Source organism: Pyrus communis, chromosome 14 (assembly GCF_963583255.1).
Source record: "Pyrus communis chromosome 14, drPyrComm1.1, whole genome shotgun sequence".
Taxonomy (NCBI): Eukaryota; Viridiplantae; Streptophyta; class Magnoliopsida; order Rosales; family Rosaceae; genus Pyrus; species Pyrus communis.
The window spans coordinates 22,020,225-22,148,467 of NC_084816.1; the positions used below are offsets into that span (position 1 = coordinate 22,020,225).

General features: G+C 36.4%; 10 protein-coding genes, 1 long non-coding RNA gene and 2 pseudogenes across 12 annotated transcripts; 10 read left to right on the forward strand and 3 right to left on the reverse strand.

The window, feature by feature from the left end:
- Positions 1-18,734: 18,734 nt before the first annotated feature.
- Positions 18,735-21,401, forward strand: LOC137714195 (UDP-glycosyltransferase 76F1-like; annotated as a pseudogene).
- A 458-nt stretch (positions 21,402-21,859) lies between these two features.
- On the forward strand, positions 21,860-24,173 carry LOC137716467 (F-box/LRR-repeat protein At4g14103-like). Its single transcript, XM_068455926.1, has 4 exons — positions 21,860-22,047; positions 22,379-23,336; positions 23,515-23,649; positions 23,728-24,173. Exons 1-4 carry the CDS (start codon positions 21,893-21,895, stop codon positions 24,013-24,015), a joined length of 1,536 nt encoding a protein of 511 aa, XP_068312027.1. The 5' UTR covers positions 21,860-21,892; the 3' UTR covers positions 24,016-24,173.
- Positions 24,174-25,053: 880 nt separating this feature from the next.
- On the forward strand, positions 25,054-29,034 carry LOC137716521 (uncharacterized). The gene is made up of 3 exons (XM_068455979.1): positions 25,054-25,676; positions 28,349-28,466; positions 28,552-29,034. Exons 1-3 carry the CDS (start codon positions 25,054-25,056, stop codon positions 28,768-28,770), a joined length of 960 nt encoding a protein of 319 aa, XP_068312080.1. The 3' UTR covers positions 28,771-29,034.
- A 1,630-nt stretch (positions 29,035-30,664) lies between these two features.
- LOC137715045 (BES1/BZR1 homolog protein 4-like) lies at positions 30,665-34,370 on the forward strand. Its single transcript, XM_068454261.1, has 3 exons — positions 30,665-31,236; positions 33,003-33,757; positions 33,844-34,370. Exons 1-3 carry the CDS (start codon positions 31,021-31,023, stop codon positions 33,845-33,847), a joined length of 975 nt encoding a protein of 324 aa, XP_068310362.1. The 5' UTR covers positions 30,665-31,020; the 3' UTR covers positions 33,848-34,370.
- A 1,126-nt stretch (positions 34,371-35,496) lies between these two features.
- On the forward strand, positions 35,497-40,578 carry LOC137715044 (uncharacterized). The gene is made up of 7 exons (XM_068454259.1): positions 35,497-36,605; positions 37,483-37,722; positions 38,202-38,291; positions 38,414-38,563; positions 38,713-38,837; positions 39,682-39,811; positions 40,328-40,578. Exons 1-7 carry the CDS (start codon positions 36,039-36,041, stop codon positions 40,451-40,453), a joined length of 1,428 nt encoding a protein of 475 aa, XP_068310360.1. The 5' UTR covers positions 35,497-36,038; the 3' UTR covers positions 40,454-40,578.
- A 15,945-nt stretch (positions 40,579-56,523) lies between these two features.
- On the reverse strand, positions 56,524-68,179 carry LOC137715012 (uncharacterized). The gene is made up of 3 exons (XR_011065501.1): positions 67,728-68,179; positions 57,575-57,657; positions 56,524-57,462 (listed from the first exon to the last, which is right to left on the reverse strand). It is a non-coding gene; the product is annotated as an uncharacterized lncRNA (long non-coding RNA).
- On the forward strand, positions 64,553-67,735 carry LOC137715011 (probable LRR receptor-like serine/threonine-protein kinase At1g53420). The gene is made up of 10 exons (XM_068454211.1): positions 64,553-64,717; positions 64,821-64,889; positions 65,103-65,174; positions 65,262-65,333; positions 65,470-65,541; positions 65,654-65,725; positions 65,943-66,014; positions 66,099-66,170; positions 66,256-66,327; positions 67,066-67,735. Exons 1-10 carry the CDS (start codon positions 64,689-64,691, stop codon positions 67,139-67,141), a joined length of 678 nt encoding a protein of 225 aa, XP_068310312.1. The 5' UTR covers positions 64,553-64,688; the 3' UTR covers positions 67,142-67,735.
- Positions 68,180-68,260: 81 nt separating the features above from the next.
- Positions 68,261-72,356, forward strand: LOC137715010 (probable leucine-rich repeat receptor-like serine/threonine-protein kinase At3g14840). The gene is made up of 9 exons (XM_068454210.1): positions 68,261-68,671; positions 68,753-68,776; positions 68,934-68,971; positions 69,250-69,935; positions 70,565-70,732; positions 71,016-71,134; positions 71,235-71,445; positions 71,571-71,808; positions 72,071-72,356. The coding sequence occupies exons 4-9, from the start codon at positions 69,740-69,742 to the stop codon at positions 72,228-72,230; spliced, it is 1,092 nt and encodes a 363-aa protein (XP_068310311.1). The 5' UTR covers positions 68,261-68,671; positions 68,753-68,776; positions 68,934-68,971; positions 69,250-69,739; the 3' UTR covers positions 72,231-72,356.
- Positions 72,357-84,279: 11,923 nt separating this feature from the next.
- LOC137715009 (protein trichome birefringence-like 41) lies at positions 84,280-89,502 on the forward strand. Its single transcript, XM_068454208.1, has 5 exons — positions 84,280-84,622; positions 86,651-86,822; positions 87,600-87,775; positions 88,054-88,212; positions 89,065-89,502. The coding sequence occupies exons 1-5, from the start codon at positions 84,318-84,320 to the stop codon at positions 89,357-89,359; spliced, it is 1,107 nt and encodes a 368-aa protein (XP_068310309.1). The 5' UTR covers positions 84,280-84,317; the 3' UTR covers positions 89,360-89,502.
- Positions 89,503-92,005: 2,503 nt separating this feature from the next.
- LOC137714153 (protein trichome birefringence-like 41) lies at positions 92,006-94,703 on the forward strand. The gene is made up of 4 exons (XM_068453433.1): positions 92,006-92,131; positions 92,826-93,001; positions 93,287-93,445; positions 94,297-94,703. Exons 1-4 carry the CDS (start codon positions 92,006-92,008, stop codon positions 94,589-94,591), a joined length of 756 nt encoding a protein of 251 aa, XP_068309534.1. The 3' UTR covers positions 94,592-94,703.
- A 6,619-nt stretch (positions 94,704-101,322) lies between these two features.
- LOC137714721 (zinc finger BED domain-containing protein RICESLEEPER 1-like) lies at positions 101,323-103,698 on the reverse strand. Its single transcript, XM_068453864.1, has 3 exons — positions 101,730-103,698; positions 101,548-101,629; positions 101,323-101,452 (listed from the first exon to the last, which is right to left on the reverse strand). Exons 1-2 carry the CDS (start codon positions 103,696-103,698, stop codon positions 101,562-101,564), a joined length of 2,037 nt encoding a protein of 678 aa, XP_068309965.1. The 3' UTR covers positions 101,323-101,452; positions 101,548-101,561.
- A 2,536-nt stretch (positions 103,699-106,234) lies between these two features.
- Positions 106,235-111,189, forward strand: LOC137716612 (protein trichome birefringence-like 41; annotated as a pseudogene).
- A 3,097-nt stretch (positions 111,190-114,286) lies between these two features.
- On the reverse strand, positions 114,287-119,089 carry LOC137716209 (zinc finger BED domain-containing protein RICESLEEPER 1-like). 2 transcript variants are annotated; one of them, XR_011065654.1, is made up of 6 exons: positions 118,924-119,089; positions 117,684-117,753; positions 115,332-117,326; positions 115,150-115,231; positions 114,936-115,054; positions 114,287-114,639 (listed from the first exon to the last, which is right to left on the reverse strand). XR_011065654.1 is itself a non-coding variant. In XM_068455622.1 (5 exons), the coding sequence occupies exons 3-4, from the start codon at positions 117,298-117,300 to the stop codon at positions 115,164-115,166; spliced, it is 2,037 nt and encodes a 678-aa protein (XP_068311723.1). In that variant the 5' UTR covers positions 117,301-117,326; positions 117,684-117,753; positions 118,924-119,089; the 3' UTR covers positions 114,763-115,054; positions 115,150-115,163. The 2 variants fall into 2 exon arrangements, 1 of the variants encoding a protein (XP_068311723.1); XM_068455622.1 differs by lacking the exon at positions 114,287-114,639 and having other exon boundaries at positions 114,763-115,054.
- Positions 119,090-128,243: the final 9,154 nt, after the last annotated feature.

Sequence of the window (128,243 nt, forward strand, 5' to 3'; positions counted from 1 at the left end):
CGGTCACAGTTCCGTCCCTGGAGACGAAACCTTTCCTGGCCATTTGCGGAAGAAAGAAGAAAAATTGAGATCAGGGGTTGCTGTTGCTCTGATTATTCGTCTCAGATGAATGAGACGTCGAGAATTGTAGACCGCTGCTGCAGCTGCATCGTCTCGTCTGTCAGAGGAAGGCGAGAGAGACACAGAGAGAGATGCTCTGTTTTCCTGGATTTCTTTTTGTTTTGGTTTCTGTGTGCGACTGACTGAGAGGAGAGAGAGCTGGGCCTGGATTTGGGCTGCTCCTTTTTTGTGGACTTCAACTTCCGTTTCTTTGAGTTGGCATGGGTCTTAAGTGTAGGCAAACCCACTTTAACATGTATATATATATATATATATATATATATATATTTTTTTTTTTTTATTATTATTTTATTATTATTATTTTTTTTGAGTAGAGAATAAATATATATATATATATATATATTTTTTTTAATACATAGTAACATATGTATTTTTTTTTCTTTTCTTTTGTAATAAAATTGACTTTCTTTAATGAAACATTTATTTATTTTGATGTGACTGTACTTGAAGTTTTGAAGTTTCAAGTTGCCTACGTACTCTTCCAAAGAAGAGATCAAGTCATAACGTAGTTCAAATGAGTGATGGTTTTGATGATGATTTTGCCGTACACAGTTTATGCTCTTGCGGGCCAGGAGCGTTTGGTGCCATTTGCAGTTTCAGCTCATGCAGACAAGGAGCTTTTGGTTGCCGTTTGCAGTTTCAGCTCATGCAGGCAAGGAGCGTTGGTTGTCACCTTTTAGGCTCGTGCGAACGAGGAGCTTTGGTTGTCGCCTTTTAGGCTCGTGCGAACGAGGAGCGTTTTGAATTTGTCAAACGATCTTAGAGAGGCATTCCTTGCAATCTTCATAGCAATGAGTCTTGACTGAGTGATTGAAGAAGTCTTCTGGGAAGAAATCGCGCATCGTAATGGCAACGGACGATCTTTGTGTCATAATTTCATCATCCTCAACATTTTCATGTAGCTTTGAAGGTTGACGGTAGCTGCTTTGCCCCCTTTCCGATTGGTGAACTTGTGGAGGAGACCTATGTTTCTTGTGCATTTTCTTTGGAGTGACATAAGTCCATCCTTCAACTTCACTTGACTTGTTTGACATGGTTTTGGAGCATGCCCCCAGCGGTTGAGGTGAAGATTTTGAGTTCGAAGAGCCAGAAGTGACGGTGGTATAGTTTGACTTCACCACATCATTAAGATCTAGCTTGATGATCCCTTTCTGAGCCAACTTCATGATGAGATCTTTTAGCACAAAGCACTTTTCCGTCGGATGACTAATGAAGCGGTGGAATTTACAGTACCTTGGACTGTCAGTACGGTTCATATCTTCTGGCCGTTTGCACTCAGGTAGGTCGATCACCTTTTTGTCAAGCAAGTCTTTCAACATGGCAACCACGTCAGAGTCGGGGAATGGATAAGTCTTCTCCTCAAGCTCCTTCAAAGTGCGTTTACGTATCTCTTGATCACGAAAAGCTTCGGTTTGAATCGCCTTGCTTCGTGTATGGATTTTGACTGGAGTTGTGTTGACCGTCATTGTTTCCTTGGTGGGTTTCCACGTAGCCTTATCCACCTTTGGCCCCAAAACTTTGTCATTCTTGTAGTCGGCGATCTGTTCTTTCTTCCCATGACGGGTGATGCTTAACTCCATATCATGGGCGCGGGTGGCTAACTCCTCAAATGTTCGTGGTTTGATGCCTTGAAGGATGTAGTGTAGTCCCCACTGCATGCCTTGAACGCACATCTCAATGGCGGAGGTTTCAGAAAGCCGATCTTTGCAATCCAGACTTAAGGAGCGCCATCTATTTATGTAGTCGACGACAGGTTCATTTCTCCACTGTTTCGTACTGGTCAGCTCTAGCATGCTTACAGTACGACGAGTGCTGTAGAAACGGTTGAGGAATTCCCTTTCTAGCTGGTCCCAACTGTTGATAGACTCAGGTTCGAGGTCAGTGTACAAAAGCGTTACTTTTCAGCGAACGCACGAACTGTTTGACGAGGTAGTCTCCCTCTGTCCCAGCATTGTTGCAAGTCTCAATGAAATGGGCGACATGTTGCTTCGGGTTGCCTTTTCCATCGAACTGCATGAATTTTGGGGGCTGATAACCCCTTGGCATCTTCAAAGCATCAATCTTCTTGGAGTAAGGCTTTGAGTACAGTACGGAGTCATGCGAGCTTCCTTCGTACTGTGTCTTGACAGTGCTTGCGATCATCTCCTGTAGCTGCTGGATAGAGAGAGATCCCATGAATGCCGTTGCTTGGTCTAGCTTCGGCTTCTCTTCAACTTTCTCCGCTGATGGCTCCTCTTCTTCGTCGTCTTCTTTCTTTAATAGGCCAATATTTGGGTCGACTTTCACGTCGGGCAGCGCATCTAGTTGGTTGACAAGTGCGGCAATCTGCAAGTCCTTCTCTTCCACAGTCCGTGTGAGCTTTGCGATTGCTTCATTCATCTGAGCTAGCTGCTCCTCGATTGAAGTTGCTCCAGTGGTCATGACTTGCATGGTTGTACTGCCGCTTGGATCAGGGTCGGAGAGTAGGGACTCTGAGTATTTCCTCGGGCTTTCGTCTTCTTTACCTTCTTGAACCGTGATGTAGAAAACATCTTGGATCTTCTTTTCAGTGCCGTTCTCTTGGGTTTGTTGGCATGAAGATTTGCCAGTGTGGACGATGATGCGCCTCCTTACCTTCAGTGGTCCTTTTGTGTCGACCTCTAGGATTGCTTGGCGCTCTATCCTTGAAGGAATCAAGCTTCGAGCGTCGTCTTTTTCTCCTAACCCATCGAGCTTTTCTTCCTTTGGTGTTGTCTTTCTCTTTCCAAAAGGCTTACCATTATCTTCAAATCTTTCTGAAGCTGATCGTCGCAGAGGAGAGATAGCTGTGTTGCTTTGTTTCTTAGGCTTTAACAACCTTTCAAAAACAGAGCTTTGGGATGTCGGCGCGTTAAGCCTCTTGAAGACAGAGGTTCGGTCTTGACCACCAATGCGATTAAGCACTGAAGTTCTGGAGCTTGAATGACTCATCCTATCGAAGACCGACGTCCGAGGGGAGGGTTTAGGCTCTTCTTGGTCTTGTTCAATGCTCACGCTAATGTGTTGAGCGCTAGCTTTCTTCACTTTGCTTGAAATCTTCACGGGTGCATTTGGTGTGAAGCCAAGTCCAGCCTTGTTGTTGTCAACTCCATAATCATGCTCCTTCAACTTCTTTTGAGTCTCGGTGAGGTCGCGATCTTTGTCGTTGACGGTGTTTGAAACCTTCTTTCCAAGATTTGAAGAGGAAGCAAAGTCATGCCTAGCCTTTGACATGAGTTCGTAGGCATTTGGGTTGAAGCCTTCTTCGGTCCTCTTAGTTGGAAGAGAGCTTGGTTTCACTTTGACGCCATGCTGTGCCTCCAGACGGTTGATGAGTTCGGCGGTTTGCAAGTTTTTCTCCTCTGCAGTCTTTATCAGCCTTGCAATTGTTTCCTTCATCTGAACCAGCTGTTTTTCAATGGAGGTAGTGCCGATAGTCATGACTTGTTCTTTGTTTGAAGCCATGGACTGTGCTTAAATATCTTGAACGGAGACAGAGATGAGAGGTAGAGATGGTCCCACTGGGCGTGCCAAATTTGTAAACACGAAAAATTCCTGAAACAAGAAACAAGAATACGTGTACAAACTATATTTTTATGTTTAATGATTTTGGGGTTACAATCTCTTTGTAATTTGATCCTCTGATTCTATCTTCGTAGGGTGTAGGTTTGTGGATGAGCTGTTGATCCAAAGGGCCGTCGGGGCTTGATCTAGGGATGAACAGTTGATGAACGGATCTTCGAGGGCTTTTGGGCTTGATCTTGAAGACTGGGTGTATGGATTTCTTCAAGGGCTTTTGGGCTTGATCTTGAAGGTTGATGGATGAGCGGATCTTCAAGGGCTTTAGGGCTTGATCTTGAAGAACAGTTGGATGTGTGGATTTGTTGAGATTGTTGATCCAAAGGGCCGTTGGGGCTTGATCTTAGGATGAACGGATGATGAACGCTTTCTTCAAGGGGCCGTCGGGGCTTGATCTTGAGTCGGCGGAAGTTCTTCAAGGGCCGTTGGGGCTTGATCTTGAAGGAGGGTTTGACGAAGAACGAAGAGTGTTTTCTTGATCCTTCGGGATTTGCTTGAGAGCTTTAGAGTTTCAAGGCTTCAAGGTTTTGGTGTGATGTGAATTCCCTTCTTTCTTTCTCTTCTTCCTTTCTTTCTCCTTTCAAAATGAATGACTTGGCTTCCTATTTATAGAATTCCAAAACTTGATTTTTGGATTTAAATAATCGGATGAAATAAATCATTTCTGCCAGGTATTGACACGTGTTCTATTTGATGACTTTTCCAATTTATTTCGATTTTTCGTTGAGTCACACGCTACATGTAAAATTTATGTGACACGTGAGCGTTGAAATTTTAATTATTGGTCAACATTCATTTCACCGAAATTTCGATGTCTACAGATATGTTGCTCCTTTTTAGTCAAAATGATATGTGAGATTGACATAATATCTCACTTTGTCTTTGAGATTAAAATTCGATAGAAGTGGTCCCTGAGTTTGTCCACTGTCAATCATTTAGATCATTTTGTGAAAAATCTTAGTTAGATTGAGGTTATTTTTGTCTAATCCACCCCTTCACTTGCTTTTTCATTTATTGGAGATTTTTTGCGGAATGACCAAAATGATTGACGGTGGACAAACTTAGGGACTACTGTTATCGATTTTCAATGTTAAGGATCAAAGTAAGGAGTTATGCTAATCTCAATAATCATTTTGGATAAAGAGCCAAGATATTCATGGCGCTTACTCTAAAATAACAAGATATATTGGGGAATCAAAATAAAAAAATGTCACTCTTATCACACTTTTCATATCATATTTTTACCATTTTTCTAAGAATGGTGTGACCCATCTGTATTGATGAGTCTTACCTCTATTTGATAGGTGGTACAAATGTGGTATAAAAAATATGATGAAGTCTAGCATTACTCCGAAAGAAAAGATAGGGAGAATTAGTATACAGAAAGACCAATCAACTTACACAGTAATAATTTTCCATTGCATGGCCTTCAATATGGGTATTTGGAGCATGGTCTTTGAAATGAAGCCTCTAATAACAGCCATATATTTAGCAACTACAGATGGTTCGTCGCACTTCTATTACTTTGCTTTGACCACAGACAGTACTCTTAGCCGAAGGACATTGTTGTCAGGCAAATGATTCCTAGCCGACCAATATCAAGTTTGTCGGGAAAACTCTCTGTTGTGGCACACCATTTTTTAGTTTCTTGGTGCCAAAATTTTGCCCAACGGCATAATACTTGCCCTACGACACTCATCTGTCGTTTAAAGGTTTTGAGTAAACCTTAAATGTTGACTGTTTTCGAGGTAAGGGTCTTTACGATGAAATTTGTCCCGTCACGTAAAGATTTGTTGGGCAACCATTATTTTTTGGTAGTGTGGAACTTAAAAAGTTCAACTAAGAGTAAAAATTTGGATTTCATACCTAAGTAGCTGGATCGTCTAACTTAAATATTTTTATGCACGTAAAATGCATAAATTTGTGCATCTCCTACAAACACTGAAGGAAAATCTATTACTGTTATTGGTTCAATAGTACAATGCATGACTACTAATTACTGCTGAATTTATCAAGTTTTGTTCAGTGATAATAAATATCTGAGACAATTTTGATTTATTAGTTGGGTTGTCATCATGTTCAAGTCTCCCCTTGTAGCTTCTAAGTGTGGAACTATTTTGAACTTCATTTAGTTTTATTGACAAATAATAACTCCAATGTGTTTGGTCAACAAACTTATGAGCATATTTAGTGACTCCAACATTATGCATTACTATATATTATTGTGGTTGTAATATTGGCAATAACTATTATATACCCTGCTAATTGTGATATATATAACTTACCTGTTCAGTGTGGATCTGTGGCTTGACTCAATCAACCATGAAAGAGAACAAAGAGATGAGATCAGGACCAGGTATCAAAGGATCTCTTTAGCAAACAAGTGATAAAAATGCAATCATCATGAATAGTGATGGTGATTTCGCACGCACTCAAAAAAAGAAAGGGGAACCTTGGCCATTCAAGTGCAAGGAAAAAAAGTAAGGCTGGAAAAAGATCCCGAATTACCCGAATTCGACCAAAAAATCCCGAACCAACGAATCCCGAACAGTTCGGTAATCCATATTGAACCGAAACTGAAACTTTCGGTACAAGTTTTGGTATTCAACCTGCCTTCATTCAAGAATCCCGAACCAAACTGGACAATTTTTATATATAATTAAATATATAGTTTTGATTATTATAGGCCATTGAATTTTTTTGAGATTAATCTCAACCGTTTATTTATAATTAACCCTAACCTCTCTTGACCTCACTCTCTATCTCTCTCTCTCGACTGCTCTCTCTCTTCTCTCGACTCCTCCTCCGTCCTCCCTAATTCTTCGTCTGCTGAGCTCTCCTTGTCCCTTATGTTCCACCTATGTCAGTCCTTGTCTCTAATTCTCCGTCGGTCAATCTCGAACCTAGCCACCACCACCCCTCCGTCGATCGATCTCGAACATAGCCACCACCATCACTTTGTCGGTGGATCTCGAACCTAGCCACCACCACCTTCTTCGAGTCTCGACTCCGGCCACCACACTATATGCTCTAATCTCACTCTAGTCACCATTTTTTTTATATAATTTGTAGAGACGAATTAGGCGAGATTAGCTCTTTATCAACAATCATGTGCCAGGAGAAAGGACGGTTGCACGTAGAAACACCACCCCCCTCCCCCGCGCGCACCCGTCCCCTCTCTACTAGATTTTATTAATAATATGAAGAAGAAGAAAAGAGAAAAGTAATACAAGCGGGGGAACTCCCATCGCTTCAATTTTTTTTGTTTTATATTGTTTTGGGATATGTGAATGTAATTTTTTGGGTATTTCTTTGCTTCAATTCTCTCTAATTTTTTGCTATTTAGTTTGAACTCCCATCGCAGCATCATCATCATCATCAATTTTTTTTTGTTTTATATTGTTTTGGGATATGTGAATGTAATTTTTTGGGTATTTCTTTGCTTCAATTCTCTCTAATTTTTTGCTGTTTAGTTTGAACTCCCATCGCAGCATCATCATCATCATCATCTGCTCTTGCTGCTGCTGCCTTTGACTGGTATTTCCCTATTTGCTGCCTAAACAACAGTCCTCTCAGATACTACTTGCTTGGAGTACCATATACCTATATAGTAGTTTGAAAGCTGACCTGGTTTGAAGAAACCTAGCTCAAACAACCCAACTGGAAAGACAATGGTTTGATCGCCAAAGAGAGATTGGCATGACATGATTAAGCTCTTTGGAAACAGAGTGTTCAAACACTTCTCAAAGTTTGAATCCCAACATTTGTTAAAAATTGTATTAAAGATCAGTTATGCAAATTTGTAGTATATTCTTATATCAAAGATCTTACAATTTGTTTCCTCACCAAAAAATAAAAAAATAAAATAAAAGGAAATATTCCTATTCAAATCTGGGTGCCCACACAGGGCATCCTTTTTTTTTAGTATTATTTTGCAATTTTGCCACCGATGTGAATAAGGGTGGCACTGCAGGAAAGGCACCAATGCAATATTGGTAGCCATTGTTACAATAGAGTCATCTACATAGGCCACACTCTTTAGTTTAGTGGGTGCTTGGTGGCCATAGAGGTTTGCCACCAATGTGAGTGGCAACACTTGACAATAGCCACTAAATGAAAAGGGTGGCTAATAGCCAAATTTCTAGTAGTGGTTGCAGCAAGAGGCCTGGATATTCCTGGTGTTTGAACTGTTGTTCACTACCAGCTTCCACATTCAACAGAAGTTTATGTTCACAAAAGTGGTAGAACTGTTAGAGCTTCTGTTGATGGGTGCAGCATTGCACTAATTGCACCAAATAAGACCTCCAAATTTGCTTCTTTGTGCAAATCATTTTCTAAGGAAAGTTTTCAGCAATTTCCCATGGACAACACATACATGCCTGAGGTCATGAAACGATTATCTCTTGCACGTCAAATAGACAAGATTATGCGGAAAGATTCCCAGGAGAAATCGAAGAAAAAAAATTGGTTCGAAAGAAATGCAGAATTGATTGAATTGGTTGTGGACTATGATGACAATGAGGAGGAAAGGGTGAAAAGTCATAAGCAAAAGAAAGCCAACTTCGCGAGTTTAGAGAAGTTGTAGCAGGAGCTCAAGATGTTACTTTCGCGACCATTACAACCGAAGTCATTTTCACATCGTTATTTGACAAGGGCTGGTATGTCACATTCCTGCTATATCAATTCAAAGAATTGACTAAGCAAAAATTTGGTGATGGCAGTGACTCGGGAGAAAAGAAAAGAAGCAAATCGGTAGTTATTGGTCAAGATCTACAGATTTTGGTATGGTTTTCTGCTTCTTCCATCCATAATGTTTCACTACACTTGCACTAGATTTGGGTATGGTTCTTGGATTGGTGATCTTGTTGAATGGCATTTGTTGAATTTGTTGAGTTGTTGAAACTATTGAGTTGTTTTCTCTAAGAATTTGTTTGATGGTTTTGTTGAGTCTCTTTATTGGGTTTGATCTTTCTGCAACTCTTGATATATTTTGGAGAAATGGTTGTGAATTCTTGCATTCTAGCATGTATAATTTTGTGGATTATGGTTTGCGTAGACATATCACTTGCACGATCTTGGAACCTCTGCCACCTTTGATTCTTAAGCTTTCTCAACCTTTGTATCGAGTTATCCAAGCTATCAATTGTATTGTTGCTCATGTCCTTTGCTCCCTCAGAATCAATCAAAGTGGGGTGGATTTCATGAATTGTTTGCTTAAAATCCATACTGAAAACCAAGCAGAGAGAGCTTATTATGTTTTGGTGGTCCATTATCAGATTCAAACGGTTTCTCTTATCATCTTGATATTCAAGAAGCCGTCTACGCAATTTGTCAAGTCTCTTCAAGGACAATATGTTTTCCTATCACAGCCTATAATTTCAGAGTCTAACCAACTCAGTTGTTAGCATGAATCTACAGTAACTCTGGTTATAAGATGAACTTTGCAGAAGTTGTAAACGGTAAATCCCATGAAGGGTAATTTCGTGATGTGAATAGGTAAATCCGACGAAAGGTAGAAAAAGTTGTTAATGGTAAATCCCACGAAGGGTATTCCCGTGTTTTGAGTAGGTAAATCCCACGAAGGGTAATCCTACATAGATGTTGATTTTCAATTATTGAAATTGTGAAGGCCGATGCCATTGTTCAAAGAAGTTGGTTTTTGGTAAAATTCACAAAGGAGGATCCCGTGATGCTATAGTTAAGGCCGATGCCACACTATAGTTTGTTAATTTTCTGGTTTTGTAAATATTAAAGACCGAAGCCAAGTTGAATGAGATTGTTGACGGTAAATCCCACGAAGGGTAAACCTGTAAGAGGGTGTGTTACAACTTTGTAAGAGGTTGTTCTTTGATTGAAGCTTTTGTTAGAGGTAGTAAGGTTTTGTGTTGTTAGAGGCAGTAAGATATTTTGAAGGAAAACTATGGGTTGGTGAATCAAGACACAAAAAAGAGAAGGGAGAATATATTGTTGCTGCTGCTGTCCTCTGTTTCTACAAGTTGTTATTGCCCATTAGAAGTATTTTGTACAATATTAGCGATAAGGTCATCCATAGTTTGGTCAAGATTCATCGAATTTTGGTGCAAATCCAGCAGAAGATTTATACGTCGCGTATTTGGCAGGTTGTAGGTCTTTTGGTCCATTGGAATTATTTTGAACTTCCTTCCAGATTTTTCTTTTGTGTTTTTTGCCAAGTTGTTATGTTCTAGCTTTTCCATATCATTGCAGCTATGAAGATCAAGCAAAAGTCTCAAATTGCAAGATTCAACAATCTATTTTATACTCACATTGCTGCAATTGTGTTCTGTTTTATGGTCTGTGGACATACAGGAGGGAAAACAGATGATGCGTTGCGACATTAAATGTACGGTGGAGATTGAAGGATTTATGGTTTGTGGAAGAATACATAGTTGAAAGAAGAGAAGTGGTGGATCTGTTGATTTTTGTTGATGGATCTGATGCCTAGCTGAGAAGTGATTCCATCAAAAGCAGCTTTTGAATTTTCAAGTGATTGCAAGATTACAGATTGTTCAACTTTGTGTTTTGTTTTCTAGTTTCGTAGAAGTAATTGTATATATGTTCTTCCATTCTCAAACTGGGTTACCCCAATTAAGATTAAGGGGGAGAATTAAGGGTACAAGTGTAATACAGTTAGAAATACAGTTAGTAAGGTTGTTAGTATTTGGTTAAAGTAGTTATGATTTCTCTTATAAAAACAGTGTGTGTAATCTTCACTTAGTCAGTTAATACAAATCCTATTTCTCTCTAATATCTCTGTGTTTATCCTTATGTTCATTATTTCTTCTTGATTTTCCCTTTAATTCCCAAACATTGCAATGTAGTTAACAATTACACCGTTGTCCATAGACAATATAAACATGCTCCAATTAAACCCCACCATAGAAGTTGAATATGAGACAATAGCCTTGGCGAATAGGATAAGTGAAGAAGGTCATAATATCATCAAAATGAGAGATCACCCAAACCAATTTAAACATGATGACCAAACCTGACGTGAGAAAGAACATTCAAAAAACAAATGTCTCAGAATTTCCACATTTGAGCAACAAAGGGAGCACACGGAGGGAAGAGCAAAACCTCTATCTTGTAATAAAGAGTCTGTAACAATTTTCCCATGCATGAATTTCCATAGAAAGAGAGGATTTCTAGGACGAAAACAAGAATTACAAACCCAACAGTCCCAAACCACCAGAGGTTGCTTGCTTTAAACAACAAGATAATCAGGTTCATAAAATCCAATAAACAGGAAGTAGGAGGAAAGAAATGGCCCTAAGCACAAACTCACTAGTATCAGAATAAAAAACAATACAGGATTGGTTCGCACTAATTTTCTCTGGTCGATGCAATTTTGTTTCCGAATTAAGATTAGATTTCTAGGGTGTTTGAAAATTGGGTTCTAGGATTTGGATTTGGTTTCTGCAATTAGGGTTTGTTCTAGGATTTGATTTCTAAAATTGGGGTTTCTGTAATTAGGATTTTTGCAACTTGGATTTGATTTTTGCAATTGTCATGAACTATACTGAATTCTCGAAAATCTCGAAAACTATTCGGGAATTCCAAATTTTTGGTTTGGTTTTGGTTTTGGTTTTGGTTTTGGTTCTGGTTCTTGAGATCCCATCCCTAAATAGATTGGTTAGAGATTCAGGTTATGAGTTTTGGTACGAAATCCCGATCCAAACCAACCTTAGAAAAATATATAGTAGGTACATATTACATGTGATCCTTCAATTAGGTTTTGACATTGATTTTTTTTGTTTTTTTTGTTTTTTTGTTTTTTTGTTAAAAAGAGAAATTTTTAGGTGTATCCAATTTCTTAAATGTGTATACAAGCACTAGAAATTGACATGTGTCTTTTTTATTATGAAAACTTTAAATATATAACAAATAATGTTAGGGAGACCAAATTTTTAAATAAAATTTGCAAACAGAATGATGTCACCAATAGGTAATAAGCAAATTAATCAACATTTAAGTAATAATCCAATCATCAACAAACATATAACTTGGTTTATAAAATTTGGTTTAAAATTTGATGTTCCAAGCATTACCCTATAATAACAACTGAATTCATCACTCCAATAATATTACCCTTCGAAATAAATTTAAAACAAAAAAACAAAAATGAAAACAAATTAGAAAAGTGTTGAGTTTGGAATAGATGAGGACCAAGATCTGGAAATCAAAATCAGAATAGTAGTCAAGGAGGTTTAGTATTATACAATATTTGAATTAACCAATTGTTAGGGTTTCCTCCCAAAATGGTGCAGCACCTAATTTTGTATCATAGATTCAAATATCAACGTTCATGGACAAAAGAGAGGTGTGGTGGCTGTGGCAGACAATGAGGTGGTGGGGGCGGTGGCTAGGCAAGAGCCAAGATGGGGTTGTTGGACCTAGATAGGCTGGATATACTTCTATTTCTTTTTTAAGTCTTTAATTTTTTTTTTTTTTTTTGGTCAAATGACAAATTTGTTAGATTAGAGAACCGACGGGGTTCGAACCCACATCATGATGCAAGGGCAACACTCATCTCCCCTCACTGTGGTAGACCGCCACATGCTTACTTTATTTTACTTTATTTGAAAGGATAAAAATAGAATACCATTTCCACCTGTTTTAGCATATATAGTAGGGTGAACTGCCAATTTAGTCAATGAATTATCACCTGATTTAAAATTAGGTCTCTAAACTATTTTTTTCAGAAAAATTAATCATTGAATTATAAAAATCTGCCAATTACATCCCTAATATTATATTCGAAGCTACTCTATTCAATTTTATGTCAATTTAAGTCACTTTACTTGCATGTGATACATATTGAAGGGTAGATTGGTAATTTTTTCATAAAGAAATAGTATATGGAGTTAACTTTGGAGGGTAAATTAGACATTAGATTCGCAACCTATATGAAATGTGAAGGGCTCCTAGGTGAGAAAATGACGGTGTTAGACTTTGAAGTGTGTCAAGTGACTTAAGTTGACGAAAAATTGGATAAAATAGCTTTAAATATAATAGTAGGGATGAAATTAGCAATTTTTTTTATGAATTTAGGGACTTATTTTACGAACAAAAATAATTCAATGACCTAATTTTCATTGAGGTGATAGTTCATTGACTAAATCAACACTTTATCCAATATAAGACATGTCAAATTTCTATTGCTTGGATACACGGCTAATGTGGCATATTGAATGCATCCTAGAATTTCACGTCAACGACAAACAAAAAGAAGGTCGTGGGTCTGCTGTCACCTATTTCATGTCTCATTTGTGTCTTCTTGTGTAATTTAGTAACACGTGTCACTCAATTTAACCCTATAGAAACACTATTAACTTTTTTCTATAAAATTAATAAAAATTAAAAAAATTAAAGAAAACAAATAAACCCACAAGAACTCATCACCCGACAGCCACCACTTGCCCTATTCGCCGATCGTTTCAGCCCCCATCGCTGACTCTATTCGCTCCCAATCGCCGGTTTTTTTATTCACCAACCCATCATCGTCATCTTCTTTTTTTTGGGTCAAATCAAAAACCCAGTTTAGGCTCCCACAGCCCACCGGTTCTAGGTCATCTTCTTTGTCGTTAACCTCATCCTCCTTACCATACTACTTCTGGGTTTGTTTGTATTGAATTGGCGGAAGAGAGGATTATGGGTTTTGAGTTTTGAGATTTTTTTTTTTGGTTGAATTAGCGGCATAGAAAGAGACGATTTGGGGGGACGTCTTAGGATTATGGGTTCTTCTACGGGTTGAGAGATTGAGGACTGTGATAAGTGATTCGATTGATGGGGTTGATTAGGACGATAAGGATGATGAGTTTCCATGGGGTTTAAGAGCTTCTTTTGAAGGATTGCAGGAGATTGGGGGGAAGGATTGCAAGGAGATTGAGGATGATTGTGAAACCCTACCCTTGATTTTAAAATTTGTTTTTGGGATTGGTTGGTGAGCTAGGTAGGGCTGATTGATGTTTTCCTTCTTCGTGCTAGAATATGTTTAGTATAATGGCACAAGTAAGGGTGTCGAATCCACAGGGACTAATTGGACCTATACAACTACTTGTTTTGCAAGAACTCTATAAGAGAAATAAAACTAATCAACTTAGGCAGATTTGTTGTTGTAACTTGAAAGCACAAGAAAATGAAGTAGACACAAATAAATGAATCAACAATTAATAAAATGAGATAGCACAAATGGAGATGAAGCTAGGGATTCGGTTTCACCATTGCTAAGCCAAGTCCATGCTTGTTAAGTCAGATTATACTCATCCATCTACCTATTTCTTGGGTTTGTTTCACTTAGATATGATCAACCATATGATGTGTGGATTTGATCAAATGTTCCTAATCATGAACCTAAGTGTGATGTGCAACTTTGGTCCCTAATCAAGAACATGATACGCACAAGAAACTTTCATAAAACCAAAAGAAACACTCGGCAGGTTGTTTGCAAAGCATTCCCTTCATTCATTTACATATCCACCAAGAGTATGCATGATGTGTGCTTTACTCTTGACTAAACAACCTGTGGTTAAATCAAATGGTGATCAAACATTAAAATCAACACACAAAGTCACAATTAAATCAGAGAATGAAACAAGAAATAGATGGATCAACTGAGCATTCTGAAATAACTACATGGCAATCTTGCAAGGCTACATCGAATCCCTAGAAAGAGATTAGTTACACTTCATGTTTATAGAATGTTTGATATAAAAATATACAACATGAATGAACATAGAATTAAGGAGAAAGAACCCTTGAAGCAAAACTGATGTCGAAATCCCTTAAGAGTTGCCTTCGGTGTTGGTGCTCCAAGTGTGTTGTAAATGAAGGTGGAGTGGCTAAGGTTGAATGGTTTCTGCGAATGGGAGAGGGTATGGACAGTTTCTGCGAGTGGGAGAGTGTATGGAATGGAATGAAGCCGAGAAGAGATTGTGTGGAAATGGAAGGAGCTCACGGCAATGAGGGAAGATTGGATGTGTTTGTGGTAACTTGTGTATTGAAAAATGAGATGTGAATGGGGAGTCAATGAATGACAAATGAATGAGAATGCAAGGGTTTTTATAGGAGGAATGGAGGTGTATATGGCTGTTTGTTTAGGATGCAAGTGGCTAATTAATGATGGAAAAACAGCTAGGAAAACATGTGAAAGCTGGAATTGCATGTGAAGGTGTTGGAATGTGCTGAAATGGTGTGTGAAGGCACGGCTATGAGTGTTTTCTTGCTTATTTTCTGGCTACATGATGAAAGGTTAATGAATAATGCATGTAGGTGGCTGCAATGATGAAGAATGAAAGCTGGAAATGAAAGGGAAAGCTGGAAAGGCATGTGAAAGGCACGGCAAGGATTTTCAGGATGGGTCTTTGTGTTGTGTAGTGTGTTGTGTGGTATTGTTGTTAGTTAAAGCTTGTGAAAGCATGTGTTGAATGATTAAAGTGCATGTGGGTGAATATGTGGCTGAAATGATGAAGTAGGAAGTGGAAATGCAAGGTGTGTAGGTGCTGAAAATGCATGTGAATGCATGCTGGAATTGCATGTGAAAGGCACGGCATAGGGATGAAATGAATGATTAAATGTGCATGGCTGGAATGATGAGGAATAAAGGATGCATGTGGGTTGAAAATGGCTGGAACAAAGGGGGAATAATGATGAAGAAAAGCTAGAAATGTTAGGGAATGTGCACGGCACAAGGTGAATGTGTGATGGGTTGAATGTGCATGTGGGTGAATGTGTTGGCAAGGCTTGTGGAATTGTGTGAAGTGTGTGTGGATGCATGTGAGTGGCTGATTTGTGGTGGTTTTGCATGGCTTTGATGGATTGTTTGATTGGGCTAGAGGTTTTCCATGGCTCAAAGGATTTGTTTGATTGGGCTAGAGGTTTTCCATGGCTCGAAGGATTTGTTTGATTGGGCTAGGGGTTTTCCATGGCTCAAAGGATTTGTTTGATTGGGCTAGGCCCTTTGTTTTATGTCCCAAAGAGCATACAAGGCTTCAATTTCGTCCATCCTCTTTGCTCTATGATTAAGCTATCCAATCCATGCCCAAAAATGCTCCAAATAGCCTCAAAATGCACTTTCTTGCTCCCTAAGCCCTTAGAACCTGAAAACACACAAAAGAAGCATAAAAGACTAAAATAACTAGAGAAACATAACGTAAATGCACGAGAACTAGCCATTTAAGTCGCATGAATATGCTCCTATCAAGGGCCCACCTTGTTTTTGTGTTCCCCGGTCTCTCACCTCTTGCCTCTCTCACAGTTCTCTCTTTTCCCTCACTCTCCCTTATCTCTCCCTCTCGACAACTCTCTCCATTCCTCTTTGATGCACCCCCACACACCCATTCGTCGGAGACGTCCCATTTTTCGACTAGGTAAGGCTCAATTTCCCTTTGAATCTTACCTTTTTCCTTTGTCTTAGTTGTTTTAAAGAAATCTGTATGTTTGGGGACGTTTGTGACAAAGAACCTTCGGGGAAGGACACTCCCCAATTTTCTTGCCAAACCAAAGTTTGCAGGTCATTTTCCAGTCATTTTTTCGGCCACGTCTGGCCTCGTGATATGTATATAATTCTTCCCCTCTCCTGTAGCTTCATTTTGGTATATAGGTTGATGATTTTAGTTGAGTTGTGGATTGACCAGAGCTTGGAGACTTCGAATTTCTTCTTCGGCAAGATCGGTCGACTCACGGCCATGGAACCCAGCCCTGTTGAGCAGCCCAACCCCATAACCTGTTGAGCCCAAAGGCTCCAACTTTCTTCTTTCGTCTTCGCTAGTTTGCGTGGCTTTTCAACGGCGGATACCAATCTGACATGCCTCGATCCCGATGTTGCCCAAACACCAAGGTAGGTACGTGCTGACCGACACCTGAAACTGACGCAAGCCGTTAGGATGCATAAGAACAAGAAATAAATAGGTCTTATAAATTTAAATATGATTAATGTGCAAATGAGGAATGTGTTCAGAGCATACAACTAAACTGGAACAATAAAAGGAAATAATATAAAATTGAATTAATAAAGGAATGGGTCCTACACCGAGAGGACTCGAAGATGCCAATGCGGAAGTGCCTTGACGCTGGAATTGTTCGCCTTAATTTTAAGTCCTGAGGGGGCGCAAAACAAACAAGTTGATATATATATATATAATACTGAAACAGTTATTAACATACTAACCCCTAAAGTTTTATGAAAACATCAATAGCATAATATGTAGTAGGTTTTCCGAAAACCTTAGTATGCCATAAAACCTTTCATAAAACATATCTTGTATATAGTGTACTAACTAGTGGTATCATAATTGCTTAAAGGCATAACATAGAACTCTTCCTTTAGAACACTTCTTTCACAAGTATCAATCGTTCGCAGGCTCCTACAACACCCACTCGAAGGCGTATATAGTATCAATCGCCCGAAGGCTTCTACAGTACTCACCCGAAGGCACATATATAGTGACCACTAGATACACACAAAACCATTGAACATAGTCTTTCCAAACATCAGTACATATATCTCAAAAGCATCTTCATAGTATAAAGTCATCTATTATCCATACTATAAAGAAGTGTATGAAACATGTTCTAAATAGTATATCGTCATCCGTCAAATACCCTACAAAAACATGGGTTCGAAAGAAAATAAGGTATTCCAAAATATTCTAAGTAAGCATAATATCTCATAAAACGTAATCATAAAATGAATGTTTTAATAGTAGAATTGCATACATGAAAAGTATGATTTAATGGTTACGTTTTATGAGATATTATGCTTATTTAGAATACTTTGAATTATCATATTTTCTATCGAACCTATGTTCTTTGTAGGATATCTAATGGATGACAATATACTATTTAGAACATGTTTTCATACACTTCTTTATAGTATAGATGATGGATAACTTTATACTATGAAGATGCTTTTGAGATATATATACTATGTTTGGAAAAACTATGTTCAATAGTTTTGTGAGTATCTAATGGTCACTGTATATATGCCTTTGGGTGGGTGCTGTAGGAGCTTTCGGGCGATTGATACTATATATGATTTCAAGTGGGTGTTGTAGGGGCATGCGGATGATTGATACTTGTGAAGGAAGTGTTGTGAAGGAAGAGTTCTATGTTCTGCCTTCAGGGGATTATGATACCACTAATTAGCACACTTTATACGATATATGTTTCATGAAAGGTTTTATGGCATGCTATATGTTTCATGAAAGGTTTTATGGCATGCTAGGGTTTTCGGAAAACCTACTACATATTATGCTTTTGATATTTTCATAAAACTTTAGGGGTTAGTATGTTGATAACTGTTTTATTTTATATATATATATATATATATATATATATATATATATATATATATATATATATATATATATATATATAAACTTGGTCCACTCATGTTTGTTTTGCGCCCCCTCAGGATTTAGATTCGAGGCATACGATCCCTGTGTCAAGGCACTTCCGCATCGGCATCTTCGAGTCCTTTTGGTGTAGGACCCATTTTTTCATACATTCAATTTTATATTAATTAGTTTTAGTGTTTAGGATTAGTTGTATACTCTAAATACATTCCTCATTTGCATATTGATTACATGTAAATTTATAAGTTTTATTTATTCTTGTTCTCATGCATTCTAAATGGCTTGCTTTACCTTTGGGTGTCAACCAGCACGTACTTACCATGGTATTTGGGGAATATCGGGATCGGGCCGTGTCAATGATGAGTTATAACATTGGGTTTTTGTTTTTTTTTTTTTTTTTTGAGTTTTTTTTTAATTAAATTTTATGCAAAGTAACAAGTATTAAGTTTTAAAGTTAAGTGGAGGACACGTGTCACAAAACTAAAAAAGAAACACAGATGAGACACATAATTCAGGATAGCAAACCTGCGGCCCAAAAAGAATAGTAATTTTTTTTTAATTTAATTTAATTTTTTTTTATCTATAAAACTATCAGTTATTAGCATTAGGCAGAAATAGTATTTATTCTCTTGTATGATTCTGCATCTGCGGCCTATAAGGAATATGGATCCTCGATGAAATCAACCAATCCATTTGTGCACTACAATTATTTATCTAAAATATACTTTCACTAAGTTCTACTACGGAGGAATTTATCAGTCGATAAGAAAATTACAGAGACTACTCCCACTGAGTTCTAATATGGAGGAAAGGAAGGGTTTGAGGTTGATTTTGTTCCCAATGCCTCTTCAAGGACATCTAAACCCTATGCTAGAACTGGACAACATTCTACACCACAAAGGCTTCTCATTAACCATAATCCATTCAACTCTCTCAACCCTACACCGAGGCCCCCCCGAGCGATGTTATGGCGTTCATTTCGCTTCTAAACGTCAATTGCTTTGAAGTTTGAACCCTTCGGTGAATATTTGGCTAGGTTGCTATCAGTTGATGATCAGGAGCCTGTTGCTTGTTTGATATCTGATCTTCTATTTAGTTTCACTCAACATGTTGCTGAGAACCTTAAGCTCCCAAGGGTTTTGTTGAGGACTTCGGCTGGGTCTTCCTTTCTTGCTTATGCTGCTTTTCCACTTCTGCTGAAAAGGGTTACCTCCCCATACAAGGTAACTGTGTGGTTTCTTATGAGTTTCTTTTCAAAATTTCCTTTCCAATCCAGGTACGTATACCTCCCCTTCTTATTTTTGTCGGGAGTGTAAATTCCACATCCATTTTTTACCTATGCACAGTCTTATTATTTCTGATTTTTAGAAAGTTTATTACATCCAAAAACAATTAAAGAAAGAAAAAAATAAGTAGAGGCGTGTAAAGTAAGAAAAGATGTGTGAAGAAATCATTTATTTATCATCAAGTGTTACATCACGGTATATAAAATAATTAAGATCTTGAGTCCATCTAGTGTTATTGTTTAATTAATTGGGGTTGGTTGCTCTATTCTATCGAACTTGACATCAATCTATTAGTAATTCTTCGATCTATATATGCCGTTTATTAGAAATCGAAGAATTGTAATGTGTATGTGATTTACGTAATAAACCAATTTAAATAAGTTGGGAAAATCCTTTGGTTTCTAGCTAATTAATAAGCGAAGGGTGGCCAGTCAATAGTACTAGATCAGTTGATCTAGCCGAAAGGTCAAGAAATGTATCCATATCAAGTTCAATTCACATAGTAAATAATTTGTGATTTGTTTTAAGTTCGATATTTAGTTATGGCTTATTCATTAGTGTGACCAAGAAACACTCTTCCCCCATAAGTAAAATATCATTGTATTAAAAAGAGAAGAAAACATGATACCGAGTCAAAATTATGGTCTTGTTAGGTACAATCCAGATAATTATATGTTAATATATACTTGTATTTTTAGGGTTACCACAATTACATACTTATATTTGCATGCATATCTTTCTATGTTGAGATCAACAGATTCTCGACTAGAAGAGCCAATATTATAGCATCCACTTTTCAAAGTCAAAGACCTTCCTGTGCTCAAAACAAAGGAGCCACAAAAATTCTATGAATCAGTTTTTGGCCTGAAGAAGGGAGTCGAAGCCTCCTGTGGTATCATTTTCAATACTTTTGAAGACCTTGAAGGAAATTCACTGGCCACAATCCGCCAAGAATTCGACACTCCAATTTTTCCGTAGGCCCGTTTCACAAGTGCTTTGCTGCAAGCACTTCTTCAAGCAGCAACTTATTATCACAAGGCCAAAGTTGCATTCCATGGCTGAACACTCAAGCACCACAATCTGTCATCTATGTGAGCTTTGGGAGCATTGCTGCAATTAATGCAACCCTATTTTTGGAGATAGCATGGGGTCTATCCAATAGCAACCGACCATTTTTGTGGGTGGTTCGACCTGGGTTAGTTCATGGGTCAAAATGGGTCAAACAATTGCCTAATGCATTTTTCCAGATCTTGAATTAAAAAGACCACATCATGAAATGGGCTCCACAAAAAGAAGTGCTGGCACATCAAGCCATTGGAGTGTTTTGGACTCATAATGGTTGGAAACTCTACATTGGAGAGTATTTGTGAAGGGGTTCCTATGATTTGCATGCCATGTCTAAGTGATTAAATGGCAAATGCAGGATATGTGAGTCATTTGTGGAAAGTTGGGTTGCAGTTGGTGTCACATTGTAGTCCTCATAGCAAGATATTGTCCATTTTGGGCCACGCCTTCACGGATTTGTTCTTGGGTTTCGGCACAAGAACTTCCTAAAGGGTCACCCATCCTAGGATTGCTCTTACCCAAACTCGCTTAACTTCAGAGTTCTTATGGGATCCAGAGCCAGTGAGTTCCCAAAACGCATCTTGCAATGGGAGGTGAGCATGTACATATAAGGCATAGAGGATCCTCTCTCTTGGGTGATGTGGGATACTACAGTCCAAAGAGTGGACGGAGGTGATCGGAAAACGACTTGAAATGAAGAAGTTATGCAAGTTTGAAATTTTTCCAGAAAACCTGTGAGATTCGAGTTGCAGACGACGGAGTCGAGCTTGGAATATATGACAGTTGGAGCATGGGATGGATAGAGGGGAGATTGAAAGAACAATTAAAAAAATAATGACGGAGAAAGAAGGGGAGGGGATTAGAGATAGAATCCTAAAGCTAATGGAAAAGGCAAATATTTGCACCAAACAAGGTGATTCTTCATAGTTCATTCCAATTCTTGGATGGCTTGGTTAATTACATTTTATCACAATTTGCTATGCGATATTGAAGAGAAAGTTACTACAGTAAATTGTATAGTTTTTACTTTTACCTCTTTTACTTTTCTTAAGTGTAAGTATAAATACCCTCATGTAATTTATCATTATTCAATCAATGAAATATCAGCATTCTCAATAGATATAAAAGGCAATGAATATTCAATTTGGTCTTTGGGTAATTGATGTAATGTTACACATGTTTTTTTATATGAGAAGATAATTTATGTAATATTTTACATCAAACTCGTCATTACTTAGAGTTGAATCTAAAAAAGATACTACTACACTATAATTTTACATAAAGAGATACTACTATACTATAATGCGAGTGACATTTGAACTTAGCTTACTAAATTTCAGTTGGTCTCGAAAGCACGATATTAAATAGGGGCCCAAATAGAGTCTCATTTCTTTATTTATTTTTCATTTTCTAAGTGAGTGTTTTCAAAGCGTGGGTGGGAAGGCTGGAAAGGTTCAAAGTCAAGCAGCTGACATGGTCGAAACCCAATCGTTCTTGATAAGCTTCTCATTTTCTTATATATATATATATATATACACTTCTCCCGTCGTTTCCCAGCAACCAATCACAGTTTCCTCTTTGCTGCTCCTGCTATCTTTTACTGGGACATTAAGCTCAGAACGTTTCAGGTACCTTGCTTCATCCATATGACTTCCTTACCATCTGTTTGGTTACCAAGAAAACTGATTAATGATTAATAGAAAGTTAAAAATTCTTGCCCTGTGAACAAAATCTAATCATTGTTTTCTGTTGATAATTCTAGAATGAATAGAGTTTTAATGAAAATGTTGCCTTCGATTATTTTTCTTCTCGAGTCTGTTTGTCAACATTATTATTATTATTATTTTCTTTCTACATGGTAGAATTTCATGGGAAGATAGCTGCCAAGGTAAATTAATTGATTGTACTTGTTTTTTTTTTTTTTTTTTTTTCCTTTTTTCTTTTTACTTAAATATTCAGGGACATAAAAATGTGTTCAAAGTCGAATTCTCAAGCAACGGGTAAAGATAGGATAAGTGAATTGCCGGATGCAGTTCTTTGTCACATACTCTCCTTCATTCCAACAAAATATTCCGTGAGGACCAGCATTCTGTCCACAAGATGGAAGAGTATATGTGGTTCTGTCCCCAATCTAGACTTCGAATTTGAACAAATGTCTACTACGTGGAAGGAAGAATATATGTCGAACTATGTTGGTTTTTTGATGTTTGTCGATTGGATACTTTCACTTCGTGACTCGTTGGATATTCAAAAGTTTCGACTTCATTGTTACTGTCGTGTTGAAGATTTCTCTCATATTGTAGGTTGGATTTGCACTGCCATCAGGCATAATGTAGTTGAACTTGATCTTTGCGTTTATAGTGATAATGTAGTTTGTCCGACTTTCGAGTTGCCTCAATGCGTTTTCATGTCCAAAACACTGGTGGTTCTCAAGGTGAAGTCAAATTGTATTACCTATGCTCCTCCTACGTCAGGCTGTTTCCCAAGCCTCAAGTTCCTTGATGTCAAAGTTGACTATCCTGAAGACGACTCAGTTGGGGAGCTTTTCGCATGCTGCCCTGTACTTGAAGATTTGTCCATAGATGCAACTATTAGAGATGCATTAATTTTGAGTTTCAAGGTCTCTGCGCCTGAACTGAAGAGATTAAGAATGACCTTCTTCAGTGATATGATTGTTGGTAAAGATTTTATGTACGATATTTCTATTAACGCCCCAAAGCTTGAAAACCTTGACATCAAGCAGGATAGTTTGTCTGTTTATTTGTTTGAGAATTTAAACTCCCTCGTCAGAGGCAGTGTTGATCTCTATTACCATTATGGGCAATTCTGGGATGATGAGGTTTCGGAAAGAGCAACTGTGCTTCTGGAGGCATTTTCCAATGTTAAATGTCTGTCTATTTCAGCTCATTTTGTGGAGGTAAGTATATGCCGTAACTCATTTCCTTTTTTACATTAAGTTCGTCTGCACATATCCTTACACTATCAAAAACTAGATGAGGCAAAAGCACATCCCTGGCATGCCATCTTTTTCCATTCTTCTTTATCCTATTTATCCTTCTTACTTCGTACCAAAGTAGTGTTTTTATTTCGTGAAGGAGGGTTGTCTGCCTGCTTTCGATCATTTGACCGAATTGAAGTTGGTTCTTTATGATTGCTATCGCTGGGATCTGCTGACAGAGTTGCTCAAGAAATCACCTAATTTGGAATCTCTTGTCATCGAACATAAAAAAGTAAGATGTATTTCCACTCATGCAAAGTCATACCAACCTGCAGCTGTTTATTGTTCTCAATCATTTGTTCTTTCTCAGGACGAGGAATGTGTTAAGAATTATGACGAGACTGAAAGTTATTCGAAAGATGTCTTATACTCGGAGCATCGATGGAGTACACCGGAGTCTGTACCTATTTGTCTGATATCACACCTCAAAACTATCACTGTAAGGGGATTCGAGGGATACCCGCATGAGAAGAAAGTGGCCAAGTATTTGTTAAACAACGGTGAAGTTTTGACTAAGATGACTGTCTATAACGATGAGTTATACAAAGAACTAATGCTTGAGAGGGGTTCTAGGACTTGTTGGGTTGAACTTGTGTAAAATGCAATTTTAAGCTCTTACGGCGGACTGTCATCAAAGTTGTAAATCACACAAGCACCTTTGTCAATCTTAAGATGGATTGATTTGCAGATGTTTGTTTTGGAATGTATACATTTCTTGTCCACGTTGTTTAGCTTCTTTTATCCACTTTGTAAAGAGCAACTTTGGTATAGTAATATCGATGTCATTTGGTATAACTAATATAACATTAACATAATTATATAACTTTAGAGTGTAAATTTGAACGATTACAGTCTCAAACGAGGTTATGTTGTGACACGAATCACGGTTATGATATTGTGTAAGTTCGTAAAGTTTCCTAATGATAACATCCATGATACATCTATCTATAGTGTCATAGTATGTCATTGGTATAATAATAAATGTTAATCTTGTAATTCAATCACGTTGAAGTACAAAAATCTATCTTGACAGTGTAATAAAACGTCCACAATATAACTACCAACCTTTTTACAGTAATAATCACGTTATTATTTAGCTTCCTATCACACACGTTTCAATTTTCTTTTAACCCAAAGTTTATGTTACAAATCGATTGCAAGACCCCGAATACAAGGACCTTTCTTTACCAACTACCAGATGCTCTAAGACCATTTTTAAATGAGATGTCAAATTATAAGAGTTAAATTACAAATGATTACTAATGTGGCAATCTGAAATCTTATGTCAAATTTTGTATTTCCCCAATCGAATTGTCAAATGTTATTTTATTATTTAATTGAAGTTTTAAATGGTTGTAATTATTAAAAAAATGTTGAAACAAAATTTTTATTGATTGAAATGTTAGTGGAATAAGGAACCCACCATTAAAATGAATTAAAAATAAATTTGACATTGATGTCAAATTTGATTCCAAATTACAAAACTTCAAATCAGTAATACTTTGGTTGCAGAGAATTTTAATATCAAATATGCACAATATAATTCTACCTAGAATTTTGACATCCGGTTTCGAGATGCTCTAAATTCCCAACAAAACCCCAAAAGGACCTCTTCAACCCCTTAAACCCATCGCCAATGTCTCCCTTCAGAACCCTCCTCCTCCTTAAACCCCAAAACCCTCTTTTCATTTCCCAAACAACCCACAAACCCCTCTCACTCTTCTCCATCGCCTGCAGATTCTTCACCTCCTCACACCAAACTGAGAACCAAACCAAACCCAGAAAGCCTCTGGACCTACTCTTCAAAGAGGCCGTCGAACTCTCCCCAAAACCCGAAAACTCTGACAGCGAAGCCGAAGACAACCCATTGAAGAAGAGCTTGAGGGATTTGGAGAAGGAGGTCAGGAGCTTGAAAGCCAATTCGAATGGCGAAACTAAAGCAAAGAAGAGAGAACCCAATTCTGAGGGTAAGGCCAGTTTATACTCGGTGTTCACGAATAAGGCGGCGGCTGCGGCGGACGGCAGCGGTAGGAAGCGGAAAGAGTTGACAAAAGAGAGGTCGAATATGTTGAAAGATTTGTCGCAGGATATGGAAGTGGTGGTGAGCCATTTGTACAAAGAAGGGTACTTTAAAGATGCCAATTTCTTGTTTGTAAATGGTGATAGGTTGGATTTTAGCTGCTTTAACAACAGTTATGGCCGTAGTTTCCTAAGGTTTGCAGTCGAAAGCTTTGCCAGAGACAGCCAACTGATTGCAAAGTAAGCATTTTTACCTTCTTTTTTTTTATCAAATTTGTTTTTGTGAGCTCTATTTGCTTCTGTATGTTTGTTCACATGGATTTTTTTTTCCTTATGATTCGCGTGAGTTTCTGAAAAAAATTGAGGAAGAAAAAGTGATTTTGGAGGTTTACATCTTATAGTTCTTGTCCAATGTTTCTTTCGATTTCTTGGTAACTGGGGTTTCTAGTCTCTGCTTCAGTTGTCTAAGTTGTTTCTCATTCTGTAACGTGTAAACTATAACTGGCCAACGGTAAAAGGTTATTTGGATTTGACTGAGAAACCGGTATGTGAAATGTCAGTGTTGATGTATCAGTATAGAACGACACAGTATTTATATTTCCTTTTGGTCTTTGTATGAGATATATATTTAGAGGCTGATGAGAGACTTAGGTTGATTATGTTTCTAAGTTACTGATGGTCGGGTGGCTATGTTCTTAGAACTTGAAATAACTTGCACAGAAGAAGAGATGTATTCGGGATAGAATGTGATGAAGTTTTGTTGAAGGCCTTTCATCAAGATTTTAGCTGCCAAGGTACCTGGTGTTATGGGGTTTTTCATCATTCTCATTTCACACTTGAATTTTTTTTTTAATTTTCCACATGGTACGTAGCTTATACAATGTCATTAGTAGGATGAGAATTGCTGGGGCTTATGAGGTGGGCAGTGCTCGACTAGCAGAGGAGCTGTTTATTCTTTGAGGGTAAAGTTTCATCAATGAAATGTTGACCTGACACAAATATCATTCACTGTCCCATTGTTCATAAGTTTGCGAAGGCTTATGTCAATTCATTAGAATTCTGATACTTTTCCCAAACAAGATATGCTAATTCTTTAGAAGTTCGCAAAGTCATGATTGTTATTCAAATTTTCAAAATTTTGTATATGAATTCATGATTTGAGTTCGTGTTTATAATTCCTGTCCTATGTCTCTGCTTTAATTGTCTAAGTAGTTTATCAATCCTTTAATGTGTAAGCTACAACCCCCAAACGGGAAATGGTTATTTGGATTTGACTGAGAAATCGGTATGTGAAATGTCAGTGTTGATGTATCTGTATAGAACGGCATAGTATTTATTTATGTTTTGCTCTTAGTGTAGGATATACACAGAGAGGCTGATGAGAGGCTTAGGTTAATTATGTTTCTTGGTTACGGGTAGTGGAGTGGCTATGTTCTTAAAACTCAATGTAACTTTCACAGAAGAAGAGATGTAATCGAGAAGATGCGATGAAGTTTTGTTGAATGCCTTTGATTGAGATTTAAGCTTCCTAGGAGCGGGGCCTATGGGGGGTTTCAACATTCTCATCATTGCACTGGAATTTTTAATTTTCCACACGGTATGTAGCTGATATACTGTCATTTATTGGATGTTCAATGCTGGGGTTATTGAGGTGGGCACTGCTTCAGTAGCAGAGGAGCTTTTTTTCTTTGAGGGAAAGTTTCGTGAATGGAATGTTGACCGGACACAAATACCATTCATTGTTTCAATGTGCATACCAGCGTCAAGGCTTTTGTCAATTTATCATGAATTCTGCTACTTTTTTTCCAAACAATCTATGGTAACTGTTTAGAAGTTCACCAGTTCATGATTGGCAGTCAATTTCTAAATTTTGCATAGCTAGTAGGTATGAAAGTGTGCCATGCTGAAAGTATGTTGGATTCATTGTGGAGCTAAAGTCATTTTAAAAGATTGGCCGGGAGAAACCATAAATTCTATGTGGTTTTGCTACATAATTATGAGTAGAGTGTACAGAGCATGTCTAATTTTCACCACACGATATCAGACAGTTCTTTAGTTAGACTAATTTCATGCTGCTTGGCTAAAGACTTGGGAAGAAAGAAGATTAAAAATGATCTTAAAACAATCTTTTCATTGCATTTGCTTGACTAAGAAGTATTGCAACAATTTACGGATGTTTGATTTCCAGGTTTAAACACCAAGCTATATACTAGAGTTTTAGGATTCAAGTTTACGAATTGGTGATTTCATCTAGTTGCTCCGACTTTTTAATGCGTAATTTTGACATTTCTGTTAGTTTGATAGTCTTCTAATTAGTAGTCTCCATTCTTATGCTCTTAAAATTTGGTCTTCTAATCGGTAGTCTTGATGAGGTCATGTTTGACATTCAATTTTCTAATTTTCTATAGCTTTTAAATGTTCTTGATGCTGAAAGTATGTTAGGATCCCTGTGGAGCTAAAGTCTTAGTAATACAAGCTGGGAGAAATCATAAATTGTCTGTGGTTTCATGACAGTGTACAGACCATATCTAATTTTCACCAGACAGGGTCAGACCTTTAGTGAGACTATTATCATGCTGCTTGACAAGAGTTGAGAAGTCGTATGGTGGAGATGTAGTAAGAAACAAGATTGGAGATGATTTCAAATTTCAAAACAATATTTTCATTGCATCCATGCACCATTCCAGCAGCCCTTAGAAGTACGGAAACAATATAGGGCAGTCTGATTTCCGGCTTTATACACCAAGCTATGTATGAGAGGTTTAGGAATTTGTGTTTATGACTTCATGATGTTATCAAGTTGCTGCAACTCTTTAATGTGTAATATTACCATTTGTTGCTGGTAATTTCTGTTAGTTTGATAGTCTTCTAAGTAGTCTCCATGCTTATGCCCTTGAAATTTGGTTTTCCAGATGGTTGTCTGGCTCAGACTTGAAAAAGGTGGCCCTCCTCGGTTGCCCTTCCCTTGCAAGAAAGAGCGTTTTTGGGGCTAAAAGAATGCGTAAATTTTTTGAAATTCCAGAAGACAAGGTTAGCCAATTGTCCTATTATTCTTTCCCTCTTCTGGTGTATTTCAGCTCAATTAATTGTGCTTTTGTGTTTTGGTCACATTCAGGTTTGCAGTAAATGTGTCTTGAAACAGTCGTGCAAGTTTGCAAATCAGAATGTGTGGAATGGAGGCGCCAAGAATCTGGATCTTAGAGATGTAATGAATACTATCACATTATATGCTCTGGCTGCAGTGCCTCCAGAGCTGGTTGTCCCTGACGAAGTAAAGTCTTCTGTTAGTCGACTGCTAAAGGAGGTTTTGAAGCTAAGTGAAGCTACTTTGTGAGGCTAATTTCAGATCTGCAGAACATGTTCCAGGTAATCTGAGACTCATTGTCTTTGGTAATTGCTTCCTTCTGGTGCCATTTCGATTACTTTTGTTCTGAACCCTTTTCTTTTTATGTAGCGAGGATTCAGGTGCAACATTCTGTTGAAAGCGTAATTTAGCTTCCCTGTATGAATTTGAAACTGTTTTAGATGTACCGTAAATGCTTAATTCATTCTTAACTCCGTTAACCTATTCCGCGTATAAAGAGTTACATTCTTTTCATTTTTGCTGGTTTTTTTATTTTGTTCATCCAAGTTCCATCAGTGATGGACTGGAAACCATGATTGTCTTGTTTCTATCCGGGGCATCCAAACATCTTCTTGCTTGCTTCATTTGGTCATCAGCATGTGCTGATATCTCGAATCCGACCGACCATTTATTCCTGTTCAGAAACAGCAGTAGAGTTGTAGGCAGGCAAAACAAATTGCATATATGTAAACAGAATCATAGAATAACATAGAAAAAAAAACCCAGTTCCCTTGATACCAGCAGTATTATAAATAAGGAATCGATCTCGAGACCTGGTGCAATAGCGGACATGTGCATTTTAATTTAATTTATTCTGCCCGACAAATTGAGCACAAGATCAAGAACTAAGTATTTGATTGTCTGAATATCTGTGATTTTGTACGTCAAAATGCTTTTTTTTAATTACGAGAACTAGTGAAGTCGGCAGCATAATCTTTTGAATGGATTTGTACTTTTTGAGGGATTTTATAAGCATAACTGCGCAAGGTTGATGGCGGTTGTGACCGGACTTTCTCTTGTTTATATATATATATATAGTTTTTTTTTTTTAGTACATCGATATTTTTTACACTAAGAAGAGATTTTTTAGTACACCGATATTTTTTACACTAAGAAGAGGAGGAGTTCGACTAAGCCACACAATGGGCAGCTTAATTTGGTATCGAATTCGCTATCCACGAGATTCAAACCTAAGATCTCTCACTTCTAAGTGAAGAGGAATACTACTAGACCGTAATACTGAGTGATTTTTTTCTCTTGTTTATATTAAACATGCACGTTTAAGTTTTACATCTGAATATATTTTAAAGAAAAAAAATTGCACATTTGATAAGAGTTAGATTATTTAACCTAATGGTTATTGTTCAGATGTGTGATTTAAGGCATGTTTTAATAGGAATGATTGACTTGGATAAAGCTATTCCTTATATTGAAAATATTGTGAAGGAAGAAATGGATGACAACTCTTTATTTTGTCTTTATTTTGTCTAAATTGAAGGTTAGTCATAAAGAAAATATATTTGTACTAATTCCTTTAAAAATGGTAGGATTAAAAGGACAATTTTTCTTAATGAGTAACCTTCAACTTCAACTTGTTGAACAAAATAAGGTAGTTGTCATTTATTTCTTCCGTCAAAATGTCTTCAATACAACGAAGTCTTATCTAAGTCAATTTCTTCCGCGTTGGCGAGAGCAGTGGATCCAACAGAAACCAATGTCGGACCCGCAGGGTGGTGCTGTTGGCGTGCGGTCACGTGAAAGTTCTGCCATGCGTGACGCATGCATCGCGATCGAGCAAACACCCCCAACACTCCGGCACGTGCGCCGGACTTTCACAAGTGCGTGGTTATTTTCCTCATCAATCGAAAACGAAAAATAATTGATGAAAAAACGACGAATCGTTTTGGACAGAGACAGTTGCGGACGAAGCGCAGAGATGGGGACACGTGTCGAAAATCGACAGAGACGGTTGTGAAATTAGGTTTCACCTCCATAAACGCTTAATCAGCTTTTTTGTCTTTTGGTCTGGATGCTCCGCTAGGGGCAAACGTCATCGTTTTGGGGTCAACTTTATTTGCATGGATTAAAAATAAAATAAAAGCAAATACAAGTCCTCTCCCACAATCTCTCTCGTTACAAATCCCAGACATTCCTGCTCTGCTTTCACTTCGCATTTTCCCGTCCAATTTTGGACAGCGCTCTCCCCTCAGCCCCTTAACCCGACCCGATTAACACCCGCCCCACAGATCCGATCCAATTCACCGATCCTCCACAAGTTCAAGTCCCCGGTCGACTCCAATCCCACTCCAAATTCTTCCGTCAAACTCCGTCGTCTCGCCCGAGCTTCTTCCCTCAGCTTCCGAAGATTCGATTCTGACACTACTCCTCAGTTATCAGCTCAATCTTAACAGCTGCCGGCGTCGTTTCAGGACCAGCGAGCGAGGGGGTGCTTGATCGGAGATGACGTCGGGGACGCGATTGCCGACGTCGAAGGAGAGAGAGAACAACAAGAGGAGAGAGAGGAGGCGGAGGGCCATAGCGGCGAAGATATTTGCAGGCCTGAGGATGTATGGAAACTACAAGCTCCCCAAGCACTGCGACAACAATGAGGTCCTCAAGGCTCTCTGCGACGAGGCCGGTTGGACCGTCGAATTGGACGGTACCACTTACCGCAAGGTAAAAAAAAACCAAAATTCCTTTCTTTTTAACCGCTGTTCAATTGTTAATTACCAGTATCCATTAAATTTCTACCTTGATTGATTGATTAATACTAAATTCTGTAGAAAAACTCAATAAAAATTGGTAAATTTGAACGGCAGTTGTCGCTAAGCTCGAGAAAAATTGCTAACTCGAACGGTAGTTGCCGTTAAGCTTTTAAACTCCGCCGACCGCGCATATTAGCGGGATGTGCTAACGTGCGCGCGACGGAGCGGGGGTTGGTTCGGAATGTTGATCAATGATCATCATGCAGATGACCTGTGAGGAAGTACGATCGCTCTGCTCTGAAGGAGCTATGTTTTAGTGGCGCATTCTAGCAGAAGTTGCTAACTAGCGCCGGGTTCACCGGCCCGTGTTGGCCGGGAAATTGCTACCGGCGCACGTTAGCCGGGGTAACATAATTCACTGTGCGGGGTGGCGTACGTTAGATATAGTCAGCCCTGTTCTTTTTCACTTTTTCTTTTCTGCGAGATCGCTTTTTCGCGTGGGAGCACTAGATTCCCTTTCTCTTTCTCCATGCTTTTGTGTGGAGGGAGACTCTGCTGTCTGAAACCCCAGGGGAGCTACGTAGATCTCGAGGCGATGAAGATGCGCTTTACAAATTACTTTCAAACTTTACTGCCCAAAATGCCCACTTGCTTTGTATGCCATTTTCTGAATTTTTGATCTTTTACCTTGTTATGGGAAACAAAGGCAGAGCCTTTTCTGAATTTTTGATCTTTTACTTTGTATGCCAGCTTGACTCCTCTACATATTATAAAACTTTTTATTACCATAATATGTTAATATCCTTCAATTAAATTGCTTGTTATGCAAGGTACCTTTTTTAGCCACTTTGGTGCTATGGAATTCGCTGATTATTTAGGATTGAAAAGCCTATGTAGAGTAATTTGCCGAGTATTTAGAATCACGCCTTACAAGTGTAATTGAGTTAAGTTACTTCCCGTGCATCGAGAATATTGGTTAATGGTTAACTGAAGATGTCCCCTGAGAGACAATGTAGTGGTGTTGAAGTCTTCCCAATATGGTTTTGGTTCAAGACTTCAAATCAGCTGATAGTGGTGTTTTTATACGAGATTAGTAAAAGAGATGATTCATTGAGTTTACGTTGATGCTTCCACACCTGCCTTTTTTGTGCAACATAGCTGATTAAGTGTTTCTGAAAGGGATCACGGTTGAATTTTGCATTGCTTGGAAAGTAAGGTAAACATGGTTGGAAGCTAGATTTCCCTGCTCATGGTATAGTTGACTGTTATACCTGAAAATTTGGGCCAACATTTTCCATGGGTGTGCATTGCTCTCAGTATTCCCTCCCTCTGAAAGAGGAGTTACTTGGATTCAAACAGCTATGCTAGCTAGCTCTCTTGCAATCATTCTATCACCATAATATCACACCATTGCCTGCTTTTAGGGCATGATAAATGATTAAATTATAGGACTTTACTTGCTACTACCCAACCTGGCACCTCAATACATATGGCCCTTAGAATTTAACAAAATAACGCGCGCGCGCACACACGTGCATTTAAGATATGGACTTAGATTTAAGGTCATAACAGATGAGGGTTCTTCCAAATTTGTTTTATTTTCAGCCTAATTTTCTCTTAATGAAACTTTGACTATAGCTCACTTCAAGTTCCATTCAGATTTGTGGTTATACCTGAAATTTATTAACTATTTAGCTTTTTTATTATGTGCCACTAATCATCTTCGATTATATGCAGGGTTGCAAGCCGGTTGAACGCATGGACGTGATGGGTGGATCCACAGTAGCTAGCCCAAGCTCGTCTTTCCACCCAAGTAATTGTGCTTCGTACAATCCCAGCCCAGGCTCTTCCTCCTTCCCAAGCCCAACATCATCTTCCTATGCTGCTAATCAAAATGCTGATAGCAGATCCCTTATCCCATGGCTCAGAAACCTCTCATCTGCATCCTCTTCAGCCTCCTCTTCCAAACTACCAAACCTCTACATCCACAGCGGCTCTATCAGTGCTCCTGTTACCCCTCCATTAAGCTCCCCAACTGCCAGGACGCCGAGAATGAGAACTGACTGGGATGGCCAGTCTGCTCGCCCAGGTTGGGCTGCGCAGAAATACCCCTTCCTGCCATCTTCTACTCCACCAAGCCCTGGACGGCAGATTGTTCCTGATCCAGAATGGTTTGCTGGGATTCCGATTCCCCATGGACCAACTTCTCCAACATTCAGCCTTGTCTCTTCAAACCCATTTGGGTTTAAGGACGAGGTTTCAGCCGGTGGTGGATCCCGCCTGTGGACTCCAGGGCAAAGTGGGACTTGTTCTCCTGCCATTGCAGCTGGCTCCGATCATGCTGCAGACATCCCAATGTCTGAGGTGATTTCTGATGAGTTTGCATTTGGATGCAATACAGCAGGACTGGTTAAGGCATGGGAAGGAGAGAAGATTCACGAAGACTCTGGATCAGATGATCTGGAGCTCACTCTTGGGAGCTCAAGAACAAGGTGTGCTACCATAAACATTTGATTTGCAACATCAAGTGATTTGTTCTGAATTGTTCGTTTGCTCACTTAAACCATGTTATTTACAGGTAAAAGACTGCACAAAGAAGTGAACTTGAATCATGTTACGTCACAGAAAAAAGATTGCACAAACTGAAAGATCACTTGTTAGAGGAAAAACTTTGATTCCTTGCCCGTCCTTTTCCAGATAAAAGGGAAGAGAAAAAGGAATCAGGGTGAGCACAATCGATCTCTCTTTTCCATTTATTTTATCAGTTCTTCTTTCCTAGTTTTTATTTTCTCCCGAGTCATATTTAGTTAGTTATTTCGAGGTACGGGGGGTGGTTATACAATCCTTTGGGTCATTGTTTATTAGAACCTAAGTTTGATTGGAAGGAATCCATGTACATGTATGAATTGGCTGCTGCTGCCGCCTGTGTTGTGTGTTATGCCATTGAAATTACTGTTCAATGACCAAAGGGGATTTAGGCTATAGCTCAATTGTCAAACCTTCTCCAAGAGTGAATAGATTTATAGTGTTCTCTTCCATTGGCTTTTGTATATTCTTTGACAATATACTTGTGTGTTTGGCATAATTATCCAGTTTCTTGGCCGTGTCTATATTATTTCAAAAACATTGCTTGGCTCCTGACATGTAACAAACATTTTCTCATTACAACACGTACAAAATATCTCATTGCCAGCTGAAAGGACGAATAACTCCTTACATGTACGAAGCTAAGGACTTTTGCGGTGATTGATATTTGCCCGACAAATTTATGTTCTTTTAGAGTTTGTTGTTATACAAAGAAAAGAGGTATTCCTTTCATCTGGTGTGGACCACAAACGCTCACAGACGGTATGTTGCTTTGACAGCTTTTCTTCTCTGCGCATTGTCCATATCAACTCCTCACAGACGCTCAATTTTTAAGCTATAAAAATGAAAGTCTGGGATTTAATTTCCTTTGGGGTATGCGCACTTGATGCAGAGTAATGTGTGCAGGTTAGCAAACCTCGTCGCTCTGAATCTTCATATTTTTACTATCTTTGACTAAAAGAAAAGCCGGAAAACACAAGATTTTTCACTTACAAGTAAAGAGGAACAGTTGTGAACTCATCATTTCTAAGATTCAAACCTCAGCTTCTTACTTACAACTAAAGAGGAATGTCATTGAACTGTAATATAAGTGACAATTGTAATTTAGTTCTTAAAATGGTGGTGACGTGAGCAAATTCGGCACTCTACTAGAGTGAAATAACTTCTTGTACAAAACTCCGGCCAGATTTACTTTCTATATAAAGCAACTGTGACACCACCAATTAGTATTAATGAAGATCCCATGCCAGGCTCTTGTAGATTATGGCATCAATATTTGATCAGCGTGGTCGTATCAACAATTGGAAATTTTAAAATTCTCTTCCAGTTCATAAAATCTAGATACAAATTAATGTATTTTTTGTTGGTCGACGACATTTAATTTGTTTAAGTAATTTTCTTTTTTTTAGAAAATTCCTAAATCCTAATTATTTACGCATGTCTATTTTGCGCAGTTGAACCAACAAAAAATAATAATTTGAAGTACAAGGGGCGAAACTAAAATCAGCCCAAAAAAAATATTTTAAATTTGTTAAAAATCTAAATAAAATTTGTAATTGGTCTGTGACGGGCTCTACATCCACCAAACTGTGGAGCCTAACATTCACCCCTATCCTTAACTCGACACACATCCCCACAAATGACACCATCCTTTCCCCTCCAGCGTAGCGGTAACGGAAACTATGTGCGCACTACGCACCCTACGCAATTTCCGTCCAGCCAATCACCTCCTCTCCATCGCAATTCCCAAATAAAAAACCCTCATTAATGGCCATGCCCTTTCTTTTCGTCTTCAGTTGCTTCTTTGGAGCTCACAGAAGATTCAAGTTTTAACTTCTCCTTCTCAATTTTCGCTTTCTCCTTTCAAGCTTGGGATTTTTTGTTTGCGAATTTTGACTGAAAAACCCTAGAAGCTCGACAGCTTCCATTTCCGAGCTCCGAGTTTTCTTTTCACTTATCTGGGCTTTTTCCTTTTCGAATTTGAACTGAACACCCTGATCCCGAGAGCTCAAATTTTCAAGCTTGGGATTGTAATTTCACTGTTTTAGATTTGTTTGACTTAATCAGTGGCTAAACATCCCAAATTTCATTGTTTTTGGTTCGAGAATTCGTCCCGTTGGTTTGTGGTATGAAGTAGCTCTGATTGTTTCAGAGGAATAGCAGGAAAAGCTTTCAAATTTCGTCGAAATGTCGGTCGAGAGGTCCTTCGAAGCGTGGGAGGAGGTGCAGCGCCATGGGCAGGACTTGGCGGATCGCCTCACGCAGGGATTCACGGGTTTGATTCAGTCTCATATCACTCCACCGTCGTTTCATTGGCCAAGCCCTAACACATCGAAACTCTTCGACCTTGAATTCCCGAACCAGAGTTTTGGTAAGAGGGATTTTGTTGGGTTGGTGGCTGAGAACCCGGGCATTAATGGGGTTTCGGCGATTCTGGATATCGGTAACAGGATTGGGCAAGCAGGGGCGGATTTTGGTGCGTGCTTGAATGGGATGGTTCAACAGTTCTTTAGGACCTTACCTGTACCGTTTAGGCATGATGAGAATGTTGATTTGGCAGTAATTCGGATGGATTCGGATAAGGTTAAGCAGAGAACCGATATGATTTTGAGTGGTAAGGAAGATTTGGGGCCACTGAAGGAACGGTTGAAGGATTTCAGGGCTGTGGAGAGTGATGGTGGCCCTGATGGTGTGGTGGATGAAGAACTTGGTGGCTTGAATCTAAGGTCCGCTGGTGTTCTGGGTAGACCGCTGGTAAGTTTTTTCAACCAACTAGTATAGTATGTAACTTATGTTTTTTATGTATGAACTAGTTGCACCTTTCATTTCTAATTGGAGATGCCAAACTACATTTGTAACTTGTTAAGGAACCAGAACCACTAGTAAAGGAATTACAATTACGTATGAATTATGGTAGAGCATGATTGTGTTTCATAGGTAATCACTTAGTGCTGATAGCAGTGAAAGTTTGCTCTATATGTTTTTGGTATGGGAAATTTGTCATGTGATAGGTCCTAGATTAAAGTTTACCAATTTGATGTATTAGCAAGGTGCTTAATAATTCATTTGATGGTAGAATTCGTGATAGGATGCTATAGTCTTTTTTCTTATGCACGGTGCAGTAAGTTTAGGATAGGTTGTATGATTCTTTTTGTTCTGAGGATAGGTTGTATGCCAAACCAGAAATCCTGATGAGGAGAATTGTTGAATGGATGCTATTTTTATTTTCTTATGGGTAGTTTTGTAGTGTTATGATAAGTGGTATAGTAAACTATAACCAATTGCCTATAATCTACAGGGTGTCTAATAATTTCATGAAATGGAATTTCTACTATATGTTTGTGTTTATGATATATAGAAGTTTGATTGATATGGGAAATTTACTCATGAAATGTATTTGGACTGACATCTATATTTTACTGGTCAGTTGAACTAGTGGTGATCATTACCGATATCCTGTCACCACTATCAATTTGTTGCTATCATTGTCATTACTTTATCGTTATTAATTATTGCCCAAACCATTAGTTGCAATCGTGTGGAATTTTATATGTTTGGTCTTGGTACTGCAATTACCGACTGCATTTTAATTTTTTTTTTTTTTTTTTTTTGGTGGGGTGCTGGGTTGCAGGGGACTGTAAATACCACCACAAGTTATGATACTAGAACCCGTAAGCTGGAAAGTTCTTTCCTTGCAAGGGGAGACTTATGGAGAGTAGAGGCTTCTAGTGGCAGTTCCACATCTAGAAATGACAATTCATCACTTTTCCTTGTCCAGCTTGGGCCAGTACTCTTTGTTCGTGATGCAACTCTTCTTCTTCCTGTGCATTTGTCAAAGCAACACCTACTTTGGTATGGCTATGATAAGAAGGTATGATCAAATTCTTTTGACCAATTTGTTACGTGCAAGTATAAAACTAATTATTCATCAAAGCTAACCATAAATTTGAATTGGGGTACTATCTATCTAGAGATGTAAGGATAATTGGAACTCAAGTTTGAATTATGTTCGAGTTGTGCTCTACTTATCACTTTTCCCTCGACATCCAAAATTGACTATTTGAAATAGCTTTTCTACCTTGCATTATTCTTAATTGTTTGAAAATCTTGTCAGTGCATCACTAGTAGCATAAGAAAGGAAAAACCTTGTGTGTGACTGTTTTATAATAAGTGAAAGTCTCGTTAGAAGTCACCAGAGGAGAGTATCAAATGCACCAATAGGTGTGCAAGAAAGTAAAACGAATTGGGTGAACTATTGAGGGACTATATCATGTATAGCAGCTTGATGCTTCTTCACATCTTCCAGTTTCCTTGACATGTTCTCATATACCCTTTTGTTTCAATTATCAGAATGGGATGCATTCTCTTTGTCCGGCCGTGTGGTCAAAACACAGAAGGTGGCTCTTAATGTCAATGGTCTGCCTGAAACCTTTAGCCTGTGTAAGTTGACTACTTACTTTAGCATACATATTTTTGTGCCTCATTTATTTGTTTTTCAGTGTCAACACTATTATTAGGTTTCTGGGGTTGATTCACTGATCTCATGTTCTCTCTGTGCCCAGTCATTTGTTGATTTACAGTTTCCAAACGGGCAATTTACATATATATCTGGTGAAGGAGTTAGTACAAGTGCTTTCTTACCTCTTTGTGGTGGCCTTCTACAAGCTCAAGGTCAATATCCTGGAGAAATGAGATTCAGTTTCTCTCGCAAGGTTAGATTGCAAACTAGGAAAATGCTTTTAACAAATAAGTGTAGTAGTTTTGTGTAGTTTTGTTTTCAATTTGTACCTATAAAGACTATTTTACACTTAGTCATGTTGTTTTATTTGAGTTAAGTTTATTTAAATCTATTTTGTTTCAGAGTAAGTGGGGAACACGCATCACACCTGTGATACAATGGCCAGACAAGTCTTTTACACTGGGTCTTTCACAAGCCTTGGCTTGGCAGCGATCTGGTCTCATGGTGAGGCCTACAATACAGTTCAGGTTAGGTTACGACGTCTCTGTATATTTTAGCTGTACATTATTGTTTTTCCATAATAAAAGTTCTTCTCTTGCATTCTTGTGCTATGTTGAGGGTTTACAGGAAAAGAGGTATATTGGTTGTTGATACTGGTTTCTATGATAAGTTAATAATTAATAACCCAGTCAAATACTCAAATGAATGTTACTTATGCTGTTCTGGATCACATGATAATATGATGTTTAAGTGCTATTACCGTTCCCTTCTGGCCTCTGCACATGTTGTCTTGTGGACAAAAAATTGCACCAAAATACGAAGAATAACATTATAATATTTTTACCCTAAAAGGGCTAGGTCCAAAAGACGTCTTTGAGGTCACTGATGGTTCCAGCAGGACTTTCCCATTCCAATCTTAATTCTTTCCCTGCTATTTATGATTCTGTTAGTTGGGTTGGGCGAAAGGTGTGTTCTGAAGTTGAATTAGAGCTTAATAAAAGTAATTTTGTTGTGATATTTCATAGAGTTACACGAGGTGATACATGCATATGATGCGTGTCTGCATGTAGCTTTACAAAATGGTTGGAAACTTTGGTATCTTTGACTTGCAATGTTTATGTGGCCTAAGTTGTGATATTGATCATTAGAGGGTTAATTCACATCAGATTTCTTTTGCCGAGGGAAAATTTGTACTGAGCATGTTTTAAACTACCTTCTTACATCCCTGTGAAGCGTGTGCACATCATTAATATTGGCTTTTTTTTAACCGGGTCAAGTAACACATGCATAGTCACCTTTCATTTTCATGTGCAATTTTAACATTCATGATAGTTGGTATTGACATGTTTCATGGAATTTTAAAATGGTCAGTCTATGTCCCACTTTTGGCGGAAGCAATCCTGGTTTGCGGGCAGAGCTCATTCACTCAGTGAAGGAGCAGCTGAATCTGATATGTGGTTGTGCATTCACAGCACATCCTTCTGCTTTTGCTTCAGTATCGGTATGTTATTGCTGACACCAGTGCATATTTTATCATTTTTATCCTTTAGTTCTCTGGGATCTCACTTATTCTCACAACGTAGAGCAAGGCTTGTCACCTTTTAAATTCTTAAGCTTTTAATTTCATGTAAACATCTCAAGAAAATTTTATTACTCTGGTTTTTTCATGATTTCCAAGTAAAATACAAGAGTTACTAAAGACCATATTCATTGGAAAGCTGTTTGCTTCATTGTTGTATAAAGCAATGTTTCCAGTGGCGAAGGCATAAGTTGAGGCATTTATGCCTCGCAAGGCGAGGCGTAAGCCTTTCAGCTTTATTTATTTACAATCGTAACCATTCAAAGAGGAGGGAGCGAAGGGAAGAAAGATTAGGAGAAAATAGAATCCTACTCCTATTTTCTTACTATAAGTTGTACTTGCAACAAGTTGTTAATTTACAATATACAAACACGTACTTTCTCGTACTCATTTGTTTCTTAATATCTTCTTCTTTATTGTATGGTCTTGTGTATTCAGGTTGGCAGATCCAAATGGAATGGAAATGTCGGGGACTCGGGGATCGTATTAAGAGTGGATACTCCTCTTTCCAATGTTGGTCGACCTTACTTCTCGATTCAGTTAAATAATGTTCTCGAATTTTGATTGCTTAGGCCCCATGGAGTGTGCAAAATGCAAGTGTATATATTCAGTCTCAAGCTCTGAAAACAATACCACATGTGAATATGTGAATCATGTTCTACTGCTAATTATACCAATGTTACCTGTTTCACTGCTTATTTTCTTTTACCTTTTAGTTTTTTTATTATTTTTATTTTTTTATTTGCTTGTAATGTTCACTAATTAAAATTTTTGGCCTTCTAAAGAGGAGTTTTTTTTTCATGTATTCATATATAAGCAGCAACTGGTTTCCTTCAATACAGCAACCGAAAAGCCTCACGAGGTTTGGGTGCTGCAAAGCTGATATCATATGCCTATCTCGTCAACAAATTCACGGTTCTCTTGCTTTGATTTGGCTGAGAGTTACTTACCAGCAATGATACAACACACACAAATGCGGCTACTACAGTACGGGTAATAGCACCAGCAGATAGGCCCCCTACCCCCGCCCCTCCTCCAAAGTATCAACCTTAAAATCTGACAAGTAAAAGTTGTCAGGAATTTAAGATGTACGATAGAAAATCAGAAAGAGGTTCATAGGCACGTCTGTTAGGAATAGCAGTGGTTCCTTTCCCTACGGAGTAAAGTGGATCTCTAGTGTGCTACATGAACAGTAAGTGGGTCGAAATCTCTGACAATTTGTGTTACACTCTTCATCAAGCTTGGCCAGTTCATAGTTAGATATCTTTGAATTAGATTTCCATCAAGTAGCACATGAAGTAGTCTTGATATCTCGATATGAATGGCCTACAAGCTTGATTCCTCATGGATGTAAACAGTAAGTGGGTCGAAATCTCTGACAATTTGTGTTACACTCTTCATCAAGCTTGGCCAGTTCATAGTTAGATATCTTTGAATTAGATTTCCATCAAGTAGCACATGAAGTAGTCTTGATATCTCGATATGAATGGCCTACAAGCTTGATTCCTCATGGATGTAAACCAAATTTTTCCCAACATCAACACATATTTTGTGCCTCGTTGTCCAATCCAATAACAAGCTTAAGCTTGAAACGTGCTTGCCTATAATTGGACTAGGTCGGCTTGGCTCAGCTACTCATAAGTACTGATATAACCTTTTTTTTTTTTTTTAATGAAGCAACTTCGAAATTGAATTATTGAAGTTAAGTTTCATGTTGTGCACATCACACTACTGTTTAAATTCTACTTTATTTGTTCAAATTTTGCTTGTAACAAGTTAAGAGGCTAAAATGGATATTAATCTCAACATGCTGATTTAGTGAAATTCGACATGCATAAGGGCTCGTTTGGATATGCTTTTAAAATGGCTGAAGGCGCTTTTGGTAAAAATATTTTTGAAACCAATCCTTAGTAAAAATCCAAGTAGATCCTGAAAAAGCACTTTAAGTGCTTCCTGCAAGAAGCACATATCTGGTGCTTTTTCGAAAAAGCACTTAAAGTGCTTTAAGAATACAAAATCAATTTCACCAAAAACGTTTTCAATCATTTTAAAAGCATATCCAAACGAGCCATAAGGCATTTTCAACTATTTATAATGCGGCTGTTGATCAAATGATAGAGATGTTCTAAGCAATGGAACAATGAAAAGAAAAGATGATATAGCATAGAAACATGAAATACCATACTCCAACATGGGGAAAACTTACTGATGTAAAACACCCAATTTCAACAGTTGTGCCTATAGGTACGTGACTCTTACCACGCAATATGGTACTTACACTTCCTGTTGGAGGATTAAAGTCTACCAAAACAAGTATATTTTTATTAGAGTAAATGTAAATCTAATAGATGTGAGAGTAATTGCAGATATTCTATAGCATAGGCAAAACTTACTTAATGTCACACAAATTGCAGATAAGAAAGGCCCATAGACATCTCTATAAGGAATGACAATCGTTTATTTACCTACCCAATATAACTGGATCTCTAGTGTGCTGCATGGACAGTAACATTGTTGAACTCTCTAACAATGTGTGTAATAGCCTTTTCATCAAGCTTTGCCTATCAATATTCATATATCTTTAGGTTAAGATTTTCATCAAGTAGTGCATTAAGTAGCCTTGATATCTCTATGAATGACCTTCAAACTTGATTCCTCATGGATGTAAACCCAACTTTTCGCTATACCAACATAGATCTTGTGCTTCGTTGTCCAATCCAATGAGAAAGGGGCAACGGGCGTTGTTTGATAAAAATTTGGACCGGTCATATTCAAAGATAATGCATTTGCTCCATTGTAATTTGCATCAACTTGTCCATGTACACCACCATACTGCTATAACCCTACTTTTGAGATGATGGAACAAAGTGTTATGATCTGGCAGTGCTTAAGTCATCTTTATATAAATGACCCTCAACTTCGTCTTCCTCCATCCACAATTGATAAATATAAAATGATATGCATGTGTGACTAGAATAGTAAAAGATTTATACACCAAAATTCATATGTATGACACCATATCACAACCATAAACTCATAAGTTGTTGGATGTTTGTTAAACCTCATTAGAACCTTGACTCTAAGCTCACAAACCATCAACTCGTTAACAAGAGAAAGCAAACACAAACACATAATATTCAACTCTGACCCTTTGTCTAAACAATCCTAGTAATATAGAGAATTAGCAGACTAACCAACATCCAACAAAAGTATCAATAAACCACTAGACTATACAACCAACCAATTTACTAAGATGATTCTAGCATCCTATCAATGTTCATAAAAGAAAATTTTAATGAACCTAAACTCACATTTCAGTTTTGAGGAACAAATAAGGTCATTTTTCAAGCACCACATATGCGTTGAAAGAATTAAGGCTCAATCATATATGTCTCTTACGATATTTGATGAACACCGGATTACAAGTTTTTGGTGAAATTACGAGTTTTCTTGAGACGAATGACTAGAAACTAGATTCATGTCATAATCAAATGAATTAGCATATTTTCCTTACTAAGACGCAGATATTCTACAACATAGACAAAACTTACTTGGTGTCACACTAATCGTAGATATAAAAGGCTCATAGATGTCTTCGCAAGGAATGACAGTTGTTCCTTTCCCTACCCAGTATAAGGGGATCTCTAATGTGCTCCATGAACAGTAACATTGTCAAACTCTCTAACACTGTTTGTTATAACCTTTTTATCAAGTTTGGCCAATTCATAGCCAGATATCTTTGGGTAATGATTTTGATCAAAAGCACATTAAGTAGCCTTGATATCTCTATAAATGACATATAAACTTGATTCTTCATGGATGTCAACCAAACTTTTCGCCAAACTAACATGGATCTTGTGCATCGTTGTTCATTCCAATAATAACATTAAGCTTGAAACGTGATTGCCTATAAATGGACTAGGTCAGCCCAGCTCACATATAAATAGACTAGGTCGGCCCAGCACACCTACTCATACGTACTGCTAAAATCCTATTTTTGGATAAAGCAACTTCAAAATTGAATTATTAAAGTTAATGTCCATGTTGTGCACATCATACTATTATTCATATTCTACTTTATATGTTCAAATTGGCACATAATAGAGCCACACTTTATAGCTGCCTTTCAGCATGCAAAAGGCATACTACTTGAGTGAGAGAGGGCATTTTGAGATGTTTGATAAAAATTTGGACTAGTTATATTTAAAGATAATGCATTTGTTGCAATGTAATTTGCATCAAACTTGTTCATGTACACCACCATACTACTATAGCCCTACTCTTAAGACGATGAAACAAAGGTTGATGGTCCAACAATGCTAGTCATTTTCATATGTATGACCCTCAACTTCATCTTCCTTCTTCCACAATTAATAAATATAAAATGATGTGTATAACCCTCAACTTCGTCATATGTATGACCCTCAACTTGATTCTTCACTAGACAATACAACCAACCAATTTACTAAGATGATCCTAGCATCCTATCAATGTCCTTGAAAGAAAAAAATTTAAATGAACCTTAACTCACATGTTAGTTTTGAGGAGCAAGGAAGGTCATTCTTCAAGCACCACATACTCGTTGAAAGAATTATGGTTCAGTCATACATGTATCTTATGATGTTTGATGAACACTGAATTACAAGTTTTGGTGAGCTTACGAGTTATCATAAGACGAATGACTAGAAACTAGATTCATGTAATAATTAAAGGAATTAAGAGATATTCCCTTGATGATAGAGTAGTTGCAGATATTCTACAACGTAGAAAAACCTTACTTGGTGTCACACGAATCACATATTAAGAGGCCCATATGTATCTTTGTAAAGAATGCAGTCGTTCCTTTCTCTGCCCAGTATAAGGGGATCTCTAGTGTGCTATATGAACAGTAATATTGTTGAACTCTCTGACATTGTGCGCGTTATATCCTCTTTATCAAGCTTGGCCAATTCATAGCCAAATATGTTTAGGTAACGATTTTGATCAAGTAGCACATTAAGTAGCCTTGATATCTCTATGAATGACCTTCAAACTTGATTCCTCATAGATGTAAACCAAATTTTTCACTATACTAACACAGATCTTGTGCCTCGTTGTCCAATCCAATAAAGACCTTAAGCTTGAAATGTGCTCGCCAATAAATGGACTAGGTCAACCCAGTTCACATATAAATAAACTAAGTTGGCTCAGCATGCCTACTCATACGTAGTGCTATAACCCTATTTTTGGATGAAACAACTTCAAAATTGAATTATTGAAATGAATGTCATGTTATGCACATCGTACTGCTATTTGGATTCTACTTTATGTGTTCAAATTGTTCTAGAAACAAGTTAAGAGAGGCTAAAATAGATATTAACCTCCATATGTTGATTTAGTGAAACTTAACCTGGATGAGGCAGTTTCAATTATTCATATTACAAGTATTGAATTGAATGATAAACAGTATAACAGAGAAACAAGAAATACCATCCTCCAATGTTTTTTGTCATCTTAGAAGGCCTCTCTTCCAAAGAATATCAAGTGTTAGTAATATGATGACGATGATGACGACTGTTATAGTGCACACAATTAGGCTAATTCCAACCATTGTGCCTGTAGGTACATGACTCTTACCATGCGGTATGCTACTTACACTTTCTATTGGAGGATCAAGGCCTACCAAATCAAGTATGCTTTTATTAAAGTAAATCTATTAGATGAGACAATTCTTGCAAACATTCTACAATATAGGCAAAACTTACTTGGTGAGATCCTAATAGCATATATAAGAAGCCCACAAACACTTGAGTAAAGAATCGCAATCGTTCCTTTTCTTGCCCAATACAAGTGGATTACCAGTGTGCTACCATGAACAATAATATTGTAGAATTCTCTGACAATACCCTTACCAACACATCCTGCTTTGTCCATAATATTAAAGTTTTTCCAAACCAAATTACCCTACAAATGAATTAAACCACAAAATCATATGTAACAACAATAATTCCAGTTTCATATTTCCATTCCACTAGAGAGAAGTCATGCAATAGGGTACCAATTGCAACTAAACCCTGTTGCAAACATACAAACTTTTTAAAATGGGTATAATATACTTGTACACCTAAAACTATCTACACACTACCTCTTTCTCTCTCCCAAAAAGTAAGGAAAACAAAATCAGATGGCAGTAAAATCAAATCGGTGAATTTCTGTTCAAATGATGAAAGAAAGCCTACATGAAGCAATATATCAGATAGAGAAGGAAAACTAGGCAGCACTAACTTAAGGCTTAAACCATTAGATCAAGATGAACAATTAGAACTTAAATAAATAGGTCTACATCTAAAAATTGGTGGTAAATCTACCCCTCATCAAAGGGATTTTCATGGTCCAACTCTCGACAATGTCTTTCATGTTGCTTCTACCAAATTTACTGCATAGCAAAGTAAAAATTGTAAATAAACTAGCAAAGAAACACAAATGATAAATAATAATTCACCAATAACAAAAACTCAATTGTACTCACTTGAATTGAGATGTCAAATAAGCGTTTCTGAAACTTTCTAAATGTTTGGTCATTTGTGAACATTATCTTGGAAAAGTAAATCCGCACTTTATAGCTACCTTTTAGCATGCAAATGGCATAATACTTGAGTGAGAGAGGGGCAACGTGCGCTGTTTGATAAAAATTTAGACCGATCATATTCAAAGATAATGCATTTGTTGTAATGTAATTTGCATCAGACTTGTCCATGTACACCCCCATACTGTTATAGCCCTACTTTTGAGACAATGGAACAAAGTCTGATATTTCGGCAGTGCTTAAGTCATCTGCATATGTATGGCTCTCAACTTCATCTTCCTACATCCACAATTGATAAATATAGAATGATTTGCACGTGTGACAAGAACATTATTAAAGATTTATACTCTATAACTCATATGTATGACACCTTATCACAACCATAAACTCATAAGTTGTTGTATGTTTGTTAGATCTCATTCATACCTTGACTCTAAGCTCATAAACTATTAATTCATAAACAAAAGAAAGCAGATACAAACACACAATATTCTATTCTTGATCATTTGGCTAAACAATCCTAAGAATATAGAGATTTAGCAGACTAACTTACATCCAACAAAAGTATCAATAAACCACTAGACTATACAACCAACCAGATGAAATATTCCTCATTTATCATTCGTCTATGGATAAAAGATTATGTCTTTCAATGCATTCTTGTCAAAGAGCCTCGCTTCCCATAAAGTAGTTCTTTATTTATTAAGATGGTTCTAGCATCCTATCAATATTCATGAAAAAATATTATATGAACCCAACTCACATTTCGGTTTTGAGAAGCAAGGAAGGTCATTTTCATGCACCACATACGCGTTGAAAGAATTAAGGCTCAGTCATACATATATCTTATGATGTTTGATGAATACCGAATTACAAGTTTTGGTGAACATACGAGTTTTCTTGAGACAAATGACTAGAAACTAGATTCATGTGATAATCAAAGGAATTACCAGATACTCCTTTGATGAAAGAGTAGTTGCAGATATTCTATGACATAGGCAAAAGTTGCTTGGTGCCACACTAATCGAAGATATAAAAGGCCCATAGATATCTCTGTAAGGAATGACAGTCGTTCATTTCCCTGCCCAGTATAAGCAGATCTCTAATGTGCTTCATGAACAATAATATTGTCTAATTCTCTGACAATGTGCTTTATAATGTCTTCATCAAGCTTGGCCAAATCCTAGCCAAATATCTTTGTGTTTCGATTTCAATCAAGTAGCACATAAGTAGCCTTGATATCTTTATGAATGGATTCCTCATGGATGTAAACCAAACTTTTTGCTATATTAACACAGATTTTGTGCCTAGTTGTCCAATTGAATGACAACCTTAATCTTGAAACGTGGTTGACTATAAATGGACTAGGTTGACCCAGCTCGCCTATAAATGGACTAGGTTGGCCCAGCTCGCCTACTCACTGCTATAACCCTATTTTTATATAAATCAACTTCAAAATTGAATTTACTGAAGTTAATGTCCATGTTGTTTACATCAGCTACTATTTATATTCCATTTTATGTGTAGAAATTGTGCTAGTAACGAGTTAAGAGTGGCTAAAATAGATATTAACCTCCACATGCTGATTTAGTGAAACTTGACATGGATGAGGCAGTTTCAACTATTTATAATGTGGCTATTGAATCAGATGACAGAGATGCATTGTGTTGTTTGTAAAGCAGGTAGTTTGATACTTATAACCCCATGTTCAGAAGAAGCAACTTTAGAATTGAATTAATGTAGTTAAATGTCATGATGTACATGTTGAGAATGAATCCTGCATTGATGGGAGGAGAGATCTTGCATGGGCTTATAAGAGGTTGGGCTACTCTTCATATTGTCAATTTATTTTATGATGGAACCTCAACTTTCTTCAGTACACATGACGCTAGTTTTTATATTCTACTATGTGTTCATAGTGTGTTAGAATTGAGTTAAGGAGGCTGAAATGGAATTCAACATCCACATGCTCATTGAGTGAAGGCTTGGCGTGGATGAAGTAGTTTCAACTATTGATAATGTTATCCTTGAGATGATAGAGATGCATTGCTTTGTTTTTAGGACAATGTGTCTTTAATTTCTTCCCAAAAAACCTTGATTATGTATGAATATTCAAAATCTTTTGCATCATTTCAAGGTAATACAAAGAACGATATTAATTAACTCTTCAAAATAGTTGTTCCACAATTTTGTACAAGCTAGGCCATCACTTCTAGAACAAATGAATCAATTGAGAATCACTTCTAGACGTGAATATAAAAAGGTATAGACAGAATATGCATATTTGTGATGTAAATTTACAACACTTTGATTAGAACTCATTGATTTTGTGGTCGGACAATATTACAAATTTACATATAATTCATAAGAACATTAATTTTGTTGCGGCCTATTTTACTTACGCAAGTTGAAGATGATCTTTATCATTTATTATTATTTTGGTAGATGCATGATAATTTGATTACTTGTGATATTTGGATTAATTCTCAGTTATGGCATCCCATAACTCTCAACTTAGCTAGCTGGGCACTAGGTTTACCTAGGGTTTCATTTCAATGTCAATAACGTCCAGCTTCAATGCCTTGACTGATTGATTTGAAGATGAAAGCTTCGAGCCAAAGAGTTATAAATAATTGAAAGGCTAAATAGTCAAAATGGTCCTTGAGATTTGTATAACACATCATTTTGGTCCCTGAGATTGAAAATCAGTAGAAATGGTCCCTGAGATTGTCCACCATCCATCATTTTGGTCATTCCGTTAAAAACTCCGTTAAGTGTCCCGAAACCCTTGGCCGAAAGTTTGTGCAATTTTCAAAGCTTCGTAACTCAATCGTTTCTTAACCAAATTTGACCCATAATATATCAAATGAAGATAGGAAAGTTTAAAATAAGATTATACCTATTTGGAGTCCCAATGTTTGCCGGAGATGGCTGGAAAATAACTTAAAAGGTGACTGGTCCACGGGAAAATTGAAAAACTTGCCGGAAACTGGGTAAATTTTAAACATTCATAACTTCTTCAATACTTAGGGAAATTGAGTGATTCAAAAACAAAAATCATACTTCTTGACGAGAAAAAGAGAATGGTACCTTTCTTGACTGCTAAATATCCATGGTTTGGCCGAAAAACGGCTCGAAATTGGCTATCTTGGTCTCAAGTTAGCCACTTTCAAGCCATTTTCCGGCAAAACCACGGTGATGTAGCCATCGAAAAGGGTACCATTCTCTTCGTATCATTGAGAAGTATGATTTTATGGTTGAATCACTTGATTTCGTTGAGTATTGAAGAAGTTATGAACATTTAAATTTTACCCAGTTTTCGGCGAGTTTTCCAATTTTCCCACGGATCAATCACCTTTCAGGCTATTTTCTGGCCATATCATGCAACCATTGAGCTTCCAAATAGGTATAATCTTATTGTACACTTTCCTATCTTCATTTTGATATATTATGGGTCAAATTTGGTTAAGAAACGATTAAGTTACGAAGTTTTGAAAATTGCCCAAACTTCCAGCCAATAGCTCTGGGATACTTAACGAAGTTTTTAACGGAATGACCAAAATGATGGATGGTGGACAATCTCAGGGACCATTTCTATTGATTTTTAATCTCAGAGACCAAAGTGATGTGTTATGCAAATCTCAATGACCATTTTGGCTATTTATAAAGAACTTTTCATAGGTACATGTTTGTATGCAGATTTGTGAATTAAATAATTAATTGCAAGTGTGCTGGCGACTGGTAACAGTGTTCTTTCTTCGTTTAGTATGTAAAACAAAAGAACGACGAAAAAATCCATGATGAAAAATATTCATGGGTGGATGGTGACAGGGCTGGTCTAGAGATTTTTGAAGCCCGGGGTGACGTAAAAAAATTTGCCCTCATTTTATATAAGAAAATTATTTGTTTTCACACGTAAGACAACGATAAAATTATACTTAGAAAAACACTTGAAACTTAATAATTTATAAACACGGAAAAAATAATTTATTTTGTATCGTGAGAAGGAAACAAAAAAAAACTCTAGGTTTACAAGTAGATAGATATGAGTTTTGTTTTCTATTTGAACTTTTAAAGTGTTTTTGTATAAATCATGAGGTGTTTTTTCTTATTTACTAACCTTGTCAATATGGAACTAAAAATATAATGATTTTTTGAGTCCTTAATTGATATGTATAAGTATTAAATGGGTACTAAATTAAACTTTTTGATGACACGTCATATGATTTGCAAATTTGGTCTAAAAATTTGGTCAACGCGTGACTCTTTGTTGAATATTAGACTTGAATTTGAACAAATGTTTAAAAATAACAACCCACATAGGTACTAGCTACTAATTAAAAATAAATTAACCAAACAAAAATTTGTAAAAATTGAAAATAATAAACATGCACTTAGCATTTCGAACTTAGGAGCTCTTGTTAATTTTTAAACAACAAAAACCATTGATTCTAATTAAACTTCTTGATCATTTAGTCGAATTTTATATATTTATACTCTTATGATGAAAAGAAATTTGTAAAAATTAAAAAATAAATAAGCACACATGTTGTTGTGAACTCAAGACCTCCTCATTAATTTCAAACAACAAAACCATCAGTTCTAGTTCAATTTCTTTGTCATTGAACCAAATTTTATAAATTTATACTCTTATGAAAACATATATAAATATGCCGCTCTAATAATTTTGATGCCCCCAATTATTTTGGGCCCTGGACGGTCGCCCTGCTAGCATTAGGCCTGGGCTAGCCCTGGATGGTGACTTGCAAATTTCCACACATGATTGGAGAAAGCTGCATGCATCCGTGTTATTTCTACACGCATGTCGGTTCACGGAATTAGATCCCATCTGGATCCACTTTGGATCCTCATATCTTAGTCATTCATCGTATATCGTGCAGTTAGAAATCATTTGACTTTTTTTATTTAAAATTAAACACAAATAGTATCTAATGAAAATTAACCGCACGATGTACGATGAACGGTTAGGATGAGATCCCCACAAAGTGGATCCGGAGAGGATCCTCTTTCTTCGGTTCACATCGTATCAGTTTCTTTTTGGTGGCGCTCACACACTTCAACAATCTGAACCGTTTATTTTTCAAATTGCACCTTATAGATCATTCGTACTAATATATTAGCCAAATCGTAAATATTTAAGATATCTAGCTAATTGACTTCAAATAACTTGACGAATAGTATGTTCTAAAAAACATTAAAATTTTATCGTAACAACTAAATGGATAAATAATTTCGAATTAAATGAATTTTTGTAAAAATAATCTATAAATAGAGACTTTAAAAATAAATCGATCTTTTTTATGCAATTATGAGTTCCAAACTCCATAGCCTCGAAGCTGAATTGTTTGCAATTGAATAAGTCGATTCCATTAGGTATAGCAAAGTGTATCTTATGCAGCCGTGTGAATAGCGCGGTTTATGACTTATATTATATCATATGTTAATCAATCTTTACTTAACATGTTTAATTAATTTGTCAAATGATTTGACACAATAAAACCTAAGAAAATGGTAGATCAAACAATTTTTTACACAATTTGTTAACATGACACGGCAATAACGGGTTTTAGGTCAACACGATAACTAATTGGGTCGTTATCGAATAACAAGCTAAGAACCGCTAATAATGGGTTTCCACGCAGGTAACCCATTTCAACCCATTAAGAAAAATGTTAGTTCGATAATTATAAACTACTATAGTCTAGTAGTATTTCTCTTCACTTGTAAGAGAGGTCTTAGGTTGTCATAGGTTCGTTTCTCGCCAAATACGAGTTTAAACAACATTATTGCTAACCCATTGTAAGGCTAAGCCCACGTCCTCTACCATGTAGGCAATATCGTTTGTTCCAAAGAAACAAAAAAATATAAAAACCTTAATAGTTACTACAATAGCCATTACGTGAGATTAAAAATTTCCAAAGCACATTAAAATTACAAAGCAATTTAAAACCAAAGCACATTATAAAATTTACAATAATTCATTTACAAGTGTGAAAAAGTATGCAAACATTCGTGATCACATCCTCTATACTTTGACAATGGGTATATCGTCATTTGAATTTTTAAACCCCTACAAACCCTCATGAATTGTGTTTGTAAGGGAGCTCAAAATAAATAAAAATTCTTAATAATTAATGTACTAGTTAAAAAAAATGTGAAAGAATATATAAACGCTCATAATTGCACCCTCTACACTTAGATAATGGTTACGTCATTGTTTAGATTTTTAAAACCTTCCAAACCCTCATGAATAGTTTTTTGTTTGACTGTAAAATTAATAATAATTAATATAGAAGTGTGAAAAATGTAAACAAAAAATATAAATCACTCGTAATGACAAACTTTATAACTTTCGTGAAGGGCTCAACTCTAAAATTCGACACCATAACAGATAAACCCTAGATTTATATTTAATCGTGGATTGTCATTTACACCCTATTCTTCTCACCAGATTTGGTTTTTCAAATTTTCTTTTTTGAAAACATGATCTTTTTGCGGATGTAGAAAAATGAACAGTTCGGACTGTTGATATCACGTTCCGATGTTTACGCTTAACTGAAATATGAGTTGATATTATGTAGTTTCTAGAAAGTTTATAAACTTCTAGCAATATTTTCACTAACCGTTGGGCCTACTATTTCTTCAATTCTGAGTATGAATATCCAAATCCCTCATGTAATGAGATTGATACAATGAGGAAATATTTTCAATCCTATTTTGCAGTGACATCCATATTTAAATTGAGTCAACTAAAGGGTCATGGGCTAGCTGCTTCATATGCATGATGCATCTGCCCATGGTATTTATCCGGTCAACCCTGATCTAGATTTATCGAGAGAACATAAGGTCATTTCCAACCGAAAGTTCTAAATATAGCTCCGTTTAGAATTATAGCCCTATAAAATATTATTTTTAAATGAACAGTGTCAAATCATTCTCATATATCATCTCCAACCATACTCATATATCATCTCCAACCAAAGGAGCTATATTTACCAGTTTTAAGTTTATACTTTAAATTTATGGTTAATTTAATTAAACTACATTTGAATGTTTTCAAATTTAACCGTTGAATTTGAATAAATTATTGCAACTGAGGATTTGAGCCCAGAAAAAAAAGCCAAGAAGGGGCTAAATTTGGCTAGTCTGATGCCCATTTGGCCAAATAATGGTCTGGTAGCTTCATAGAATTATAGCCCAATCTTCAGTTACAGATGAGTTTTTGGATAAATCAGGCTATTTTTTGGCTTTTAGACGTTTAGCCCTCTCCATTGGAGATTGCCTAATTGAGAGGTTGGCAAACTATTTGATTGATCTTCAACATAACTAAACTTAGCATTAAACGTACAAACTCATAAACCATTTTTACTTCCTCTATTGATATTCATTTTAATAGTGTAGAAATATTGTTGTAAAATGAATCAAAGAATGTAATTGTTACGTTTGAAATTAACAGTTCGCATGACCTTGTCCTTTCAGTCCTTGTAGATTTGATCAAATTGATTTTCTTATTCATAATTACAATACCAACATTAGATCACTTGCTTCAGCATAGAAACTGAAATCTTGTCATTTGTTTTCGACGAGAAGATTGATTTACTTCGGAAAAAGAATAGAAAATATTGTATTTGCTTAGAAAATATTCTATTTGAAAACTTGTCATACTTGGCAGCTAAGTTTTAATAATGCTATTTGAATGTTTTCGGGCCTAGTATATATAAAAAGTTGAGAGTGAATCTCACATTGGAAAAGGAATAGACATTGTATCTACTTATAAAGATTTGCGCTACTCTCCATCATATTAACAATTACTTTTATGGTGCAACCTCAACTTCTATCATAAAATAACCGAGATCCCCTTGTTAGCAAATGGTGGAGTACATTGAAAGTGAATTTTACATTGATTAGAGGAGTAATGTCCTTATATAGATTCATAAGTAAGTTGAACTACTCTTCATATTGCCAATTAGTTTTATAGTAGGCCCTCAACTTTCTTCGTTACTAAAAGTCATTATTTTGGTTCTCCACATTCTAATCCATAAAAAATCTCATCCTTTACGCATTGCAATGCACATTTATATTTTCCATGACATACAATCCGCTAGTTTTTTTTTTTTTTTTTTGTTAAATTTAATCATGTGCACTACTTCATGTGACCTAATTTTTCTCTCTTGGGGACATTCAGAGCATATTTAATGGAAGATGCAAAATTATTTGAAATGAGCATTTAAATTTATTTTTTTTGCCAAAAAACGTAAGCAAAATGTATTTACGTCTTTATTTACTTCTTTAAGAGGGCTCCGCTAGTTTAAGAGAGAAAAAGAAATTGAAATCTGTACATTTTTATCTTTGTATTAAAGATACTCTTATGGTACTTGGATTGGTTTTGCATGTAAATACTTGTATTTAATTCGCAACGAGTGAACTTAATGAATGAAGATAATGGTAGGTATACTGTCAGCATATGAAATAAAAACGATAACGCGTTCTAGTCAAAACAACTATTCAAATGATGCATACATAAAATGGATCAAATTAATATCTCAGCTCAGGTATTGATAGTTGACAATTCAAGCCACTCTCGAATTGCCAACTGGCAACAGTAGTAGAAAGTAGAAACAAGTAATTTCCCTCTATCAACAATGCGAAGCATGTTATTTTTCTTTACGAACAATATAAGCGTGCAATTTCCGTTTGGCAAATCGTTAACAGATAACAGTACACTGGAGTGACTTCTTTTTTTTTGGTTTTTGGGGAAGGGGGGGAGGGGGGGGAGGTGCCTTTTTGAAAGTGGCCCAACCTTTTTTGGTGTGGTATGTATTTAACTGTAATTTGATTTCCTCTGTCTTTTCGGTGTCTTTTTTTTTTTTTTTTTTGGAAGAACTTTTCGGTGTTATTTTCCAAGGGCAAGTTAGGTAGAACATGAAGTCCTTGCAGTTCCCACGTACTCCGTCCCATCTTTCTGTTTGCTTTGCCTTTAAAACACCCATCTGATTTTCTTCTTCAGATGCCAAAGTTTGCTAAGAAAATAATGATGAAAATGTTCTTCCCTCGACTTCTTCTTCATTCTCTTTTGGTGGTTTGCTTTGCAGCCCTTGCTTTCGGAGCTGCTCGATTGCCACAAGATGAAGGTAAGTCGTACATTTAACCTTAATATATATTTAACTATATGTCAACTTAGGTTGCCACAAGATACGAATTTAATACCAAATTAGGTTGCTTATTGTGTGGCTTAACAGAATTCCCTCATCCCTTTAGGGTAAAATATATTGTTGTACTAAAAAAAAATTGGTTCTTCCTTGTTAATCACCTTAATTTGTTTCATCCTATAACTTTGTAAACTTATTAATGGATAAAAACTTAAAATAATATATCAGTTTGGATTCATGATTCACATTTCTTGTTTGCATATGATTTTATATATATATATATATATATATATATATATATATATATATATATATGGTGTAACATCTATAGTACTAATTGCACAAATATGTATATTTTGACTATATATATGCTCCATTTTATTCTTTGTAGTGCAAGCTTTAGCTGACATAGCAAAGACACTAGAGAATTCGAGCTGGGCTTACAGTGTAGATCCATGCAGCAGCCAACTTCCATGGACTAATAAATCGGCAGGATTTCAGAGGGCCGTCACCTGTAATTGCTCCTTTGACGACTCCACTGTCTGCCATGTTACCGGCATGTAAGCCTCTCTCTCTCTCTGAATATTTTTAAAAGATTACTCAAATTATATGTAAATGATTACCTAAATCAAAAATCATATAATCATTAGATTAAGAGTGCTAATAGATCCACGTCATTGTCATATTTCTACATCTACAATATAATTTCACACATCATAAAAAAATTAAAACTGGCATGCTTCCTTAATTGCCACTACCCTAGCGCCCACACTAGAATGGTAGAATCTCCTCCCACCTCCCATCAAATACAAAAGGGAGAATGGGGTGCTGTTTGTGGCTGGGGAGGGTGACGGATGATTGGGGACTTGATAGTCGTCGGGCCATCGTGGATGATTTGGGAGATGATGGATTCATTTTTATTTTTGTTAGTTTTAGTTTTTCTTTATTCTCTTTTAGTTTGTTTAATTTAAATTATAACAAATATATAAATATGGAATTAAAAGTCTTTTGCTAAAAGGATAAATATGTAATTAGTATTTTCATTAAAAGGTTGGTGGGAAAATAAGCAAATGTGATGGTTTTAGTAGCATTCTAGATTAAATGCCGGTCAATTTCCTACTTTTTGGAAGCACCTTATATTTTTGTCGTCAAATTAAATTATATACCTTAAAGCATCCCCAAAAGGAGATCAAATTTTAAACATAAAATTTAAATTTGAAAGCTTATGTGACACTTTTATCGTATTTAAAGTTTTGTTCTCTATCAGATATTTCAATTTAAACTATTATTTTTTACATTATTTATTGTCAACAATTGTAACGGAATTGAAGTTGTCAAATTTGAAAGTAACCACCTTTGCTGCAAATCAACGTCAAGTCAGATAAGAATTGACATTTCAGTTGGAAAACATAAGTATTGTCCTTGTTTTTTTTTTTTTTTTTTTTTTGTTATTTGCTGATATGGACTTTTTGACATCTACTTTGGAGATGTTTAGTGATTTCAAACTTATTTAGTGTTTTGCAAGGATAAGTTACGAATGAAGATTTTAGGCTTAAATGTTAAATGGTCCATGTTTTTAACCAATCAATCGATTTAGTTCCCATGTTTTCAGTTAAGCCAAATTAGTTCATGTGTTTTCAGTTTAGGCAAATTAGTCCATGTGTTTATATTTATTTGCTAATTCAAGATAATTTTTTAAATGATGGTTACAAAGAACATGGGCCTAACTTCATCAGATGAGACATCACGTACCCTTCCCAAAATTGAAAGCCCTTCTTAATCGAGCGACTTCGACAGCCTTTGAATCTTACACCCGCTCCGCTCGGAGATAGAAAAGTCTGCTGAAAAGTCCATTAGACAATATCTAGAAGAAGCTGATATGCAATCCCAAGAAACAAATATCCCATCGATGCTTTTCTTACAACCCATAACATATAATTAATTACTTACTGTATATTAAATATGCAAACCAGAGAGTCGATCAGCATCTCTGATCGCCGCTGCTTGGGGACATCTCTTATATTTTGGAAGTCCTGGTGCAATTTAATGAAAAGTTCATACATATAAAAAATGATTTTTTGAACAATATATTCATACAAAATTCAACAATCAATATTTAAACTTAATTGAAATCAGTATTTCATTTTTACTAATTGAATAATCTTCAATTTTTATAAAATTATGATTTAGGGTTCATCCATGAAAAAATGGAGCACGATTGAAAGAGAGATACATGAATGCACCTGTGTTTGTGGAAGAAAGTAAACACAAGTTTTTAAGAAAAGTGAAAAAAAGTAATACACAAGTTTTTTTTATTGCTAGAAAAAGGGAGAGAGGCCTGATTTTTTAAAGCGTAACTGTAGACATCGAAATTTCAGTAAAATAAATGTTAACCAATGTATTAAAATTACAACATTTATTTACTTCACCAACCTCACACACTTACTTCACCTACAACCTCCACTCACTTCACCTACAACCTCCACTTACTTCACCTACAACCTCCACTCACTTCACCCAAAAAATGAATGGTGGTGATTCATTCTCAAAACCTATAAATAGGCTTCTCCATCAAGAGGAATAGAGAATCAATTTACAAATACATTTCTCTACTCCCAAAATGGAAGAGAATACTCCCCACAAGGGGGGACCAAAACCTTGAAGCCTTAAAGTTCTAAAGCTCTCAAGAAAATCCCGGAGGACCAAGAAAGCACTCTTCATTTTTCGTCAAATCCTCCTTCAAGATCAAGCCCCAACGGCCCTTGAAGAACTCCCACCAACTCAAGATCAAGCCCCGACGGCCCCTTGAAGAAAGTGTTCATCATTCATCATCCGTTCATCCTAAGATCAAGCCCCAACGGCCCTTTGGATCAACAACCTCAACAAATCCACACATCCAATCGTTCTTCAAGACTAAGCCCAAAAGCCCTTGAAGATCTGCTCATCCATCAACCTTCAAGATCAAGCCCAAAAGCCCTTGAAGAAATCCATACACCCATTCTTCAAGATCAAGCCCAACGCCCCTTGAAGATCCATTCATCAACTGTTCATCCTAAGATCAAGCCCCAACGGCCCTTTGGATCAACAACCTCAACAAACCCACACACCCATTCTTCAAGATCAAGCCCAACGCCCCTTGAAGATCCGTTCATCAACTGTTCATCCTTAGATCAAGCCCCGACGACCCTTTGGATCAACAACTCATCCACAAACCTACACCTTACGAAGATAGAATCAGATGATCAAATTTGAGAGAGATCGTAACCCCAAAATCATTAAACACAAAAATATTATTTTGTACACGTATTCTTGTTTCTTGTTTCAAGAATTTTTTGTGTTCACAAATTTGGCAAGCCAGGTGGGATCATCTCTACCTCTCATCTCTGTCTCTGTTCAAGATATTCACGCACACTCCATGGTTTCAAACAAAGAACAAGTGATGACCATCGGCACTACCTCCATTGAAAAACAACTGGTTCAGATGAAGGAAACAATTACAAGGCTGATAAAGATTGCGGAGGAGAAAAACTTGCAAACCACCAGACTCATTAACCGTCTGGAGGCGCAGCATGGCGTCAAAGTGAAACCAAGCTCTCTTCCAACTAAGAAGACCGAGGAAGGTTTCGACCCAAACGCCTACAAACTCATGTCAAAGGCCGGGTACGACTTCGCTTCTTCTGATGCGGCTGGAAAGAAGGTTTCAAACACTGTCAATGACAAAGAACGTAACCTCACCAAAACTCAAAAGAAGTTGAAGGAGCATGGTTACGGAGTTGACAACAACAAAGCCGGACTTGGCTTCACACCAAATGCACCCGTGAAGATTTCAAGCAAAGTGAAGAAAGCTAGCGCTCAACACATCAGCGTGAGCATTGAACAAGACCAAAAAGAGCCTAAACCCGCCCCTCGGACGTCGGTCTTCGATAGGATGAGTCATTCAAGCTCCAGAATTTCAATGCTTAATCGCATTGGTAGTTAAGACCGAACCTCTGTCTTCAAAAGGCTTAACGCGCCAACATCCCAAAGTTATGTTTTTTAAAGGTTGTTAAAGCCTAAGAAACAAAGCAACACAACTATCTATCCTCTGCGACGATCAGCTTCGGAAAGATTTGAAGATAATGAGAAGCCTTTTGGAAAGAGGAAGACAACACCAAAGGAAGAAAAGTTCGATGGGTTAGCAGAAAAAGACGACATTCGAAGCTTGATTCCTTCAAGGATGAAGAGCCAAGCAATCCTAGAGGTCGACGCAAAAGGACCACTGAAGGTAAGGAGGCGCATCATCGTCCACACTGGCAAATCTTCATGCCAACAAACCCAAGAGAACGGCACTGAAGATGAAATCCCTAAGAAAGATGTCACTTCTGGCTCTTTCAACTCAAAGTCTTCACCTCGACTGTTGGGGGCATGCTCCAAGTCAAGTGAAATTGAAGGATGGATTCATGTCACTCCGAAGAAACTGCACGAGAAACATGTCTTCTCCACAAGTGCACTAATTAGAAAGGAGGGAAAGCAGCTTTCGCCAACCTCCAAAGCAATGTGAAAATGTTGAAGATAAGAAAATTTCAACACAAAGATCGTTCATGCGGGATCTTTTCTTCCTCGAAGACTTATTCAATTTCTCGATCAAGGCTCCTTGCTATGAAGATTGTGAGGAATGCATTTCAAAGATCGCTTCGAAGAAATTGGACAAGCAGCAACCATCTTGTCCACAAGTTTATCAGTCGAAAAGGGGGCAAAACAGCTCTTGTCAACCTCCAGAACAATGTGAAAGTGTTGGAGATAATGAAATTTCGACACAAAGATCGTCCATCCCCATCACAATGTGCGACCTCTTCCCAGAAGACTTCTTCAATTACTCGGTCAAGGCTCATTCCTATGAAGATTACGAGGAACGCCTCTCCCAGATCGCTTGACAAATCCACAACAACCAAAAGCTCCTCGTTCGCACGAGCCTAAAAGGTGACAACCAACGCTCATTGCCTGCATGAGCTGAAACTGCAAACGGCACCAAAAGCTCCTTGTCTGCACGAGTTGAAACTGCAAACGACATCAAAAGCTCCTCGTTCGCACGAGCCTAAAAGGTGACAACAAACGCTCATTGCCTGCATGAGATGAAACTGCAAACGGCACCAAAAGCTCCTTGTCTGCACGAGTTGAAACTGCAAACGACACCAAATGCTCCTCGTTCGCACGAGCCTAAAAGGTGACAACCAACGCTCCTTGCCTGCATGAGCTGAAACTGCAAACGGCACCAAAAGCTCTTTGTCTGCACGAGTTGAAACTGCAAACGACACCAAAAGCTCCTCGTTCGCACGAGCCTAAAAGGTGACAACCAATGCTCCTTGCCTGCACGAGTTGAAACTGCAAACGGCACCAAATGCTCCTCGTTCGCACGAGCCTAAAAGGTGACAACCAATGCTCCTTGCCTGCACGAGCTGAAACTACAAACGGCACCAAAAGCTCCTTGCTTGCACGAGCTGAAACTGCAAACGGCACCAAAAGCTCCTCGTTCGCACGAGCCTAAAAGGTGACACCAAAAGCTCCTTGCCTGCACGAGCTGAAATTGCAAACGGCAACAAACGCTCCTTGCCTGAATTAGCTGAAACTGCAAACGGCACCAAAAGCTCCTTGTCTGCACGAGTTGAAACTGCAAACGACACCAAAAGCTCCTCGTCCGGACGAGCCTAAAAGGCGATAACCAAAAGCTCCTTGCTTGCACGAGCTGAAACTGCAAACGGCACCAAAAGCTCCTCGTTCGCACGAGCCTAAAAGGTGACAACCAAACGCTCCTGGCCCGCAAAAGCATAAACTGTGTACGGCAAAATCATCACCAAAATCACCATTAAAATCCCAAAAAAAAAAAAAAAAAAAAAAAAAAAAAAAAAAAAAAAAAAAAAAAAAAAACCATCATTCATTTGAACTACGTCATGACTTGATCCCTCCTCAACCAAGGGTACGTAGGCAACTTGAAACTTCAAAACTTCAAGTACAGTCACATCATCAACAAAAACACAAACACTTTGGAGAAACTTCCATCAAACTTCAAGATCAAGCCCCCAAAGGCCCTTGAAGAAACTTCCAACCGTTCTTCAAGATCAAGCCCAAAAGCCCTTAAAGAAATCCGCACAACCATTCTTCAAGATCAAGCCCCGACGGCCCTTGAAGAAAGTGTTCATCGTTCATCATCCGTTCATCCCAAGATCAAGCCCCAATGGCCCTTTGGATCAACAACATCAAAAAATTCACACATCCAACTATTCTTCAAGATCAAGCCCAAAAGCCCTTTGAAGATCCGCACATCCATCAACCTTCAAGATCAAGCCCGACGACCCTTGACAAAATCCGCACAACCATTATTCAAAGATCAAGCCTCGATGGCCCTTGAAGAAATCACAAGTCCGATTCAAAATCAAGTGTTCACCACCCTTGAATCAAATTCAACTCCAGATAAAAGGAGTAAGTTCAGACCTTCGGGGGAGACCAAAAGAATCCTCCAGCCCAGTTCAAGATTAAGCCTGTGGAAAATCAACGATTGGAAGAAACCAGAAAATCTTCCAGTCGAACTCAAGATCAAGCATCGATGGCCCTTGAAGAAATCACAAGTCCGATTCAAAATCAAGTGTTCACCACCCTTGAATCAAATTCAACTCCAGATAAAAGGAGTAAGTTCAGACCTTCGGGGGAGACCAAAAGAATCCTCCAGCCCAGTTCAAGATTAAGCCTGTGGAAAATCAACGATTGGAGGAAACCAGAAAATCTTCCAGTCGAACTCAAGATCAAGCCTCGATGGCCCTTGAAGAAATCACAAGTCCGATTCAAAATCAAGTGTTCACCACCCTTGAATCAAATTCAACTCCAGATAAAAGGAGTTAAGTTCAGACCTTCGGGGGAGACCAAAAGAATCCTCCAGCCCAGTTCAAGATTAAACCTGTGGACAATCAACGATTGGAGGAAACCAGAAAATCTTCCAGTCGAACTCAAGATCAAGCCTCGATAGCCCTTGAAGAAATTTTCAGCCCAATTCAAGATCAAGCCTCGACAGCCCTTAGGTTGACATCTACATTAAGGGACTTCAAAACGCATCTTCTACACGTGACAAGCACATGTCTACGACGCGCCTTGAAGTGGGGGCATTTGTAGACATCAAAATTTCAGTAAAATAAATGTTAACCAATGTATTAAAATTACGACATTTATTTACTTCACCAACCTCACACACTTACTTCACCTACAACCTCCACTTACTTCACCTACAACCTCCACTCACTTCACCAAAAAAATGAATGGTGGTGATTCACTCTCAAAACCTATAAATAGGCTTCTTCATCAAGAGGAATAGAGAACCAATTCACAAATACATTTTTCTACTCCCAAAATGGAAGAGAATACTCCCCACAAGGGGAGACCAAAACCTTGAAGCCTTAAAGTTCTAAAGCTCTCAAGAAAATCCCGGAGGATCAAGAAAGCATCTTCGTTCTTCGTCAAATCCTCCTTCAAGATCAAGCCTCAACGGCCCTTGAAGAACTCCCACCAACTCAAGATCAAGCCCCGACGGCCCCTTGAAGAAAGTGTTCATCATTCATCATCCGTTCATCTTAAGATCAAGCCCCAACGACCCTTTAGATCAACAACCTCAACAAATCCACACATCCAATCATTCTTCAAGACTAAGCCCAAAAGCCCTTGAAGATCTGCTCATCCATCAACCTTCAAGATCAAACCCAAAAGCCCTTGAAGAAATCCATACACCCATTCTTCAAGATCAAGCCCAACGCCCCTTGAAGATCCATTCATCATCTGTTCATCCTAAGATCAAGCCCCAACGGCCTTTTGGATCAACAACCTCAACAAACCCATACACTCATTCTTCAAGATCAAGCCCAACGCCCCTTGAAGATCCGTTCATCAACTGTTCATCCTTAGATCAAGCCCCGACGGCCCTTTGGATCAACAACTCATCCACAAACCTAAACCCTACGAAGATAGAATCAGAGGACCAAATTTGAGAGAGATCATAACCCCAAAATCATTAAACACAAAAATATTATTTTGTACACGTATTCTTGTTTCTTGTTTCAGGAATTTTTCGTGTTCACAGCAACACTATAAAATTCTTCTAAGCCCATCCAAATTTTTAGGGGTGTGTTTAATTGAGATTTTGAAGGTTTTAAAAAGTTAAAAATTCATAGAGCTTGATGGAGTTTTAGTTGAGTTTCATAGACTCCATGTGAATTCCTTCAATGCCTGATTTCTTAACATCTAAATTACACTAAAATTCTTCTAAATCCATTAAATTCCTTAATTTTTTAAAATACTTTGAAATCTATTTTTAAGGAATACACACATAGTTTTATGGACTACTTAAAATCATAATTGAATACATCCAAATGAACTTCTACGGAAGCAATTCTTAACAAGCTAAGTTGGTTAAAAGTTTTCGCCCTTACACCCCAAGTCCCGTGTTTGAATTCCCCTTGTGTAGTTTAAATGAGTTTAGTGTCCTATCACGTTGCCAAAAAGACAAATAATTCCAAACGGTTATTCAATTACAACTACTTTCTTTTTCAAATCCATTCTAGAAAAAAAATTCTCAGAACCCCTTCTTGTTCATTTGTGCCCGAAATTTATAGTGTTTTCCAGATTCCTCTATCTAAATTTCTAAAAATATTTTATGAACTAGCAACCGGTTCATTTGGAAGTGTCGCATCCCAATTCTATGCAGCTGTTTGATGCAGTTTTAAAAATGCAGAAATAATCTCTGCCACGCACACTTGCAGTGCAGTGGAAAGTGTGTAGAACTCATACTGCTGCTCTATGCTGTATGCAAGCATCATTGTTCCCTTGAAAACTATCAACATAGTTATTAGTAACAAAAACCAGAAGCACACCTAACTGTGTGTAATTATACAAGTTGTATTCTTTCTAGGGACATTCACCATTCATCCTTTTCCCTTGGTATTTTGGTGCTTTCTTTTCCTTTTAGTCACGGTAACGGTTCTTTGTTAATTTGTGTTCAAGCAGAATTTGGCAAACCCAGGATTTGCCAGGAACACTCCCACGAGAAATGGTCAGGCTCAAATATCTGCAAGAAATGTAAGAATTTGGAGTCATGCAAATGATCTGTTCTTTCACATCTAAGTTGCCTGTATGTCTGTTTCCAATGAGACAATGGCTAATTTCTTTCATTCTTCTTCAGCGACCTCACCCGGAACTACCTGAGTGGTACCATCCCTCCAGAATGGAGCTCCCTTCGACTTGTCAACATGTACTATCTTTCTCGCTCTGCATCTATGCATATGTGATATTCTCATTGTATTAGAATATTTTTTTTTTCAGTTTTCTTCAGCCATTTATTTCTTAAGCTATGAAGCTATTCCATGGGCGTTGTTCCTACTTCATATTTGTGTCCCTTCAGTGGTCATGAGCCATTTGAATCATAAAAACTGAATCTAATTGTGACATACGAGTTGTGTTGCAGCTCCCTTATTGGAAATCGTTTGACAGGTCCTATCCCAGTAGAGTTTGCAAACATCACCACCCTGAAGAGTTTGTGAGTGATGATTACACATTTTTTATGGATATCCTTAGGGATCTTTCAAAATCAATGGATCAATGGAATTGATTTTGTTTTGTGTAGGGACCTCAGTTCCAATTCTCTCTCTGGAGCTCTCCCTGAGGAGCTTGGGAATTTCCCACACATGGAAAGAATGTAAGATTGTCTTATTCAAATTTTACTGTGATTAAAATATTTTGGTTTGTTTGGATTTGCTTCTCTGCAGACAGATGCTGTATTTTTCACCAGTAAATCATCCACTTCCTAATTGTTATATCTGTTTTATTGTTAGGCTTCTTTCTTCAAACAAGTTCACTGGGTATTTGCCAGATTCATTTGCAAACCTTACCACATTAAAGGACTTGTAAGCTTCTGTTGTTCTTTTGTTCTTGAAGATTTCCTAAGCACCCAACTTAAATTTTTTCTGAATTCTGAGACTAATTGGTACTATTTCCCTTTTGCGAATCATTATGCAGTCGGATCAATGACTGTAACTTTTCTGGGCAGATACCTGATTTTATTGAGAAGTGGACAAATCTTGAAAAACTGTGAGTGTTTTCCTTTGGGAAGTGTTACTGGCAATCCAAAAATCTCATTCTACACTCCTCACAAGTGTATTTTTCTTTTCAAATATAGAAAGTTTGGAGTATAGAATGAGATTTTTGGAGTGCCAATAACAATTCCCTTTCCTTTTGGATGTCATCTTTTCTGCTACTTGATTCTCAATATCATCGCTAATTCAAATGTTATGACTTGTTAAAACAGTGCGATTCAGGGTAGTGGTTTGATGGGGCCAATTCCTTCCGGCATCTCTCTTTTGACAAGCTTAACTGACTTGTTAGTATATCTCATATCTGTTTATAAGTACAGAACAATTAGCAATATAGTAGTTTCTGTTCATAGCTCAATTTTGACATGCAGGAGAATTACTGACTTGATTGGACCTGAATTACCCTTCCCTCCGCTCCATAATATGAAAAACATGAGGACACTGTGAGTTAAGGCTTCCATGAAACACAATTTTTGTCCGTATATGAAATCTTTTTGCAACCTCAAAGTTTTGGTGTTTCTGTTACAGGATGTTGAGGAGTTGCAATATTATCGGAGAGCTACCTCCATATCTCGGGCAAATGCCTAAATTGAAAACTTTGTAAGTAGAAACGTCTCTGTCCCTATTTTTACCGTCTTCAGATAAAAAAAAAAATTCTTCCAGATGTTATTATACTGACTAAGAGATTATTAAAATGACTTGGACGATGTTGGATGGACTTTATGTTTCTGTATTTATAATACCATCTCCAAATCTTAGGGATAAAGCCAAAAAATTTTAAGTCATTACCCAACAATTCTGCTCTCCGAAGATCCTTGTTTTGAGAACATGTAAGGATTAAATATATATTAGCCACAAGATTATGTTAATTTAGATCCAAAGGCTTAAAATATTTGACAACTTAAAATAATGACCTTAAGGAGAGCAAGACTCCATAACCCAAAAACTACTTTTCTCCTCCAATTTTAGCCCGAGATTATTAAATAATGACTTTAGCCTAATTTTTTATTTTCGGTAACTTTAAAAAAAAAAAAAAAAAAAAAAAAATTTACGTGTATTATCCTAATTTATTTTTATGAACAATTTAATTTTAAAATATTCAAATTATGATAAGTTATCATACAAATACATAGGTATTTATAATGTTTCAAGTGAAATTTGATTTAAATTATTTTAAACGTTAGATTTAATTTTCAGCCGTCCAATCTTATTTTTAATTTAAAGCTTACATTTTAAGTTTTATCCCATGGGTTGGAGATGGTCTAAAAGAACAGCTTTTGGATGGCATTTCCCTCTCGGAGAGCATATCTAAACTGCATTTGCAATTTGTTTGTGCAGAGACCTCAGCTATAATAAGCTGACCGGAGAAATTCCAAGCAGCTTCGCTAGTCTAGCAAATGCGGATTATATGTAAGCAATTTGAATGACCAATCTAGTCTTTATCACACGAAATTCACGCAGACATTCTTCATGGTTTTGTACTTTTGTTACACCCCAGCCCGACAAGCTGGAAGTTTATTTAATAACAATTTGACTTGCACAAAATTCAGGCAGAGGGTTTTGCCACACTGCAGTCTGACGAGCTGGAAGCGTTACTAATCACGCTTACTATAATTAAGGACTCACAGGTTAAGCTAGAACAAAATGTTAATACTCGAGCGAATAACTGACACTAGATGGTCATAATGAAAACTAACAAACTGAGAAAACTGATTAACCACTGCCATTGAACTGACTCGCATATTCATCTTGATTTTAGTTAGACCAAGTCGGATTTTGATTCAAATATGGTCACGAAAAGTACTGAAAACAACACCAAAATTGACATGAGATGATATTGGTAAATTTGTTAGTCATAATATATCTCAACAGTTAACTCCTAAAAGTTAAATTGATCTTTTAGCTTACATCCAGAACATTTGCTTGAGTTAGTTCTCACATTTTCCCTTTTAATCTAACAACATATATGAAATCGAAGAGAGAGAATGAGAAATTTTTACCTCTGGGTGTGTCGACTTGAAGATCACAGGTTTGATCTTTGGATCCGCTCGTGTGCAGCCTTAATCTCGCGAGATTGCTGGCGAGACTAAGAATGGCGAGAGAGGGAATCGGCGGGGGATTTGACGGAAATTACAGAGTGAGAAAAGGGAGGGATGGGAGGATTTGATGGATGGTTACAGAGAGAGAGTCGGGAGAGGAAAAGAGGGAATGAAAAGGGGATGGAAACGGACGGAAAAGTAGTCGAAGCAGAGCAATCCACGATGATTGACGCGTGGGCTCCCTTCCACTGTGCAAAGCGGTGGCAATTTCGTAAATAAATTGAAATTTCCAATCTGAACGGCAGTGAAGAGGCGGTGGCAGTTTTGTGAATAAAGTGAAATTCGGCTCAAGTCACTATTTATTTGTACACTGCAATTTCTCCCTCTTCTTTAGACTAAAGTAATTTTTATCAGCACAGAAAGATTTTATTAAAATCTCATAATTTCATAATTTTTAACGGAAAGATTTTTTCTATGTTCATTATGTCTAGATCCTTAACTGGAAACTTGTTGACTGGACCCGTGCCTACTTGGCCGAAAAACATCGTGTAAGCTTCTCTTCCAAATGCTACTCTTTAGTTACGTAGTATGGAATTTTATGTGACCGGACCCATGCCTGCTTGGCGGATGGGCAATATGTAAGCTTCGCTTTCAAATGCTTCCCTCTAATAACTTAGTAAGGTATTTACGACGTCTACAGTTAGAAATTTATGCTATCTAATACTCGAATTGATATAAAAAACGGCGGTCAATCCATCTTATTTCCTACTCTTTAATTACTTAGTAAGCTATTTCTATTCGCATATCAAATCTATAAATTAGTTTACATCGTAGCCGTTTTTGCGCAGTGATCTTTCATTTAACAACCTCACCATAGGGAACACAAGTTGTCAATCAAGGGGCTTGTAAGAATTTCTTCATTAGCTTGAGTTTTGTTGTTTATGTCTGGTGGAACAAGCTTAACTTTTCAACTTGTGATTCTACAGGAACTTGTTTGACAGCAATAGTTCGTAAGTTTCAAATTAATCCTCGACAAAGCATTCATCTATAAATTTAATTGGCATTCCAACTGTGTATTTCTTAGTTTTTTTGTTTTGTAACGTATTCACATTTATGATGTTATCTTGCTGACCTTTTTTTATGGACCCTGCATTATTCTATGAGCAGAGGAGTTTCATGTTCCACAGCTGCAAAATGTCCAAAAAGTAAGTTGGGATCCCACATGTTGCTGCAAGATATATTTGTTCTGATGTTCTTTTGTTTGGGGGAGTGGGAGATCACTTGTAAGGCCATACTCTGTTATTTTTATCTTATGACCCACAACCACAAGCAGCTTTGCATTCATTCATCGTTCTTCCGAACATTCCCATGCAAAAGGGAATTATAAATGTTGCCATTCTTTTGAGTTCAGAAGTTGCTTCAGTGGCTGCTAATCTCTGTTTACCTTTTTTTTTCTTTTTTTTTTTTTTTTTTTTTTTTGTAGCTATGTACTCCTCCTTTCATATTAATTGTGGTGGTAAAGAAGTAACCATTGAAAATAAAAGATATGAGGATGACACATTTTCAACTGGACCTTCATCATTTTACCAGAGCAGAACAAACTGGGCATTAAGCAGCACCGGTTACTTCCCTGATGATAGCCGTATTACAGACACCTTTATATGGACTAATGAAACTAGACTCTCTATGGCCGATCCCCAACTGTAAATGAACGCACGGCTTTCTCCCATCTCTCTAACTTACTTTGGGTTTTGTCTGCAAAATGGAATATACACCGTAAAACTCCATTTTGCAGAGTTAATGTTTAGAAACGGATACACATATGAAAGCCTGGGAAGGCGAGTATTTGATATTTACATTCAGGTAGAAAGCTACACTATCATTGTATTTTGATTGTTTAATTTTGGTCAGTTCAAATTTTTACTTTGACAATTATGAAATGTTAGGTAACTAAATTCGTAACGTTGCAGGATATGCCAGTACTGCAGAATTTCAATATTATGGATGACGCTAGTGTGTTTGGTAATGTAGTCATACGAAATTTTACCGCGAATGTAACTAATCATACCTTGAAGATCCATTTCAATTGGGCTGGCAAAGGGACGACAGGCATCCCTGTTAGAGGAGTCTATGGTCCTCTTATATCAGCTATTTCGGTGGAACCTGCAGGTAAGTTTACACCGCTCTGAACTTCTTACTGATATTTGTCCACCGCTGGGAGTTTTCAGCGCATCAAATATCATTTTAGGCATTAATATTTCAACACAATTTATAAGAGATCCGAATCTAGTTAGTTGTCACTTAATACTATGGTCTAGTGATATTCCTCTTCACATGTAAGTGAGAGGTCTTGGGTACGGATCTCCTGAATGGTGAGTTCACAACCGATTTATTGCCCACCCTTGTAGATATATCATTGTATAAGAAAAAGGTAAATAAATTAAAAAAGAGAAATCCGACTCTAGTTTAGCAGGGTTCTTCCTTTCTTCTTCTGTTTCTTTTCCTTGTTTGAGTCAAGAGTTTGAAGGAATCTTCTCTGTTCAACTTTCCTATCACAAAAATGCAACAAAATTCAACCTTGAGGGTATTTTAAGTAGTTACAGGAACTTATCCTTTTCACTGAAGGAGCCATAAAAAATGACAGCAGAATTATGTCATTTACGATCCACTTGTGTTTGAGTTCTGCCAAATAGTTGAATCTTTTGTTTCTTTGTGCATTGGGTAGCTGTTTGGATAATGCACTTTCTTATCTATACATTTACATTTACTATCTTACAAAGATGGTCTTCTTTTTGCAGTCGACAATAGCTCAACAAAAAATGGAAATAGCATATCACCTGGTGTAAATGGCGTATCTGTAGGTGCAGTGGTTGGAATTGTGGCCGGAGGAATCTTTATTATATTAGTGATACTTAGTATTCTTTGGAGGAGAGGCTCCCTAGGACAACAAAAGACATTGGAGGATGGTATTTGCACTGTTCTTATACTTGTCTCTTCTTTTTAGTAAATTAGGAAACAAAAAACACCCTAAAGCTATATATGTTCATGTTTATGTTGAAACCCATGATGCTCCTACAGTATATGTTTATGTTGAAACTCATGATGCAAGTGTGCAGCGAATAGCTTTACTTGTTAAATTCTAGGTCTTGAATCAGTCACGGTGCTCACGGAACATTAAGAATAAGAAATGCTATCATTCTGAAAGTTCTTTTAGACGCAATTTCTTATGTGAGTTTACTTCTCACACAGATTTAAAGGGTGTGGACCTGCAAACTGGTAAGTTTACATTCAAGCAACTCAAAGCTGCCACAACCAACTTTGACAAAGCAAATAAGATTGGCGAAGGTGGTTTTGGTTCCGTTTATAAGGTATTCTTCTGAACCAATAATTTCATGTATATATTTGTTTCATATTTTTTAATTTGATTAATAATAGTCATCCTAATTAAAGTTAATTTCTCAAATGTAGGGTATTCTAGCAGATGGCACCATGATTGCTGTTAAGCAGCTTTCTTCCAAATCAAAGCAAGGGAATCGTGAATTTGTGAATGAGATAGGCATGATTTCTGCTTTGCAACACCCTCATCTTGTTAGCCTCTACGGATATTGTATTGAAGGAAATCAACTATTGCTTGTCTACGAGTACATAGAAAATAATAGCGTTGCTCATGCTTTGTTCGGTAACTATTGCTTTTGTGTGCCTACAATTCATTTGGTTCATGCAAATGGGTATAATAAATCTTATGCACACAAATTATATATGTTGTTAGTTATGGCTAATTTTGATTAATTTGAAAAATTGAAGGGGCAGGAGAAAGTCATTTGAAGTTGGATTGGCCAACAAGGCACAAGATCTGCATTGGTATAGCGAGAGGTCTGGCTCACCTCCATGAGGAATCAAGATTGAAGGTCGTTCATAGAGACATAAAGGCAACTAATGTGTTGCTTGATAAAAATCTAAACCCAAAAATATCTGACTTTGGATTAGCCAAACTTGATGAAGAAGATAATACACACATTAGCACTCGTATTGCTGGAACTTTGTAAGTGCCTATGTTTTTACTTTGTTTACTTTTGTTTTGATTCTTTCGTCCCTAACCAAACGGAAAGTTTTCTACCTCACGAAAATTTCAACTTAACCAAGATCTTTGATGTTAAATAAACTTGAAGGCCAGATTTGTCATATAGCTATTGTATTGTTGCTAAACTTTCAATTAAAGTATAAAAACCCTGCTTTCTAAAGCTTGGTATTATTTTAGAATTCTTTTAGCTAAATATGGGGGAAATGATTTCATAATTTTGCAGTGGCTATATGGCACCTGAATATGCAATGCGGGGTTATTTGACTGATAAAGCAGATGTTTATAGTTTTGGAATTCTTGTATTGGAGATTGTTAGTGGGAGGAACAACACAAGTTACCGAACAAAGGCAGAATGCTTTTATCTTCTTGATTGGCTAACTTGAATCTAACTGCATCCTAATTGAACTTCAAATTTTGTTGATGCTATTAACCCTAGATAGAAATCGACTTGTATTCCGCGGGTAAAAGTTTTAATGATTATCCAAAATCAGGTCATCATACTATTGCTTCATTTGCTATTTATTTTGTCCATAACACCAAAAAAAGGTTATTAGTGTCTTTTATGTTGTAAAATTGACGGTGTGTGTGCAGTGGAATAAATAAAATAAGACACAAAATTTACGAGGTTCCTCTACAGTCAGTGTGACTGGAGTACGTCCTCGGGCAGCAGTGATGCTTTCATTATAATTTGGAATAATAGGAGTACAAAGATAACTCTATATATTCTCTCCTCTCCTCTTCCTCTCTTTCTTTTCTGCTCTTATCTTTTTTGTTACATGAAAACATATGGAGTGCTCTATTTATAGAGCAACTTCATACTGATGCATTAACTGCATGTTGAAATTTGTAACGCGTCTTCTGACAGCACAATTCATATTCCACTTTCATTTTCTACAAATGGAACTGTGGGCATTCATTGCCCATGAGACTTTTCAACACTCCCCCTTGGATGCCCACATATCAACATGAGTTGCCTCGTTAAGATCTTGATCTATTTTTGGATGCTCCCCCTTGATGAGTATCTCCCCCTGATTTCAAATTATTTAGGCTGATCATTCATCCTGCTGCTTTAGTCTTTTAACGGTGATAGTTGCCGAATAAGGTGTTTCACTTGTTGTTAATTTTCCACATGCTTGTTCTTGAACTGGGTTGGAGGGCCTTCTGCTAGACTTCCTCCTAATGTCTGAATTTAACCATTTTATCTGGAGCTGAATTTAATTCAAGGATGGTGGACACTTGATCTTGAATCGGACTTGTGATTTCTTCAAAGGCCGTCTAGGCTTGATCTTGAATGAAATTGGACCATGAGGAGCTGCATGTGACAAGTGATCTTAGACTTTGTCGGGGATGAACTGACATGTGTTTGTTGTGGTTGTCTCCACATGCTTCAATGTATCATTTTCACTTGCCTTACTTGCTCATTTTGCAGAAGTGGTATTTTCCTTATGCAGGTTTGGCATCTTCTCGTGTAGTATTTGTCCTCTGATACAGGAGTGGGATGCAAACCTTGTATTTGAATGGACCATCACTTCTTGGTGGCAGCGAAAGTTTGAGTGGAGGTTCCGACATATTGCTTTCTTTATCCTTGTCTTGACAGGTAAGAACAAGGACAAAGGAAAGGACAGGGAGATTGCATGATATGAGATACTCTTGCTTTCGTCCCTGATGATATGAGATACTCTTACTCTGGTGTGACTTGTTTGTAGATGTATTCTCAGAGAGGAAGAAAACTGAGTATTTCGAGATACTTTGTGAAAGATGCATTTTCGGAGATGAGGAAGAGTTAGATATTTTTCAGTTCTGCCTTGCCATGGAGGACAGAGGTTGACATATATATGGATTTCCCAATAGCAGGTAGTAGTGCTGTGTCTTTACTCTTGTCAGCAACTGTGGTGTAATTAGAACAGTAAGATTCACGCGTTTTCAACTTTATCAGAGATCTTTGACAAAGTTGCACGTGATATCCAAGAGCTGAGATTGCGTCTGTGAAATGTTGACAGAAGTCATGCAGGGAAATCCGGCTTTTGAAATTCGAAAATCGGTGTCTCTTCGATTTTTGAATAAGTGGTCCTGTTGCCCCTCCTTTTATAGAGATATCAATTTTGTTCAGAAACACTCAGAAAATTGTTACCTGCAGAAATTTCCCTTTCTTGCACTTCTGAGATTTTATCTGACTTCCTTCATCATTTCTGAAAATGTCTTGCCCATCTAACATTTGCTTAGATTTGAGTCTCAGGATTGATACAGACGAGCAGCGTCAGGATAACATATGGCGCCCGTCCTTCTCATCTTCTAATGGTCCTCTTACGGTTGGGGACTCTGTGATGAAGGATAACATAACTGCTACAGTGGTAGCCAGGAATCTTCTCACTCCAAAGGACAACAGAATCCTTTCAAACCGGTCTGATGAGGCGGCCGTTCAAGACTCATTGGCTCTCAGTGTTCAATGTGCGGGCTCTGTATCCAATATGGGTCAGCGCTTACTTGCTCGAACTCACCAAGTTGAATCATTAATGGCTGAGGTGGCAAGTCTTAAACAAGAGATTAGAGGGCTTAAGCATGAGAATAAAGTGTTACACATGCTTGCAAATAATTACTCTACGAGCATGAAAAGAAAGCTCGACCAGCTACTGGAATCCGAAGGTCGGACTCAAAATGACAATCGGGGGTTCGAGTCTTTATTCCAAAGACATCCATTGTCTTAGCTGTCTGGAGTTTCACCAAGTATTGAGACTCCAAATAATCAACTTCTGGTGTCTTCCCCTTCTGGGGTACTTCCGAGTACTGAGGCTTCACATGAGTAACCTTTGTGAAGGTTCCTTTCTGTTTGTTTGTTTTAACTCATGTGTATGTAATTTCTCGGAGATATTAATATATAAGCTTTATTTCATTCAGTGTATTGTGTTAAATACAATAAAGCAAATACTTCACTAAGATGTGGTACTTCTGGACCAAATATCAATTTATCTTTACCCCTCGCGAAGATAAATGATTATTCTCAGTATCTAAATCATTTGAGTATTCAACTCATAATCTTTAATCCATATGATTTTTTAATGTCATAAACATCATGGATAAGATTCGTGTTGGCATATTGTTCGATTCTGCAGTTCGAGACAATATTTCTCTCAACACTTTATAATCTTTCTTGACTCTTCAGGAGTTCCAATTTAATATCATCAACTCTTGCAAGAGATTTTAGTATGTTGCAACAATACCATAATGGAAGTATTTACTAAGGCAATTTATATCATCCATTGGTATTGAGTACATATTTCATGTTTTACCCTTCCGGGGCTTTCTTCAAGCAATTTGAATCCTTCAGGGATTTTCTACATTTCATGACACATTTTCCTTTAGAATTTATACAGAGCAATTTGCTTCCATGTATATTTGAGGGATTTATTTATGGAGATATTATGTGGGCGACTCATAACCCTTCATATATAATTCTTCATTCATATGAACTCGTTTCCAACCCTGTGTCTTATCATATGAGTGTATTTCACGGTATTACAAATGCCCATATGTAACCTTCTATGTTCAACATCTTTTGGCTATTTGTATTGTATCCAAGTATATAGGTCTATTTTTCCACGTTCTTACAAAATTATAATGGATTTGCCTTTATCCATTTTTAGCCCATAATTTTGTTGATGGAAAAAAAACGGGACTCAATATCACCACAGCTCATTGATGAATTTAGTAGCTACTGGTAAAAACCAAAATTACCATTGGTTATCATCAATCTGTGATCCCACATTCTCATGTGCATGCGCATGCATAAAAGTTTTTCATTTCTTTTGGGATATCCATTGCCTCTTCAAGGGCATTACACTATCTCTTCCAGGATAGTCATAATTTAGAGAATGCGGATCATAACCTCCTTTTGAGCGTTATAGAGCTTGGATTTTAATCTCCACTTCGGGAGTTGAGTCATTGGAACCTATACGTCTATCATGCTTCATGCATGAGACATCAATATTCCCATGTCCGCGGATTGACCTTTTCGGGACAAGTATCCTTGCAACAACTGTCATGCGTCTGACATGCGATAGTTATGCAATAGTTCAGTAGTGCCATATTCTTCTTCTTTCGAAGGACTGAACCTTTTGAGTCTGAGGGTCTGCCACGCTTCAGGCGTGCAACAGATAAATCATTTGCTGCCATATTATTTTGTCCAACAGGGACATTAATTCTTGTAGGCACATTTGCAGCAAGCATATGTGATTTTATCACTTTCGTTTCATCATTAAATGCATCATTCAATTATTCTCACTTCGTTTGTATATTGATTGCTTCATGAATCAAAATAAGACAAATTCTCTTCGTTCTTCTGGAACGGTTTTTTCTTATCATTCTTCTGGAATGATATTTGTTCATCGTTCTTCTGAAACGAAGTTATTTTCTTCCCCTAACGGCGGGAAAATTGTCTTATCAAAATGACAGTCCGCAAACCACGCGGTAAATATATCCCCAGTCAAGGGTTTTAAATATTGAATGATAGATGATGTCCAACATCAATGCCTAATCCGCAATGATGCTTCATTTCAGTATGTTGTGGCAGTGCAATAGGCACATAGATAACACAACCAAAAACTCGTAAATGTATAATGTTTGGCTGGTTCCCAAACACGAGTTGTACTAAGAAGTATTGATGGTTGTCAACAGGTCTCAACCAAATCAATAATGTATCATGTAAAATGACATGTACCCATGTAAAAACTGGCAATTTTATTTTCATCAGCAGAACGCGGGTAATCAATTTCATCCGCTTAATAAATGCTTCTGCTAAACCATTTTTGAGTATGGACATAAGGAACTTCTGGTCCTTATTTAATAGTCTGCAGACTGAGACTCTTATGACTTTTATTGCAATTAAGTTGAGGCACTGCGGCACTTCAAACTTAAGGTACTTATCAAGGAACTTCATGTCCTGATCCTTTTGTTTGATGGAACTTCAGGTCCAATCATTTTTATTTGATGAGGATCAAGAAACTGCAGGTTCTGATCTGATCAAGGAACTTCGGGTCCAGTATGTACTCATCGTAACAAAAAGAAGTACAATAAATAAATTAAAGCAATAGACGGTAATTCCAGCCATAATGAATAAATTGCATTTAAGTAAATAAAGTTTGTGACAATGGCTTTAATTTAGCACCATTCACATAAATCAAAACTTAAAGCAGTAGGCGGTAAAACCGTCCATGATAAATAAATTGCTTTAAAGGAAATAGAACTTGTGAAAGGGTTTTAAACCAACACCAATTCACATAAATAACAAAAAGTATCATACCTCCTTTTATTTATTATTTTTCTTTCTTTTGTCAGCACTTATTCAAACCTGCAACATGGTGCTATGCACCAACAGAAACCTATTTATGTTATGTTGACCAAATGGTGCCATGCACCATTCAAATCCTTTTTATATATATTTTTTTTTCTTATGTTGCAGTCAACATCTTCTTTTTTTTCTTCTTCACATGTGCCTTGCCATTCCATCCCCCTTTTTCTATTATTTTTCTTCCTTCTCTGTCTCTGCCAGTCTCGAAACACAAGGCAAGCTGGGTAGTTATGGAGGTTTCCCAAAAATCAATTCAATCCAAAAGGCTACCAGAGACTGGCGTGGTTCTTGCATGACCCAGGGAACATGGCATCGTTAAGCAAGAACCTCCCTACAGAGACATAGATGACAGTGGGGTTGACGAAGGCACAAGAGAGGGAGGCCTGTGTGGATTCATTATTGCCATCACCATCTCAAACAACCAAGTATTCATGGGAGTTCTCAAGATCCGTCGAAAACAACGTGATCTGGGTTTCCAAGTCTGATGAGATTCTTCTGGATCTCTGGAAACCAGTTGTCAAGTACGAGTTTTCTCATCTCGTGACGACTTCAGGTCGTAAATTTCAATTTTTCACCGGAATTCGGTGGGGCGCTTCTGGCGCAGTGGGAGAGACGAAAAATGGACATACCTTTTATTCTGTGAGATTTTAGATGACTGAAGTGAGAGGTGGATAGTGCTTCACCGGATTTATGGCGTTGTGCTTTCCACTGACATGAGAGCTTTTCGTGCTGATAACGTGTTGTAAAATTGACGGTGTGTGTGCAGTGGAATAAATAAAATAAGACACAAAATTTACGAGGTTCCTCTACAGTCAGTGTGACTGGAGTACGTCATCGGGCAGCAGTGATGCTTTCATTATAATTTGGAATAATAGGAGTACAAAGATAACTCTATATATTCTCTCCTCTCCTCTTCCTCTCTTTCTTTTCTGCTCTTATCTTTTTTGTTACATGAAAACATATGGAGTGCTCTATTTATAGAGCAACTTCATACTGATGCATTAACTGCATGTTGAAATTTGTAACGCGTCTTCTGACAGCACAATTCATATTCCACTTTCATTTTCTACAAATGGAACTGTGGGCATTCATTGCCCATGAGACTTTTCAACACTTTACTATATATAGCTTATATATGTCAAAGTTCTCGAATCAATAAAGGTTCTTTCATGTTTGCAGGCAACTCTTCTTAAAGCGCAAGGGAATTTGTTGGATCTAGTGGATCCACGGTTGGGTTCAAACTTCAACAAAAAAGAAATGATAGTTACAATCAACGTGGCTCTCCTTTGCTCTAGTGTCACTTCAGCAGTTAGGCCTACTATGTCTTCAGTTGTGAGCATGCTTGAAGGCAGGGTTGCTGTTCAGGAGGTAGTCTCAGATCCAAATCCCTCAAGTAATGAGATCGATGCAATGAGGAACCATTTTCAATCCTATTTAGAAGGGAGTGCAGGTGAGAGCCAGATACAAACCGAGTCAATTGAAGAGCCAAGGACTATTTCATATGCGTCTGGTCATGATCTTTATCCAATCAATCCTGATTCGAACTACAGAGAGAACATAAATAAGAGAAATTAGGAAACTGTTTGATTGATGATTATCAACATATTATTTTTGAAAGAAGGATAGTTATTTTGTTTAAGAGTTTATAAATATTGGTGAAATAAGAATTAAAGAAGTTTCCAGCATAATAATTGTTAAGTGTGAAATCAACGGTTTCCATGAACTTGTCTTTTTAGTTCTTGTAATTTTGATAAAACTGATTTTCTTATTTTATAACTGCAATATTGGATCAACGTGCTTTAGCATAGAAACTGAAATATTTAGTCATTGTGTCCATGATAAGATTGCATTACAACGACATAATTTAAAACTAAACTTTTGTCACACGTGTATTGAACTCTTTGTAATTTTACTTGTCAGTTAAACTTTGGCATCGCTGATAATTGAATGTTTTCGTGCTCAGACAAAAGTAGCTACAAAACAATGTGCTTTGGTACTTGTTATGCAGTATCAGTAGTCTTCGGAAGGCATGAGGTAGTAGATTTAGATGGTTAAAGGTAAAGGGGATGAGATGAAGTCACCTTGGTTAGCTTTTCTCGAGCTCCAACGATCAAAATGGAACTTAAAACTTTTTGTACAACTTTACGACTCTTCAAAATCTAAATTCTAAAAGAAAAATGTGCATTCAAAAAATTGAAGATATGATGAGCGTTAGTTTAAGTCACATTGCGATCATTGTGGGAATCAACATTAAAATGAACTTACTATGCAACAAGAGCCCGAGAATGATATTTTCACCAAACTTTGTGTTGGAACACCCATTGTCCCACATCGGCTAGGAGGGAAGAAGGAAAGCAGTTTAAATAGAAATACCCTTCTCTAACTAATATCAAGGCCTTTTGTGATAAAACTTCACATCTAAGGACAATATTGATGTTGTTGGGGTGGGCCCTTGGCCTGTCGACCTGAAAAATTCTACATGGTATCAGAACCAAGGGACAGGCCCGTACTGCCACGTGATTGGGTGGGTCCCCGTTTGGCCCCTGGCGATGGGTGTGTCTCGACATGGCTCCACGTAGGCCAAAGATGTACTGTGATTGGGTGAGTCTCCATTTGGCCCCATGCAATGGGTGAGTCCCGACATGGCTCCACGTGGTGGGTCCACGTGTGACCCATAACTAATACCTCACACCTGAGAATTGTGCAGGTGGTAAAAGTGCATTTCACCGAGAGTAGTCCAACTTTTTATAAGCCCTTGTAAGGTGATTGGGTGGGTCCCCGTTTGGCCCCTGGCGATGGGTGTGTCCCGACATGGCTCCACATAGGCCAAAGATGTACTGTGATTGGGTGAGTCTCCATTTGGCCCCATGCAATGGGTGAGTCCCGACATGGCTCCACGTGGTGGGTCCACGTGTGACCCATAACTAATACCTCACACCTGAGAATTGTGCAGGTGGTAAAAGTGCATTTCACCGAGAGTAGTCCAACTTTTTATAAGCCCTTGTAAGGTGGTAAAGTGGATTTCACTATAAAATTAATTTGACAATATGGAGAGTAATCCAACTCTTTATAAGCCCTTGTAAGGTTTTGGATAATTATGTTTACATAACTTTTGTCGCTGTACAACCTTCAATTTTGTTCAAAGTAAAATAATGTGAGAGTTACTAGACCCACCCTAATGTCCTATTTCCCACCAACATTATAATCCCACCACCATAAAAAGTTAAAAAAATGAAATGTTATTTCTCCACCCACTATTATTCATTAAAATTTGAAATATTAGTTTCCCAACAACGAAGTCTTTTTTTATGATAATCTACCAGCAAATGAATGATTGTCCATTGTTGTATGATAATCTACCAGCAAATGGACAAATTTGTAATTAAAAATTTCATTAAAAAGTGGGTAGGAAGATATATATAACACTGACGCGGGAATAATAATACTCAATAACACTTATATCCATATGTATATTTACTATAAAGGACTTATACTAGACTCTTTAACAAAATCTTAATTTCTTGTACACCCAATTTGAATTTCCACTAAAGTTTCGATACAATAAAACATGTTCATCAAGTACGCATTCTCACACCTTTAATTACCCCCCCCCCTTCTCTCTCTCTCTCTCTCTCTCTCTCTCTCTCTCTCTCTCTCTCTCTCTCTCTCTCCCCAACGTTCATGAACAAACACAACTGAAGAAGAAATCGGCATCAACGGTGACTATGAAGACAAAAAGGCAAGTGTTTCGTGTGTTTTTACAAATTTTGACTTGATTCGTCAATTAACACACTACTTTACCCAAACTTCATAAAATTTGATCACAAATTCAATGAGGATGTCGACTTGACAACATAACTTCTAAAGCAACTTGCGAGTGCATCTATTTTATTGCAACCTTGGACCCAAGTTTGCCAGGCGTTAGAAAAGTTAAAAATTCACTACCAAAAGAAGGCCGTGCCTATTTATTATTGGATTCCAACCATCCATAGGAAATAAGTATTTATACTTTATACATACATCTTTTCATTCTTCAGAGCCCACTCTTGTTGGAGTTGTGGCTGGGTCAGATTCCATGACCTCTGCTAATCTCCGAAAGTAAAAGGGTAAAGAAAAAGTTGGAAATGTGCGTAATTGTTTGAGTAAAAAGTGAAAGCAAATCAGATTATCAGATGCAATATGTTTTATGATCCTCTAGATAATAGGTTGTACAGAAACACAATTTGATTAAGTAAAAGGATAATTTTGGAAAATTAGAAGTTGTTTTGGGTGTCCAAAGAAAAGCGAAAAAAAAAGTTGGGCATGTGAAAAAATGTGTGTCACGAGACAAAATTTGGTGTAAACAGAATTTTTTCCAAGGTTTTTTCTTTCACAGATTTACATTTTCAAACCCTTCACCATAGCACGTATTGCTGTTGGGTTTTAATTGTGGGCCACCCGTTTTATTACCTTAAAGGAAGTTATAATTCCACTATAATATCAATTCCCAATAGGAAGAGTATCCTAACTTCTTAGGATATGGATTATGGAATGTGAAATGTTAATTTGATAGCTTTGTCGTCAGATTTTCTCTTCCTCCAGTCAATCTAATTTTTCATAATAATATTTGTGGGATCCATTTTTTGTAAAAAAAAAAAAAATTAATTAAAATAATAATTTATAATTTATAATTAGTGCATTAAAGGATCCACACATGACACAACACAAAAATTACAAAAAAAATAATTGATAACACTTTTTCTCATATCAGTTGAAGTTTCTTCCTACCTTCAAATTTGAATGTGTGACATTTCATTTAAGAAATGACATCTCTTTTGAAAATGCTCTTATAAGTCTTTGTAAAGTTTTCCTTTTTACCGATGTGAAAATCTCACCTTCATATTCTTAAAAAAAAAAAATGAAAAGGGTTTCAAAACTATACATTTTAACCAAAAATCATCTAATAACTTTATTTAATGATAAAGACAAAAGGAAAAAAAAACATAAAATATAACACATGTGTGCCCAACGCGCGTTAAGTTTCATAAACTGTTAAGTTTCATAACAATGTAGTACCGTTAAATTTCATAAACAGTGTAGTACCATTAAGTTTCATAAACAATTTAGTACCGTTAAGTTTCATAAACAGTGTAGTATCGTTAAGTTTCATAAACAATATATGTGAGGACGAGTGGATCTTGCTCGTCAGTTTTTTTTTTTTTTGTTTTTTTTTAATATTAAAATTATGTCTTTTTCATTAAAACTTAAGTTCTTTTGTCCTTTTTATTAAAGTTTAAAGGTTTTTCATTAAAATTTAAGTCTTTTTCATTAAATAAAGTTATAGCATGATTTTTTATTAAAATAAATTTAATTCAAATTATTTTCACTAAAGTTCCAAAAAAAAAAAAAAAAAACAAAAAAAAAGAGTAAGACGGTTTGGTGAGCCGTCCGGTTGCGTGAGGTTTTCAATTTTTATTGATGTTGATATACTGGACCCTTTGAGATAGCAATTAATGGAACATTCAAGAAAAAAGACCCCAAAGTCTTTTCTAAACTCTATCGTGATAGATCATACAAGTATACAAGGTATATAGATTAGCCAATTGCTCATCAGAAACAACTATGACAGAAGCAAGAAAAGCAATAAAGAAACAATAATAATACTAAAGTCACCGACTCCTTAGTTCAATGTTTAGTTATCAACTAATATAGAGAAATGGTCACATAATACCATGATTTAGTGGTATTTCTCTTTATTTGTAAGTAAGAGGTTTTAGATTCAACTTTAGTTAAAGGCGAATTTGAACCACATTATTCCTAATCCATTGTAAGGATTAGTCCAATCTCTCACCCCTTTAGTGTAGATAATATCGCTTGTTTTAAAAAAACTAATATAGAGAAATGATAAGGAGATCCTCTCAAAAGTAAAACTCTCTACCATCTCATATTTTTGCACAATGTTTTATAATGTTAGTACTTTAAGCTAAGATTTCAATTCTTCCATGTTTCAGTAGTAGTTAGTATATTGTTCCATGGAGCTAAGGTCCAAAATAAGGAAGAAACAGGTGTTTCCACGACTTTATCGCCTAGTCAATTATGTTTCACTTAATCCATGTTTCATGGCCACATATCTTTCCAGGGATATTGACGTTAAACTGTAAGATGACAGAGAATTCATGAAGAGTCCTACTTTTAGAGAGTTCTCTTAACATTTCTCATATGAAACATGATGTGCTAATTTCTGTGAATAAATTACTTAATACAATTACAATGGCAAATTCTTATAACGAACATTAATCCGTAACTAATGCTCATGTATATGTGAATTTAGGGAAAGGGAAAAAAAATGAAGAAACATGAAAGTTCGCATTGCTATTCAAAATGATCATGAAATTACAAATCCGAAACTCCTAACTTAGGGTTTTAATTAGTATTTATTATTTGGTTGAGAGTTAGGAACTTAAATCGGGTATAATCTTATTACGGACGATTTTTCTACATAAAATAATTGTTAATTATAAGGTAATGCAAATTTTTTCTTGATAAAATAGGGAACACTTCTACTGTGCCACTGATAATTTTCCTATTGGTGAATTGATAAGCTTGTCATGGGATGTCACTGCGTAACTAGGAATGTAATATTTGGTATATTTATTGCGAGATAAATTTTGTGATTGATGAGTTGGCCAACCTAAGCCTCCCTCATCCTTTGGGTCCAATCTACTTCTTTTTCTTGCAGCAGTTATTATTGTCTATATTTCTAAAGTCTCTCAATCTCACAACATAATTTTGTAATTTCTCATTTGTCGGGCTATTAGCCCCTTTGTTTAACCCAAAAAATAAAATAAATGATTATATTTTCTACGTATCTTTTTCTTTTTTAAAATTTTTATTTAAAGCTGTCATTTAATTCCTTTTTTATTTATTCGACCCAAAAGAGATCTGCGTGAAGAGAAAAGGGCAACGTAAACCATTACCTCAAAGATACACAAATTGCCAACTTTCCATCCTCTCTCTCTCACGTATATACAGACAAGACTTGTAAATATAGGAGCTATAAGAGAAATAGAAAATAGAGATAACAGTTTGCAGTCCCATTACCGTTTCTTTTAAACACCGATCTCTCTCTCTCTCTAGAAAATTGCTCATGGATGTCTGGGTTAATAGTAGTTTTTGTATGAGTAGTATAGCTGTTTTCTTCCTTCTTCTTCTTGTTTCTGATTACCAAGTAGTAGTATTAGTCAATGGTGAAAGAATTGGTGTGCCATCGTCATCGTCGTCATTGTCATGTGATTTCTTCAAAGGGAGATGGATTTTGGACCAATCCTACCCGCTCTACAATCCTTCCTCATGCCCCTTCATTGAGCATGAGTTTACCTGCCAAAAGAATGGCCGTCCCGATCAGATTTACACCAAATACAGATGGCAACCACATGACTGTGATTTAGCAAGGTGCACACCAAGCGCTCTCTCTCTCTCTCTAGCTCTCTCTCTCTCTGGCTTCTCTTCTTCTACTTATTATTATTTATGCCTTTCTTTTGTTGCGATTATTAGCGCAAATATTATTGCTTATTATTTTCCTAGTTGTTGGCTTGGCTCATCCTATATATCTCCTGCCTAAGTGCAGTCATGAGATCGGGACCAGTAGTTGTACTCTTTGCCGCTGTAGCTATAGTTTCTGGTGGACCAAAAACTGGGGGTAAATTTTTCATTAATTAGTATATGATGCCATATATACGATGACACTTACATGCATCGTTGGATAGGCCATGTTACATGCATAAGGAAGTTAGATGGGCCATGCTTTAATTTAGTATAGAAAAAGAAGCTTAGGTTCTTAGATTTCATACGTTTCATGTATTTGAAGTTGTAAGGGTTATGTTTTAATGTTGTTAGTAAGTGAGTGCTGTTGAGTTCTTGTAACAGTTGCTCCTAGTGTCTTTAAATAGTTGTATCATTGAGTGGAAGGTAGTTTTTTTTTTTCATCAATCAAAAAATTGAAAAAGAAAAAAAAAACAAAGAGTTCTCTCGACATTGTTAGAATTTAATAGATGTTTTAGTGTTTTATTTGCCTAGTTCTGAGGTTTCTTAGACTAAATAGGGTTTAGTAGTTTTTAGTTCTTAGTAGTCTCAATCTTCTTTCCTCGTGTTTCCGATGCATCAGTATAAAGATTTTGGATTTTATAGGACAAAAATTAAAAACTATTTGAACATTATTGTAAATAATGCGGGTTACACAAGTTTAGACTAATTTGTTTTTATGGATTTATATAACTATATGAATTTATAAAGATTAACTAATTTGTCATTCTTCTGTTTATTTTGGAGACATGAATTACACTGTTTACATTTGAAATTCCACATTCCAAATCAATTCTAAGAAAATGACTTGTTTTGATAATATTTTTCGAAATATAAAAAGTAAATTTAGATCGTGACTGTGATCCTTTTTACATCTCAAACACATGAACAAATTTTATATAATTCGTGGGGGAGACATCCTGTGAACTGAGTAGAACAATGTTATGTTTAAAAACACAAAAATTCTTGCAGAGGGGCCCCTCTGAATATATAAAGCAACCTCTCCCAATGATTTTCGTAAGAAATATGATGTTTGGCCGCATGGAAAATGTCGGTGATGGCAGCCTTTCATAGGTGACAATTGCATCCTCGCAGGTTTGTGTGAACTGCGATCGTCTTGATAATACGACGGCACAGTGGCGACGGAATTGGATTCTTTCTAGTCCCACACTCATGTGATATGGCCTCTACTCATGTGACAATTATTAATGAAATTCATCAAACTATTTTTTAAAGTCGTGTAATATAGCTCACGGGCTTCGGTGGTGCCATATTTGTCATGTGAGTTCTTCGTGTTTGACATAAAAGAAAATTATCATATGATTAGGTTCAGAAAAAACTTAGGAAAAGGTATTCGAAATTATTACAATAATTTAAGAGAGGAGGAATCGAGTTTCGAACCCAGAACGTATAGGTGGAACTCAACACGCTATTCATTAAGATATTAGACCACATACTCGGAAAAACCTAGCCTGATTTTACCAAAGCTTATATTTTTTGCAATAACAATAATATATTATACAAATTAGCGGGGATTTGGTTGAGTCATAGTAAAAAGAAATCCAGATTTGGTTGAGTCATAGTAAATAGAAATCCAAACTCTTAATGTTTTTTCTAAATTTGGAAAGGATTAACATGCTTATTATATGGATTATGAATACTGATTATCGTTTAACTTTCTCTCAAGTACACATATACAAGTGGAATCGTGGATTGTCCACCATTGATGAATCCGGATGTAAATTTTCTTGCCATGTATAAGGAGATTGTGTACCTAAATTGTTAACCAAAGCCAGACATAAGTTCTAACTAATCGTTTTAATCTTATAGTTTAGCAATATAACATGGTAAATTGTCTGATAAGAAAACACTAAAATATTGATAACTTTTATTTTGTAGATTTAACGGGCTTGACTTCTTCAAAAGATTTAGAGGGAAAAGCATCATGTTCGTTGGAGATTCATTAAGCCGAAATCAATGGCAGTCCCTAACATGCATGCTTCACTCAGCTGTGCCAACTGCTAAGTATAATGTGACAAGAGTAGACGATGTATCTATCTTCGAATTTACGGTATGTTAAACTTGCACTTTGTTTTTGTTATTATTTCATCTTTGCTAGGTGAATAAATATGTTGCCAAATGGTATACGTATTTTGTTGGAAGACATTGAATCCAAACCATTAATTAGTAAGTTGTTCAAAAGTGTAGTCGAAAGTGACGATTTGGCAATATAACATAAGAAGATCAATGATAGAAAAATGTGTATGAGTAATGTTATTTGAGTTCCACTATAATTGGCATGTTCCAACTCTATTTAAAGAGTTCGGCAACAATGTAGTTTTGTATCTAAATAGAACAATGAAAATTGTATTAGCACTTTATATCTAATTACCAACTTAATTTGCATGTGGTTCAATATCTTAGGGTGTTGAGTTTTCATACATGCGTCTCGGATTCAAAACTCCCTCCCTCCCCCACCCCTCCCCTCCCCAATCTTAAATTATTGTAGTAGTTTCGAATCCTCCCACTCCTTTTAATAATAATGAACTTTTCAAAAAATTACCAACTTGATTCATCAAATGAAGTCACATCAATTTGGTATAGGTGAATGCAATGCATCCATCATATACAATAGTTTAGACTTGGTTGAGGTCCATCCCTATTGATCGATTTTCTTTTTCGAACTATTGGTCCATGACAAATTTCACCTTTCAATTCCCTGCTTGGACAATATTTGACATAAACCTTTGTCCCGGCTCTACGAAACAAGAAGCTTGTGGTCCTCTCTCTGATTTTTATTTTTCTTGCGGTAAATGGCATGGTGAAAAATACAATCAAATTACTGCAGGACTATGAAGTTAGAGTGATGCTAGACCGCAATGTGTATCTAGTAGATACTGTAAAAGAAAAGATTGGGAGGGTCTTGAAGCTTGATTCAATAGTGGGAGGCAAGTTATGGAAGGATATTGACATGCTCATCTTCAACACTTGGCATTGGTGGAATCGGAGAGGACCCTCTCAACCGTAAATCCTACAACTATATTTACTATAATATTTAATTTTCTTTTGATTTATTTATTTAGCAATCGATACTAAAGGAAAGATGGTGAGCTTAACTTCATAATGTGCTAGCAATAATATGGTTCAAATTCATCTTTAATTTGGCGAGAATTTAACTTAAGATCTCTCACTTACAAATAAAGAATAATACTACTAGACCGTAGTACTAAGTGGCTTTTTTGATTTAATTTTAACTGTGGTTAAAAGGCAAAAACCAAATTAATTAGTTATTAATTTTGCAGATGGGATTATGTTGAAGTAGGAGGCCAGATCAGCAAAGATATTGACCGCATGCTTGCTTTTGAGAAGGCACTTATGACTTGGGCTGGATGGGTTGATTCAAACATTGATCCTGCAAAGTCTAGGGTTTTCTTCCAAGGAATATCTCCTTCTCATTACAAGTACGTTCCTTATCTAATATAACTAAAGGGCGGATTTGTGATACTATTTTTTGTACATAATTTTTCGCACATGTTTTTGTGGGGCCATTTCGTAATATATTTTAACGATCCGAACCATTAATCTTTTAGAATATTATTCATAGATCATCTTCCAAAAAATTAGACAAATCCAAAATCATTAAGATATTCATTTGTAGTAAGAAAATGGACGAATACGGTTCTACAAAGAAATCCTAGATCCAATGGTCATATGATTTCACATTCGGGTGATTTTTGGTAGACATGATCTATGAGGGAAGATCTAAAATACAGACAGTTGGAATCGTTAAAACACATTAGAAAGTGGGCCCCACTAAGACGTGCTTCAAAAGTTGTATAAAAAAAATAGTGTCACAAATCCATCCCCTATAACTAATCTAAGATAATAATCGTTAAATTTTAAATTAAAACGAAATTATTATTAGCACTCTAAGAAATCTATCTTATACTCACAATGCCCTTCATAGTGCAATTTCTCCATTATATTTTCATTAAAGAAGAGTGTACGTAGAAGTTAGAAAGACTTATTGAAGTGTAATTAAAAGTTTAGTGAATTAAAATTCAACGTTTTGGTGACACACATTAGCTTTAATTTTTTTTATTACATGTCTTCGTGAGTGGATGTCAATCAAGAATATATACAAAAGTAAAATTTAATACATGGTATATCAACGACTAATAATCGTCCAAATATACGTGAAAACAATTGTCATTATAATTTTTCATTAAGTTGTTGTGGAGAACTGTTTATGAATTTGTTCCAGTGACATCAATCATAAGTCTGTAACTTTCTTTTCTTAATTTTGATTTTAGTGGCAGTGAATGGCAAGAACCAAGGGCAAGAAGTTGTGTAGGGCAAAAGGAGCCTTTGCTTGGGTCGACCTATCCAGGAGGTTTGCCACCAGCCTTGAGTGTGCTGAAGAATGTGTTGAGCACAATCAAAAAGCCAGTGACATTGCTAGATATAACAAATCTCTCACTCCTGCGTAAAGATGGACATCCTTCAATTTATGGGTTGGGAGGCCGCACCGGAATGGACTGTAGTCATTGGTGTCTTTGTGGAGTCCCAGATACTTGGAATGAGATTCTCTACAATTTAATTCTTTGAAACATTCATGATTGAAACTATCAAAACAATGGCGTCTTGTGCCACTGAAATAAGGACATGTAGATGAAATTTTACATATTCTTATCTTTTTAGCATGAAACGAATTCACGTAACAATGTACCTGTTCCTTGTCTCGATATAAAAAAAAAACGACAATAGTTGACATTGAAGTATGAACTGCTGAACAAGAAAGCATCAGAGGCTGCTACACTCATTAATTTGGAATTTGGTGATATATAGACCCCCGTGGGCGGAGGGCCACTTTATTTGAATCCTCCATAGGGTTTCTTGTTCAAGTATCTGGCCGTTAGTTTAGCAAGAAAAATTTGTTATAACAATCATATGGTTCTATGTCCAAAAAAAAAAAAAAAAAACAATCATATGGTTCGAACCAAAATAATTGCAATTACCATGGAACCGGAACTGAGAGCTTTGCTTGATCGGATGTGGATGTTGGAACCTGTTTTACTTCCTTTTATGTTTACCGCTTGGAATGAGGATCCTCTTTGCGAGGATCATGGGGATCCTCTAATCACGTATTTTCATCGTACATCGTACGGTCAATTTTGGTCAGGTATTGTTTATACTCAATTTCAAATAAAAAAATTTACAATGATTTCTGACTACACAATATACGATGAAAGGATGTGATTGGAGGATCACCGGGATCCTCACAAAGAGGATCCGGAGAGGATCCTCATTCTACTTCTTGGCCCATTGTATCCTATTAGGACAATACTTTCTCTCATTTTCGCGGTGGAGGAAAGTTTTTATTTTCTATTAATGTGATATCATTTCACTGTATAATACGATATGAGAATCATTGACTCTCTTTATCATCATTTAAATATCATCTCTAGAAAAAATTGTTGAATTTGGGGGCTGCTTATTAATCCATATTGTGTCTTAACAAATCAATTATTACAGTAACAAGTAACATCATTATGATGAATCGTCAATTCCTTTGATTCATACGAATAATTAAACGGTCAAATTTTGATCTTAACATTTATACAGTGAAATGATGTTAGCTTCTTATCGTGAATTTTTGTCGCTCATCCCAATTCCAAATAATAGAAAATTTAAAAACAAAATTACTCTGCAAAAAATTTGTAATTTATGTGGTTCAGACATTTACTTTCACACTCAAGATTCTAAATTCGAATCCCCCTCTATCAATATTGATTGTATTGAAAATAAAAAATAAAAGCTCTAATTAGCCAAGAGTCTAATTCCCGATTAATGTAACTAAAGAGTAGTTTTTAGTTATTAGTAGTCTCAATCTTCTTTCCTCGTGTTTCCGATGCATCAGTATAAGGACTTCGGATTTTATAGGACTAAAACTAAAAACTATTTGAACATTATTGTAAATAATGCGGGTTACACAAGTTTAGACTAATTTGTTTTTATGGATTTATATAACTATATGAATTTATAAAGATTAACTAATTTGTCATTCTTCTTTTTATTTTGGAGACATGAATTACACTGTTTACATTTGAAATTCCACATTCCAAATCAATTCTAAGAAAATGACTTGTTTTGATAATATTTTTCGAAATATAAAAAGTAAATTTAGATCTTGACTGTGGTCCTTTTTACATCTCAAACACATGAACAAATTTTATATAATTAGTGGGGGAGACATCCTGTGAACTGTGTAGATCAATGTTATGTTTGAAAACACAAAAATTCTTGCAGAGGGGCCCCTCTGAATATATAAAGCGACACTCTTCCAATGATTTTCGTAAGAAATATAATGTTTGGTCGCATGGAAAATGTCGGTGATGGCAGCCTTTCATAGGTGAAAATTGCATCCTTGGTTTGTGTGAACTGTGATCGCCTTGACAATGCGATGGCACAGTGGTGACGGAATTGGATTCTTTCTAGTCCCACACTCATGTGATATGGCCTCTACTCATGTGACAATTATTAATGAAATTCATCAAATTATTTTTTAAAGTCGTGTAATATAGCTCACGGGCTTCGGTGGTGCCATATTTGTCATGTGAATTCTTCGTGTTTGACATAAAAGAAAATTATCATATGATTAGGTTCAGAAAAAGCTTAGGAAAAGGTATTCAAAACGATTACAATAATTTAAGAAATGTGGAATTGCGTTTCGAACTCAGAACGCATGGGTAGAACTCAACATGCTATTCATTAAGATATTAGACCACATACTCGGAAAAACCTAGCCTGATTTTACCAAAGCTTATATTTTTTGCAATAACAATAATATATTATACAAATTAGCGGGGATTTGTGTTGAGTCATAGTAAATAGAAATCCAAACTCTTAATGTTTTTTTCTAAAATTTGGAAAGGATTAACATGCTTATTATATGAATTATGAATAATGATTATCGTTTAACTTTCTCTCAAGTACACATATACAAGTGGAATCGTGGATTGTCTACCATCGATGAATCCATATGTAAATTTTCTTGCCATGTATAAGGAGATTGTGTACCTAAATTGTTAACCAAAGCCAGACATAAGTTCTAACTAATCGTTTTACTCTTATAGTTTAGCAATATAATAACATGGTAAATTGTCTGATAAGAAAACACTAAAATATTGATAACTTTTATTTTGTAGATTTAACAGGCCTGACTTCTTGAAAAGATTTAGAGGGAAAAACATCATGTTTGTTGGAGATTCATTAAGCCGAAATCAATGGCAGTCCCTAACATGCATGCTTCATTCGGCTATGCCAACTGCGAAGTATAATGTGACAAGAGTAGACGATGTATCTATCTTCAAATTTACGGTATGTTAAACTTGCACTTTGTTTTTGTTATTATTTCATCTTTGCTAGGTGAATAAATCTGTTGCCAAATGGTATACATATTTTGTTGCAAGACTTTGAATCCAAATCATTAATTAGTAAGTTGTTCAAAATGTAATCGAAATTGACAATTTGGCAACATAACATAAAAAAACAATGATAGAAAAATGTGTATGAGTAATGCTATTTGAGTTCCACATATAATTGGTATGTTCCAACTCTATTTAAAGAGTTCGGCAACAATGTAGTTTTGTATCTAAATAGCATAATTAAAATTGTATTAGCACTTTATATCTAATTATCAACTTAATTTCCATATGGTTCAATATCTTAGGCTTGGTTTCAAATCCTCCCCCTCCTTTTAATAATAATGAACTTTTCAAAAAATTACCAACTTAATCCATCAAATGAAATCACATCAATTTGGTATCGGTGAATGCAATGCATCCATCATATACAATATTTTAGACTTGGTTAAGGTCCATCCCTATTGCTCCATTTTCTTTTTCGAACTATTGGTCCATGACAAATTTCACCTTTCAATTCCCTGCTTGGACAATATTTGACATAGACCTTTGTCCCGGCTCTACCAAACAAGAAGCATGTGGTCCTCTCTCTGATTTTTATTTTTCTTGCGGTAAATGGCATGGTGAAAAATACAATCAAATTACTGCAGGATTATGAAGTTAGAGTGATGCTAGACCGCAATGTGTATCTAGTAGATATTGTAAAAGAAAAGATTGGCAGGGTCTTGAAGCTTGATTCAACAGTGGGAGGCAAGTTATGGAAGGATATTGACATGCTCATCTTCAACACTTGGCATTGGTGGAATCGGAGAGGACCCTCTCAACCGTAAATCCTACAACTATATTTACTATAATATTTAATTTTCTTTTGATTTATTTATTTATTTTTTAACAATCGATATTATATGCATTAAAGGAAAAATGGTGAGCTCAACCTCACAATGGGCTAACAATAATATGATTCAAATTCGTGACAAGAATCGAATTTAAGACCGCTCACTTATAAGTAAAGAATAATATCACTAGACTTTAATACTAAGTGGATCTTTTGATTTAATTTTAACTGGGGTTAAAAAGCAAAAACCAAATTAATTAATTATTAATTTTGCAGATGGGATTATGTTGAAGTAGGAGGCCAGATAAGCAAAGACATTGACCGCATGCTTGCTTTTGAGAAGGCACTTATTACTTGGGTTGGATGGGTTGATTCAAACATTGATCCTTCAAAGTCCAGGGTTTTCTTCCAAGGAATATCTCCTTCTCATTACAAGTACGTTCCTTATCTAATATAACTAAGGGGCAGTTCTGTGACATTATTTTTTTACATAATTTTTTACATATGTTTTTGTGGTGCATTTCGTGATATATTTTAATGATCCGAACCGTTTATCTTTTAGAATATCATTTATAGATCATCTTCCAAAAAATTAGACAAATTCAAAATCATTAAGATATTCATTTGTAGTAAGAAAATAGACGAATACGGTTCCACAAAGAAACCCTAGATCCTATGGTCATATGATTTTATATTTGGGTGATTTTTGGTAGACATGATCTATGAGGGAAGATCTAAAATATAACAGTTGAAATCGTTAAAACACATTAGAAAATGGGCCCCACTAAGCCTTGTGTCAAAAGTTGCATAAAAAAAATAGTGTCACAAATTCATCCCCTATAACTAATCTAAGATAATAATCGTTAAATTTTAAATTAAAACGGAATTGTTATTAGCACTTTAAGAAATCTATCTTATACTCACAACGCCCTTCATAGTGCAATTTCTCCACTATATTCTCATTAAAGAGGAGTGTACGTATAAGTTAGAACAAATTGAAGTGTAATTAAAAGTTATGTGAATTAAAATTCAACGTTTTGGTGACATACACATTAGTTTTAATTTTTTTTATTAGACGTGGTCGTGTGTGGATGTCAATCAAGAATATATACAAAAGTAAAATTTAATACATATGGTATATCAACGACTAATAATCATCCAAATATATGTGAAAACAATTGTCATTATAATTTTTTATTAAGTTGTTGTGGAGAATTGTTTATGAAGTTTGTTCCAGTGACATCAATCATAAGTCTCTAACTTTCTTTTCTTAATTTTGCTTTTAGTGGCAGTGAATGGCAAGAACCAAGGGCAAGAAGTTGTGTAGGGCAAAAGGAGCCTTTGCTTGGGTCGACCTATCCAGGAGGTTTGCCACCAGTTCTAAGTGTGCTGAAGAATGTGTTGAGCACAATCAAAAAGCCAGTGACATTGCTAGATATAACAAACCTCTCACTCCTGCGTAAAGATGGACATCCTTCAATTTATGGGTTGGGAGGCCGCGCCGGAATGGACTGTAGTCATTGGTGTCTTTGTGGAGTCCCAGATACTTGGAATGAGATTCTCTACAATTTTATTCTTTGAAACGTTCATGATTGAAACTATCAAATCGATGGCGTCTTGTGCCATTGAAATAAAGACATGTAGATAAAATTTTACATGTTCTCATTTTTTTAACATGAAATGAATTCACGTAACAGTGTACCTGTCCCTTATCTTGATATAAAAGAAACGTTAATAGTTGACATTAAAGTATGAACTGCTGAACAAAAAAGCACCAGAGACTGCTACACTCATTAATTTGGAATTTGGTGAGATGTAGACCCCCGTGGGCGGTGGGCCACTTTATTTGAATCCTCCGTAGGGTTTCTTGTTCAAGTATCTACTATCTAGCCGTTAGTTTAGCAAGAAAAAGTTGTTATAACAATCATATAGTTCTATGTCCAAAAAAAAAAAAAACAAACAAACAATCGTATAGTTCAAACCAAAATAATTGCAATTACCATGGAACTGGAACTTAGAGCTTTGCTTGATCGGATATGGATCTTGGAACCTGTTTTACTTCCTTTTATGTTTACTTCTTGGAATGAGCATCTTCTTCGAATCCTCTAATCACGTCATTTCATCATACATCGTGCAGCCAATTTTCATCAGGTACTATTTATAGTCAATTTCAAATAAAAAAATTTACAATGATTTCTGACCGCACGATGTACGATGAACCACTACTACAAAATAGAGCTTTCATGACACTTACCAAATTTTTTAATGACATTTTTTTATTAAAAACGTTATTAAAATAAATTGATGACGCAACTAAAAAAACCAACGGGAATGATTTATAAAAAAGAAGAGCGTCGCGTGAATTCCTCAAAACTTCCTTAGCCCTCACGACTCATTCACTCCACTACCCAACCCACTCCCAGCCAACTCCCAGATAGAGAATGAAATATCAACGCTCTCTTTCTCCTCAAGACGGAAGACTCACTGTCTTTCTATCTCTCCCTCTATTTCTCTCTCTCTGGGACGCCCACAGTCTTCATCACACAGTCTTCATCGCGAGTACTCACTGTCTTTCTATCTCTCCCTCTCTTTCTCTCTCTCTGGGACGCCCACAGTCTTCATCAACCAGATTGATTGTTTTCCCCAAATTTCACTCAAAACCTAATTGTGTATGGTAAGTTTGTTGGAATCGTTATGGGTTTTCTAGAAAATAATTTCTATATTAATCTCTTTTGTGAAGTTGTATTGATTAGTCCGAGCTATGTGGCTGGACAGATTTTAGTTTAGCCTTGACATTTGCTAAAGTAGTTGTTGTACAAATTGTAGTTTAGCCTTGTCATTTGCTATGTTGGATAACGAGATTGATCATTGTTTTTTTTTTTTTTTTTTTTTTTTTTTTAACTTTGTGATCCCCTTAATACCAATTCTGAATTATATTAACTATTACTTTTATCCTTTAAAAAAAAAAAAAAATCTTTAGATTGTGTGTTCTTGTGGGAGTTGGTGTTTATAGCACACCACATGTTTGATAAAACTCCTCATAAGCTCTGCTTCTGTTTTTTATCTTTAGCCTGCAACAGTTTATATATTGTGCCCTCATGCAATCTCGTTATATGTTTTATTCTAATATCAATCAATATAACTGTTTTAGAAGAACAATCTTGATGGATTGTTTGGATTTGTAGATCCTGGCAGAATCCCTCAAAAGGCCGGCAGAAAGGAACAAAGATCAAATGCAATGGCTCTTAGATTACAGAACTGCAAAAAAGGACAATTAATTTTTGCTCCGTATAACAAAGGGTTATTAGTACTATGTGTTTGAATTTTTTTGTTCCTAACAAATCAGCAGTTGACCATTGTGTAATAAAGAATGCAATTATTTATGTTTTGTAGGTTTCATTGGTTGTTGGATATTATTGACCCCTACGAGGAATTAGTGTATTATATGGACTCACTTAATTGGATACAGATAGATCTTGGAATGAAGGACATTGTTGAACTGTAAGTATTTGGATATACGTTTGTCCTTATTTCATGCATTTCAAGATTTGAATATATTCATGTGTTCTTATCCTCTATGTGCAGATCACTGAAGATGTTTAAAGCTCAAAAGGGAATAAAGGGTTGAAAAATATCAATTGGAAAGTAGTAAAGGTGAGGAACATTGTGTTTTGACTTTAAATTAATCTGACTAACTTACATTTTATACTTTGTTATTTGTATATGCAGTGCCCTTTGCAAGAAGGAACTGTAGAATGTGGATATTATGTGATGAAATACATGAAGGAAATCATTGATGATCCGAACTGCTCAATTATTACCAAGGTTAGTACTACTATTACAAAGAGCACTTAAGCGGGTGTATTCGCTACTATCTTATTAGTATTAGTTCTTTGTGTGTAATTTATAGTTTAGGCAAATTAATTTACAACTAACGATGGTTTTTACTCAAATCATTGGCAACTCATGAAGGAAATCGGCATAACTATACTAAATTACTTGAATGTTCACATTATTGATGATGAGATGGATTGTTGTTAGCGTGATTTGTAGTGTTTAATTAAAGTTAATTACAATAGAAATTGGAACTTTTGAATCTTCCAAAAGATGCCCAATTGGATTTTAGCTCATCAAAACCATCATGGGTATTCGTGTATTGAGTTGATTCAAGTCATCAATGGGTTTGTTTTTGTTTTCCTTGTCTGGATTCAGATTCTAATTCTTGATTTATTTTTTGTCTTCAATAAAATTGTAATGCTAATCTTATTTTTTGTCTTCAATAAAATTGTAATGCTAATCTATCTTTAGTTTGCGTTTGAATGTGATAAATAAATAGGTTCAGATCTGATTTTGTTAAGCCATTTTGTGTTTGAGCTTGGTGTTATTTACCATCAAGATGAGGCCTTTAAAGTTTAAATCTTTTGCTGGACCGCTTGACGTTTTATTAGCTCTATACCGAGTGAAAAAAAAAAACACATTAGCGAAAAATACGAGTAGAGAACCCTTGTTCTTTCTGGGCTAGTTGATGCTAATTGACCACATCCTTATTAGTTAAATGATTGAAATTAGTTTTTGTCGTGACATGTTCTCTTTTGGTTGTGATTTGTTGCAGTTCAAAGAAAAAGCTACATACACTCAACAGGAAATTGATGCATTAAGAATAGAGTGGGCTGAGTATGTTGATGACTTCATCCCAATAGATGAAACACTAGATTAGCTAGTTTGTGAAATTTAAATTAAGTGAACTAGTTTTAGTTTAGTAGGAAACTCTACACATTATATTGTCTTTTGTAATACTTTGGTAGTGGATGAATTACAAATTTATGAAGCAATATTGTTTAATTTGAGGTAAATATCTTGCTTCTTGGATGAATTATGTAAGTCTTCTTATATATGCCATCATACATATTTTAGGACATGTATTGAATCATTTATGACACGCTTTGTGTGTCATGGGTAATATTCAATGACGCTGCAGTGCTATAGTACATGATGCTATACATATGTCATGTTTACTATACCATGACGCTCATTCCTCTATTTATGACATATGTTCTACATCTCAAATTGAAATAGATGACATGCTTTTTTAATTCAATGACGCTTGTTATGTGTCTCTAAAAGCTATGCATGACATTGTGCGTGTGTCATGATTAGTATACCATGACACTCATTCCTATGTTTATGACACTTATTTCATGTCTTAAATGGTAATAGATGACACAAGTTCTTAATTCAATGACGCTTGTTAGGCGTCCTTAAAAGTAATACATGACACTCTTTCAACGTCATAAAAAATATCTTTAATGACACCCACAAAGATGACGCTAAACCCTTGCGTCATTAAACTTTTAACATGACCCATAAAATGTGTCATGTATGTAAAAATTTGTAGTAGTGAACGGATGTGATTAGATGATCTTCGGGATCCTCATTCTACTTCTTGGCCCATTGTATCCTATTAGGACAATACTTTCTCTCATTTCCGCGGCGGAGGAAAGTTTTTATTTTCTATTAATGTGATATCATTTCACTGCATAATACTATATGAGAATCATTGACTCTTTTTATCATCATTTAAATATTGTGTCTAGAAAAAATTGTTGAATTTGGGGGCAGCTTATTAATCCATATTGTGTCTTAACAAATCAATGATTACAGTAACAAGTAGCATCATTATGATGAATCGTCAATTCCTTTTATTCATATGAATAATTAAACGGTCGAATTTTGATCTTAACATTTATACAATGAAATGATGTCACCTTCTATCATGAATTTTTGTTGCTCATCCTATTTCCAAATAATAGAAAATTTAAGCGGTTAAGACATTTACTTTCACACTCAAGATTTTAAATTCGAATCCCCCTCTATCAATATTGCTTGTATTGAAAATAAAAAATAAAAGCTCTAATTAGCTATGAGTCTAATTCCCGATGTGAAACCTTCTAAAAGCCACATCATGGCCAAAGTACAACAACGTATCATGACCACTTCATTATTCAGAATCCAGAACGAGACATTCCATACTTCCACCAAGAAGGTCAGAAAAGGCATTCTTAATTTCTTTTTAACCAAAGTAATGACTCTGGAACATGTTATCGATACCTTTTTACCACCAACAAAACGCACTGACATGTTGTACATTCTTTTTTTGACAATATCGATACACATCTGCCATGCACAGAGTTTTTCTGATGAAACGTGTTGTGACACTGATTGCAAATTTTTGTCAATTACATAAGAGCAAATGAAACCTATGAAAGCTTCCGGCCAGATTCCAATACCAGACTGGAAGCAAACAACCAAGACTGATGTTGAAAAATCTTTTCAACCGAGGAAGCTCATATTCAAGCTCTAGTGATGCAGCGTAAATTTGAGGTATGCCCGCACCATTTTGGAACACTCTGCTCTTTGCTCTAGTACCACCTTCAAGCACACTGTCGGCTGCAGCCCTTCAATGTGTTCAATCGTTTTTATGTTCAGAACTTGGGTTCCTGATTGTAAACCGGCAATGAGAGGAGTGGTTTTGAGAAATGTTTCAGTGAAGTGAATTGGCCCGCACGGATAGCTTGAGCTAGCAGTGACACTGCCGTCTGCTGACAAGAACTCGGCCATTAACTTGGGGCACAAGAAACTGTAAACTAAGTCACAAAAATGATATTTCAATTAGGTATGTAGAATTTACTTAGCTGATAAATTTACCGATGGCGGCTTTGATTTGTCGTAGAGTAAAATAACTAGTTTTTTGTTCCAGCCCACGACGCAGTTCAGACACAAGAATTTTAGAAAATAACATACAATGAGGCATGTGAAAACTTTATATGCAGAGATTATCCTCACCTTCATCTTCGTCTTTAGCCCCTAAGTAACCAGCCATTCGGAGGACTACTAAAACCAATGCGACAGACTCAAATGCTGCTACTACAATACCGGCAATAGAACCGGCAGATAGCCCCCAGTATCAACCTTAAAATATGACAAGTGAAAGTTCTAAGGAATTTAAGATGTGTGCAAGAAAGAAAATCAGAAATCCAACAACGCGGGCAAAACTTACTTGGTGTCATAGTAAGTGCAGATATAAGTGGTCCATAGACACCTCGGTTAGGAATGGAAGTATAATTGGATCACTAGTGTGCTACATGAACAGTAATATTGTCAAACTCTATGACAATGTGTGCTATAAGGTCATCTCCAACTAAAAGGGCTAAACATAGCCCTATCTAGAATTATAGTCCTGCAAAAAATTATTTTTAAATGAACGTGTCAAATTATATTTATATACTATCTCCAACCAAGGCTAAACGTAGCCCCTCAATAATTTATTGTTTTTAAGTTGTTAACTTATTGGGTAATTAAATTAAACTACCATATTAAAATAAGCCTCCGTTTTTTATTTATTATCCAGACATATTTTTAGTGACATTTGTCTCTAAATGAACAAGTCTTCGGATTTCTTATCTTTATATAATCTCAATAATTTTTTGGATTGGATTTTGAGTAACATGTTTTGCTAAATGAGTAACTCTCCACAATTTAATTGAAATACAACTCAATTGAAATACGAGAACGTAAATATTAAATCTACAACAACTTAAATATTAAAGACTACAAAATATTATAAGAAAAAAAAAATTAGAATTTAAAATTTATCTTTTAGATTTCATCTGAAAAAAAAAATTAAATAAAATAAAATCAAACAGCTAGATGACATCAATTAGTCATTGTTGCTGATATCAGCACATTGAAGGGTGACAGGTGGGCCCCAACAAACGGCTGAAAGGATGGTTGGAAATAGCCAGATAGCCAAAAGGCCATCATTCAGACTGATGAATTCCACACGTTTTTAACCCAACCTTTCATTGGAGTTGGATTTTTTTTTACCAAAACGGGATTAAAAATTGCCTATGGTTACCATTATCTTTCCAAATGATTCCCTCACCATATCGTTGCCCTCCTTATTGGATTGAAGCCAATGCGGAGCAACATGGACGAAAGCTTGTCTATATCTACCGGTAAATTAATACCTGCATGTCCAAAGTCCGCGGGAATAACATCATCGATGATACTCTTCCAGTAACAGTGAGGAGTTCATACTGTAAGAATAATCTAAAATATATTGATTGAGAATTTGAGACGAAGGTTTTGTGCATAAACATAAATATATAGATTACTGATTGAGCATCCCACATTTTGTTAATTTCAGCTTCTGTTCAATCTAAAACATGGCGAAGGAGGTCCCTCTAATTTACGTACAGATGAGGGGATCTGGTTGACATCCTAAAATTTACAATTAGCTTGACAAGGAACCACAGGCGATTACCGAGTCTCATGTGATGTATTGACATGAAAATATAGATTAGGTTCACTGCCCAGACCAGCTTTAGGTGTGTCTGACATCATTTTAACAGCACCGGATAGGCCAATAGCTTATCCATCAACCTTGCATCACAAGATTACACCATAAGTCGGTACATTGCTGCGTACTGTTAGTGAAATAGACATGGAGAAATGCAGGAAATGTAGCAGAAACATACCATCGGAAAATTAACTACTCAGCACGAATTAGTCTGGCTGAAGGGATTGGTCTAGCAGAATGGCTTGACAATGAATTGTCATCTGATAGAAAAGAGTTATCAATAATTATTGCAATAAGATTACTGCTAAGTATAGGTCATAACGAAAGACAAACGTAAAACTCAAACTGTAATTCACATGCCTTTTAATTCCACCCTCAACCAATCTTGTGTGCATACCAAAGCCTCTCGAATGTCAGGATTCAGTGAGCTTCGACATTCATCAAGCAGTCTACCGCCAGCGTTGAATGCTGATTCTGGTGCAACAGTTGACATAGGAGTTCCTAGAACGTCACGTGCCATCATGGACAAAATAGGGTACCTTGGTGTGTGGACCTTCCACCAATTTAATATCTTAAAATCACAATTGCGTGGAAAAACTGGTTCCTCTAGATACTCGTCCAAGTCTGATATCATGTTTTGGCTCTGAGAGGTCTCGTAGAGAAATTTGTCAAATCCCTTCAATCGATCCCTACTATCAGTGCTGGTACTCGGTAAGCTGCTGCCTGGCAAAGCTGAACCTTGATTAACCATTGTTGAGCAAATTGAATAAGCATCAAAAAGTTCCTTGAGGCCATCGGAAACTTCCTTAATCCTATCCAGAGCAGTACTACCGTATATTTGGGAGTAGTAATACTCCACCAACTTCATTTTGAATCGGGGATCCAAGATCGCTGCCACTGCCAAAGCCAAACTGCACTTGCTCCAGTACTTATCAAACTTAGCCTTCATCTTTAATGCTATAGAACTAAGAAATTCATCTTGGCTCTTGCACCATTCAATTAATTGGATGTGAACATCACAAATCTCAGGAAAATATATACTTGCAGTTGGACATTTGTTGCCACAAAAGACATTGGTGATTTCAACAAGAAGTTTCAAATAAACTGTAACAAATCTCGTCCGTTCCCATTCTGTGTCTGTTAAAGCTGATTCATACGAAGGGTCATGCTCTTGCAGGAAAGAAAATGCACCCCTGTATTCCAAGGCTGTTTCAAGCATAAGATACGTTGACTTCCATCGAACTGGGAAATCAAGAATTAATCTCCTCTGACTATTGATTCCAACTTGCTGAACAATTTCATTGAACTTCCCTTGTGTCACTTGTGAACTTCTTACGTGTTTGAAACTTCCTCGAATATTTTGTATCACCTCTGTCATTGCTTCTAAAACATCCTGCACAACTGAATTTAGAAGATGTGCAGCAGAGCGAATATCAAATAACTGACCATGGACCAAGAGAGGCCTGTTTTGGGAGATCCGGTCTTTGATTCTTAGAACAATGTCATCATCGCTGGAACAATCATCAAATGTCAAGGAAAGCAACTTACTGTCAATGTCCCAGTCCATCAGACATTTGATAACTACTTCTGAAAGCAAGTCCTCCGTATGAGTAGAATCCAGTGTGACAAAATTCAGAATTTTCTTTTGTAGTTTCCAGTCCTCATCAATACAGTGTGCCGTCAAACACAGGTACTCAACGTTTTCTGGAGAATACCACATTTCAACAGAAAGGTTAATTCTGCCGTGCGAACTGTTAAGCATCTCATACACTTGATGTTTTTCCTTCCTATAAATTTCCATACAAAACTGTTCAACATCATTATTTGGCACAACCTCAAATGATGGCTGAAGGTTCTTCACAAAAACTTTGAATCCAACATCATCAACCATGGTGAACGGGTAACCATGCAATATAATCATACGAGCAAGATCATAACGACTACGGTCGTGATCAAACTTTCCGCTTGCAATGGTAACTAGTTCATCCTTTTTCGGATCCTGATCGAACTTTATAATTCCTGGCTGAATATAATCATCTTTTCTCTGTGTTTCATCACCATTAATACTATCTATGCCAACGATATTATCTTTTTTCCTTCTCTTCGCTGAAAGTAGTTGTGATACATCAAAGTTCGATCGTTTCAGATATCGCATTAAATGGTTTCTCAGATGGGTGGTCCCACTATTACTTGATCCACTGAGCTTCTTGCGACAATGTACACAAACAGCATGACATATTTCAGCCTTTCTCACCCTTTCAAAATGATTCCAGACAATAGATGTCAACCTCTTTGGTTTCTTAGCAGACTCAACTGGTATTATTTCCATCACATAGGCATGAAATCAACCAAACTCTGCAAAACATAAGAGATATAACGACTAAATCAGATAATACTACATCAATTATAGGATCCACACATGGCACAACAAAAAAATAATTGATAACACTTTTTCTCATATCAGTTGGAGCTTCTTCCCACCTTCAAATTTGATTGCATGACATTTCATTTAAGAAATGACATCTCTTTTGAAAATGCTCTTATAAGTCTTTGTAAAGTTTTCCTTTTTACCGATGGGAAAATCTCACCTTCATATTCTTAAAAAAAAAAAAAAAAAAATGAAATGGGCTTCAAAACTTTACATTTTAACCAAAAATCATCTAATAACTTTATTAGATGATAAAATATAACACATGTGTGCCCAACGCGCGTTAAGTTTCATAAATAGTGTAGTACTGTTAAATTTCATAAGAGTGTAGTACCGTTAAATTTCATAAACAGTGTAGTACCATTAAGTTTCATAAACAGTTTAGTACCGTTAAGTTTCATAAACAGTTTAGTATTGTTAAGTTTCATAAATAATGTAGTAAGTTTCATAAACAATATGTGTGAGGACGCGCGGATCATGCTCTTCAGTTTTTTTTTTTATTTTATATAATATTAAAATTATGTCTTTTTCATTAAAATTTAAGTTCTTCTGTCCTTTTTATTAAAGTTTAAAGGTTTTTCATTAAAATTTAAGTTTTTTTCATTAAATAAAGTTATAGCGTGATTTTTTATTAAAATAAACTTAGTCCAAATTCTTTTCACGAAAGTTCCAAAAAAATAAATAAAAGAGTAAGACGGTTAGGTGAGCCGTCCGGTTCCACAATTTAGCCCCTACAGCATGTGACTCAGTTGTGTGAGGGTTTCAATTTTTATTGATGTTAATATACTGGATCCTTTGAGACAGCAATTAATGGAACATTCAAGAAAAAAACGCCAAAGTCTTTTCTAAACTTTATCGTGATAAATCATACAAGTATACAAGGTATAAAGATTAGCCAATTGCTCATCAGAAACAACTATGACAGAAGCAAGAAAAGCCATAAAGAAACAATAATAATACTCAAGTTACCGACTACTTATTTCAATGTTTAGATATCAACTAATACGGAGAAATGGTCACATAGTACCACGATTTAGTGGTATTTCTCTTTATTTGTAAGTAAGAGATTTTAGGTTCAACTCTAGTTAAAGGAAAATTTGAACCACATTATTCCTTATCCATTGTGAGGATTAGCCCGATCTCTCACTCCTTTAGTATAGACAATATTGTTTGTTTTAAAAAAACTAAAATAGAGAAATGATAAGGAGATCCTCTCAAAAGTAAAACTCTCTACCACCTCATATTTTTGCACAATGTTTTATAATGTTGGCACTTTAATGTAAGATTTCAATTCTTCAATGTTTCAGTAGTAGTTAGTATATTGTTCCATGGAGCTAAGGTCCAAAATAAGGAAGAAACAGGAGTTTCCACGACTTTATCACCCAGTCAATTATGTTCCACTTAATCCATGTTTCATGGCCACATATCTTTCCGGGGATATTGACGTTAAACTGTAAGGTGACAGAGAATTCATGAAGAGTCCTACTTTTAGAGAGTTCTCTTAGCATTTCTCATATGAAACATGATGTGCTAATTTCTGTGAATAAATTAGTTGATACAATTACAATGGAAAATTTTATATCGAACATTAATCCGTAACTAATGCTCATGTTTATGTGAATTTATGGAAAGGAAAAAAAAAAAAAAAAAAAAACATGAAACTTCGCATTGCTCTATTCAAAATGACCATGAAATGACAACTCCGAAATTCCTAACTTAGGGTTTTAATTAGTATTTATTATTTAGTTGAGAGTTAGGAACTTAAATCGGGTACAATCTTATTACGGAGGATTTTTCTATATAAAATAATTGTTAATTATAAGGTAATGCAAGATTTTTCTTGATAAAATAGGCAACACTTCTAGTGTGCCACTGATAATTTTCCTATTGGTGAATTGATAAGCTTGTCATGGAATGTCATTGCGTAACTAGAAATGTAATATTTGGTATATTGTGAGATAAATTTTGTGACTAATGAGTTCACCAATCTAAGCCTCCCCCATCCTTTGGGTCCGATCTACTTCTTCTTCTTGTAGCAGTTATAATTGTCTGATATTTTCAAAGTCTTTCAACCTCGCAATATAATTTTGTAATTTCTCATTTGTCGGGCTATTAGCCCCTTTGTTTAACCCAAAAAAAAAATAAATAAATGATTATAGTTTCTACATATCTTTTTCTTTTTGAAATTTTTTATTTAAAGCTGTCATTTAATTCCTTTTTTATTTATTCGACCCAAAAGAGATCTGCGTGAAGAGAAAAGGGCATCGTAAACCATTGCCTCGAAGATACACAAATTGCCAACTTTCCATCCTCTCTCTCTCACGTATATACAGACAAGACTTATAAATATAGGAGCTATAAGAGATAAAGAGAAAATAGAGATAACAGTTTGTAGTCCCATTACCATTTCTTTTAAACACCGATCTCTCTCTCTAGAAAATTGCTCATGGATGTCTGGGTTAATAGTAGGTTTTGTATGAGTAGTATAGCTGTTTTCCTCCTTCTTCTTGTTGTTTCTGATTACCAAGTAGTAGTATTAGTAAATGGTGAAAGAATTGGTGAGCCATCGTCATCGTCGTCATTGTCATGTGATTTCTTCAAAGGGAGATGGATTTTGGACCAATCCTACCCGCTCTACAATCCTTCCTCATGCCCCTTCATTGAGCATGAGTTTACCTGCCAAAAGAATGGCCGTCCCGATCAGATTTACACCAAATACAGATGGCAACCACATGACTGTGATTTAGCAAGGTGCACACCAAGCTCTCTCTCTCTCTCTCTCTCTCTCTCTGGCTTCTCTTCTTCTACTTATTATTATTAATGCCTTTCTTTTGTTGCGATTATTAGTGCAAATATTATTGCTTATTATTTTCCTAGTTGTTGGCTTGGCTCATCCTATATATCTCCTGCCTAAGTGCAGTCATGAGATCGGGACCAGCAGTTGTACTCTTTGCCGCCGTAGCTATAGTTTCTGGTGGACCAAAAACTGGGGGTAAATTTTTCATTAATTAGTATATGATGCCATATATACGATGACATTTACATGCATCGTTGGATAGGCCATGTTACATGCATAAGGAAGTTAGATGGGTCATGCTTTAGTTTAGTATAGAAAAAGAAGCTTAGGTTCTTAGATTTTATACGTTTCATGTATTTGAAGTTGTAAGGGTTATGTGTTAATGTTGTTAGTAAGTGAGGTCTGTTGAGTTCTTGTAACAGTTGCTCCTAGTGTCTTTAAATAGTTGTATCATTGAGTGGAAGGTAGTTTTTTTTTTCATGAATCAAAAAATTGAAAGAAAAAAAAAACAAAGAGTTCTCTCGACATTGCTAGATTTAACAGATGTTTTAGTGTTTTATTTGCCTAGTTCCGAGGTTTCTTAGACTAAACAGGGTTTAGTAGTTTTTAGTTCTTAGTAGTCTCCATCTTCTTTCCTCGTGTTTTCATTGCATCAGTATAAAGACTTCCGATTTTATAGGACTAAAACTAAAAACTATTTGAAGATTATTGTAAAAAATGCGGGTTACACAAGTTTAGACTAATTTGTTTTTATGGATTTATATAACTATATGAATTTATAAAGATTAACTAATTTGTCATTCTTCTGTTTATTTTGGAGACATGAATTACACTGTTTACATTTGAAATTCCACATTCCAAATCAATTCTAAGAAAATGACTTGTTTTGATAACATTTTTCGAAATATAAAAAGTAAATTTAGATCTTGACTGTGATCCTTTTTACATCTCAAACAATGAACAAATTTTCTGACCAAAAATAAAAACACATGAACAAATTTTATATAATTCGTGGGGGAGACATCCTGTGAACTGAGTAGATCAATGTTATGTTTAAAAACACAAAAATTCTTGCAGAGGGGCCCCTCTGAATATATAAAGCGACACTATCCCAATGATTTTCGTAAGAAATATAATGTTTGGCCGCATGGAAAATGTCGGTGATGTCCGCCTTTCATAGGTGACAATTGCATCCTTGGTTTGTGTGAACTGTGATCGTCTTGATAATGCGATGGCACAGTGGTGACGGAATTGGATTCTTTCTAGTCCCACAATCATGTGATATGGCCTCTACTCATGTGACAATTATTAATGAAATTCATCAAACTATTTTTTAAAGTCGTGTAATATAGCTCACGGGCTTCGGTGGTGCCATATTTGTCATGCGAGTTCTTCGTGTTTGACATAAAAGAAAATTATCATATGATTAGGTTCAGAAAAAACTTAGGAAAGGGTATTCGAAACTATTACAATAATTTAAGAAATGAGGAATTGAGTTTCAAACTTAGAATGCATGGGTGGAACTCAACATGCTATTCATTAAGATATTAGACCACATACTCGGAAAAACCTAACCTGATTTTACCAAAGCTTATATTTTTTGCAATAACAATAATAGATTATACAAATTAGCGGGGATTGGGTTGAGTCGTTGTAAATAGAAATCCAAACTCTTAATGTTTTTTTCTAAAATTTGGAAAGGATTAACATGCTTATTATATGAATTATGAATAATGATTATCGTTTAACTTTCTCTCAAGTACACATATACAAGTGGAATCGTGGATTGTCCACCATTGATGAATCCGTATGTAAATTTTCTTGCCATGTATAAGGAGATTGTGTACCTAAATTGTTAACCAAAGCCAGAAATAAGTTCTAACTAATCGTTTTAATCTTATAGTTTAGCAATATAACATGGTAAATTATCTAATAAGAAAACACTAAAATATTGATAACTTTTATTTTGTAGATTTAACAGGCTTGACTTCTTCAAAAGATTTAGAGGGAAAAGCATCATGTTTGTTGGAGATTCATTAAGCCAAAATCAATGGCAGTCCCTAACATGCATGCTTCATTTGGCTGTGCCAACTGCAAAGTATAATGTGACAAGAGTAGACAATGTATCTATCTTCGAATTTACGGTACGTTAAACTTGCAATTTGTTTTTGTTATTATTTCATCTTTGCTAGGTGAATAAATCTGTTGCCAAATGGTATACATATTTTGTTGCAAGACTTTGAATCCAAACCATTAATTAGTAAGTTGTTCAAAAGTGTAATTGAAATTGACAATTTGGCAACATAACATAAGAAAACAATGATAGAAAAATGTGTATGAGTAATGCTATTTGAGTTCCACATATAATTGGTATGTTCCAACTCTAATTAAAGAGTTCGGCAACAATGTAGTTTTGTATCTAAATAGCATAATTAAAATTGTATTAGCAATTTATATCTAATTACCAACCTAATTTCCATATGGTTGAATATCTTAGGCTTGGTTTCGAATCCTCCCCCTCCTTTTAATAATAATGAACTTTTCAAAAAATTACCAACTTAATCCATCAAATGAAATCACATCAATTTGGTATCGGTGAATGCAATGCATCCATCATATACAATATTTTAGACTTGGTTAAGGTCCGTCCCTATTGCTCCATTTTCTTTTTCGAACTATTGGTCCATGACAAATTTCACCTTTCAATTCCCTGCTTGGACAATATTTGACATAGACCTTTGTCCCGGCTCTACCAAACAAGAAGCATGTGGTCCTCTCTCTGATTTTTATTTTTCTTGCGGTAAATGGCATGGTGAAAAATACAATCAAATTACTGCAGGATTATGAAGTTAGAGTGATGCTAGACCGCAATGTGTATCTAGTAGATATTGTAAAAGAAAAGTTTGGGAGGGTCTTGAAGCTTGATTCAATAGTGGGAGGCAAGTTATGGAAGGATATTGACATGCTTATCTTCAACACTTGGCATTGGTGGAATCGGAGAGGACCCTCTCAACCGTAAATCCTACAACTATATTTACTATAATATTTAATTTTCTTTTGATTTATTTTTATTTTTTTTTAACAATCGGTATTATATGCATTAAAGAAAAAATGGTGAGTTTAACCTCACAATGGGCTAACAATAATATGATTCAAATTCGTGACAAGAATCGAACTTAAGACATCTCACTTATAAGTAAAAAAAAATATCACTAGACTTTAGTATTAAGTGGTTCTTTTGATTTAATTTTAAATGGGGTTAAAAGGCAAAAACCAAATTAATTAATTATTAATTTTGCAGATGGGATTATGTTGAAGTAGGAGGCCAGATAAGCAAAAGACATTGACCGCATGCTTGCTTTTGAGAAGGCACTTATTACTTGGGCTGGATGGGTTGATTCAAACACTGAGCCTTCAAAGTCCAGGGTTTTCTTCCAAGGAATATCTCCTTCTCATTACAAGTACGTTCCCTATCTAATATAACTAAGGGGCAGTTCTGTGACATTATTTTTTTATATAATTTTTTACATATGTTTTTTTGGGGCATTTCGTAATATATTTTAATGATCCGAACCGTTTATCTTTTAGAATATCATTAATAGATCATCTTCAAAAAAATTAGACAAATTCAAAATCATTAAGATATTTATTTGTAGTAAGAAAATAAACGAATACAGTTCTACAAAGAAACCCTAGATCCAATGGTCATCTGATTTTATATTTGAGTGATTTTTGGTAAACATGATCTATGAGGGAATATCTAAAATAGCTGAAATCGTTAAAACACATTAGAAAGTGGGCCCCACTAAGCCTTGTGTCAAAAGTTGTATAAAAAAATAATGTCATGAATCCATCCCCTATAACTAATCTAAGATAATAATTGTTAAATTTTAAATTAAAACGGAATTGTTATTAGCACTCTATCTTATACTCACAACGCCCTTCATAGTGCAATTTCTCCACTATATTCTCATTAAAGAAGAGTGTACGTAGAAGTTAGAACAACTTATTGAAGTGTAATTAAAAGTTATGTGAAATAAAATTCAACGTTTTGGTGACATACACATTAGCTTTAATTTTTTTTTATTAGATGTCGTCGTGAGTGGATGTCAATCAAGAATATTTACAAAAGTAAAATTTAATACATGGTATATCAACGACTAATAATCATCCAAATATACGTGAAAACAATTGTCATTGTAATTTTTTATTAAGTTGTTGTGGAGAATTGTTTATGAAGTTTGTTCCAGTGACATCAATCATGAGTCTATAACTTTCTTTTCTTAATTTTGATTTTTAGTGGCAGTGAATGGCAAGAACCAAGGGCAAGAAGTTGTGTAGGGCAAAAGGAGCCTTTGCTTGGGTCGACCTATCCAGGAGGTTTGCCACCAGCTCTGAGTGTGCTGAAGAATGTGTTGAGCACAATCAAAAAGCCAGTGACATTGCTAGATATAACAAATCTCTCACTCCTGCGTAAAGATGGACATCCTTCAATTTATGGGTTGGGAGGCCGCACCGGAATGGACTGTACTCATTGGTGTCTTTGTGGAGTCCCAGATACTTGGAATGAGATTCTCTACAATTTAATTCTTTGAAACATTCATGATTGAAACTATCAAAACGATGGCGTCTTGTGCCATTGAAATAAGGACATGTAGATGAAATTTTACATACTCTTATCTTTTTAGCATGAAACGAATTCACGTAACAGTGTACCTGTTCCTTGTCTTGATGTAAAAAAAACCGTTAATAGTTGACATTGAAGTATGAACTGCTGAACAAGAAAGCATCAGAGGCTGCTACACTCATTAATTTGGAATTTGGTGATATATAGAACCCCGTGGGCGGAGGGCCACTTTATTTGAATCCTCCATAGGGTTTCTTGTTCAAGTATCTGGCCGTTAGTTTAGCAAGAAAAATTTGTTATAACAATCATATAGTTCTATGTCCGAAAAAAAAAAATCATATGGTTCAAACCAAAATAATTGCAATTACCATGGAACCGGAACTGAGAGCTTTGCTTGATCGGATGTGGATATTGGAACCTGTTTTACTTCCTTTTATGTTTACTGCTTGGAATGAGGATCCTCTTTGTGAGGATCATGGGGATCCTCTAATCACGTCCTTTTATCGTACATCGTACGACCAATTTTTGTCAGGTGTGGTTTATATTCAATTTCAAATAAAAAAATTTACAATGATTTCTGACCGCACAATATACAATGAAAGGATGTGATTGGAGGATCACCGGGATCCTCACAAAAAGGATCCTCATTCTACTTCTTGGCCCATTGTATCCTATTAGGACAATACTTTCTCTCATTTTCGCGGTGGAGGAAAGTTTTTATTTTCTATTAATGTGATATCATTTCACTGCATAATATGATATGAGAATCATTGACTCTCTTTATCATCATTTAAATATCATCTCTAGAAAAAATTGTTGAATTTGGGGGCAACTTATTAATCCATATTGTGTCTTAACAAATCAATTATTACAGTAACAAGTAGCATTATTATGATGAATCGTCAATTCCTTTGATTCATACGAATAATTAAACAGTCAAATTTTGATCTTAACATTTATACAGTGAAATGATGTTACCTTCTTATCGTGAATTTTTGTCGCTCATCCCAATTCCAAATAATAGAAAATTTAAAAACAAAATAACTCTGCAAAAGATTTGTAATTTAAGTGGTTAAAAACATTTACTTTCACACTGAAAATTCTAAATTCGAATCCCCCTCTATCAATATTGATTGTATTGAAAATAAAAAATAAAAGCTCTAATTGGCCATGAGTCTAATTCCCGATGTGAAACCTTCTAAAAGCCACATCATGGCCAAAGTACAAAAACCTATCATGACCATTCATTATTCAGAATCCAGAACGTGACATTCCATGCATACTTCCACCAAGAAAGTCAGAAAAGGCATTCTTAATTTCTTTTTAACCAAACTAATGACTCCGGAACATGTTATCGATACGTTTTTACCATCAACAAAGCGCACTGACATGTTGTGCAATATTTTTTTATTTTTTTTACAACATCGATACACATCTGCCATGCGCAGAATTTTTCTGCTGAAACGTGTTGTGACATTGATTGCAAATTTTTGTTCAATTACATAAGAGCAAATGAAACCTACGAAAGCTTCCGGCCAGATTCCAATACCAGACTGGAAGCAAACAACCAAGACTGATGTTGAAAAATCTTTTCAACCGAGGAAGCTCAGATTCAAGCTCTAGTGATGGAGCGTAAATTTGAGGTATGCCTGCACCATTTTTGAACACTCTGCTCTTTGCTCTAGTACCACCTTCAAGCACGCTGTCGGCTGCAGCCCTTCAACGTGTTCAATCGTTTTTATGTTCAGAACTTGGGTTCCTGATTGTAAACCGGCAATGAGAGGAGTGGTTTTGAGAAATGTTTCAGTGAAGTGAATTGGCCCGCACGGATAGCTTGAGCTAGCAATGACACTGCCGTCTGCTGACAAGAACTCGACCATTACCTTGGGGCACAAGAAACTGTAAAATAAGTCACAAAAATGATATTTCAATTAGGTATGTAGAATTTACTTGGCTGATAAAGTTACCAGTGGCAGCTTTGATTTGTCGTAGAGTAAAATAACCAGTTTTTTGTTCCAGCCCACGACGCAGTTCAGACACAAGAATTTTAGAAAACAACATCCAATGAGGCATATGAAAACTTTATATGCAGAGATTATCCTCACCTTCATCTTCGTCTTTAGACCTTAAGTAACCAGCCATTCGGAGGACAACCAAAACCAATGCGACAGACACAAATGCGGCAGATAGCCCCCAGTAACTAGTATCGAGAGATTTTTCAATGAGACTGGAACACGGAGTGGTACACCATGTGTCATTATATTAATGATAAAATATATGTGCTAAAAAGTTAATAACTTAAAAAATACAATTTCCCACCACGTATATAAAAACAAGTGGTGTACCACCCATGTTCCCGTCATAATGAAATTTTCTCTTCTTAACCTTAAAATCTGACGAGTGAAAGTTCTCAGGACTTTAAGATGCGTGCAAGTAGAAAGAAAATCAGAAATCCAATAACGCGGGCAAAACTTACTTGGTGTCACAGTAAGTGTAGATATAAGTGGTCCATAGACACCTCGGTTAGGAATGAAAGTATAATTGGATCACTAGTGTGCTACATGAACAGTAACATTGTCGAACTCTATGACAAAGTGTGTTATAAGGTCATCTCCAACCGAAATGGCTAAATATAGCCCTGCAAAAAATTATTTTTAAATGAATAGTGTCAAACTATATGTATATACTATCTCCAACTGGGGCTAAACATAGCTCCTCAATAATTTATTATTTTTAAGTTTGTTTTTAACTTATTAGGTAATTGAATTAAACTATCATATTAAAATAAGCCTCCATTTTTAATTTATTATCTAGATATATTTTGAATACGACTTGTCGCTAAATGAATAAACCTCCGGATTTCTTATTTTTATATAATCTCAATAATTTTTTGGATCGGATTTCGAGTGACACGTGTTACTAAATGAGTAACTCTCCACAATTTAACTGAAATACAACTTAATTGAAATGAGATAACTTAAATATTAAAGACCACAACATATTATAGGAAAAAAAATTACAATTATTTTTTTTTATTTTTTTTTTATTTTTAAGATTTCGTCTGAAAAAAATATATAAAATATAAAAAAATCCAACAACTAGATGACGTTAACTAGCCATTGCTGCTGATGTCAGCACGTTGGAAGGTGACAAATGGGCCCCAACAAACAGCTGAGTGGACAGTTAGAAATAGCCAACCCGATAGCCAGAAGGCCATCATTCGGCCTGGTGGATTCCACACATTTTTGACCCAACCTTTCATTGGAGTTGGGTATTTTTACCAAAACGGGCTTAAAAATTGCCTATGGTCATCTTTCCAAATGATTCCCTCACCATATTGTTACCCTCCTTACTGGATTGAAGCCAATGCGGAGCAACATGGACGAAAGCTTGTCTATATCTACCGGTAAAGTAATACCTGCAAGTCCAAAGTCCACGGGAATAACATCATCGATCATACTGTTCCAGTAACGGTGAGGAGTTCATACTGTAAGAATAATCTAAAATATATTGACTGAGAATTTGAGATGAAGGTTTTGTGCATAAACATAAATATATAGATTACTGATTGAGCATCCCACATTTTGTAAATTTCAGCTTCTGTTCAATCTAAAACATGCGAAGGAGGTCCCTCTAATTTACGTACAGATGTCGGGATCTGGTTGATATCCTAAAATTTACAATTAAGCTTAACAAGGAACTACAGGCGATTACCGAGTCTCATGTGATGTATTGACATGGAAATATAGATAAGGTTCACTGCCCAGACCAGCTTTAGGTGTGTCTGACATCATTTTAACAGCACCGGATAGGCCAATAGCTTATCCATCAACCTTGCATCACAAGATTACACCATAAGTCGGTACATTGCTGAGTACTGTTAGTGAAATAGATATGGAGAAATGCAGGAAATGTAGCAGAAACATACCATCGGAATATTAACTACTCAGCAAGAATTAGTCTGGCTGAAGGGATTGGTCTAGCAGAATGGCTTGGCAATGAATTGTCATCTGATAGAAAAGAGTTATCAATAATTATTGCAATAAGATTACTACCAAGTATAGGTGATAATGAAAGACAAACATAAAACTCAAACTGTAATTCACATGCCTTTTAATTCCACCCGCAACCAATCTTGTGTGCATACCAAAGCCTCTCGAATGTCAGGATTCAGTGAGCTTCGACATTCATCAAGCAGTCTACCGCCAGCGTTGAATGCTGATTCTGGTGCAACAGTTGACATAGGAGTTCCCAGAACGTCACGTGCCATCATGGACAAAATAGGGTACCTTGGTGTGTGGACCTTCCACCAATTTAATATCTTAAAATCACAATTGCGTGGAAAAACTGGTTCCTCTAGATACTTGTCCAAATCTGATATCATGTTTTGGCTCTGAGAGGTCTCGTAGAGAAATTTGTCAAATCCCTTCAATCGATCCCTACTATCAGTGCTGGTACTCGGTAAGCTGCTGCCTGGCAAAGCTGAACCTTGATCAACCATTGTTGAGCAAATTGAATAAGCATCAAAAAGTTCCTTGAGGCCATCGGAAACTTCCTTAATCCTATCCAGAGCAGTACTACCGTATATTTGGGAGTAGTAATACTCCACCAACTTCATTTTGAATCGGGGATCCAAGATCGCTGCCACTGCCAAAGCCAAACTGCACTTGCTCCAGTACTTATCAAACTTAGCTTTCATCTTTAATGCTATAGAACTAAGAAATTCGTCTTGGCTCTTGCACCATTCAATTAATTGGATGTGAACATCACAAATCTCAGGAAAATATATACTTGCAGTTGGACATTTGTTGCCACAAAAGACATTGGTGATTTCAACAAGAAGTTTCAAATAAACTGTAACAAACCTCGTCCGTTCCCATTCTGTGTCTGTTAAAGCTGATGTATACGAAGGGTCATGCTCTTGCAGGAAAGAAAATGCACCCCTGTATTCCAAGGCTGTTTCAAGCATAAGATACGTTGACTTCCATTGAACTGGGAAATCAAGAATTAATCTCCTCTGACTATTGATTCCAACTTGCTGAACAATTTCATTGAACTTCCCTTGTGTCACTTGTGAACTTCTTACGTGTTTGAAACTTCCTCGAATATTTTGTATCACCTCTCTCATTGCTTCTAAAACATCCTGCACAACTGAATTTAGAAGATGTGCAGCAGAGCGAATATCAAATAACCGACCATGGACCAAGAGAGGCCTGTTTTGGGAGATCCGGTCTTTGATTCTTAGAACAATGTCATCATCGCTGGAACAATCATCAAATGTCAAGGCAAACAACTTACTGTCAATGTCCCAGTCCATCAGACATTTGATAACTACTTCTGAAAGCAAGTCCTCCGTATGAGTAGAATCAAGTGTGACAAAATTCAGAATTTTCTTTTGTAGTTTCCAGTCCTCATCAATATAGTGTGCCGTCAAACACAGGTACTCAACGTTTTCTGGAGAAGACCACATTTCAACAGAAAGGTTAATTCTGCCGTGCGAACTGTTAAGCATCTCATACACTTGATGTTTTTCCTTCCTATAAATTTCCATACAAAACTGTTCAACATTATTATTTGGCACAACCTCAAATGATGGCTGAAGGTTCTTCACAAAAACTTTGAATCCAACATCATCAACCATGGTGAACGGGTAACCATGCAATATAATCATACGAGCAAGATGATAACGACTACAGTCGTGATCAAACTTTCCGCTTGCAATGGTAACTAGTTCATCCTTTTTCGGATCCTGATCGAACTTTATAATTCCTGGCTGAATATAATCATCTTTTCTCTGTGCTTCATCACCATTAATACTATCTACGCCAACGATATTATCTTTTTTCCTTCTCTTCGCTGAAAGTAGTTGTGATACATCAAAGTTCGATCGTTTCAGACATCGCATTAAATGGTTTCTCAGATGGGTGGTCCCACTATTACTTGATCCACTGAGCTTCTTGTGACAATGTACACAAACAGCATAACATATTTCAGCCTTTCTAACCCTTTCAAAATGATTCCAGACAATAGATGTCAACCTCTTTGGTTTCTTAGCAGACTCAACTGGTATTATTTCCATCACATAGGCATGAAGTCAACCAAACTCTGCAAAACATAAGAGATATAACAACTAAATAAGATACAACCACACAATGCATTTACGGAACCTCACACATCAATAAAAAAGTTGATAAAGCCGCAAAAAACTAAAAAATACTCCAAATGCTAGCAGATTATTAACATCCTATTCCATTCCATGGTGCACAACACCAATAAAAGGTGAATGACAATATATGTGAGGGTGCATTTACTAGTATAATTACATGCATACGCGAAAGCTCTCATACTAATAGAGATTTTACAACTAATTACACTGATAAAATTTTGGTGCACGTAAATTCCTTGGGATACACCCTTTACAAGAAGTCAAATATTTTCAGACCCAAACCTTGCAATACTTACATCATCCAATGAACACCGAACTATAAATAAACAATGCACAGACCCGCACCAGCATATACGCACTGCATCACTACAGGAAGAAAACACCACATTATCATTTGTTTAAAGTCACGAAGAGCGTTATCAGTCAGAAGATACGAATGACAAGATTCAAAACGTATGTGTAGTTGTGTACTTTCATTTCACAAATTGGATCCTGAAAAACTGATTTTTTTTTTTTTTTTTTAATAACATTTTTAGTGCACAAGACAACGACTGAATTAATTTTTCCCTATGGAGATCTCCTGAGGCAAACCTGGAAGCAAACTAGAACACAGCGTACACAATGGCCAAAAATTCAACCTTAAAACGAGTGAATAATGCAGCTGAAGTAAATTATGTCAACCAAACCCATGAAGCGTCGCAACTTGAAGATCAATTCCAAAATTGAATCTTCAAACATAATTATCCATTGAATAGCACTGCATACAAGATTTAAATATGACTCAACATGAATTTAGGGAATTTACGATCATAAGTTAATAGCTGAAACATCCAGCGTTGAACCTCTCACTAAGCCTGTTACGCATATCAAGAGGGCTGCAGGTCACTAAGTCTTAATACAGACAGCAAAAACAGCAAACTTTAGAACATGTGACAACAATTCAGATCAACAAAAACTGTCCGAATGCAAACTGTGTATCTCAAACTCAAGAAAAATGTGCACGAAGCCACCGAGATAACCCGAAAAATAAACGAAGAACATGTCATGACAACTTGACAAGTCAACAGGGTACTTCAAAGGTGAATTTTTTCAACCCAAAAATAAATAAATAATTATATCAAATGGGACCGGGAGTCAACATTTGGAGTCATTTGTTAAGGTACCATTGACCCATATCGCAATTTATTTTTGTTGGAACCCATATCACAATTTAAGTGATAAAACTAGTGTCAAATCCTGCTCCTTTTGATCATACAATATCATGACATATACACAACCACAGGACTTGAATTTCAACAAAACCCAAAAACCAACTTAAACAAAATTTAATTTCAAATAAAATTACGTCCAAAATACAAAATTTTAACTCTAAAGTTTCAACATTTCATCTTCAAATCCCTAAGCAACAGAACAACCATATGCATTTAAGATCTGGGTCACACCAAAACCACCAAATAAACTTCTAAAATTTCCAACCTAACAGAGTGAGGGGAATAAAAAAGTACAAAATTTGACAAAATTCGAAATGGGTCTTACCGCAATTGTTGAAATGATCTTGTATAATCTCAGGGAATCCGATCGGTGGTCCGGCGAATCGGGGCTGGATTGCGGGTGACCCTGATGAGAGAGAGAGAGAGAGAGAGAGAGAGAGAGAGTGAGGAGAGAGAGAGAGAGAGTCTTAATCCGGATGCGGGTGTGAGATAAAATGGGTTGGATCCGATAGAGTAATACCCACTATATCGGGTAAATGGGTCAACGGATTAATTGTATGCTTTTAGTCGAACCGATACCAATTGACGAAAGAAGGTGCGGACCATGTTCATTTGAGCTGACCCAGTTTGGGTCCGTTTGGTTTCAGGTTAGGCGGGGTTAGGTGTGGGGTTCAATCATTCGGCAATGACACAATATTACCACGTGAATAAAAGTTTACACATATTTATACCATTAACAGAGAATGCTAAGATAACAATGGACTCATATCATATAAATATTCCCAGCCAAATAAAATATAATTTAGTCTAATGTTTAATTTCAAAAATGAGAAAAACTTGCGTGCATTTATTGTACGTAATATTTGTTTTATGTTTATTTAGCGATCAAGAACGACACATGCTTTCAATGAGCGTATAAATTCTTTTCTCTAAAATGTTTCATAAGGTAATTAGGTTTGAAGAATTTTATGTACCAACCCTCATTTGTTGATAGGCATCCCGTAAAATTAAGAGTGATACTATTGCATTTCATATTCTCTTTTATTTAATGCACTGGTCATTTAACAGTCGAATAAGAGATTGTTAAGACCATCTTCAAAAGAGATGTCAAATCCTAGGTGACATTCAATGTAATCAAATTTGAAGATAGAATTGAGCTCTAACCGATATGTCAATCCTATGTGGATTGACATATGAGTTTTCATATGTCAACTTTGACATATGAGAAATGACGATGTCAATTTTTTGTTTAATTATTTTATTATGTGGGTCATATTAATGCACCAATTATAAATCTTGAAAAATGTATTTTAATTGATTTTTTTTTAAATGGGTCATACAAATATCATTTATAACAAAGAAAAATATCGGTTGGAAAAAAGAGAAAATCTGACATTATCACATCAGCCATCAAATTAACATTTAACATTTATCTTTTAACATCTTCTTTGGAGATGCTCTAATGTCGAACTTAGTGGTCCACCATGCACATCTTGATCTTTTACTCTGGTTGATTATTCAAAGAGTCGAAACCATTTCTAGAACGGCCATTCATTCTTTCATTTTCCGGCTTTGAATTATGCTATAAGTCACCATGACATGTGCATATGCATGGTTTATTTTCCCTTTCTTTTGCTGAACCACGTATATATTCCGTTCGACTTCATTACCCTTAGCACTTAAGATTAATTACGCGTAAAGATACATGTTGACTCAATTCATGAGAAAAGGTTTCCTCCTCTTAACGGTTTTTCTTACACTGCCATCCTTTTGTCTCTTTCTCTCTCCTTACATGCATACATACATACGTACATAAAATATATATACACACACATATATATACATATATATATATATACGTATATATGTATATGCATATGCATATTGGGTTCTGTTTGGTTTTTGATAAAATGTAGCACAGGAAAGTACTTTTTCAATTTTGTTTCTGAAATTTTTGAGTTAGAAATGTGGACCCAGAAAGCAAAGGCAGAAAAATGATTTGAATTTTAATGGTGGGTGTGCTCAATACTTGTGCTTTATGCTAAATTCTGAATTTTAATGGTGGGTGTGCTCAATACTTGTGCTTTATGCTAAATTCTAAGTAAAAATGATTTGAATTTTAATGGTGGGTGTGCTCAATACTTGTGCTTTATGCTAAATTCTGAATTTTAATGGTGGGTGTGCTCAATACTTGTGCTTTATGCTAAATTCTAAGTAATCTCCGTTTTCGTAAGCTTGTTTGGTATAACTTTAACTTATTTAATCTTCAATGTGAAAAATTGTGACCAATGGTTAGTTTTTTAAAGAATACTTGATAGATTTTGTATGTAAGAAACTTTTACTGATTTCTTCAAACATGGATATTAGAACATACATTTTTATTAACTGTTGTTTAAATACCTCTCCTAGAAGTTATTGATGTTGATATGTGCTTTTCTTTGAGGGCAATAACAATATATACTTAAATACTTCTAGATCACTGTCTAGTCCTGACTTGAGATCATTAAAAATATATGATGGATATAATTCTCATATTGGCTTGGTAAATATTGAGAACATGGATATACCATGTGGTACGTCCCCACATGATCGACTTAGTTTATGTTCATTGGGTGGTTAGTTGTATAATTGTCGGAATCAGGTAAGCATCTTCAATGTTGGATTATTATGTCATAATTATAATAGTGTTTAGATTATTGTGCCATCCATTTAGATATAGGTAACTTGTTTGAACCAATGGGGAATATTCCTAGTGCTGAGATTTTTTTCAGTTCTTGTTTAAAATCGTATTTGCGTGCATCTGTATGCTTTCTTCCATGTGCCCATGTACATTGAAGTTGATTAGTCTTTGTCTCAGTTTATTCTGCTAGTTTATCCCTGTATATATGGAATTGTTTGGTTCCTTCACCATTTTGTTTAGACTTGGGCTTGGTAATTGTTTTGGAGGTGCTCCATGCGTGTCGGAAGATTAAAATACATCAGATCCGAAATACCTGGTTTTTGTTTTAAGCCTCTAGTAGATTCCAAGTGAGATTATTTGATGCGACTTCTGAGAAATGGCTTTGGTTACTGATACTGATATTGTTTAGGAGCGAAATGGGTACAAAATCCACAAAAATGGGGTACCATCAATGTTTCCCAGTACACTATTCCCAAGTGAGTCTACTTGTATAGCTTCAACTGTACAAAGTGATGATAAAACTGATATAAGAACTCAACCACAGATGAGATTTAGTATAATAATTTTTTAAAACTCTATTATGATGTAGGTTTTTATATAAGTTAACTAGGCTAAAAAATAGCTTTCTTGTGAGAACCGCCTTTTCCTTTATTGTTCCTTGTTTTCTTCTCTGCTAGTTGTTATTCTTTGGGTGAAAATGGCCGATGTTTTTATTTGTCATGTTATTGAGATTCAGGTTATTTTAGGTTGTATTTCGGACTCCACTTCCCATTTCTTTCAATGTATCCCTTCTGTTTGCTAGAGGAAAGGAAGTATGTTGATGTGTCGGTTGCTGCATGGCCTTTGACTGTTCTCCAAATATCCCTTCACTCCTTTTCCACCATTTTGAGTTATCTTTACGTTTCTATTTTTGTATACTTTGTCTAGCATCCCCCTGTTGTTTGTTAATATTTTGTCTTGACAAACATCAAAACATTTTCTCACAACCACACACAAAAATTGAGAAGAAAAAGTATATGGAAGTGAATCTCTCACCATGACTGTTGTGCTTGGCTTTACTATTATTTTCACTGCGCAACTGCTCTGCATCATCTGTCTTGAATATTTTCTTCTAAAACAAACTCTCTCGTGCAGCTTGGGAGAGCGCTTTTCAACCACCCAAGGGTGTACAAGGGGCCAGATCATCCCCACGAAGCCCAGATGCCGGTGGAGCTGCCGGTACGGGACAAAAGAATACAGATGCAAAAGTACATTTGAAGCTGAACTCTACAGTACTTAATTTGGTTGTTGGAAACCGGCTTTTTTCGTGTTTATATATTTGCATGTAGATGTCCATTTTCAACATCAGTCTCGGTTGTTTGCTTCCAGTCCGGTATTGGAATCTGGCCGGAAGGTTTCGTAGGTTTCACTTGCTCTTATGTAATTGAACAAAAATTTGCAATCAATGTCGCAGCACGTTTCAGCAGAAAAAGTCTGTGCATGGCAGATGTGTATCGATGTTGTCAAAAAAAGTATGGATAACATTTCAGTGCATTTTGTCAGCAGCAAAAAAAAAGTATAGATTCCAAATGAAGTAGGATTATTTCCCCTTCTATCCTCATCTTATTCCCTCCTCTTCTATCACACCTTGCTTTTTATCTTACGGATTTTTTTAAAGATGATGTTTAAATGATGAACTCCGTCTTTGTAAGTTTATCTTACATTGCCAGTCACAAGCCCGAATAAAGGAGGAGGGGGAGGGCATTAGGTAGTCGACAGCTGGCACTCCTATGTTACGTCGAATCCTTATGATAATGAATCTTGAACGAAATTGCGCTAAAGCTAGGTCGTCACTCGTAAGTAGCGCGCTGTGTGGCCTGAGCATAGTGATAAGTGAGCAAGGGTCGTTGTGAAGCATCAACACGTACATAAAATAGGTGTAGCGCGGAGATGAGAATGCTTTGATAGATGTGTGGGCACACGAGAAAGGATAAGATTAGGAATGAGTACATTCGAGGTAAAGTAGGAGTAGTCGAAATTGAAGGAAAGATCAGAGAAAATCGGTTGTGGTGGTTTTGACATGTGACGAAGATACGACTACGGGACAGAGGTTCAAGACCAAAGGGGTAGAGGAAGACCTAGGAAGACTTTGGAAGAAACTTTAATAAAAGACTTAGAGTACTTGGATCTAACAAAAGACATGACATAGAACCAGCGTAATGGCGTTCTAGGATTCATTAGCCGACCCCATTTAGTGAGAAAAGACTTTGTTGTTGTTGATGATGATGATGTTTAAATGATGATAAAGAAAATGAATGGTTCTCATATTTTTATTATACAATGAAATGATATCATGTTGATGAAGAACAAGAATTGTCTTTGTGGAAATGAGGGAGAATATTGTACTAATAGTACACAATGGACCAAGAAGTAACACAAAAGGAAGGAAAACAGGTTTCAACATCCATAACCTATTAGGCAAAGTTCTTAGTGCCAGCTAAATGGTAATTGTAACTATGTTGGTTTGAATTATAAAAGTTGTCTGGTGGAACTCATCGCTATAAAAGTTGGATTTGGATCCCATGCATATCTAAATTATGGAGATCTTAAAAATTTTTACATTTTAATCATTCATTATATAACGTGCGATCAGAAATTATTTGATTTTTTTATTTAAAATAAAACATAAATAGTACTTGACGAAAACTAACCGCACGATATACGATAAACGACTAAAATGTGGAAATCTCTAAAATCTTTACAAAGAGAATCGGAAAAAAGATTCTCTTCAATAAAAGTTGATCATTATTGTCCAAGATGGAAAGTTGGTCATTATTGTCCAAGCAGGAAATTAAGAGGTGAGAAATTTGATTGAGGTGCGATTAAACGTGGACCATCGCATATCAATCGCTCTGCTTCTGTCCTTTGCTGCCACCTTCAACACATCGTCCATTTTTAACATCTTCTTTATTCTCATCCGTTCTTTTCCAGATAACCCAAACTCGCAAATCCCATTTCGATAACAAAATTATATATTTTTAATAATATTTCTGAGTCAACATATTTACTTTATTTCTCCAAAATACTTTTTGGTCAACTTGGGTTGATTCAGTTTTTGATGCAATATTATTAGTTTATGGTATATTTGGGTTTTAAACATACCAACACTTGCCGATCTTTGTACATGCCGGATTGAATCTAGCTTTGTTCACTTCCACTGTTTATTCATGTTTCATTATTTTCCAGTTCTTTTTGACAAAGGCTTGTACAAGTTAGTCAAGTTGGTTTGAGGGTTGGTAACAATCACTTTTAGGGATGTACCATCATTTTGGTACGTATCAAAATAAATATTTCATAGTACCAACGTATCGGTATGTACCAAAATTATTATTTCATAGCTTACCAACATAATGATCGGCTTCAAAACTCCTTGTTCCACTAGGAATCGACTACTTTTAATCCTCTTCACAACAGGATTTGGCTGGCCCTAACTAGATAACCCACAAGAAAATTCTAGATAAATGTCATTGAGTCGAGAATAATCCCAAGCTTGGCCCAAAATAATATTTTGGGGCCAAACATTGCCCCCTAGCTTCTGAGATCTTCGGCCTGTGACTCATGGCTGAGCCTCGACCTTGAAGAAGCGAAATAAACCCTTAGCATATTCCTAAAGGATACTGAAAAGCCTCGAATATCCCATCCACCCAAGCGCATTTAATAAGCACGATTACATGATCTCAATCATGTCAGATTCCTTACCACGTGGCATCTTCACAATACGATTGTCCCTCAATAATGACTTTTAAGGAGTACGGACACTGAAACGTCATTTCGCCATAAAACTCGTCGTCATATGCAATCGTGCAACCTCAGTTCACGAGCTTTTCGGCCTTTTTGACGCATGCGGACACTGAAACATCCCTTTGCCATAAACCTGGCCGTCACATGCAATCATGCATCCTTAATTCGCGAGCTTTTCGACCTCTTCACCTGGATTCTCAAATATCTAGCATGATTACGAAACATTTTGGTCGAACTTACCCCTCATTCTTTTAAAATTAACCTGTTGATCTTCTTCCCAAATGCCTATAAATACTCAGCCCAAATTCATTTTCAAATCTCCAGAATCTTTTACCATTTGCTCTCAAACCCAGAAACCAAACTTTTGAAACCCATAAAACCTTCAAACCTTCATCAATGGTTGCCAACACTTTCATCACTAAGCTCACCGAAGAATGCACCAAGTGTCGAGATATTATTGATCGAATCGCCATCAAAATTATCCAATCCGAGGATGACTCAAGCACCTCCCACCAGACTCTGGGCCCACTTTTCAAAGATAATGTCCCAGAAGCCATCACTGAGATGTTAAAGGTCCACTGTCTGAAACCCTTATTCCAAAGGCATGACTGGTCGAAGTGGGAATCGGCCAAACCCCAAGGAGACTGGCCATCGACCACGGCAACCTGGGCTGCTTGGGTCACTCGAATGGAGCCACGCTTTGGCAACGAGTGGAGAACTCTTGACCATTGAGATGAACATGCATCGAGAGTTAGTGATAGTCGTCTTGAGTTTCTGGTGCTTGGCCACCAACATCATGATCCTCCCCCTTGGCCCTATTGGTCTAAATGTACTAGACATCACGACCATACTTGGCACTTCACCCTTCAGTCTCCCAGTCGATATTACTTTTTTCAAGTACGAGTTCGACCTGGATCTGAAGACAGTCTTCGACAAGCGTGTCATTGAGGTCTTGATAAAGAAAGATCACAGGCCATCGAAGGAGGATGCACAGAAACTGCATAAAACTTATTCAACTACAACACCTTCATTAACCATTTTGCTGGTTCCGAGGAAGAAGAGCTTAAAGAAACGAGCGCATAAGGCCTTCTTGTTTTACTGGTACAATAAATACATTTTTTGTACCAAGTCGAATAAGTGTTTGGCCAAGAACATGTCGGTGGCCGAAACTCTGGCCAGTGGCCATGTCCTGGTCCTCAGCTCGGCCATACTTACCAACCTGACTCGGTGTTTGGCCAAAGCTTTCGTCGGGAAGATCGACCCTCACCAAAATGGCACACTCTAGGTTTTCCAACTCTGGCTGCAAGTCTGCTTCTCGACACGAGGCCAGAAGTCCCAAGCTTCAATTCCTCTGAGGTGATGGGTCTTTAGCTGGCCTCACATCCCATTCCTACTCACTCGGCCGAAGAAATCTTTAAATACTTCTTCAACCTTGAAGATCTATCAGACAACGAGTTCTTGATCTGTCGTCGCAGACATACCATTCTTCCATCATCCTTCCAACGTCAGCATAGGAGGAAGCGAAGGAAGTCGATCTTTGACAATCCTAGGGATCGTTCACCCTAGCTCGTGACCTCCCATATGGTTGCGAAGCTCGATGAGGAAGTTGGGAAGTCTATCACCCCCACTTCCTAGCTCATTAGTTGGGTTACCTCCAGGGTTGCCCTGTGTCATGCCTCACTTCTCGCTCACTCTTGAGCCGAGAATGCCTATCCAGCTCCTCAGAGAATGAGTGTGAGGAGGCCGAGAATGAGTTTCAAGAGTGACGTGCAAAATTCCTCTTTCGACCGAACACCCCAGAAACTCATTGTACTAGCACCTTCACCGACTAGTGGGAAATGTACGTTACGGATTTTTTCAATGTTTCAGTTGAAGAAACCTTAAGGAAGTATTTTGGGGATCAACCTCAGAAGACCCTCGGTCCAAAATCCAAGGAAACAAATCAAGGTATACATATTTTATTTCTCTATTATTTCTTTGTTCGCATTTTCAACCTCCTCTTGACTTAAGTTTAGTTTTTCCAGGTGGCTGTGTGATCAAATAGGTCGACGTGATCATGATGGTCGCAGTTAAGAAGAAGCTCACTCCTCCAAAGAAAGCCATACCTGCTATACTGACCGTATCGAGTAAACGGCCTCATCAGAGGCCGAGACGACAGGTAACGTTGCCCAACCTAGAAAACGCATCAAGAAAAAGGTGAAGAAGGGAGAATGAGAGATTCATGTTATCTCGAGCCAAACCACATGAGCAACTATTCCAAGTCCTCATCTCCCTTCTTTTGCCATCCAGGCCTCGACAGCAGTATCGCTGGACCTTCGATCTGAACCACCGGCCAAGCAACCGCAGCTTGACCTACCGCACAAGTTGTGGTTGAAGTCAAGTCAGGTGTTGCTCATGTGGTCGAAGAACTTGCACACTCAGAACAAATCGTTGCCGTTGTCAACATCGACCCAGCAATCATCCAATAATCATACTGGAATAAGAGGTCTAAATCTAATAATGATTTCCTTAAGTCTTCTTTCATATTGGCCGAGTTTTCTTACTCATAAACGGTTTTCTTTCATAAGCAGGAGGATGAGGGCAAAATGCCCTTACTGGTGAGGCGTCATTGACGGGTTGAACCGCTAACGACAACCTCATTACCCCTAGATAAAGGCAAAGATGTTGCACCAGCCCATGGTGATTCCCAACTGAAGGTTTAGGCATCTTGCTAGGTAGGCCCCTAAGTGACTAAAATAGGTTCAAGACATAAGGCGGTGCCTCTTGCCGAGCTAGAAGCGACAACAAAAACGTCGGCTCATCTCCAAGACTAGGACCTTGGCATCCCTCCTCAGGAGGTTACCTCGACTTTTGTAAGACTCATCATCACCTTCTTTTATTAACTCCTGCCTTAGAATTCTAAATCAAGAAAATATTAAATGCCAGGTGCCCAATCACTCATTTCATTGAAAATTCTACTCGTCGAAAAACGCTATTTATATTTCCTGGCCATCCCAATGGCCATCAAAGATAGATAACCTTCATCAGCCGCATGAATTAAAAGACTGCCTTAAACACTAAGCTCGGGTATTAAGCTCTCTAGGTTCAAGCAATAAACCAGCGGACATGGCTGAAGTCTCTTCTCTGCAGGTCTGATACAACCTCCTTATCTGCCGTCCTTTTAACTTACTATTTTCTAATAACTC

Coding starts and splice junctions, on each gene's coding strand:
- LOC137716467 (XM_068455926.1), top strand. CDS start 21,893: ATGGTCGAAACCCAATCGTTCTTGATAAGCTTCTCATTTTCTTATATA. Junction 22,048..22,378: donor TTAAGCTCAGAACGTTTCAG/GTACCTTGCTTC, acceptor TTAAATATTCAG/GGACATAAAAATGTGTTCAA. Junction 23,650..23,727: donor TTGTCATCGAACATAAAAAA/GTAAGATGTATT, acceptor GTTCTTTCTCAG/GACGAGGAATGTGTTAAGAA.
- LOC137716521 (XM_068455979.1), top strand. CDS start 25,054: ATGTCTCCCTTCAGAACCCTCCTCCTCCTTAAACCCCAAAACCCTCTT. Junction 25,677..28,348: donor GACAGCCAACTGATTGCAAA/GTAAGCATTTTT, acceptor TTGGTTTTCCAG/ATGGTTGTCTGGCTCAGACT. Junction 28,467..28,551: donor TTGAAATTCCAGAAGACAAG/GTTAGCCAATTG, acceptor GGTCACATTCAG/GTTTGCAGTAAATGTGTCTT.
- LOC137715045 (XM_068454261.1), top strand. CDS start 31,021: ATGACGTCGGGGACGCGATTGCCGACGTCGAAGGAGAGAGAGAACAAC. Junction 31,237..33,002: donor ACGGTACCACTTACCGCAAG/GTAAAAAAAAAC, acceptor GATTATATGCAG/GGTTGCAAGCCGGTTGAACG.
- LOC137715044 (XM_068454259.1), top strand. CDS start 36,039: ATGTCGGTCGAGAGGTCCTTCGAAGCGTGGGAGGAGGTGCAGCGCCAT. Junction 38,292..38,413: donor GCCTGAAACCTTTAGCCTGT/GTAAGTTGACTA, acceptor CTCTGTGCCCAG/TCATTTGTTGATTTACAGTT. Junction 38,838..39,681: donor AGGCCTACAATACAGTTCAG/GTTAGGTTACGA, acceptor TAAAATGGTCAG/TCTATGTCCCACTTTTGGCG.
- LOC137715011 (XM_068454211.1), top strand. CDS start 64,689: ATGGTCAGGCTCAAATATCTGCAAGAAAT. Junction 64,718..64,820: donor CTCAAATATCTGCAAGAAAT/GTAAGAATTTGG, acceptor ATTCTTCTTCAG/CGACCTCACCCGGAACTACC. Junction 65,175..65,261: donor ATCACCACCCTGAAGAGTTT/GTGAGTGATGAT, acceptor TGTTTTGTGTAG/GGACCTCAGTTCCAATTCTC.
- LOC137715010 (XM_068454210.1), top strand. CDS start 69,740: ATGCCAGTACTGCAGAATTTCAATATTATGGATGACGCTAGTGTGTTT. Junction 69,936..70,564: donor TATTTCGGTGGAACCTGCAG/GTAAGTTTACAC, acceptor TTCTTTTTGCAG/TCGACAATAGCTCAACAAAA. Junction 71,809..72,070: donor ACTCGTATTGCTGGAACTTT/GTAAGTGCCTAT, acceptor ATAATTTTGCAG/TGGCTATATGGCACCTGAAT.
- LOC137715009 (XM_068454208.1), top strand. CDS start 84,318: ATGGATGTCTGGGTTAATAGTAGTTTTTGTATGAGTAGTATAGCTGTT. Junction 84,623..86,650: donor CATGACTGTGATTTAGCAAG/GTGCACACCAAG, acceptor TTTATTTTGTAG/ATTTAACGGGCTTGACTTCT. Junction 86,823..87,599: donor TATCTATCTTCGAATTTACG/GTATGTTAAACT, acceptor AAATTACTGCAG/GACTATGAAGTTAGAGTGAT.
- LOC137714153 (XM_068453433.1), top strand. CDS start 92,006: ATGTTTGTTGGAGATTCATTAAGCCGAAATCAATGGCAGTCCCTAACA. Junction 92,132..92,825: donor TATCTATCTTCAAATTTACG/GTATGTTAAACT, acceptor AAATTACTGCAG/GATTATGAAGTTAGAGTGAT. Junction 93,002..93,286: donor CGGAGAGGACCCTCTCAACC/GTAAATCCTACA, acceptor TTAATTTTGCAG/ATGGGATTATGTTGAAGTAG.
- LOC137714721 (XM_068453864.1), bottom strand. CDS start 103,698: ATGGAAATAATACCAGTTGAGTCTGCTAAGAAACCAAAGAGGTTGACA. Junction 101,630..101,729: donor GTTGAGGGTGGAATTAAAAG/GCATGTGAATTA, acceptor CTTTTCTATCAG/ATGACAATTCATTGTCAAGC.
- LOC137716209 (XM_068455622.1), bottom strand. CDS start 117,300: ATGGAAATAATACCAGTTGAGTCTGCTAAGAAACCAAAGAGGTTGACA. Junction 115,232..115,331: donor GTTGCGGGTGGAATTAAAAG/GCATGTGAATTA, acceptor CTTTTCTATCAG/ATGACAATTCATTGCCAAGC.